Source organism: Salmo trutta, chromosome 34 (genome assembly GCF_901001165.1).
Source record: "Salmo trutta chromosome 34, fSalTru1.1, whole genome shotgun sequence".
NCBI classification, from domain to species: domain Eukaryota; kingdom Metazoa; phylum Chordata; class Actinopteri; order Salmoniformes; family Salmonidae; genus Salmo; species Salmo trutta.
The window spans coordinates 28,623,817-28,751,501 of record NC_042990.1 but is presented as its reverse complement, the minus strand read 5'-3'; the positions used below and the strand labels follow the sequence as shown (position 1 = coordinate 28,751,501).

General features: G+C 44.8%; 2 protein-coding genes and 2 long non-coding RNA genes across 7 annotated transcripts; 2 read left to right on the top strand and 2 right to left on the bottom strand.

Annotated features, from left to right (window-relative positions):
• Positions 1-23,295: 23,295 nt before the first annotated feature.
• Positions 23,296-50,636, top strand: LOC115173953 (juxtaposed with another zinc finger protein 1). The gene is made up of 5 exons (XM_029732479.1): positions 23,296-23,564; positions 45,342-45,414; positions 48,262-48,458; positions 49,730-49,899; positions 50,362-50,636. Exons 1-5 carry the CDS (start codon positions 23,450-23,452, stop codon positions 50,536-50,538), a joined length of 732 nt encoding a protein of 243 aa, XP_029588339.1. The 5' UTR covers positions 23,296-23,449; the 3' UTR covers positions 50,539-50,636.
• On the bottom strand, positions 34,792-35,087 carry LOC115173955 (uncharacterized). The gene is made up of 3 exons (XR_003871705.1): positions 35,057-35,087; positions 34,880-34,930; positions 34,792-34,816 (listed from the first exon to the last, which is right to left on the bottom strand). It is a non-coding gene; the product is annotated as an uncharacterized LOC115173955 (long non-coding RNA).
• Positions 50,637-57,369: 6,733 nt separating the features above from the next.
• On the bottom strand, positions 57,370-101,248 carry LOC115173951 (tax1-binding protein 1 homolog A). Of its 4 annotated transcripts, none has more exons than XM_029732475.1 (17): positions 101,103-101,248; positions 100,135-100,354; positions 91,737-91,839; positions 89,743-89,933; positions 89,473-89,631; positions 81,425-81,573; positions 79,951-80,041; positions 78,019-78,204; positions 72,075-72,326; positions 71,735-71,911; positions 71,113-71,185; positions 69,109-69,572; positions 67,837-67,923; positions 64,749-64,935; positions 64,127-64,320; positions 59,074-59,159; positions 57,370-58,769 (listed from the first exon to the last, which is right to left on the bottom strand). In XM_029732475.1, exons 2-17 carry the CDS (start codon positions 100,324-100,326, stop codon positions 58,559-58,561), a joined length of 2,802 nt encoding a protein of 933 aa, XP_029588335.1. In that variant the 5' UTR covers positions 100,327-100,354; positions 101,103-101,248; the 3' UTR covers positions 57,370-58,558. The 4 variants fall into 4 exon arrangements, with proteins under 4 accessions (XP_029588335.1, XP_029588336.1, XP_029588337.1 ...); XM_029732476.1 differs by having other exon boundaries at positions 57,370-58,766; XM_029732477.1 differs by having other exon boundaries at positions 89,473-89,628.
• Positions 101,249-110,646: 9,398 nt separating this feature from the next.
• LOC115173954 (uncharacterized) lies at positions 110,647-118,465 on the top strand. The gene is made up of 5 exons (XR_003871704.1): positions 110,647-110,781; positions 114,738-114,834; positions 115,426-116,390; positions 116,482-116,599; positions 116,694-118,465. It is a non-coding gene; the product is annotated as an uncharacterized LOC115173954 (long non-coding RNA).
• The last annotated feature ends 9,220 nt before the right edge of the window (positions 118,466-127,685 follow it).

Sequence of the window (127,685 nt, the reverse complement as noted above, 5' to 3'; positions counted from 1 at the left end):
TGTGTTGATTTGCTGTAGGCTATGTGAATGAGTAAGATATTGTATTTCGAGTTACTTTCGTGGTTCCATAATGGCTTTTTATGTCAATAAACACATCAAACAGACAGGAAGTCAAGTCCACATTGATTCCGGAGCCCAGTGGTAAAGTAGAGGACCCCATGTCTCTAAAACAAAATAAAGAAAATAGAGAGAGTTTCAGACCAGGTTTCGAGCCACTCAGGGCACACTGGGACAGTCACACCAGGGGTCCATTAGGTGCAATGACAGCGACCTCAGATTGCCTATATACAGTGAGCTCCAAAAGTATTGGGACAATGACAAAAGTTTTGTTGTTTTGGCTCTGTACACCAGCAGACTGTCAGCTTTCATTTGTGGGTTTTGTACATAATCCCCCCATTATAGGGGACCAAAAGTATTGGGACAAATTCACTTACATTACCAGTCAAATGTTTGGACACATTTACAGTACTCATTCCAGGGTTTTCTTCATTTTCACTATTTTCTACATTGTAGAATAATAGTGAAGACATCAAAACTATGAAATAACACATATGGAATCAATGAGTAGGTGTGTCCAACCTTTTGACTGGTACAGTATATGTGTATTAAAGTAGTAAAAAATGAAGTATTTGGTCCCATATTCATAGCACACAATGACTACATCAAGCTCGTGACTCTACAAATTTGGAAACCATGTGTTTGATGTGTTTGATACCATTCCATATATTCAGTTCCAGCCATTATTATGAGCCTGTCCTCCCCAATTAAGGTGCCACCAGCAGCCCGTGTTTTGCACCAACTGCAACATGCCCTTACCGACAATAAAAACACTTCATGATTTCACCAATCAAAGACTCTTGTCTGGAAATTAGCAGTGGTGGAAAAAGTACGCAATTGTCATACTTGAGTAAAAGTAAAGATATGTTAATAGAAAATGAAAGTCACCCAGTAAAATACTACTTTAGTAAAAGTCTAAAAGTATTTGGTTTTAAATATACTTAAGTATCAATAGTAAATGTAATTGCCAAAATATACTCAAGTATCAAAAGTAAATCATTTCAAATTTCTTATATTAAGCAAACCAGACGGCACGATTTTCTTGTTTTTTAAATTTACGGATAGCCAGGGGTACACTCCAACACTCAGACATAATTTACAAACGAAGCATTTGTGTTTAGGGAGTCCGCCAGATCAGAGGTAGTAGGGATGTTCTCTTGATAAGTGAGTGAATTGGACCATTTTCTTGTCCTGCTAAGCATTCGAAATGTAACGAGTACTTTTGGGTTTCAGGGAAAATGTATGTAGTAAAAAGTACATTATTTTCTTTAGGAATGTAGTGGAGTAAAAGTAAAAGTAGTCAAACATGTAAATAGTAAAGGAAAATACAAATACCCCCAGAAAATGACTTAAGTAGTACTTTAATGTATTTTTACTTAAGTACTTTACACCACTGGAAATTAGCAATTTATTTATTTTTGTTGAACCTTAACTTTGAATTGGATTAATTTGCCATATTTGGTCAGGCCGTCCTGCATGTCCTGCAGCAGCTGTAGAGACAGAGAGTGACTTGGGCCTGTATTCATGTGTCTCGTATGAGTGCTGATCTAGGATCAGTTCACCCCAGTCCATGCAATATTATTCACTGTGATTGAAAAGGCATAACCTATCCCAGAACAGCACTCCTACTCTAGGAGTCTTTATTACTATGGGCCCAGGTTGTGTTGTTGATGTGGCTGAAGTGTGAAACCAAACTAAACCCTCTGACTCTGTGACTCACCTCAAAGCAAAATCAAATATGCTAATAGTCCTAGTGGTGACTGTGGCAACCATGAAAACAGGAAGTAGTGATGACGATACAGGGCTGCATACTGGAGCTGCTATTCCTCATATGGAACTTTGTGGGCCGGTCAAGAAGACACTCTGTGTGTGTGTGTGTGTGTGTGTGTGTGTTTGTGTGTGGGGGGGATGACTCAGAGTGAGATAGACCAAGACAAAGAATGAGAGCTGGAGAAAGAAAGAAAGGGAAAGACAGAAACAGAGTCAAGAGACACCAAGAGGAAATAAAAAGTTATCTTGCTGTAATAACTGTATTCAGGCAGACAGTGAGACTCCTGTGGATCAGACACTGGTTACATCACAAATGGCACCCTATTCCCTTTATAGTGCACTACTTTTGACCGGGGTCCATAAGGCTCTGGTCAAAAGTAGTGCAATGTATCGCGAAAAGGGTACCATTTGGCACACTACCACTTCCATTAGAACCACTGCCATAACTCAGACATTACTATCAGCCGTTACTATCTGCCATCTTCAGCCAGCCTGGGCTTTTAACAGACACAAGGGCGTCTTTTTATTGCCCCTAGACGCCTGCTGTGGGTCCTGCATCACCCTGCCTGTAGATGTGTGAGAGAGACGGGACAAACAGAGACAGGTCGCTGAACCCAATTCACCTGGGTCAGAGCTCAGGCCTCACGTACAGAACAGATGAACTGAGTGTGTGTTTGTCTTAGTGTGTGTGTCTTCCCACATGAAAAAATACTATAGTATACCATGGTATAAATAAAGCATTTATATTAGTGTTTTTGCGGACTATACTGTTGTCACGTCCTGACCATAGTAAGTTGTTATTTTCTATGGTAGAGTAGGTCAGGGCGTGACAGGGGGGTTTTCTAGTTTAGTTTTTCTATGTTGTTATGTTCTAGTTTTGTATTTCTATGTTGGGTTGTTCTAGTTTTGTATTTCTATCTTGCGCTTTGTTTGAGATGATCTCCAATTAGAGGCAGCTGGTCATTGTTGTCTCTAATTGGAGGTCATATTTAAGTTGGTGTTTGTCCCACCTGGGTTTGTGGGAGATTCATTTTGAGTAGTGTATGTTTCACCTCTGCGTCACGGTTTGTTTTGTCTTTCAGTTTATTTATGTATTGCATAGTTTCACAGTATAAATAAAATGTGGAATGACACACACGCTGCTCTTTGGTCCGCTCATTCCTACGACAACCGTGACGACTGTAGTATTTATTTATTTAACCTTTATTTAACTAGGCAGTGAAGAACAAATTCTTATTTACAATGACGGCCTACCAAAAGACAAAAGGCTTCCTGCGGGGACGGGGGCCTGGGATTTAAAATAAAAAATAAATACAATATCAAAATAGGACAAAACACACTACATAAAGAGATACCTAAGACAACAACATAGCAATGCAGCAATGCATGACAGCACAGCATGTTAGCAACACAACATAACAACAACATGGTAGCAACACAACATGGTAGCAGCACAAAATATGGTACAAACATTATTGGTCACAGACAACAGCACAAAGGGTAAGAAGGTAGAGACAACAATACATCACACAAAGCAGCCACAACTGTCAGTAAGCGTGTCCATGACTGAGATAAAACTGTCCAGTTTGAGTGTTTGTTGCAGCTCGTTCCAGTGACTAGCTGCAGCGAACTGAAAAGAGGAGCGACCCAGGGATGTGTGTGCTTTGGGGACCTTTAACAGAATGTGACTGGCAGAACGGGTGTTGTATGTGGAGGATGAGGGCTGCAGTAGATATCTCAGATAGGGGGGAGTGAGGCCTAAGAGGGTTTTATAAATAAGCATCAACCAGTGGGTCTTGCGACGGTTATACAGAGATGACCAGTTTACAGAGGAGTATAGAGTGCAGTGATGTGTCCTATAAGGAGCATTGGTGGCAAATCTGATGGCCGAATGGTAAAGAACATCTAGCCGCTCGAGAGCACCCTTACCTGACGATCTATAAATGATGTCTCCGTAATCTAGTTTGGCAGCTTGGGTGAAAGAGGAGCGATTACGATAGAGGAAACCAAGTCTAGATTTAACTTTAGCCTGCAGCTTTGATATGTGCTGAGAGAAGGACAGTGCACCGTCTAGCCATACTCTCAAGTACTTGTATGAGGTGACTACCTCAGGCTCTAAACCATCAGAGGTAGTAATCACACCTGTGGGGAGAGGAGCATTCTTCTTACCACACCACATGACCTTTGTTTTGGAGGTGTTCAGAACAAGGTTAAGGGTAGAGAAAGCTTGTTAGACACTAAGAAAGCTTTGTTGTAGAGCATTTAACACAAAATCCGGGGAGGGGCCAGCTGAGTATAAGACTGTCATCTGCATATAATGGATGAGAGCGCTTCCTTCTGCCTGAGCTATGTTGTTGATGTAAATTGAGAAGTGCGTGGGGCATAGATTCTGTATACTTCTGGCCCCTCTTTGGACACTGTGTTAACTAACCTCCAGACGAGCTTCAATGCCATACAACTCTCCTTCGTGGCCTCCAACTGCTCTTAAATACAAGTAAAACTAAATGCATGCTCTTCAATCGATCACTGCCCACACCTGCTCGCCCGTCCAGCATCACTACTCTGGACGGCTCTGACTTAGAATATGTGGACAACTACAAATACCTGGGTGTCTGGTTAGACTGTAAACTCTCTTCCAGACTCACATTAAGCATCTCCAATCCAAAATTAAATCTAGAATCGGCTTCCTATATCGCAACAAAGCATCCTTCACTCATGCTGCCACACACCATCGTAAAACTGACTATCCTACCGATCCTCGACTTCGGTGATGTCATTTACAAAATAGCCTCCAACACTCTACTCAACAAACTGGATGCAGTCTATCACAGTGCCATCCGTTTTGTCACCAAAGCCCCTTACACTACCCACCATTGCGACCTGTACGCTCTCGTTGGTTGGCCCTCGCTACATACTCGTCGCCAAACCCACTGGCTACAGGTTATCTACAAGTCTCTGCTAGGTAAAGCCCCACCTTATCTCAGCTCACTGGTCACCATAGCAGCACCCACCCGTAGCACGCGCTCCAGCAGGTGTATTTCACTGGTCACCCCTGAAGCCAATTCCTCCTTTGGTCGTCTTTCCTTCCAGTTCTCTGCTGCCAATGACTGGAACGAACTGCAAACATCTCTGAAGCTGGAGACTCATATCTCCCTCACTAGCTTTAAGCACCAGCTGTCAGAGCAGCTCACAAATCACTGCACCTGTACATATTTATTTATCTTTCTCCTTTGCACCCCAGTATCTCTACTTGCACATTCATCTTCTGCACATCTACCATTCCAGTGTTTAATTGCTATATTGTAATTACTTCGCCACCATGGCCTATTTATTGCCTTAACTTACCTCATTTGCACTCACTGTATATAGACTTTTTGTTTTCTTTTGTTCTACTGTATTATTGACTGTATGTTTTGTTTATTCCATGTGTAACTCTGTGTTGTTGTATGTGTCGAATTGCTACGCTTTATCTTGGCCAGGTCGCAGTTGAAAATGAGAACTTGTTCTCAACTAGCATACCTGGTTAAATAAAGGTGAAATAAAAAATAAAAATATAGGATCGAGCCTTGGGGTACTCCCTTGGCTACAGGCTGTGGCTGAGACAGCAGATTTTCTGACTTTATACACTGCACTCTTTGAGATAGGTAGTTAGCAAACCAGGCCAATGACCCCTCAGAGACACTAATACTCCTTAGCCGGCCCACAAGAATGGAATGGTCGACCATATCAAAAGCTTTGGCCAAGTCAATAAAAATAGCAGCACAACATTGCTTAGAATCAAGGGCAATGGTGATGTCATTGAGGACCTTTAAGGTTGAAGTGACACATCCATAACCTGAGCGGAAACCAGACTGCATATCAGAGAGAATACTATAGACATCAAGAAAGCCAGTCAGTTGATTATTGACAAGTTCTTCCAACACTTGATAAACAGTGAAAAATACAAGTAGGCCTTTAACAGTTAGGATCAGCTTGATCTCCCCCTTTAAATAAAGGATGAACCGTGGCTGCCTTCCAAGCAATGGGAACCTCCCCAGAAAGGAGAGACGGGTTAACAAGGTTGGAGATAGGCTTGGCGATGATAGGGGCAGCAACCTTAAAGAAGAAAGGGTCTAAACCATCTGACCCAGATGTTTTTTTGGGGTCAAGTTTCAGGAGCTCCTTCAGCACCTCGGACTCAGTGACTGCCTGCAGGGAGAAACTTTGTAGCGGGGCAGGGGAAAATGAGGGATAAGCATCGGGGATTATCGCATTAGAAGGGGTGGGAGATGAGAAAATGTTGGACGGGCAAGGAGGCATGGCTGGGTGACATAGGAATCCTGACTTAATGAAGTGGTGATTAAAGAGCTCAGCTTATTGTCAGTAACAACCACATCATCAATATTAAGGGACATGGGCAGCTGTGAGGAGGAGGGTTTATTCTTTAGGTCTTTAACCGTTTTCCAGAACTTCTTGGGATTAGACCCACAGAGAGAGAACTGCTCCTTAAAGTAACTAACTTTGGCCTTCCGGATAGCCGGAGTGCACTTATTTCTCATTTGCCTGAACGAGAGCTAGTCAGCCTGAGTATGTGTGTGCCGAGCCTAAACCAAATGCAATTCTTGAGGTGGAGTAACTCTCCAAGATCACGGTTGAACCAGGGGCTGAACCTGTTTAATTCTCATTTTCATTATGGGGGCATCTTTGTTAACAATACCACTGAAAATATAAAAAAAGAAGGTCCAACAGAGGGGATCAAGCTGATTCTATACCATTTTACAGAGGCCAGTTCACGAAGGAAGGTTTGCTCATTAAAGTTTTTTAGCAAGCATCTATGACAAATCAGGACAGGTCGTTTCACTGTGCAGCCATTACGAACACAGGCTGTAAAACAGTGATCACTAAGGTCATTACAGAAAACACCAACTGATACCTATCAGGATTATTTGTGAGGATAACATCGAGAAGAGTAGCCTTTTCTGGGTGTGTGGAGTCATACCTTGTGGGATTGGTAATAATCTGAGAAAGATTTAGGGAGTCCCATTGCTTTAGGACTTGGTCAGGTGGTTTAAGCATTTCCAAATTTAGGACAAATTCAGACTTAGTGTAAGGGGCCAGGAGAGAGCTTAGGGCAGATAGTAACAGTAGATGGGCCAGGGTGTACGTGCACATTTCCAGATATCATCAACAGTAATACAATCAAGGCACGACGTAGTACAGGGAGAGCTCTGCAGTGCTGATTTATGACATCTGAATGTGCATCAGAGGGCAACAAGATCATATTGTACAGCAATTTCATCAGATAACATGAATACGAAGCCGGTGAGAGGTGGTTGGATTAGGATGGGAGGCCAAAAGTCTGTGTCACCAATAAAGAGTCAGAGTCCCGAGTGTGGGAACAAACATAGTCAACAAAGTATGCAGGAGTCATGAGGCAAATAGCAAAATAGCAAAATGCACAAGAAAAACATAAAATATATAACGACTTGGGGCTAGCCATTGTAAGTTCAGAGTCACTCACCCCAACAGTTCGTGTGTGTTGGAGGCGAGTGAAAGCTCAGGAGAGAGGGGTGAGTGTGGCGGGGGTACCTATACCAGACAGGGGGAGACAGGCCAGGGCAGGCGGTGAACAGAGAGGGGTGAGTGTGGTGGAGCTACCTGTACCAGACAGGGGGAGACAGGCCAGGGCAGACGGTGAACAGAGAGGGGTGAGTGTGGTGGAGGTACCTATACCAGACAGGGGGAGACAGGCCAGGGCAGACAGTGAACAGAGAGGGGTGAGTGTGGCGGGGGTACCTATACCAGACAGGGGGAGACAGGCCAGGGCAGACAGTGAACAGAGAGGGGTGAGTGTGGTGGAGGTACCTATACCAGACAGGGGGAGACAGGTCAGGGCAGACGGTGAACAGAGAGGGGTGAGTGTGGTGGAGGTACCTGTACCAGACAGGGGGAGACAGGCCAGGGCAGACAGTGAACAGAGAGGGGTGAGTGTGGTGGAGCTACCTGTACCAGACAGGGGGAGACAGGCCAGGGCAGACAGTGAACAGAGAGGGGTGAGTGGTGCAGGTACCTGTACCAGACAGGGGGAGACAGGCCAGGGCAGACAGTGAACAGAGAGGGGTGAGTGTGGCGGGGGTACCTATACCAGACAGGGGGAGACAGGCCAGGGCAGACAGTGAACAGAGAGGGGTGAGTGTGGTGGAGGTACCTGTACCAGACAGGGGGAGACAGGCGAGGGCAGACAGTGAACAGAGAGGGGTGAGTGTGGTGGAGGTACCTGTACCAGACAGGGGGAGACAGGCCAGGGCAGACAGTGAACAGAGAGGGGTGAGTGTGGTGGAGGTACCTTTACCAGACAGGGGGAGACAGGCCAGGGCAGACAGTGAACAGAGAGGGGTGAGTGTGGTGGAGGTACCTGTACCAGACAGGGGGAGACAGGCCAGGGCAGACAGTGAACAGAGAGGGGTGAGTGTGGTGGAGGTACCTGTACCAGACAGGGGGAGACAGGCCAGGGCAGACAGTGAACAGAGAGGGGGGAGTGTGGTGGAGGTACCTGTACCAGACAGGGGGAGACAGGCCAGGGCAGACAGTGAACAGAGAGGGGGGAGTGTGGTGGAGGTACCTGTACCAGACAGGGGGAGACAGGTCAGGGCAGACAGTGAACAGAGAGGGGGGAGTGTGGTGGAGGTACCTGTACCAGACAGGGGGAGACAGGCCAGGGCAGACAGTGAACAGAGAGGGGGGAGTGTGGTGGAGGTACCTATACCAGACAGGGGGAGACAGGCCAGGGCAGACAGTGAACAGAGAGGGGTGAGTGTGGTGGAGGTACCTTTACCAGACAGGGGGAGACAGGCCAGGGCAGACAGTGACAGAGAGGGGGGAGTGTGGTGGAGGTACCTGTACCAGACAGGGGGAGACAGGCCAGGGCAGACAGTGACAGAGAGGGGGGAGTGTGGTGGAGGTACCTGTACCAGACAGGGGGAGACAGGCCAGGGCAGACAGTGAACAGAGAGGGGTGAGTGGTGCAGGTACCTGTACCAGACAGGGGGAGACAGGTCAGGGCAGACAGTGAACAGATCACCAGGTGGAATCCAAGCAGCAGTGCAGCAGGCAACAGGAGTAGGTGTCACACCCACTTGTGAGAAGCTTTTATTTCTGGAAGCAGATTTCTTGTAGAAAATGCCAGTAAATGGTCTTTTAACAGCAGGAGGGGGCTTCAGAGGAGCTTCAAAGACTCCTGCTACTCGTTGGGCCCAAAGGCCTCAACACCTTTTACTTCACACCTTAGTGCTAATTGAAGTTGTATCTGGTCTGTCCTAGCAAGCCTAGCAGCCTTTAACTCAGCATTCAGTCCCCATAAAGTAAAATATATCATTGTAATGTACTTCATTTTTATTTTTAATTTTTTTCTTCTTGGCTTTCAAAATAGCATCAGACCAAACACTACTCACTCAGTTCCAGGTTGGATGGTGTCCTCAGGTCTCCGCTGCTTGTTTGCTACAGCACTCTACGTATAGCTTGGAAAAAAGAAACCTTGGAAGCAGTTATCTCTCCGGTAAATCTTGGTTCAAAATTAGGTTTTAAGTTTGGAGTTTTGATCTGGAGCGAAGGCAATGCTGTGGAAGGTAGCATCCTGCATATGTACCTACCAAAAAATCCAAGTTTACCTAACTCCAAATCTATCCTTTTGTAAAAAAACGTGTTGAAAAATGTGAGAGCTCACATGCAGCTGTGTCTCTCTCTCTCTGAGGGGGACGTGAACTATTTCCTGTAGTGTTGCGGACATGACTGTAGTATACTGTAGTATTTACAGTTTACTATAGTATAAATCAGTGGAGGCCGCTATGTGGAGGACGGCTCATAATAATGACTGGAACGGAGCAAATGGAATGGTATCAAACACATGGAAACCATATGTTTGATGTTGTGTATACCTTTCCACTTATTCCACTTCAGCCATTACCATGAGTCCGTCCTCCCCAATTAAGGCGCCACCAACCTCCTGTGGTATAAATACTGTATTCAAAAAACGAGTATATACTATAGTAATTACAATAGTGTTTTTGCGGACTGTAGTGTTTTTGCGGACAATACTGTAGAATTTTCTGAAGTGTTTTTGCGGTCTGTAGTATACTGCACAATTCTATAGTAAGTATTATACATTATCGAGGGATACTACAGTGTGTAGTCTACACTGAGTTTACAAAACATTAGGAACTAATATTGAGTTTCACACCCCCTTTGCCCTATTGGAGTATTGGAGTCAACATGGGCCAGCCTCAATTCGTCAGGACATGGACAAGGTGTCGAAAGAGTTCCACAGGGATGCTGGCCCATGTTGACTCCAGTACTCAGTTGACAGCCTCATTTATCTGTTTCTATAGTAGGCCTACTGTTAGTCTACTTGCATTTATTCTACATTGATTGAAGTGTAATTAACAAGTGACATCAATAAGGGATCACAGCTTTCACCTGGTCAGTCTGTCATGGAAAGAGCAGGTGTTCCAAATATTTTGTAAAGTCAGTGCAGTATTCTACAGTGTACTACAGTTTACTACAGAATTATATAGTAAGTACTGTAGTATTCTATATTAAACTGTAGTATATTATCATGTGGGTTTGCTCCTCTAATGCCTTATCTGACTCTCTCTGTCTGGTCTTTGGCCTCATTAAACAGGCCTTGAAATCTATCTGAGATAATCCAGATAATCCAACCTACCCGGTAATAATCTATCTAACTGTACCATAATCTGGGCCACTAGCCTAGTAGCTCACACACACTGCTGATGTCATCGGCCATAAACTGAAACTGCCGTGTCTCGCTCTCTCTTTCCCTCTCTCTCTCACTGAGTTGTTCTCTCTCTTTCTATCTCTTTTCTCTCTTTCTTGGTCTCTTGCTCTCTCTCTTCTGTTCTCTTTCTCCCTCTCTCTCTCTTGGTCTCTCTCACTCGGACCCTCTCTCTCTCTCTTTGTGTCTCTCCCTCTTTCTATCTTCCAGAACAACAAATGCTAGCATTTCACTTTTACCCAACAGTGTTAAGGTTGGTGAGTCACTGACACAACTCTGATGTGCGCCAAGTGTTGACTGGGTGTAATGTATCTGTGTCTGTGTCCCCTGAAGCCTACAGGGAGGAGGTGGGGTCCCTGGCGGACGTGCCAGGAATATAACCTCCCCCTCAACGTCAACAAAACAAAGCAGCTAATCGTATAATTCAGGAGATTGCAGAGGGAGCATGCCCCCATCCACATCGATGGGACCACAGTGGAGAAGGTGAAAAGCTTCAAGTTTCTCGGCGTACACATCACTGCCAATCTGAAATGGTCCACCCACACAGACAGTAAAGTGAAGAAGGCACAACAGCGCCTCTTCAACCTCAGGAGGCTGAAGAAATTTGGCTTGTCACCTAAAACCCTCACAAACTTTTACAGATGCACAATTGAGAGCATTCTGTTGGGCTGTATCACCGCCTGGTACGGCAACTGCACTGTCCGTAACCGCAGGGTTCTCCAGAGGGTGGTGCAGACGCATTACCAGGGGCACACTGCCTACCCTCCAGGACATCTACAGCACCAGGTGTCACAGGAAGGCCAACAAGACAACCTCAGCCACCCGAGCCACAGCCTGTTCACCCCGCTATCATCTGGAAGGCGAGGTCAGTACAGGTGCATCAAAGCTGAGGACCGAGAGACTGAAAAACAGCTTCTATCTTAAGGCCATCAGAATGTTAAAAAGCCATCACCATCACCTCCACCTAGTACCCTGCCCTGAACTTAGCCACCGTCACTAGCCGGTTACCACCCGGTTACTAAACCCTGTACCTTAGAGGCTGCTGCCCTATGTACATAGGCATGGAACACCCGGCCACTTTAATAATGTTTACATACAGTTTTACCCATTTCATATGTATATACTGTGTTCTAGTCAAGTCCATCTTACTCAACTATTGCTGTGCATTTACTATTCTATCCATGTATTCTTCAGCTATACTAATTACTCTATCCACATACTGTCCATAACATATATAGATATATATACAGTTGAAGTCGGAAGTTTACATACACCTTAGCCAAATACATTTCAACTCAGTTTTTCACAATTCCTGACATTTAATCCTCGTAAACATTCCCTGTCTTAGGTCAGTTAGGATCACCACCTTATTATAAGAATGTGAAATGTCAGAATAATAGTAGAGAGAATGATTTATTTCAGCTTTTATTTCTTTCATCACATTCCCAGTGGGTCAGAAGTTTACATACACTCAATTAGTATTTGGTAGCATTGCCTTTAAATTGTTTAACTTGGGTCAAATGTTTCGGGTAGCCTTCCAAACCTGGGTGAATTTTGGCCCATTCCTCCTGACAGAGCTGATGTAACTGAGTCAGGTTTGTGGGCCTCCTTGCTCGCACACACTTTTTCAGTTCTGCCCACAAATTTTCTATAGCATTGAGGTCAGGGCTTTGTGATGGCCACTCCAATACCTTGACTTTGTTGTCCTTAATCCAGTTTGACACAACTTTGGAAGTATGCTTGGGATCATTGTCCATTTGGAAGACCCATTTGCGACCAAGCTTTAACTTCCTGACTGATGTCTTGAGATGTTGCTTCAATATATCCACATAATTTCCTACCTCATGATGCCATCTATTTTGTGAAGTGCACTAGTCCCTCCTGCAGCAAAGCACCCCCACAACATGATGCTGCCACACCCATGCTTCACGGTTGGGATGGTGTTCTTTGGCTTGCAAGCCTCCCCCTTTTTCCTCCAAACATAACAATGGTCATTATGGCCAAACAGTTAAAAAAAAATCATCAGACCAGAGGATATTTCACCAAAAATGTCGATCTTTGTCCCCATGTGCAGTTGCAAACCGTATTCTGGCCTTTTTATGGTGGTTTTGGAACAGTGGCTTCTTCCTTGCTGAGCGGCCTTTCAGGTTATGTTGATATAGGACTCGTTTTAATGTGGATATAGATACTTTTGTACCTGTTTCCTCCAGCATCTTCACAAGGTCCTTTGCTGTTGTTCTGGGATTGATTTGCACTTTTCGCACCAAAGTATGTTCATGTCTAGGAGACAGAACGCATCTCCTTCTTGAGCGGTATGACGGCTGTGTGGTCCCATGGTGTTTATACTTGCGTAATATTGTTTGTACAGATGAACGTGGTACCTTCAGGCATTTGGAAATTGCTCCCCTCGGATGAACTAGACTTGGGGAGGTCTACATTTTTTTCTGAGGTCTTGGCTGATTTATTTGGATTTTCCCATGATGTCAAGCAAAGAGGCACTGAGTTTGAAGGTAGGCCTTGCAGTACATCCACAGGTACACCTACAATTGACTCAAATTATGTCAATTAGCCTATCAGAAGCTTCTAAAGCCATGACATCATTTTCTGGAATTTTCCAAGCTGTTTAAAGGCACAGTCAACTTAGTGTATGTAAACGTCTGATCCACTGGAATTGTGATACAGTGAATTATAAGTGAAATAATCTGTCTGTTAACAATTGTTGGAAAAATCACTTGTGTCATGCACAAAGTAGATGTCCTAACCGACTTGTCAAACCTATAGTTTGTTAACAAGAAATTTGTGGAGTGGTTGAAAAACGAGTTTTAATGACCCCAACCTAAGTGTATGTAAACTTCCGACTTCAACTGTATATATATATATATATATAGAGATAGATAGATAGATAGATAGATAGATAGATAGATAGATAGATAGACAGATAGATAGATAGATACATACATACATACATACATACCCTCGTAAAACTGACCATCCTACCAATCCTCGACTTCGACGATGTCATTTACAAAATAGCCTCCAATACCCTACTCAACAAGCTGGATGCAGTCTATCACAGTGCCATCCGTTTTGTCACCAAAGCCCCATATACTACCCACCACTGCGACCTGTACGCTCTCGTTGGCTGGCCTTCGCTTCATAATCGTCGCCAAACACATTGGCTCCAGGTCATCTACAAGACCCTTCTAGGTAAAGTCCCCCCTTATCTCCGCTCACTGGTCACCATAGCAGCACCCACCTGTAGCACGCGCTCCAGCAGGAATATCTCTCTGGTCACCCCTAAAGCCAACTCCTCCTTTGGTCGTCTCTCCTTCCAGTTCTCTGCTGCCAATGACTGGAACGAACTACAAACATCCCTGAAACTGGAAACACTTATCTCCCTCACTAGCTTTAAGCACCAGCTATCAGAGCAGCTCCCAGATCACTGCACCTGTACATAGCCCATCTATAATTTAGCCCAAACTACTACCTCTTCCCCTACTGTATTTATTTATTTTATTTATTATTTTGCTCCTTTGCACCATATTATTTATATTTGAACTTTGAACTTTCTTCAAATTATAATTCTACTATTCCAGTGTTTTACTTGCTATACTTTATTTACTTTGCCACCATGGCCTTTTTGCCTTTACCTCCCTTTACCTCCCTTATCCCTTATCTCACATCATTTGCTCACATTGTATATAGTCTTATTTTTGTCTACTGTATCATTGATTGTATGTTGTTTTACTCCATGTGTAACTCTGTTTTTGTATGTTGTCGAACTGCTTTGCTTTATCTTGGCCAGGTCGCAATTGTAAATGAGAACCTGTTCTCAACTTGCCTACCTGGTTAAATAAAGGTGAAATAAAATATATAAATAAATAAATAAATAAATAAATAAATACATACATACATACATACATACATACATACATACATACATACATACATACATACATACATACATACATACATACACACACACATACAGCACCAGTCAAATGTTTGGACACACCTACCTACTCATTCCAGGGTTTTTCTTTATTTTTACTATTTTCTACATTGTAGAATAATAGTGAAGACATCAAAACTATGAAATAACACATATGGACTCATGCAGTAACCAAAAAAGTGTTAAACAAATCAAAATATATTTTAGATTTTAGATTCTTCAAAGTAGCCACCCTTTGCCTTGATGACAGCTTTGCACACTCTTGGCATTCTCTCAACCAGTTTCACCTGGAATATTTTTCCAACAGCCTTGAAGGAGTTCCCACATATGCTGAGCACTGGTTGGCTGCTTTTCCTTCACTCTGCGGTCCAACTCATCCCAAACCATCTCAATAGGGTTGAGGTCGGATGATTATGGAGGCCAGGTCAGCTGATGCAGCACTCCATCACTCTCTTTCTTGGTCAAATAGCCCTTACACAACCTGGAGATGTGCTGGGTCATTGTCCTGTTGAAAAACAAATGATAGTCCCACTAAGCGCAAACCAGATGGAATTGCGTATTGCTGCAGAATGCTGTTGTAGCCATGCTGGTAAAGTGTGCCTGGAATTCTAAATAGATCACAGACAGTGACACCAGCAAAGCACCCCCACACCATCACACCCCCTCCTCCATGCTTCATGGTGGGAACCACACATGCGGAGATCATCCATTCACCTACTCTTCATCTCACAAAGACAGTTGGAACCAAAAATCTCACATTTGGACTCATCAGAACAAAGGACAGATTTCCACCGGTCTAATGTCTATTGCTCATGTTTCTTGGCCCAGTCAAGTCTCTTCTTATTATTGGTGTCCTTTAGTAATGGTTTCTGTGCAGCAATTCGACCATGAATGCCTGATTCACGCTGTCTCCTTTATAATTTACAATCTGTAGACATTATGAGAATAGAAAGGTTCAGAACTTTTGTGAAACATCACAGCACAGTTGAAAATGTATATAGTATGTATAAGCTGGAAGTCGAAGCCTATGTGTTGTTGTTCACTAGTTTACTCCAATTAGGGGAGGGGTGGTAGGGTTAGAAAGTAATAAAGGAACATTTATTTTAAAAAGATATGTAAATGTATGTATGTATGTATGTATTTGTATGTATGTATGTATGTATGTATGTATGTATGTATGTATGTATGTATGTATGTATGTATGTATGTATGTATGTATGTATGTATGTATGTATGTATGTATGTGTATATGTATATATATATATATATATATATATATATATGCAAAAATGTATTTATATATTTATACTTCGGACTATATTTCTTAATTCCATTCTTTTACTTTTAGATTTGTATGTATTTGTCACACCAGCCTTCGCTTTGGCTCCCCCTCCTGTCCAGCTCAGGCGTTCGGTGTCCCTGGCCTTCTAGCTGTTGCCAAACCTGCTGCTGGCAAACGCCCTTCACTCATCAACCCCGGACTTGTCTCATCATCATTACACACACCTGGTTCCAATCCCCAATCTATCACTGTATATATACTCCCTCTGTCATTTGTCTTTGTCGGTCATTAAAATGTTGTTTGTTTTCCTGAGAGGAATATCTCCTTCTCTTTCCTGAGTACTTTATTATTTTGCACTTTGGGTTTCGTCCCACTTTTATATATGGTGCTTTAATAAATTCAGTAGTTCTAAACCTGCGACTGACTCCTCCTCTCTACACTTGTGACAGTATTGTTAGATATTACTGCACTGTTGGAGCTAGAAACACAAGCATTTCTCTACACCCGCAATAACATACAGTGATGTCATAGTTTGTGAGTGCCTGGGTGTTTTGTTATGTTTGTGCGTGTTGTAGTGTGCTTGTGTGTGTGTTTTTTGTGTGCTTGTGTGTTTTTTTGAGTGTGTGTGTGTCCAACTGGGTCATCAGGTGGGATCAGCCAATCGTGATGAAGAAAATTAACTACTTCAAAATGGAGATAGCCTCAATGGCGCTACCCATGCTATCACAGACGCCATAATGGTACGAATACAATGATGAGACCTCTTTCAATCTCTATGGAGCCATGAGAAAGAGAAGAATCCAGGAGCCAATTGAAAGAGGAGGCAGGTTTTGGGGCGGGATTTCCCTGGGCGGTTCTTGCCTGGTCAGGTAAGAACCGCCCAGGACGCAGGTCGTAGTCAGACCATATTGCAATGGAGAGTGCCATCCTATGGCCAAGCCATGCTTCAGGAGGTATATAGGGGACTATATATTTCTTTCTATAGCCCTGGGTCAATGGTATTGCCCATGCTTTGCAGAGTACTTTTACAGTGCCTTCGTTAAGTATTCAGACCCCTTGAGTTTTTCCACATTTTGTTACGTTACAGCCTTATTCTAAAATGTATTAACTTGTTTTTTTCCCCTCATCAATCTACAGTGGCAAGAAAAAGTATGTGAACCCTTTGGAATTACCTGGACTTCTACATAAATTGGTCATAAAATTTGATCTGATCTTCATCCAAGTCACAACAATAGACATACATAGTGTGCTTAAACTAATAACACACAAATGATTGTATTTTTCTTGTCTATATTGAATATATAATTTAAACATTCACTGTGTAGGTTGGAAAAAGTATGTGAACCCCTAGGCTAATGACTTCTCCAAAAGCTAATTGGAGTCAGCTAACCTGGAGTCCAATTAATGAGATTGGAGATGTTGGTTAGAGCTGCCTTGCCCTATTAAAAACACTCACAAAATGTGAGTTTGCTATTCACAAGAAGCATTGCCTGATGTGAACCATGCCTCGAACAAAAGAGATCTCAGAAGACAAGAATTGTTGACTTGCATAAAGCTGGAAAGGGTTACAAAAGTATCTCTAAAAGTCTTGATGCTCATCAGTCCACGGTAAGACAAATTGTCTATAAATGGAGAAAGTTCAGCACTGTTGCTACTCTCCCTAGGAGGGGCCGTCCTGCAAAGATGACTGCAAGATCACAGCACCGAATGCTCAATGAGGTTAAGAAGAATCCTAGAGGGCCAGCTAAACACTTACAAAAATCTCTGGAACATGCTAACATCTCTGTTGACGAGTCTACGATACGTAAAACACTAAACGAGAATGGTGTTCATGCGAGGACATCACGGAAGAAGCCACTGTTCTCCAAAAACATATTGCCGCACGTCTAAAGTTTGCAAAAGTGCACCTGGATGTTCCACAGCACTACTGGCAAAATATTCTGTGGACAGATTAAACTAAAGTTGAGTTGTTTGGAAGGAACACTGTGTGGAGAAAAAATAGCACAGCACAGCACACCAACATCAAAACCTCATCCCAACTGTGAGGTATGGTGGAGGGAGCATCATGGTTTGGGGCTGCTTTGCTGCCTCAGGGCCTGGACAGAATGCTATCGTCGACAGAAAAATGAATTCCCAAGTTTATCAAAACATTTTGCAGGAGAATGTTAGGCTATCTGTCCACCAATTGAAGCTCAACAGAAGTTGGGTGATGCAACAGGACAACAACCCAAAACACAGAAGTAAATCAACAACAGAATGGCTTCAACAGAAGAAAATACGACTTCTGGAGTGACCTGAACCGGATTTGAGATGCTGTGGCATGAACTCAAGAGAGCAGTTCACACCAGACATCCCAAGAATATTGCTGAACTGAAACAGTTTTGTAAAGAGGATTGGTCCAAAATTCCTCCTGACCGTTGTGCAGGTCTGATCCGCAACTACAGAAAACATTTGGTTGAGGCTATTGCTTCCAAAGGAGGGTCAACCTGTTATTAAATCCAAGGGTTCACATACTTTTCCCACCCTGCACTGTGAATGTTTACACGGTGTGTTCAATAAAGACATGAAAACGTATAATTGTTTGTTTGTTATTAGCTTAAGCAGACTGTGTTTGTCTATTGTTCTGACCTAGATGAAGTTCAGATCAAATATTATAACCAATTTATGCAGAAATCCAGGTATTTCCAAAGGGTTCACATACTTTTTCTTCACACTGTACATATCCCATAATGACAAAGCAAAAACATGTTGAAATTGTTTTGCTAACTTATAAAAAATAACACATTTACATAAGTATTCAGACCCTTTACTCAGTATTTGTTGAAGCACCTTTGGAAGCAATTACAGGATCGAGTCTTCTTGGGTATGACGCTACAAGCTTGGCACACCTGTATTTGGGGAGTTTCTCCCATTCTTCTCTGCAGATCCTCTCAAGTTCTATCAGGTTGGATTGGCAGCGTTGCTGCACAGCTATTTTCAGGTCTCTCCAGAGATGTTCGATCGGTTTCAAGTCTGGGCTCTGGCTGGGCCACTCAAGGACATTCAGACTCTTGTCCCGAAGCCACTCCTGCGTTGTCTTGGTTGTGTGCTTAGGGTCGTTGTCCTGTTGGAAGGTGAACCTTCGCCCCAGTCTGAGGTCCTGAGCACTCCGGAGCAGGTTTTCATCAAGGATCTCTCTGTACTTTGCTCTGTTCATCTTTTCCTCAATCCTGGCTAGTCTCCCACTTCCTGCCACTGAAAAACATCCCCACAGCATGATACTGCCACCACCCTGCTTCACCGTGGGGATGGTGCCAGGTCTCCTCCAGACTTGAAGCTTGGCATTCAAGCCAAAGAGTTCAATCTTGGTTTCATCAGTCCAGAGAATCTTGTTCTCGTGGTCTGAGAGTCTTTCGGTGCCTTTTGGCAAACTCCAAGCAGGCTGCCATGTGCCTTTTACTGAGCAGTGGCTTCCGTCTGGCCACACTACCATAAAGGCCTGATTGGTGGAGTGCTGCAGAGATAGTTGTCTTTCTGGAAGGTTCTCCCATCTCCCCAGGGGAACTCTGCAGCTCTGTCAGAGTGACCATCAGGTTCTTGGTCACTTCCCTGACTAAGGCCCATCTCCCCCGATTGCTCAGTTTGGCCGGGTGTCCAGCTCTAGGAAGAGTCTTAGTTGTTCCAAACTTCCATTTAAGAGTGATGGAAGCCACTGTGTTCTTGGGAACCTTAAGGCTGCAGAAATGTTTTGGTACCCTTCCCCAGATCTGTGCCTCGACAAAATCCTGTCTTGGAGCTCTAGGGACAATTCCTTCGACCTCATGGCTTAGTTTTTGCTCTGACTGTGGGACCTTATATAGTACAGGTGTGTGCCTTTCCAAATCATGTCCAATCAATTGAATTTACCACAGGGGTACTCCAATCAAGCTGTAGAAAAACATCAAGGATGATCAGTGGAAACAGGATGAACCTGAGCTCAATTTAGTCTCATAACAAAGGGTCTGAATACTTATGTAAATAAGGTATTTCTAAAAACCTGTTTTTGCTTTGTCATCATGGGGTATTATGTGTAGATTGCTATGGTTTTTTAAAATCCATTTTAGAATAAGGCTGTAACATAACAAATATGGAAAAAGTCAAGGGGTCTGAGTACTTTCCAAAGGCACTGTATGTGTCATGGGTTCGAACGCTGGGTCTGCCTTGGCAAACAAGGACTGGGTTAGTAGACTCAGTCACAGTAGGTCTACCCATGCACAGTTTCAGAGTAGGCTGGCTATTATGGATATTCTTTGATTTATTAAAGGGAAAATACAAAAGAAAATATATATTTGCAATTTTTTCCATTAGTCCACTGTTGATACAGTCCCAAAATGTTTTGCATTTCAGCAGTCAAGTTTTCAAGATATTGTGGCCTGCATTTTGCATCATCATGATGATGTGGCTAGTGTTGCTTTGCTTCAAGAAAGTCCAATATCTTGACAGCTGACATGCAACACATTTTGTGACAGTATCATTAGTAGAAAAAAAATACAAAAATATATGATTTTAGTGGATTTTCCCTTTAATATCTTATAGGCCTATGTGTGTGTCATTACAGTTATACATTTAGGAATCAAGTAGGCCTAGTCTAGCCTGGCTGACAGGATCATAGAGATTCCTAATTCTATGGACAGGACTTTGAGTTAGGTGTCTACCGGACTAGTTCTAGTCTCCTAGGCCTACGACATATTAATAACTTTCATTGTAGCCTAATAATCCTGGATCCAACAACTAGGTTATGCATTCCTACCATGCAGTATTGCATGACATTGACCAGGGATCATCAACTTGATTCAGCCGCGGGCTGATTATTTCTTGAGCGGATGGTTTGGGGGCCGGAACATAATTACAGATAATTAGTAGACTGCAAATTGAAGCCCAAACAGATATAATATTTGACTAAAACATAATAATTTCAAACCTTTTTTACATTTGTATATGATCACGTCTCTCTATTATGCATGGAAATATTTGGGAACAGATTTCCCAAGTTAAAATCAATTGGAGCTGATTCCTGGTGTTTTTAGTTTTTTATGGCCAACAATGAAAATTCCCCAAAAAGTTTAATTAAAATGAAGAAAAAAAATCAAAATCAAATATTTATATATATGATTTTTAAATTGCTCAGAAAACGTATATATAACTACTGGCAGTTGGAGAACCCTGACATAGGCTACTGCACGTAATTCGTTAGTGGGTCAGCTCAACCTTGTGAATGCATTTTTAGAGAGAAATGCAAACGTCTTGCCTGGGGGCATATACATTCAAACAAGTAACAGGTAAACATTAGGCCGTCATCCCCTCCCTCTTCTACCCCCATCTCCACAGTTCCCCCTGCTCCCCCAGCTGAGGTTGTCACTAGTTACCACAGCCACAAAGTCAAAAAAGACTATGTCATAAAACTCCCTGAAAACAAAAATGAGCTTTTTGGTCTTAATTTAAGGTTATGTTTAGACATAAGGCTAGCATTGTGCTTAAGGTTAGGTTTCAAATTTAACCCATCTTGTCTTAGCTTTGGGAGGGGATTCTATTAAGCTATATGTAACTGTTTTAAGAAGTTCATACCAAGGATCATTTAGCTATTTGATAAAAAAAATGTAAGACCTGTTGAAGTATTAAAATAAAATCGATGAAAAATGTATTTTGCCCATACAAGCGCATTGAATAAAATATTCACGACATGGAACAACAGATAGTCCCCCCAAAATATCAAAAGGAAGTTTGGGTCTCCCCTATATCTGAGAGATATAAGAAAGATATAAGAAAGATCAGAAAGTATTATTTTTTGTACATGTATTTAACCCCATATTGTTGGCATTGAACAGTACCCACATATACTTCCATTCATTTTTTCAACTGGTACTGGGTCCCTTCAGATGAGTGTTGTGAGGCCTGTGGGCATCCTAAAGCAAAACCGCTGACATGTATATGAACGCGAGAGTCTCACCTTTGCACAGAGGGATGTAGCCCAAACAGTTTGGATGCTACAGACAGAAGTTGGGAGATCGGCTGTACTGACTTCTACTGACACTTGTGGAGGTAGGAGAACACCATCGTGTTTGTGAGTCTCATTTTTCCATAGAGGGGTCATAATAGTTTTGTAGGCCAAACTGTTCGGACGTTACAGACGGTTTTGTGGAAAGACAGCTTTTCGGTATATCTCATGGTCTGACCAACATTGCTCTAGCTCTGTCACCTTTCACCGCGGAAGTGCGACATAGGCGGATGCGGTGGATTGAGACGCATCCAATGCAAAAAATAAGATATTTCTAGCTTAAATTTACATATTTTTTTATAAAAATAAATAACTTTTACCCCTTTTTCTCCCCAATTAGTAGTTACAGTCTTGTATGTTTATGGGAGAGACAAAGGTTGAGAGCCAGCAGCATGCCACCCTGCAACCAACTGCTGGCTTGCTTCTGAAGCTAATGTAACCGATGTGAAATGGCTAGTTAGTTAGTGGTGGTGCGCGCTGATAGCGTTTCAATCAGTGACGTCACTCGCTCTGAGACCTGAAGTGTTTGTTCCCCTTGCGTTGCAAGGGCCGTGGCTTTTGTGGCACGATGGGTAACGATGCTTCGTGGGTGTCAGTTGTTGATGTGGGCAAGGGTCCCTGGTTGGGGCGAAGAGAGGGATGGAACCTACACTGTTACACTAAGCAGGGTTGGTCATGGTCAGTTCCTGGATGGGAGACCAGATTCTGCTGGAAGTGGTTTGAGAGGGCCAGTAGGAGGCACCCTTTCCTCTGGTCTAAAAAAGTACATAACAATTGTCCTGTGTAGGGTGCTGTCTTTCAGATGGGATGTTAAATATGTGTCCTGACTCTCTGTGGTCACTAAAAGATCCCATGGCACTTATTGTAGGGGTGTTAAGCATGGTGTCCTGGCAAAATTGCCAATCTGGCTCTCATACCATCATGGTCACCTACTCATCCCCAGTTTACAATTGGCTCAATCATCCCTTGCCCCTGTGACTATTCCCCAGGTTGTTGCTGTAAATGAGAATATGTTCTCAGTCATCTTACCTGGTAAAATAAGGGTTCAATAAAAATGTGTCCTCTGAAACATGACCTTGCCAAGCTGCACTGCTCACTTAACCTGGAAGCTAGCTACAACAATGTGTCAGGGGAAACAGTCCAGCTGGTGACTGAAGTCACAAGGAGTTGCTAGAGTGCAATGGGACAAGGAAATCCCTGCCAGCCAAACTCTCCTCTAACCTGGATAATGCTAGGCCAATTGTGTGCTGTCTCCTGGGTCACAGCTGGCTATGACAGCCTGGGTCTGTAGTGATGCAGTGCCTTAGATTGCTGCACCACTCTGGAGGCCCTAAATTGACAGTTTTTAATGGGGATTTTATTATGCTAATTAGGTTTCCGCGGGGGCGCGGACATCGACCTTTTGAAGAAAACACATTGTAGGCGGGCTTTATGACTTTGTGGCTGTGGTAACGACTGACAACCCCCAGCTGCGTCCGCCGCTGCTGTGACTGTCCTGCCTGGCCGCCCGGTGTCTGCTACGCTGCTCCCCGCTCTGCCCTGCTCCTTCCCTGGATCCAAAGCCCGCCTCGGCTACCGAACTCCCAGTGAATGCACTAGTCAGCAACCATGACAGGCATCGCCGCCGCGTCTTTCTTCTCCAACTCCTGCAGGTTCGGGGGTTGTGGGCTCCAGTTCGAGTCTCTGGCCGAGCTCATCGTCCATATCGAGGACAATCACATCGGTGAGTTGGGGAGGGAGAGAGGTAGCATAGTTAGCTAGCTAGCCCAATGCTAGGCTAGAAGAACACGGTTGCATTGCATTCCGCTATGCCTGTCTGCTTGCTACCCTTTCGCTGCAAATGCAGAATAAAAAATTTAGAAAACAAACTTCCCCTCGGATTTAGTGGATGGGTTTAGTTTTGCATTATTATTATGCAACAAGGGCGTAAGTTTAGCAATGTTTTATTAAACTAATAACGTTGTCATAGGTGGCTAGGCTAGCATAGTCTAGCCAGGCAGAGGTTTTGCGTTGGTCGCTGTGTTTACGTTTAGGCCCGTGTTACAATGCAGCGGAGCACCTATCGCTGATTGGGATTTATCTCTCGCCATTGTCACCACAAGTACTCAGCTGTTCTCACCCTGAAAATGCATTAAGATAATACTTCATTGTAAATTATAATTGATTTGACTCAGTTACAACTAGAATAATAAATGCCGCTAGTTTAGTAGTAGACTTGTACCTATGAGGTAGCCTAGGTTTTGTTTGTGTCAGAGTTTATCATATTATATGGTTGTTGTCAGCTGAAATGTGTTGAATTTTGTGCCAGCAAAGTTGTTTCCCCTTTTTCTAGATTGTTTCCAGTCTGCAGTCTCTCAGGTGCTTGATTTGCAAAAATGTAACAATACAATGTTTCAACTTGTTGCAGATTACCACAAAATAGGCGCTCATATCATTTGCTTGGCTTTAGGCGATATGCTACAGTTCACATTTGCAGCAATCATCAATCACATTTAGACTGCACTCATTTTATATAAAAATATAAATGGTTATAAAACATATGCCTATGTATCAGTATCGTACAACGCAATATTTTCACCATAAGCTATTGCGCATAGTTATCATAACTACGAGGCCTTAGAGGTTTAATATGCTACCAAAAACCATTTGTCTGAGTCACTCATCACAAAACAGCTGCGGCAATGAGCCAAATATTAGGTTATCTCGTAAGAATAGGCCTAATCAGATGATCAATGCTGTCTATGCATGAAAGATCGGCATTTGCCCAGCCAGGTCAGACAATAACATGACGATTTACTCCAAAACACAACAGGGTTCTCAGAAGAGGAAGTCAACAAATGTGTCCTTTGGTCTGGTTGTCTCAAAAGCACTGAGGCCCCTAAATCAGACATATTATCTAATCTTGCTCATTAGATTAAAAACAATGAGTCCTTTCATCATGTGAGGTAATAACATTTAGGGCTATGTATATTGCAACATTAATGCCAATGGTATGCTCATACCAGCATGGACACATGGAGGGGGCGGGCAAGGGATGCTCCACTGAGCCGGTCTCCATGGAGACAGGCTGTCACAGAGGGGGATGGGGGCATGCTATTGGCCGAGGGGCAGCACACCTGCTGCCTCTCATACAAAGAAGGCTCCGCCCCAGCCAGCTGTGACCGTGGTGTTGTTTAATTACAGGACAGGGGTGCAGTGGGGGTTTTGGTGGAGGTGTGGCAGAAGACCTATCATCATCATATACCCACTCACATCAGCTGATGAGAGAAAGGGTCAGCTATCTATCTCAGAGAATAGGTTAGTGAAGAGCCTAGCAATATTTTTACCTCTGGTAGGCTTAGAGCAGTGAGCACGCACCCACATACTGTATACAGACACACACACACACACACACACACACACACACACACACACACACACACACACACACACACTTGACTATTCTTGTGGGTACCTAAAATAGATTTCCATGCAAAATCCTATATTCACTAACCCTTAACTGAACCCCATACTCGTAACCTCTAAACCTTATTGTAACCCTAAACCTAACCCCTAATCCTTTAGGCTTGTTTTACTCTCCTTGTGGGGACATTTGGGGACTTCCGGTACCCACGATGATAGTAGATCAAAACACACACACGTTTGGTATTACTATACGTGTGGGAACCTAAAATGTATTTCTATTAAAAATCTAATTTTACCTAAACCTAATTCTAACTTTAAACCTAACCCTAATTCTAACCATAAACCTAACCCCTGAGCATAAAATAGCCTTTGTCCTTGTGGGGACCTGGAAAATGTCCCCACAAGGGAGAATTTTCCTTGTTTTACTCTCCTTATGGGGATTCCTAGTACCCACAAGGATAGAAAACAACCCCCTCCCCACACACACTCACCATCTGGCTCCTGAGGCAGCTGAGCAGAACAGGGGTCACCAGTCTGATCAGTGGGGTCAATGAGTCGACCCTACAGCTGCATCGCTACAATGACTGACACCATTAATAACACATAATCAGATCAATACTCTCATTAGATCTGTCCACCCAGCAAGGAGTGTGTTTTGTTTTGTTTGTCTTTGGTACCTCTTGTGCTCTACCAGTGCAGTATATTCACCATTCAATTGTTACCAAATCAATAATTACAATACAGAAGATGCGTGTTCACCTGCACAGAGAATACACTCATTTCATTACTGATATGCTGGGTTGTCCACCAGGACTCAGACATGTTCAGCTGCAGAAAGTGTGAAGTCCATATTTAGAGATACAGCACTGCCCTCTAGTGTCAGAGAATCTAATAGTATGCTGTTCATCATCGGCTGGAACTCCAGTACCATTGATAGGGTTTATTCGGTGGCATCATGCTAGGATTTGTTGCAGAATTTTGAAAGGAAACTCTGTCATCAATATTAACAGGACCTCCTCTAAAGAAGCCTTGATATCAAAGAGCCTTCCCACCACAGACAAGAAATATACTGAACAAAAATATAAATGCAGCATGCAACAATTTCAATGATTTTACAGAGTTACAGTTTATATAAGGAAATCAGTCAATTTAAATTAATTCATTAGGCCAAAATCTATGGATTTCACATGACTGGGCAGGGGCGTAGCCATAGGCCCACCCACTGGGGAGCCAGGCCCAGCCAATCGGAATGAGTTTTCCCCCTGCAAAAGGGCTTTATTACAGACAGAAATACTCTTCAGTTTCATTAGCTGTCTGGGTGGCTGGTCTCAGACGATCTCGCAGGTGAAGAAGCCGGATGTGAAGGTCCTGGGCTGGCGTAGTTACACGTGGTCTACGGTTGTGAGGCCAGTTGGACGTACTGCCAAATTCACTTAAACGACATTGGAGGCGGCTTATGGTAGAGAAATTAACATTTAATTATCTGGCAACAGCTCTGTTGGACATTCCTGCAGTCTTTGTGTTTGTGTTTCTGAGGTACAGGGTTGTCCTGTATGTAGGTTACATGTATGATCATGTCTTTAAGTTAGATGTGTGTGTGGTCAGAGAAGAGCAATGTAGTGATGTCAGCCTTGGCTAGCTGTGTGCCAGACTGCCAGTGTTCTGTTGTCTTTACCTGAACAAGTACATACCTGCCTCTCACCTGAAACCACCCCTTCCCTGTGCTACCTAGAGATAGAGAGAGGGGAGGAAAGAGGAGTAGAAGAGCGTGAAGGAGAGGGAAACAGAGAGAGAGGGGCAGAGATGCCACACACAGTGCTTCCTAATTTGGTGAATGTTGCTAGTACAACTTGTCTCTGTTACTCATGTATCCTGTTAGCTGTCAAATGTAACCTAGATCTAAGGTTGTTGTGTATGTGAGTCTGCTAATATAATGTAATCATAGAACAGGCACTGTATATCTGTCTGTGACCAGAAGGGGTCAGTGTAGCACTGCTTCTTTTCACTGTTCTGTTAAGCTCTTACTATTGCTTACTGACTACTGTACTGTTACACTCCAAAGTTGGAAGAGCATCGCTATAGTTGAAAATGGCATCCTTTCCTGTGTTATTAGTTTGTCTTAACTCCGTTTTTGGAGTAGGCATATGTGTTTTTTTCTTGTGATTATGTTATGTGTGTAGGATGTGAAAGCAATGATTCCACTACAACATATCTTACTAACCCAGTCATGTCAACCCAGTCATGTCAGATCAGTGATTTAATCCAGGACCTGAAGGGAGGGAGGTGGGAAGGAAGGGTGGAAGGTAGGGTACACTGTATAAGTATTTGAACAGGGTCCATGTTTGTGTTGGTTGTTGATGCCTGTTGTGTTGGTGGCTGTTTCCTCTCTAACCCTCTGAACTCAATGCTGAGGTGTGACATGGAAGGTGTGTGTGTGTGTGTGTGCTCCAAATGACCTGTCTGGGCGTAACGAGGCAATTAGTGTGTCCCAGAATGGAAAATACACCACCGCAACACACGCACACCCTCAGAAGTCGCAGGGCCTGAAAGCCCCAACATGCACTGGGAAGTGTAATTACAGAGGGGTGTACCCTCCCTCTCTTTCCCCACTCTCCTCCTTTTTCTCTCTTCCCTCTCTCTCCATCCGGTGCCTGCTGCTTCAGAAACACATTAAAACACACTCTGGCTTAATTAGCAGTCTGGAAAACAAGACCCGCATTCTTGGCCTGCTGTGACTGACACACACACACACACACACACACACACACACACACACACACACACACACACACACACACACACACTTTTGTATTGCTATCCTTGTGGGGACTAAATAATTGATTCCCATACAAAATACTATTTCCCCTAAATGTAACCTTAACCCTTAACCTAACCCTAAGCCTAACCTTAACCCCAAACTCCTAACCCTAAAACTTTACCTAAACCTAACCGTAACCCCTAACATTAATTCTAACCCGAGGCTAAACCTAAAATAGCATTTTTCCTCGTGGGGACCGGCAAAATGTCCCCACTTGTCCGAATTTTCCTTTTTTTACTATCCTTGTGAGGACTTCTGGTATCCACAAGTATAGATAAACAAAAAAACGCACACACAGGTGGGGCCTTATCTTTGACCGGTAGGAGGCAGTAGTAGACTGTTGGTCAGAAAGGCGATGTTGTGTTGAAGTTAGTAGAGTGCTGTTTGATGGGTAGCTGATTTAATGACAGGAACACTAATTTGGACTATATTTATGACTCTCTTATGCCCCCAATTTACACTCTTATACGCAGGTATACTCCCATGCCACACACTGTCTTATGGAGAGAACTGGACCAGTGTGACACAAGCTCCGTTTTGATTTAGTTTTTTTGTCATTTAGCAGACGCTCTTATCCAGAGCGACTTAAAGTAGTGAATGCATAAATTTTTCATACTTGTCCCCCTTGGGAATCAAACCCACAACCCTGGCGACGCAAGCACCATGCTCTACCAACTGAGCCACACGGGACCACTTCTGTGTGCGCGCGCAAACACAGTGGCGGTATCAGGAGTGTACTTGCTTCCTGTCCTGCTAGGTGAACGGAAGCCATAAAGTTGGGGAACATTTATTGCTCTCCCCCTCTCTGCACCTGGTTTACTTAATTCCCCCCTCCCCCATCCCCAACATGCTAGAGTATGTGGTTAGCTTTGGGGAGCTTGACATTAGGGCTGGGCGATATGGCCTAAAAATCATGTCTCAATTTCTTTATTTTTAATTTTTAACTTATGGGCGATTCACGCTATATATCTAAATGTTTGAAATGTTTTCTCTAAGTGTTGTACAATTTTAAGGTCAAATACACCGAATTTCAAACGGGTAGCAATAATCTAAAGAATTCAGGGCTTGTGACGTTATACCTAGGCTAAATACAAGCCGTCCACAACCATAAGACCCACTAATATGATTTTATCAAAATATTTTAACCTGTTTTTGTTGTAGTCACTGATCTGGCTTTCAAGTCTGTCTATAAAGCAGTAGTGGTGCGTGGGTAAAATCACTTAGGAAGACGAGACACTAAAACAGCCATATTACAACCTATGTTGTGATAATTATGTTTGCTCTATAACCCGTTAGTTCATACGTGACCACGATATACAATAAGGCGGTGACAACAAAAAGACAAGTCACACAGCGGCGGAATAAATTAAACTACACATATATTTGTTTAATCACAAAACCGGAGAGCAAACTCTGTCTGGCGAAAACACACAAAGCAAATATCGCATACAAACAGTTATCACCTGCAGCATGGTCAAGCAAGTTCATGTTTCTTTTTTGACAGTTTACTAAACTAGTGATTTAGAACCACGGAGTTACCGGAAGTCCGCACAAAGACAACAGACACACTGCCTCTGCTATTTCAGCACCATTTCAACTTAAACATTTAAACATCATCAAATCAACAAGGCTTTATATGGCTAGTTTAATACACTGAAAACAAACTTAAAGATACCAAAAACAATTTAGTCCAATCAATGTTGCTAAATGGACGACGCCGGAGAAGCTAGCTGACGTTTTACGTGTTCCTAACCGATTGTGTTTTTATGTTCGTTTTTTGCGTTTTAACTTATTTTTTTTACTTATTTTGTACATATTGTTGCAGCTAACGTCTCTCATGAGCAAAAATAACTGCTGGTCATCAGAACAGCGATTAATCACCACGAACTGGCATAAGTCCGATGAGCCCGACGTGAAGGACATACTGCTTTCCCGGGAACAGGCCCAAATCGCCGTCATTGGCGTGAAGAGACAGAGAAAAAAAGGACGGAGGTCGGGCTGCCTTCTGAGAATTCGCAGGCAATCGAATAAACCCCCCCTGCCTTCCGTTCTTCTAGCTAACGTGCAATAATTGGAAAATAAAATTGACGACCTACAAGGAATATTAAACTACCAACGGGACATTAAAACTGTAATATCTTATGCTTCACGGAGTCGTGGCTGAACGACGACATTGTCAACATACAGCTGGCTGGTTATACGCTGTATCGGCAGGATAGAACAGCGGCGTCTGGTAAGACAAGGGGTGGCAGACTATGCATATATGTAAACAGCTGGTGCACGATATCTAAGGAAGTCTTGAGGTTTTGCTTGCCTGAGGTAGAGTATCTCATGATAAGCTGTAGCCCACACTATCTACCTAGAGTTTTCATCTGTATTTTTCGTAGCTGTCTACATACCACCACAGATCGATTCTGGCACTAAGACCGCACTCAATGAGCTTTATTCCGCCATAAGCAAACAGGAAAATGCTCATCCAGAGGCGGTGCTCCTAGTGGCCGGAGACTTTAATGCAGGGAAACTTAAATCTGTTTTACCAAATTTCTATCAGCATGTTAAATGTGCAACCAGAGTGGGAAAAAAACTCAAGACTACCTTTACTCCACACACAGAGATGCATACAAAGCTCTCCTTCGTCCTCCATTTGGCAAATCTGACCTTAATTTTATCCTCCTGATTCCTGCTTACAAGCAAAAATTTAAGCAGGAAGCACCAGTGACTCGATGAATAGAAAAGTGGCCAGATGAAGCAGATGCTAAGCTACAGGACTGTTTTGCTAGCACAGACTGGAATATGTTCTGGGATTCTTCCAATGGTATTGAGGAGTACACCACATCAGTCATTGGCTTCATCAATAAGTGCATCGATGACGTCGTCCCCACAGTGACCGTACGTACATACCCCAACCAGAAGCCATGGATTACAGGCAACATCCACACTGAGCTAAAGGCTAGGGCTGCCACTTTCAAGGAGCGGGACTCTAACCCGGAAGCTTATAAGAAATCCCGCTATGCCCTCCGATGAACCATCAAACAGGCAAAGTGTCAATACAGGACTAAGATCGAATCGTGCTATACCGGCTCCGACGCTCGTCGGATATGGCAGGGCTTGCAAACCATTAGACTACCAAGGGAAGCACAGCCGAGAGCTGCCCAGTGACACGAGCCTACCAGATGAGCTAAACTACTTCTATGCTCGCTTCGAGGTAAATAACACTGAAACATGCATGAGAGCACCAGCTGTTCCGGATGACTGTGAGATCACGCTCTTCGCAGCTCATGTGAGTAAGACCTTTTAACAGGTCAACATTCACAAGGCTGCAGGGCCAGATGGATTACCAGGATGTGTACTGCGAGCATGTGCTGACCAACCGGCAAGTGTCTTCACTGACATTTTCAACCTCTCCCTGTCTGAGTCTGTAATACCAACATGTTTTAAGCAGACCACCATAGTCCTGCCATCCAGGACCTCTATACCAGGCGGTGTCAGAGGAAGGCCCTAAAAATTGTCATTGACTCCAGCTGCCCTTGTCATAGACTGTTCTCTCTACTACCGCACGGCAAGCGGTACCGGGGTGCCAAGTCTAGGTCCAAGAGGCTTCTAAACAGCTTCTACCCCCAAGCCATAAGACTCCTGAACTTCTAGTGAAATGGCTACTCAGACTATTTGCGTTACGCTGCTGCTACTCTGTAAATATCTATGCATAGTCACTTTAATAAGTCTACCTACATGTTCATATTACCTCAACTTATATTTCCCTCACTAAATTTAAACATCAGCGATCCGAGCAGCTAACCGATGGCTGCAGCTGTACATAGTCCGGCTTAAATTCACACAGGACACTGGATAAGACAGGAGAAATACTCCAGATATAACAGACTGACCCTAGCCCCACGACACAAACTATTGCAGCATAAATACTGGAGGCTGAGACGGGAGGGGTCGGAGACACTGTGGCCTCGTCCAACGATACCCCTGGACAGGGCCAAATAGGCAGGATATAACCCCACCCCTTTGCCAAAGCACAGCCCCCACACCACTAGAGGGATGTCTTCAACCACCAACTTACTATCCTGAGAAAGGGCTGAGTATAGCCCACGAAGATCTCCCCCATGGCACGAACCCGAGGGGGGGCCGCCAATCCGGACAGGAAGACCACGTCAGTGACTCAACCCACTCAAGTGACGCACCCCTCCTAGGGACGGCATGGAAGAGCACCAGTAAGCCAGTGACTCAGCCCCTGTAGTAGGGTTAGAGGCAGAGAGTCCCAGTGGAGTGAGGGAAACCGGCCAGGTAGAGACAGCAAGGGTGGTTTGTTGCTCCAGTGCCTTTCCTTTCACTTTCACACTCCTGGGCCAGACTACACTGAATCATAGGACCTACTGAAGAGATGAGTCTTCAATAAAGACTTAAAAGTAGAGACCGACTCTGCGTCTCTCACATGGATAGGCAGACCATTCCATAAAAATGGAGCTCTATAGGAGAAAGCCCTGCCTCCAGCTGTTTGCTTAGAAATTCTAAGGACAGTAAGGAGGCCTGTGTCTTGTGAATGTAGTGTACGTGTAGGTATGTACGGCAGGACCAAATCGGAAAGATAGGTAGGCGCAAGCCCATGTAATGCTTTGTAGGTTAACAGTAAAACCTTGAAATCAGCCCTAGCCTTAACAGGAAGCCAGTGTAGAGAGGCTTGCACTGGAGTAATATGATCAAATGTTTTTGTTGTAGTCAAGATTCTAGCAGCCGTGTTTAGCACTAACTAAAGTTTATTCAGTCCTTTATCTGGGTAGATGGAAAGTAGAGCATTGCAGTAGTCTAACCTAGAAGTGACAAAAGCATGGATTACATTTTCTACATCATTTTTGGACAGAAAGTTTCTGATTTTTGCAATGTTAAGTAGATGGAAAAAAGCTGTCCTTGAAACAGTCTTGATATGTTCATCAAAAAAGCGATCAGGGTCCAAAATAACGCAAGGGTCCTTCACAGTTTTATATGAGACGACTGTACAAACATCAAGATTAATTGTCAGATTCAACAGTAGATCTTTGTTTCTTGTGACTTAGAACTATCATCTCTGTTTTGTCCGAGTTTAAAAGTAGAACATTTGCCGCCATCCACTTCCTTATGTCTGAAACACAGGCTTCCAGGGAGGGCAATTTTAGGGGTTCACCATGTTTCATTGAAATGTACAGCTGTGTGTCGTCCGCATAGCAGTGAAAGTTAACATTATGTTTCCGAATGAATTCACCAAGAGGTAAAATATATAGTGAAAACAATAGTGGTCCTAAAACGGAGCCTTGAGGGACGCCGAAATTTACAGTTGATTTGTCAGAGGACAAACCATCTACAGAGACAAACTATTATCTCCGACAGATAACATCTAAACCAGGCCAGAACTTGTCCGTGTAGTCCAATTTGGGTTTCCAATCTCTCCAAAAGAATGTGGTGATCGATGGTATCAAAAGCAGCACGAAGGAGAGTAAAGGTGCTTGCTGGGGCAGAGGCGTCGGTTGGATACTGCTTGGGTGTAGGTGCTACATATGCTGATCGTGATGGTTTGTTGCGCTTTCTTACCTTTTTATTGAGTTCCATGTTATGCAGGCCACCATAGGAACTACAAACAAGAGGAGGGCGGGGCTTACATTTACTTCCTGGAATGTCAAGGGTTTAAACAAACCAATTAAGAGAGGCAAGTTCCTAGCCCACTTGAAAGCACTCTCGTCTGATATTATAGTTTTGCAAGAAACCCATCTGAAAAACAATTCTCATTAGCAGACGTAAATGTAGGTGGGTGGGGCATTTGTATCACTCTAACTTCTCTGCCAAAACGAGAGACACAGCGATTCTGGTATGGATAGGAATTCCCTTTCTACATAAAACAACTATTGCGGATAAAGAGGGCCGTTATGTGATCGTAATAGGAGAGATCTTCTGTAACTCTGCTAAATATCTATGGGCCAAACATTGATAACCCCTCTTTTTTCAAAAGAGTCCTTTCCCTGATTCCAGATATCTCCCATACTAACCTGGTCATTGGAGGGGACCTTAACTGTGTGCTAGACCAATATTTGGATAGATCCTCTACCCGGCGTACCCCTACCTCCTATTCAAGGGAATTCTTGAATACCTACATACAAAATTCGAACTTATTTGATATATGGAGGATCTCTAACCCTACGGGTAGGGAATACTCAAATCAAAGTTTATTTGTCACGTGCTCCGAGTACAACAGGTGTAGACCTTACAGTGAAATGCTTACTTACAGGCTCTATCCAATAGTGCAAAAAAGGTATTAGGTGAACAATAGGTCAGTAAAGAAAGAAAACATCAGTAAAAAGACAGGCTATATACAGTAGCGAGGCTATAAAAGTAACAAGGCTATATACAGACACCGGTTAGTCAGGCTGATTGAGGTAGTATGTACATGTAGATATGGTTAAAGTGACTGCATATATGATGAACAGAGAGTAGCAGTAGCGTAAAAGAGGGGTTGGCGGGTGGTGGGTGGGACAAAGTGCAGATAGCCCGGTTAGCCAATGTGCGGGAGCACTGGTTGGTCAGCCCAATTGAGGTAGTATGTACATGAATGTATTGTTAAAGTGACTATGCGTATATGATAAACGGAGAGTAGCAGCAGCGTTAAAAGAGCTGTTGGGGGAGGGCACACAATGCAAATACTCCTTTTACTCTGATGTTCACAATGTTTATACCCGAATTGACTACTTTTTGGTTGATGCTAAACTACTCCCCTATACCTGTAATGTGAGGTATCATGATATTATAATCTCTGACCACAGTCCACTCACCTTCTCCTATACCTGTAATGTTAGGTATCATGATATTATGATCTCTGACCACAGTCCACTCACCTTCTCCTATACCTGTAATGTGAGGTATCATGATATTATGATCTCTGACCACAGTCCACTCACCTTCTCCTATACCTGTAATGTGAGGTATCATGATATTATAATCTCTGACCACAGTCCACTCACCTTCTCCCTGAGATTGGGTGACATCGTACCAAACGAGAGGGTCTGGAGGTTGAATCCTCAGCTCCTCACAGAACCAACATTCTGTGAACATCTTAAAGACCAAATTACATTTTTCTTTGATACCAACGACAACACAGAGACTTGCCTAGCATTACTGTGGGAAACACTGAAGGCTTATTTGAGAGGCTGTATCATCTCCTTTCAGGCTGCCAGGAGTAGGTAAAACAGAGGAAAATTGGTAGAATTGGAGGGACAAATTCACTTACTGGATAGGGAGAATGCTAGTCATCTATCTATGGAGAAACATAAAAAAACTACCTCTTTAAAATTTGAATATAATCAAATTCTCTCAGCTAAAAATTGCTAAATCTTTTCTTTACGCCAAGCAAAAATATTTTGAGTTTGGTGACAAACAACACAAATTACTCGCCAGACAACTTTGAAAAAATGTGAGTGACCAAATGATTCACAAAGTGAAATCTGCATTTCAGGAATTACTCTCTTCTCCCAAAGACATCAATGACAGATTCCATCAGTTTTACGAGACTCTATATACATCTAAAGCGGATCCTAATCCCTTAATTATGCAAAACTTTTTGGAGGACTGTAATCTCCCTGCCCTGAACCAGGAAGATTCCAACTTCCTGAATAAGGAAATATCTCTTGGAGAAATTCGAGAAACAATTAAATCTCTGAAGAGTGGCAAGACCCCGGGCCCAGATGGATACCCTGGTGAATTCTATAAAACATTCAACAACATGCTCTCTCCCTACCTGCACAAAATGTTGGTTCAGGCCAATGAGGATGGAGCTCTCCCACCTACTTTGGATGAGGCGTTCCCTACAGTTATACATAAGAAGGGTAAAAATCCGGAAGAGGTAGGGTCATATATCTCTCCCTAATACAGACCAAAAGATTTGATCAGGCTTAGCACTTTAATTGGAAAATTGGTCCATTCGGACCAGACCGGCTTTATCCCTAACAGAAACTCATTCTTCAATCTCAGGCGCCTCTTCAACATTATGTATGCTCAGAGGTTACCTAATGTGGACCTTGCTGTTATATCTCTTGATGTTGAAAAAGCCTTTGACCAAGTTGAGTGGTCCTATCTATTCAAGGTCCTACAGAAATGTAATATTGAAGATGGGTTCATAAATTGGATCCAGCGTTTATATAGGAACCCCTGTGCGAGAATACTCACTAACCAATCATTGTCGCCCCGATTTAACCTTTATACAGGGACAAGGCAGGGTTGTGCGCTGTCGCGTATGCTGTTTGCTCTAATTATTGAACCTCTCGCTCATGCAGCAATACACGGCTATAATACTAAAGATACTCTAAATAAGATTTCCCTATACGCAGATGACATTATCCTCTATGTAACAGAACCCCAAGCTAGTATTCCAGCTATTCTTGATGTGATTAACTTGTTTGGTACCTTCTCGGGATACAGAATCAATTGGAACAAGGGCGAATTAATGCCCATATGGTTGCAAAACACCTCTTGGTTAGAACATCTTCCAGTTATCTTCCAAAAAATGTACCTACCTAGGAATTGTAGTTACCAAACAATACTCTTCACTATTTAAAGAGAATTTCCCCTCTCTGATGCAAAAACTCAAGGCAAACATACAATTTTGGAGAACTCTCCCAATTTCTCTGCTCAGATGGATTATTAATGCCATTAAAATGGTCTTCCTCCCACAACTACTCTACCTATGCCAGAACATCCCAGTAATCATACCTAAATCCTTTCATAAACAACTGGACTCTATTATCAATCCTTTCATCTGGGATTATAAAACACACAGGATAGGTAAAAAACACCTCTGTAAATCCAAGATGGAAGGAGGATTGTCTCCCACATGTTATATTTTACTACTGGGCCTCTAACCTCCGCGCTGTTATGTTTCTGCTGGATGACGCACTCCCGCCATCCAGCTGGCTTAGTATGGAGCGTGAGGATTCTCTATTGGCGTGGGATTTTGTCGCCTGTCAATCTGGAGATGTCACTTTATAGTAACAACCTAATACATAGCACAGTCCGAATCTGGAAGCAAATTAAAGTCCACTTTGATCTTAGACCAATATCATTCATGCTCTCTGTTTCGAGGAATCCCTCCTTTGCCCCCTCTAACCTTGATAACACCTTTGAGTGATGGGGAGAGCTAGGGATAAATACCATAGGGGATCTATAAATAGAAGGGACCTTTGCCTATTTGAGTTGCTGAGGGAAACTTATAATCTTCCCAGAAGTAACTTTTTCAGATACCTACAAATTAGAGACTATGTTAGAAAATACCTTCCGACATTTGGGAATGCTAAACCTCCCATGTTTGACGGATGCATAAAAATATGCCCCACCTCAGACAAACTGATATCTCGTCTATATGACGCTTTTCAATCTGTTAGCATACCTTCTACTGATGCCATTAAGGCAAAATGGGAGGAAGAACTAGGCACTGACATTTCGGTGGCAGACTGGGAAGATAGCTTGGAGTATATCCACACCTGCTCCATTAACTCCAGACATCGTCTCATACAATTCAAGGTATTACACAGATTACACTATTCCAAAACCAAACTGCATAGGATATTTCCTGGTACATCCCCTATGTGTGATAAATGTCAGGCTGAGCAGGGTACACTACTCCACTGCTTTGCCCTATGCTCTAACCTGTATTGTTATTGGTGTGGAATTTTTAGGATCCTCTCTGAAGTTATGGAGACTTCAATTGACCCAGACCCGCTTCTGATAACGAGTTGCCAATTCCGTATATAATTCTGTTTTATGCTTATTACACATTTATAAAATGGTCTTTGGCTATAATGCTTCTACCGGTACTTGGTACCCCAATGCCGCGACAAACTGAGCATTCATTTTACAGAATCAATGTTCATTGATACTCTCGATTTAGTTGTCTGCTCTGCGCGCAATGTGAGTAGTTGAGACATAACTTTTCTAACGATACCCTTTTTATCTTCTCTATTACAGTAAAATAATGTTTTCATGTGTTTTGGTGTCCATATGACCGATTCTGTTGGACCAAACCTCAAATGCAAATGGTGAGTTTAAACCACTTGTCAGAGAGGAAGATGTGATCTCTCAATTTTGTTGGCATGAGATGCAGGGGGAGGGACTTGGTGTATGTGTAAACCTTAGCGGAAGAGGCGAAGCAACCTCTTTCTAAAATATATTTTGGACCTAGTCTTGTCGCCTGCCTTCCCGCCTTTGGGACAACAACTCCCATTGTTAGGGCGGAGACTTGCATCTCATCATTATATACAGATCTCTGGTGTAAATGGGAATGTGCACAGAGGAGCAAAGAAGACGAGACCAAAAATACACCATGAGAACCAGCAGACATAAACACTCATAAAAACTGAAAAATAACTAAACCTTGATTCTAGCGATACAGGCATTTGGAATATCATGCAAAAACATACATTTGAATTAATCAAATGAATTAGATGTATCGCCCTGCCCTACTTGACATTCTGTTGTATGCTAGCTAGGTCGAAACACTGCATTCTGTTAATTAATAAAGCCCTTTAAAACTCCCGCATTACCTAACATTGTTGTTACTAACATTTAGAAGTACGAGATACCATACCCGGTCACAAGGATGGTGAATTTTTGAAATTCCGTCTGCCACTAAAAGATTTAGGAAAAAACTGCTTTTTGTTCCATAAGTGAGGTGCGAAGAACTATCTTTAGAATACCTTACAGGCAATTCAGAATGTAGATTGAGGACCTCTACTGAGGAATGTAGTTGTTTTGCATGATTGTGTTGTGTAGGGTTAGCACAGTATTTGTATTTTGTTGGTGTATTTCCTATGCTCCTACGCTGCCGTGATTGTGTAATTGTGAAATCCAGGGCTCCCTTGTAAAAGAGACCTTGGTCTCAATTAGGGATGCACGATATATCGGTGAACATATCGGAATCGGCTGGTAGTAGCTAAAAATACCGACATCGGTATCGGCCCGATGTCTAGTTTATGCCGTGCATATATAACGTAGGTACATGACGTAATGACCTAGAAGAAAAAGAAACGCACACCTATTTAGGCGAGGTGCTGGCTAGCAGAGTAGAACACTTGAAAATAAAGGAGAGCTGCACACTCTAGGAGCTCAGATGCAAAAATGTAATATCCAACGTTTGGACAGCCAAGCTGTCTTCATCAGGGTATAATGAAAACACTGCGAGATGACTCGTTTATATAGTGTCAAAAGACACACAGGTGTCTGTAATCATGGTCAAGTGTGGCCTAATATTGGTTAATTCTCAAATATTAAAATGGCATACAAAGTACAGCATACAAATGAATAGCATATGATCATAGATTCATTTTAGACTACACAAGCTTACAAACAATTACAATGGCAAAAGTCACAATCACAAGAATGGCTTCAGATCAAAGTCTACATTGAGACCGAAGGGAGCAAGGGTCTTTAAATGAAAGATCCAGACGGCCTCTCGTTTTAACAATAAATTATCAAGGTCACCCCCTCTCCTAGGGAGGGTGACATGTTTAATGCCAATATAACGCAGAGACGAAATCCAGTGGTTTGCTTCCAAAAAGTGGGCCGCAACTGGGTAAGTCGACTTTTTGCACCTAATGGTGCTACGATGATCTGAGATACGTACTTTTCATTTGCGCTTTTTACCACAAGGACAAGTTATAAGATAAATAACTGCCTTAGTGGAGCACGTAATAACACCTTTGATTGGGATCGAAATAGACGTTCAGGAATATCTTGGGATGGTAAATCAGAGTGTATCAGTTGGTCTCGGAGATTTCTGCCCCGCGAGAATACAACCAAGGGAAGGTCCGAAAACACATTACCGAGACTATCATCGGATTTTAGAATGTGCCAATGTTTGTGATCGATTCCCTTAATTTTGTCAGAACACTTTGAATAGCGGGTAGTTAGTCTTTTTAATGACTCCATGTGAAATTTTGCGGTTCACTTGCAACACAGCATCCCTATCCTAGCCCACAATGTCTGCTGTGTAGATCGAGCAGGCAACAAGTCGAACAGTCAGTTGAAAGAGTAAGACAATTTCAGCGAGACAACTCAATGGTGAAATCCATTAAAGCCAAGACAATGGAATTCATTGCCCTTGACAATCAACCGTTCTCAGTCGTGGGTGATGTTGGCACCGGTAGTGCGCTATTTTTCAGATGTTGCTCTACCGGAGTAACACAGTAATAGCGTCACTGCTATTAGCTTCATGACATACATACTATGGAGTGCCGTTTGGGTCTTTGCGTGTCAAAAAAGATACAGTAGCACTGTCAAAGCTGTACAAAAAAGTCTGCAAACACCAGCCACGAACGATGTGTTTGCAATACAGCGTTGGTAATAAAGCATAATTTGTTCGACCACAACTTCTGGGGTACCTAGCTAGCACCAATACAACCAGCCTGAAAACAATGACCAGTAGAAACTGCAGTCATTTTCATAATTCTTAGCAATGATTTAGGAATCTTTGTGAGTAAGTATTAGCTAGGTTGCCACTTGTTCGCCTATTGAAATTGAACTTCAGTTCATGAAAATCAATAGCTAGCCAGCTACTTAACCCTGTTGCCCAAAGCTAACGTTATAAGCAGCCATCTGGCTAGTGAGGCTCGACCGGACTGGGTTATGTGTTGTGAAGCTAACCACAATAAGGATTAGGCACAATAGTGGAATTTGCGGTTTGCCTTCAAAATAAAAGTATGTAATTGACAGTGATGCAAATGAATACAAATAGTAGAATTATGCCATACCTTTATTTTGAAGGCTAACCGCAAATTCCACTATTGTGGCTAATCCTTATTGGGGCTAGCTTCACATAGATGGGTCCGACCACCATTAATCAAATAAGAACTGTCTTATAAGTTAGGGTTATTTTAGATGATGACATCTAGATATATAGTTAGCTGGCTAACTATAGCTACTGAAACAGATTTGTTGTTTTTGCTATGTTTTTGGTGAAGAACATTGTTTGCATCCATGAGATAGCTAGCTTTTTTTAAATGACCAGCACTGTAGGTGTGCGAGACAACTTTACCAGCATCATAGCATACGTATCGTTGTGACATGAAATACGATTGATAGTGTAATCAATGTGTAATAACTACTTTTTTTTTAATGAATGCGTTAAATTATGTGACGTGCAGTCATATTCAGATCCTGATTGGTCAACAAGCTTATTTGACACGTCAAATAGTGTTATTTGACGTGTATCTTTTTTGACACGCAAAGACCCAAACGGCGTTCCATAGAAATCCTGGTTGAGAATGAAATGACTGAAGACATTATCGACGAAACAGCACAGCAAGTAAGTGAAAGAAAAAGGTTTTGATGATGTTTTACTGGTAATGGAGAAATACGTAAATGCCAACAAAATATATATATTTGTGTGTGTGTGTGTCCTTTATTTAACTAGGCAAGTCAGTTTGCCTAGTTAAATAACATCGGGCTGATGCCGATGTTGGCATTTTTAGCTAATATCAGCCGATTACGATATTTTCACTGATATATCGTGCATCCTTAGAGGCTGCTTTGAAGAATCTCAGTACATTTTGATTTGTTAATATTTTAATTTGTTAAACATTTTCTTGCTTACTACATGATTCCATATGTGTTATTTCATAGTTTTGATGTCTTCACTATTATTCTGCAATATAGAAAATAGTCAAAATGAAGAAAAACCCTGTAGGTGTGTCCAAACTTTTGACTGGTACTGTACGTCTTTTGTTCTAGCAATATAAGGAATGGCCTCCTACTGTGATAAGTACATATCGTCAGTCTCGGTGTGTTTTTATGCTTTACTCTCGCTCTCTTCACCCACCTATGCCCTCTCTCTCTCTCCTCTCTCTCTGTTTCTCTCTCTCGCTCTCATAGAATGTATGTATGCTAAGTTAAGTGTTCTGGTTTCTGGATCTCAGCAGCAGGTAGAATGATTAAAGCACAGCAGTAAAAACCTGCTTAAGACCACCTCAGTGGACCACCTCAGACGTGTGTGTGAGAGATTCAGAAAGAGAGAGGGAGCGAGAGAGACTGCTGCTTTTTGTGTGTGTGTTTGTCAGGTTGTATGGGTGTTTGCTGGTCTCCTTGGTGTGCTCCTGCACTGTGGGAAGTCTTCATTCTTTCTTAATTATGAGGTGTGAATGTCTGAAGCCAAAGTACTTCCAAGACCAAACACACACACACACACACACACACACACACACACACACACACACACACACACACACACACACACACACACACACACACAGAGGGAGACTGTTAAAAATGGCACAGAGATAATCTAGCTCTGGTCATCTGTGAACCATTATACACACACGTTGTCTCCACTCTCACACATGTATTGAGGCTCATACCAATGCTGAACTGATACTCAGAAACACAATATATTCTAAAAGCTAAACATATTTAATAGTGTGTACACTTAAGCACAGTGTGGTTGACTCATGAATAGTGCACATCAGATGAAATGCGTGTAAACTCAATTATAAACTCGACGCAAGTACGCAGGATCACCATTTTGCTTAGCTAATTGTGTTCTTGTGTTGCATAGGTACGTAAGGTAGGTTTTATGAATTAGGCTGTACACATTCACAACAATCCATTGCATATGTATTCGGCTATTGACTGTATTTACCTTCAGTGTAGTGGGCTTTCACCCTGTTGACCACATGGTGGTAGTGTGGACTTGTGGCTTAGCACACATTCATCACATTGCACACACTCTCTCACACACATGCACACACTCACACACACTCATGCTCACAGGCTCAGTTTTTTAAGTTTGGGCTGGTGGCCCGAGGCAGTGGAAGCTCCCTGCTGCAGTGTTACTGAGGTGTGTGTGTGTGTGTGTGTGTGTGTGTGTGTGTGTGTGTGTGTGTGTGTGTGTGTGTGTGTGTGTGTGATATTTCTAGTATATCCATCATAATCTCCAACTCCTTCCATCCCCTGTACATAACCCTCTCTGTACCATGGTGCCATGTACAGTGTTCTTGGTTACATAACCCTCTCTGTACCATGGTACCATGTACAGTGTTCTTGGTTACATAACCCTCTCTGTACCATGTACAGTGTTCTTGGTTACATAACCCTCTCTGTACCATGGTACCATGTACAGTGTTCTTGGTTACATAACCCTCTCTGTACCATGGTGCCATGTACAGTGTTCTTGGTTACATAACCCTCTCTGTACCATGGTGCCATGTACAGTGTTCTTGGTTACATAACCCTCTCTGTACCATGGTACTATGTACAGTGTTCTTGGTTACATAACCCTCTCTGTACCATGGTACCATGTACAGTGTTCTTGGTTACATAACCCTCTCTGTACCATGGTACCATGTACAGTGTTCTTGGTTACATAACCCTCTCTGTACCATGTACAGTATTCTTGGTTACATAACCCTCTCTGTACCATGTACAGTGTTCTTGGTTACATAACCCTCTCTGTACCATGGTACTATGTACAGTGTTCTTGGTTACATAACCCTCTCTGTACCATGTACAGTGTTCTTGGTTACATAACCCTCTCTGTACCACGTACAGTGTTCTTGGTTACATAACCCTCTCTGTACCATGTACAGTGTTCTTGGTTACATAACCCTCTCTGTACCATGTACAGTGTTCTTGGTTACATAACCCTCTCTGTACCATGGTACTATGTACAGTGTTCTTGGTTACATAACCCTCTCTGTACCATGTACAGTGTTCTTGGTTACATAACCCTCTCTGTACCATGTACAGTGTTCTTGGTTACATAACCCTCTCTGTACCATGGTACTATGTACAGTGTTCTTGGTTACATAACCCTCTCTGTACCATGGTGCCATGTACAGTGTTCTTGGTTACATGTACAGTGTTCTTGGTTACATAACCCTCTCTGTACCATGGTGCCATGTACAGTGTTCTTGGTTACATGTACAGTGTTCTTGGTTACATAACCCTCTCTGTACCATGGTACTATGTACAGCGTTCTTGGTTACATAACCCTCTCTGTACCATGTACAGTGTTCTTGGTTACATAACCCTCTCTGTACCATGTACAGTGTTCTTGGTTACATAACCCTCTCTGTACCATGTACAGTGTTCTTGGTTACATAACCCTCTCTGTACCATGTACAGTGTTCTTGGTTACATAACCCTCTCTGTACCGTGTACAGTGTTCTTGGTTACATAACCCTCTCTGTACCATGGTACTATGTACAGTGTTCTTGGGTACATAACCCTCTCTGTACCATGGTGCCATGTAATCAACCATCTGCTACAATTGACAGGACAAGGACTATGAGCCTTTCTTTACTAATAATATCCGTATATATCCAACCGCCCTCCACACACACAAACATACACAGAGAGAGGACAGACATACACCCATTTCACCTTACTGCACACTGATTTCCTCCATAAATCATGCTTACCCCGAAACCTCCATATACAAGCACTTTTCGTAAAACTGGTGTACTGTACTGGATGTTTGCTATCAGTTTGTCTCCCCTTGTGCTTCTCATGTACTCTGCTGATAAATTCTGAGTCTTGAAATCTTTCAGTATGTATGTCCTAATTTAAGTTGAATCAATCTATTTTACACTAACTACCCCTTTTCTATCTCTCGCTCCTTTCTCTATCTCTCTCTCTCTCTCCCTCTCTCTCTCTCGCCTCTCTCGCCTCTCTCTCTCTCTCAAACTCAGCTCTCTCTCTCAATCCTCGGCGCTCTCTCTCTCATCACTCGCCCTCGCTTCCTCTCTCTCTCCTCGGCTCTCTCTCGCTCGCCTCTCTCTCTCTCGCTCTCTCTCTCCGCCTTCTCTCGCCTCGCTCTCTCTCTCATATCCTCGCGCTCTCTCTCTCGCCTCTCTCTCTCTCGCCTCTCTCTCTCTCGCCTCTCTCCCTCTCTCTCGCCCCTCTCCCTCCCTCGCCTTCTCTCTCTCTCTCTCGCCCCTCTTTCCCTCCTCTCTCTCTCTCTCTCTCTCTCTCTCTCGCCTCTCTCGCCTCTCTCTCTCTCTCTCTCGCCTCTCTCTCTCTCACTCGCCCCTCTTTCCCTCCCCCTCTCTCTCTCTCTCTCGCCTCTCTCTCTCTCTTCTCTCTCTCGCCTCTCTCTCTCTCCTCTCGCCTCTCTCTCTCTCCTCTCTCTCTCTCTCTCTCTCTCCTCCTCTCTCTCTCTCTCTCGCCTCTCTCCCTCTCTCCCTCTCTCTCGCCCCTCTCCCTCCCTCGCCCTTCTCTCTCTCTCTCTCACCCCTCTTTCTCTCCCGCTCATCCTCTCTCTTTCAGACACAGATCCTCGTGTCCTGGAGAAACAGGAGCAACAACAGCCCACCTACCTGGCCCTGAGCTACATCAACAGGTAACATACATACCACAGGAGGTTGGTGGCACCTTATTGGGGAGGACAGGCTCGTGGTAATGGCTGGAGCATGGTTTCCATGTGTTTGATGCCATTCCATCTGCGCTGTTACAGCCATTATTATGAGCCGTCCTCCCCTCAGCAGCCTCCACTGATACACACATAAATGCCACGCACACACATTCACTCTATAGAGGGCAGTGTTCCTCTACTGATGGAGCATTGAGACAAAGATTAGCATACAGGACAGTTCCTACCTTCACTTCTACCACATCCTTGGTTTTCTTCAGGCTTTTAAACACCAATATGGTTTGGAGAAACATGCTTCTGTCAAGCAGAACATCGGATACGACTTCTTCTAAGACAGTTACATCTCTATTAGTTCCTGCCAAGGCAGCAGCTACTCTTCATGGGGTTTATTATGGATCTCCATTAGTTCCTGCCAAGGCAGCAGCTACTCTTCCTGGGGTTGATTAAGGATCTCCATTAGTTCCTGCCAAGGCAGCAGCTACTCTTCCTGGGGTTGGTTAAGGATCTCTATTAGTTCCTGCCAAGGCAGCAGCTACACTTCCTGGGGTTGATTAAGGATCTCCATTAGTTCCTGCCAAGGCAGCAGCTACTCTTCCTGGGGTTTATTATGGATCTCCATTAGTTCCTGCCAAGGCAGCAGCTACTCTTCATGGGGTCCAGCAACATTAAGACAGTTACATCCAATTTAAAATATTACAGTTGAAGTCGGAAGTTTACATGCACCTTAGCCAAATACATTTAAACTCAGTTTTTCACAATTCCTGACATTTAATCCTAGTAAAAATTCCCTGTCTTAGGTCAGTCAGGATCACCACTTTAGTTTAATAATGTGAAATGTCAGAATAATAGTAGAGAGAATTATTTATTTCCGCTTTTATTTCTTTCATCACATTCCCAGTGGGTCAGAAGTTTACATACACTCAATTAGTATTTGGTAGTGTTGCCTTTAAATTGTTCAACTTGGGTCAAACGTTTCGGGTAGCCTTCCACAAGCTTCCCACAATAAGTTGGGTGCATTTTGGCCCATTCCTCCTGACAGAGCTGGTGTAACTGAGTGAGGTTTGTAGGCCTCCTTGCTCGCACACATTTTTTCAGTTCTGCCCACAAATTTTCTATAGGATTGAGGTCAAGGCTTTGTGATGGCCACTCCAATACCTTGACTTTGTTGTCCTTAAGCCATTTTGCCACAACTTTGGAAATATGCTTGGGGTCATTGTCCATTTGGAAGACCCATTTGCGACCAAGCTTTAACTTCCTGACTGATGTCTTGAGATGTTGCTTCAATATATCCACATAATTTTCCTACTTCATGATGCCATCTATTTTGTGAAGTGCACCAGTCCCTCCGGCAGCAAAGCACCCCCACAACATGATGCTGCCACCGTGCGTCACGGTTGGGATGGTGTTCTTCGACTTGCAAGCCTCCCCCTTTTTCCTCCAAACATAACATTGGTCATTATGGCCAAACAGTTATTTTTTTGTTTCATCAGACCAGAGGACATTTCTCCAAAAAGTATGATCTTTGTCCCCATGTGCAGTTGCAAACCGTAGTCTGGCTTTTTTATGGTGGTTTTGGAGCAGTGGCTTCTTCCTTACTGAGCGGCCTTCCAGGTTATGTCGATATAGGACTCGTTTTACTGTGGATATAGATACTTTTGTATCTGTTTCCTCCAGCATCTTCACAAGGTCCTTGGCTGTTGTTCTGGGATTGATTTGCACTTTTCGCACCAAAGTACGTTCATCTCTACGAGACAGAACGCGTCTCCTTCCTGAGCGGTATAACGGCTGCATGGTCCCATGGTGTTTATACTTGCGTACTATTGTTTGTACAGATGAACGTGGTACCTTCAGGCATTTGGAAGTTGCTCCCAAGGATGAACCAGGCTTGTGGAGGTCTACAATTATTTTTCTGAGGTCTTGGCTGATTTCTTTTGTTTTTGCCATGATGTCAAGCAAAGAGGCACTGAGTTTGAAGGCAGGCCTTGAAATATATCCACAGGTACACCTCCAATTGACTCAAATGATGTCAATTAGCCTATCAGAAGCTTCTAAAGCCATGACATAATTTTCTGGAATTTTCCAAGCTGTTATAAAGCACAGTCAACTTAGTGTATGTAAACTTCTGACCCACTGGAATTGTGATACAGTGAAATAATCTGTCTGTAAACAATTGTTGGAAAAATTACTTGTCATGCACAAAGTAGATGTCCTAACTGACTTGCCAAAACTATAGTTTGTTAACAAGAAATTTGTGGAGTGGTTGAAAAACGAGTTTAAATGACTAACCTATGTGTATGTAAACTTCCGACTAGTGAAGACAAAAATAGTGAAGACATCACAACTATGAAATAACACATGTGGAATCAGTTAAGAACAAATTCTTAATTGAACTCCGGTCTCCCGCGTGCCTGCAATATGAAAGACTATCAAATGCTTCTCAAAGATGCCCTCTGGTGGTCAAACTAGCAATAGAAAAAATGGCTGACAAATAGATAACGTGCCACAGAATGCTGCAGCAGCCCGCAAGGGATGTCGCAGTATGACGCAACTTTTATAGGAGGAATTACTGTACATATGTTAACTTAGGCAATTTTTAGCACTTTTCTGGGATGCTTGATTGTTTTCATTGCTTTACTGGGAAGCTTAGCAGAAGTAGACATGCTCATGCTATTTATGTTAGTGCAGGGTGAGCTGCACATAGTAGACTTCCTACTAGGGCGAGGGAGGGAGCGAGAGGAGGGAGAAGAGGGGGAGATACTACTTTATTATCATTAAGTAATCTTTATTTATAGGTGTAACGTGTTAATGTGTGTCCAGGTTCATGACGGATGCGGCGCGTCGGGAGCAGGAGACCTTGAAGAAGCGGGCCACGCCCAAACTTTCCCTGTCAATCACAGGGGGTGTGTCTCGAAACAGCGTGGCCACGCCTCCACGCCACAGCAACGGCAACCTGACTCCTCCCGTGACTCCACCCATCACACCCTCCTCCTCCTTCCGTAGCAGCACACCCACAGGTAAGAGAAAGTGGACACTTATGATTAGGGCCTGGACAATACCAGTATCGCGATAATCGCTAGTATCGTGGCAAGGAAACAAAACACGAATTGGATGTAATTATTTTTAATTTTTTTTAAACAGCCCTAATGTTGGAAACAAACATCATGATGTTGTCATCCAGAGTCACATGTATTTATTTTCCAAACAATAGCACACAATATTTTACATACAGACAGTTTTTAAAGGACCAAAGAATTGGGTCTGCTTCGGGGTATTGTGACACTGGTATTGTCTCGGCCCTACTGAAGATGTGTGGTTCTGTGTGACACACTGTGTAAAACATGGTGATCGCAACTCCAGGGTTGTGAGTTTGCTTATCGCTGGGTTCACCCATCAGGAAATGTATGCACCCACTACTGTAAGTCTCTTTGGATAAAAGTGTCTTCTAAATGGCTTTACCTCTAGTGTTCTAGACTGAGGGTCAATGGAACATTCCTATTGGGAGTGTTCTAGACTGAGGGTCAATGGAACATTCCTATTGGGAGTGTTCTAGACTGAGGGTCAATGGAACATTCCTATTGGGAGTGTTCTAGACTACAGGCCAGTGCAACATGTGTTCAGTAGAGGGAGAGAGTGTTCCTGCAGTGTGCAGTGAACCCAGTCAACACTGGTAATTACACGCCAGCTATCGCACTGTGTGTGTGTGTGTGTGTGTGTGTGTGTGTGTGTGTGTGTGTGTGTGTGTGTGTGTGTGTGTGTGTGTGTGTGTGTGTGTGTGTGTGTGTGTGTGTTTCAGAGCCCAAAAGCAGATGTGCAATTCCTGCCCAAATGTTTCCAATCGCAGCATTAGGTCTGCGCTTACACAACTGCGCACACACACGCACCCACCCACACACACCCTTGTTGAAATCCTTTTAACATGTGCCAGGGTGCCATCCACTTCCTCCTGCTGAGGTGAAGTGTTTCCTGTGTAATGGTGGGGGTACAGTGTGGGATGGGTTGTAATAGTCAGTGTGAGAGTGGAAAAAGTTGTGCACTTTTTCCAGGCAAAGCAACGAGGATACCTCCCACTTGATGATCTCTTTCAGGGAGCCAATCCCCTCCCCCTGGGTTCCCCTGAGTCACACACACATCCACCAAACCCTCTGTCCTAGTTCCATCAAATTCCCCTCTCTCTCTCTGCTCCATGCCCCTCTCCTTGAGACAATAGACAGATGTAACTGTCTGTGTTTCCCCTATAGTTATGTTCTCTCCGTCTCCTTACTCTCTCTGTGTGTTCCCCCTCCAGGCAGTGAGTATGATGATGAGGAGGTGGACTATGAGGAGTCAGACAGTGATGAGTCCTGGACCACAGAGAGTGCCATCAGCTCAGAGTCTATCCTCAGCTCCATGTGTATGAATGGAGGAGAGGAGAAACCCTTCGCCTGCCCTGTGCCTGGCTGCAAGAAGAGATACAAGGTGCAGTACACACTCAGCCCCAGCTCACTTCACTGTATTTGGTCCCTAGCTCTATTCTTCTGCTATACTCTAGTCCTCTATATATCAGTTCAGTATAGCCTATGATCTGAGTACTGGAGGTTTTCACTTCAATACAGGATCTTCCTCTAGCAATGTCAACGTTTGTAATGTTGTTCCTGGATGTTGCTTTTCAGGATCCTCACTGAGAAAATGTAAAGGGAAATTATTATTTTTATTCCTTTTGTATTTTTTTTTTATTAGATGAGATAGTAAGACTGACAGGAGAGGTGGGAGGAGAGGTGGGAGGAGAGGTGGGAGGAGAGGGTGTGTTAGAACAGCAGTCATTTGGATTTAAACCCACACTTGCACAGGTATTCTGGAGGCAGCGTCTTAGACCGCTTGACCAGCCCAGGCCAGGGTCCTCCTGTTGTCCTCCTGATAATGTCTCTCCCCGTCATTCAGAATGTGAACGGTATTAAATACCATGCCAAGAACGGCCACCGGACCCAGATCCGTGTGCGGAAGCCCTTCAAGTGCCGCTGTGGGAAGAGCTACAAGACGTCCCAGGGCCTGAGACACCACACCATCAACTTCCACCCGCCCGTCTCCGCCGACATCATCCGCAAGATGCAGGGCTAGAGACGATCGTCGTGACAACCCCTGGTCACCCCCCACCATGTATACACCCCCAAACGTTACCCTATTCCTCACCAGCACTACCCACCCAACCCAAACCCATATCCCTTCTGGCCTGATCTTAGGGGTGACAACCCAAACCCCTATCCCTTCTGGCCTGATCTTAGGGGCGACAACCCAAACCCCTATCCCTTCTGACCTGATCTTAGGGGCGACAACCCAAACCCATATCCCTTCTGACCTGATCTTAGGGGCGACAACCCAAACCCCTATCCCTTCTGGCCTGATCTTAGGGGCGACAGCCCAAACCCCTATCCCTTCTGGCCCAACATTGGGGCGACAACCCAAACCCCTATCCCTTCTGACCTGATCTTAGGGGCGACAACCCAAACCCCTATCCCTTCTGGCCTGATCTTAGGGATGACAACCCAAACCCCTATCCCTTCTGGCCTGATCTTAGGGGTGACAACCCAAACCCCTATCCCTTCTGGCCTGATCTTAGGGGTGACAACCCAAACCCCTATTCCTTCTGGCCTGATCTTAGGGGTGTCAACCCCTATCCCTTCTGACCTGATCTTAGGGGTGACAACCCAAACCCCTATCCCTTCTGGCCCAACATAGGGGCGACAACCCAAACCCCTATCCCTTCTGGCCCAACATAGGGGCGACAACCCAAACCCCTATCCCTTCTGGCCCAACATAGGGGCGACAACCCAAACCCCTATCCCTTCTGGCCTGATCTTAGGGGCGACAACCCAAACCCCTATCCCTTCTGGCCTGATCTTAGGGGCGACAACCCAAACCCCTATCCCTTCTGGCCTGATCTTAGGGGCGACAACCCAAACCCCTATCCCTTCTGGCCTGATCTTAGGGGCGACAACCCAAACCCCTATCCCTTCTGGCCTGATCTTAGGGGTGACAACCCAAACCCCTATCCCTTCTGGCCTGATCTTAGGGGCGACAACCCAAACCCCTATCCCTTCTGGCCTGATCTTAGGGGCGACAACCCAAACCCCTATCCCTTCTGGCCTGATCTTAGGGGCGACAACCCAAACCCCTATCCCTTCTGGCCTGATCTTAGGGGCGACAACCCAAACCCCTATCCCTTCTGGCCTGATCTTAGGGGCGACAACCCAAACCCCTATCCCTTCTGGCCTGATCTTAGGGGCGACAACCCAAACCCCTATCCCTTCTGGCCTGATCTTAGGGGCGACAACCCAAACCCCTATCCCTTCTGGCCTGATCTTAGGGGCGACAACCCAAACCCCTATCCCTTCTGGCCTGATCTTAGGGGCGACAACCCAAACCCCTATCCCTTCTGGCCTGATCTTAGGGGCGACAACCCAAACCCCTATCCCTTCTGGCCTGATCTTAGGGGCGACAACCCAAACCCCTATCCCTTCTGGCCTGATCTTAGGGGCGACAACCCAAACCCCTATCCCTTCTGGCCTGATCTTAGGGGCGACAACCCCTATCCCTTCTGGCCTGATCTTAGGGGCGACAACCCCTATCCCTTCTGGCCTGATCTTAGGGGCGACAACCCCTATCCCTTCTGGCCTGATCTTAGGGGCGACAACCCCTATCCCTTCTGGCCTGATCTTAGGGGCGACAACCCCTATCCCTTCTGGCCTGATCTTAGGGGTGACAACCCCTATCCCTTCTGGCCTGATCTTAGGGGCGACAACCCCTATCCCTTCTGGCCTGATCTTAGGGGCGACAACCCCTATCCCTTCTGGCCTGATCTTAGGGGCGACAACCCCTATCCCTTCTGGCCTGATCTTAGGGGCGACAACCCCTATCCCTTCTGGCCTGATCTTAGGGGCGACAACCCCTATCCCTTCTGGCCTGATCTTAGGGGCGACAACCCCTATCCCTTCTGGCCTGATCTTAGGGGCGACAACCCCTATCCCTTCTGGCCTGATCTTAGGGGCGACAACCCCTATCCCTTCTGGCCTGATCTTAGGGGCGACAACCCCTATCCCTTCTGGCCTGATCTTAGGGGCGACAACCCCTATCCCTTCTGGCCTGATCTTAGGGGCGACAACCCCTATCCCTTCTGGCCTGATCTTAGGGGCGACAACCCCTATCCCTTCTGGCCTGATCTTAGGGGCGACAACCCCTATCCCTTCTGGCCTGATCTTAGGGGCGACAACCCCTATCCCTTCTGGCCTGATCTTAGGGGCGACAACCCCTATCCCTTCTGGCCTGATCTTAGGGGCGACAACCCCTATCCCTTCTGGCCTGATCTTAGGGGCGACAACCCCTATCCCTTCTGGCCTGATCTTAGGGGCTACAACCCCTATCCCTTCTGGCCTGATCTTAGGGGCGACAACCCCTATCCCTTCTGGCCTGATCTTAGGGGCGACAACCCCTATCCCTTCTGGCCTGATCTTAGGGGCGACAACCCCTATCCCTTCTGGCCTGATCTTAGGGGCGACAACCCCTATCCCTTCTGGCCTGATCTTAGGGGCGACAACCCCTATCCCTTCTGGCCTGATCTTAGGGGCGACAACCCCTATCCCTTCTGGCCTGATCTTAGGGGCGACAACCCCTATCCCTTCTGGCCTGATCTTAGGGGCGACAACCCAAACCCCTATCCCTTCTGGCCCGACATAGGGGCGACAACCCAAACCCCTATCCCTTCTGACCTGATCTTAGGGACGACAACCCAAACCCCTATCCCTTCTGACCTGATCTTAGGGGCGACAACCCAAACCCCTATCCCTTCTGACCTGATCTTAGGGGTGACAACCCCTATCCCTTCTGGCCTGATCTTAGGGGTGACAACCCCTATCCCTTCTGGCCTGATCTTAGGGGTGACAACCCCTATCCCTTCTGGCCTGATCTTAGGGGTGACAACCCCTATCCCTTCTGGCCTGATCTTAGGGGTGACAACCCCTATCCCCTCTGGCCTGATCTTAGGGGTGACAACCCCTATCCCTTCTGGCCTGATCTTAGGGGTGACAACCCCTATCCCTTCTGGCCTGATCTTAGGGGCGACAACCCAAACCCCTATCCCTTCTGGCCTGATCTTTGGGGCGACAACCCAAACCCCTATCCCTTCTGGCCCGACATAGGGGCGACAACCCAAACCCCTATCCCTTCTGGCCTGATCTTAGGGGCGACAACCCAAACCCCTATCCCTTCTGACCTGATCTTAGGGGCGACAACCCCTATCCCTTCTGGCCTGATCTTAGGGGCGACAACCCCTATCCCTTCTGGCCTGATCTTAGGGGCGACAACCCCTATCCCTTCTGGCCTGATCTTAGGGGTTACAACCCCTATCCCTTCTGGCCTGATCTTAGGGGTGACTACCCCTATCCCTTCTGGCCTGATCTTAGGGGTGACAACCCCTATCCCTTCTGGCCTGATCTTAGGGGTGACAACTCCTATCCCTTCTGGCCCGATCTTAGGGGTGACAACCCCTATCCCTTCTGGCCCAATCTTAGGGGCGACAACCCAAACCCCTATCCCTTCTTGCCCGATCTTAGGGGTGACAACCCCTATCCCTTCTGGCCTGATCTTAGGGGCAACAACCCAAACCCCTATCACTTCTGGCCTGATCTTAGGGGTGACAACCCCTATCCCGTCTGGCCCGATCTTAGGGGTGACAACCCAAACCCCTATCCCTTCTGGCCCGATCTTAGGGGCGACAACCCCTATCCCTTCTGGCCTGAACTTAGGGGTGACAACCCCTATCCCTTCTGGCCTGATCTTAGGGGTGACAACCCCTATCCCTTCTGGCCCGATCTTAGGGTTGACAACCCCTATCCCTTCTGGCCCGATCTTAGGGGCGACAACCCAAACCCCTATCCCTTCTGGCCTGATCTTAGGGGCGACAACCCAAACCCCTATCCCTTCTGGCCTGATCTTAGGGGTGACAACCCCTATCCCTTCTGGCCTGATCTTAGGGGTGACAACCCCTATCCCTTCTGGCCCGATCTTAGGGGTGACAACCCAAACCCCTATCCCTTCTGGCCTGATCTTAGGGGCGACAACCCAAACCCCTATCCCTTCTGGCCTGATCTTAGGGGTGACAACCCAAACCCCTATCCCTTCTGGCCTGATCTTAGGGGTGACAACCCAAACCCCTATCCCTTCTGGCCTGATCTTAGGGGCGACAACCCAAACCCCTATCCCTTCTGGCCTGTTCTTAGGGGCGACAACCCCTATCCCTTCTGGCCTGATCTTAGGGGTGACAACCCCTATCCCTTCTGGCCTGATCTTAGGGGTGACAACCCCTATCCCTTCTGGCCCGATCTTAGGGGTGACAACCCTTATCCCTTCTGGCCTGATCTTAGGGATGACAACCCAAACCCCTATCCCTTCTGGCCTGATCTTAGGGGTGACAACCCAAACCCCTATCCTTTCTGGCCTGATCTTAGGGGTGACAACCCAAACCCCTATCCCTTCTGGCCTGATCTTAGTGGTGACAACCCAAACCCCTATCCCTTCTGGCCCGATCTTAGGGGTGACAACCCAAACCCCTATCCTTTCTGGCCTGATCTTAGGGGTGACAACCCAAACCCCTATCCCTTCTGGCCTGATCTTAGGGGTGACATCCCAAACCCCTATCCCTTCTGGCCTGATTTTAGGGGTGACAACCCAAACCCCTATCCCTTCTGACCTGATCTTAGGGGTGACAACCCCCACCCTTCCTGCCACACACTAAAGGATCTAGTGCATGCTTTAAGTTGTTTAGACTTTGTCTTGTATTATGTTGTTTTGTTTTGACATGCTATCTCTTATTTTATGAATGATATGTATCTTTATAGGCTTAGTTGTGTTGTTGTACATTTGCACATTCTTATGCTATCACAACAATTGTCCTTACTTTTTGTATTGACATATGGTGCTAACTGTAAAAAAAAGAGGGGAATAATGTGAGAGAGGGATGAGGGCAAGAGGAGGAAGGAGTGGATGGATGGAGTTGTGTTTAACAGTCTATATATAGATATATAAACAATAGATGTGTGTGTATATACAAATATATAAGTATTCATAACCATATACAAAATAGTTGCTTTATTTTATACTTTATTTTTCAATATATTTTCTTTTGATATTTTATCGATAAGTGTGCGTTTCATTCCTCAACCCCCTGAGACAACCTGTTCTGTGGTGTCATAGTTCAAAGTTGAAACAGCTAGGTGACCTCAGGTCTAGATATTCCCAGCAGCAAAAAACAAACTGACTATGACTTGAATCCTAACTTGAGATCTGTGTCCAAAATCTATTTCAGTTTCTCCTATTGCTATTTAATGCACGATTTGTTACATGCAGATTTCATGTTATCATTCGGCCCATATAGAGAAACAGGGAAAGTATTGAATCCCTTCATTCCCACTGTTCTAGAACAGTTATAGGACTGATCCCCAATGATTCCGGAATGGATTGTCCATCCTGTATTCTAGAAGGTTATTCCAGACTGTAGTGTGAGCAGACCAGTTGAGGCATCATACTGTATTCTATTCCATTTGCCAAGTATTGTTTCTAATTTCTTTTCCATGATCATTGCCAACAGCTCTCTACTGCCAAACATTGACATTACTATGTGCCTGAGGGGGGAGAGAGACTGTCATAAGGTTTCATCTTAGAGGCGCGCAAATGTGTCAAGGGAATACTGTCTCATTGCACCTCGTGTGTGTGTGTGTGTGTGTGTGTGTGTGTGTGGAGAGAGATTACACCTACAACCTTTGATTGCCTTGCGTTGTAGACCACAGCATTCCAGTAGTCAGTGTGAGTTGCTTCTTAGGAGTCTTTCTGCAGTATCTGAGCTTTTCAGCTTCTAGTGTTATTCTTCTTTCTCTGTTAGTCCTCTATAGTGTTACAATTTATGCCTGAGGCTTAAATGTCACAGAACCATGTGTTACAGTGCCAGGTCACTGTGTGAGTCCCAAATTGCACCCTATTCCTATGGGCCCTGGTCAAAAGTAGTGCACTATATAGGCAATAGAGTGCCATTTGGGTCGTAGATAGTGTCATACCAAGGCCTTGCCCATTGCTCCTGTAGAGCAGGAGAGTGGTGGACATGTTGTGATATCATGCTTTCAGAGTACAGCGGAGTGGTGGAATGTCAGTGGTGCCATTTTGTCAAAACATTTCTAACCTGTCATTCAGTTCTGTGATGGTCCCCCACCACACACACAACCCCACTTTACATGGGTGTGGCAAAGTTCCGTTAAGGTCAGGGCCCGTATTCACAAAGCATTTCAGAGTAGGAGTGCTGATCAGATTTTCCTTTTAAAATCGTAGGAGGGGGGACCTGATCCTAGAACAATACTCCTACTCTGAGACGCATTGAATACAGGCCCAGGATACAAGACAGAAAATGGCAGTGGAAGAGGAAGGTAGCATTGTTGGGGTAGTGTTTTTGTGTGGCGTACAGAACTCGTTCCGGACTCTGTGCCGGGTTTTCCGTACTTGGACGCCTTGGCTCCGCAGCAGCTTTCTGGCAAGGGATCAGAGACCCCTCCCCACGGAGACGCAGGTCGCCATGGTTACGGTTTAACAGGGCTACTAACAGTATTACAGAGTGGGGATGGGAGGATTACATTAGTCTTGTGTGTGTGAGGGGGACTATTTCGATATACTGTGTACAGTGAATGTATTGTAATGTGTGTCTTAAGTGCTTTTAAATGATATTTTCATATGTTTCCTATTTGTGCAGAGGTTATGAGTAGGGAGACCTGTGTACCATGTCAAACTGTCTTTATATACAAGAAGCTGCTTCATAAATGTAAAACGCCATTACATAAAAAGATAAACATTAAACTCTGGAGCCCAGAACGGTTTGGTGTGTGTTGTGACCCCAAAGACAAAATGACAATTGTATCCATTTGACAGGCGTACTTTATTCAAAGATGTTTTTAATGCACACATACACACACACACTCTCAAAGCTGCAACTTTGAAGCCAAAAGTACAGCACTGTGGTCACGTTGAAAGAACAGTCAAATCTCAGACAGATGTGAAGAATTAAAGGAGACTCAATGTGGAGATGCACGCACAGCCAACAGAAACTGACTTACTCATCTTTTCCTCCTTTGTCGGGGTCCAAGGTCATAGACTTAACACAGTGAAAGAGACCATAGCCAGGTGTACAGTAGTTTTCTATAGCAGTCATATTTCCAGTTACCTCCAACTGGAGAATGTTAGCCTATCCAGTGAACAGAGACCAGGAAGTAAAACAATTGGTCCATCATTCTGTCATTACTAAAACATGAGGGAATACATTGAGGTCACGAGCAATTCAGCCACATTTCTCCATAATAGTCCTACTTCTCATATATATACATACATTCAGAATAATAAAGCCTTTTTAGTGCAGTCAAATTGAAACAATAGTGCTATTTCCTGTAATTAAAAAAAAATGTCTGACTGTCACGCTGTACATTAGTTTCCCCTAACCACAGATCTAGGATCAGATTACCCAACCTTAACCATCAGGTAAAACCCAAAACTGACCTTAGATCAATGTTTAGAGGCAACGTCAACCTACTCCCCCTCCCATCCCTGGATGTCACCTGTTTCTAGGTGTGGCTACGGAGTGATGAATCCTACGGATACTAAACACATGCAGTGATGACACTACAACCCCGAAGCAGAAAGATGACATCATCAACATGGGACAAAACCAAAGTGATCCGAACTTCTCAAGCCAAGTATTTTTTTGTATTATTTCCCTAAACCGGAACTGACAAACTCCCTCTTACACACGCCTTGATGTTTTTGAAAGGTAGCATTTATTATTTAACCTTTACTTAACTGAAAGGTAGCATGTGAGGCCAGGACTGAAGTTAATTCCATTTAAATTCAGAACATTTAAAAGAGCAATTTTCCACAGATTATTTTTCAATTGTTGATGTGATGATTTGTAATCTTCCCTCCTAGTCAGAGTTGAAATGAAATCATCCCCAACCCCAATTTGAGCACACGTTCCTAGAATTATTCAAATTTAATCCAATCCAACCTTCCCTTTTACACACACACACACACACACACACACCCCCCAACCTCCCCGCTACTCCATGTTGTCGAAGTTTAGCACATGGCCGTCAAAGTGTGTGAGCACGTGCTTCTGGAAGAGCTGCTGATGGCAGTCCAGGGGGAACTGCTCAGAGCACACGGGACACACCTTCCAGTGGCTCTCCACGTGCTGCTCAAAGCTACGCTGCTCAAAATGTGGCGGGAAGATCACCTCGCACAACGGACAGCGCTTGTGGACCTCACTACTGAGTGGAGGGGGGGGCATCGAAAATAATAGTCAGATGAGGAGAGAGGGGGACAGAAAGATGGAGTAGAGGGTCAGGAGAGAAGAGAGGGAACAGCGAGGTGGCAAGAGAGAGAGGGAGCAGAGAGAGGGAGGAGAAAGGGAGGAGAGGGATAGAGAGGGGTGGAGCAGAGAGAGGGAGCAGAGGGGGAGAGAGAGGGAGCAGAGAGGTGGAGCAGAGAGAGTAGGGTTAGGTTTTGTGTGTATTGGTAAAGCTGGGATAGCATTTTGTGTACTGTGTGTGTGTGTGTGTGTGTGTTAGTTACCTGGGGTCAAAACAGAAGCTGCTCCTGTTGTCGTTGCGTCTGCTGCTGGACTGATGATTGCAGGCAGGCTGCTCCCCATCACCGACCTATAATATATACACACACACCATTACTGCATGCAACACACACTGTCTCTCTCTCAAACCATGGCTGTCTGAACACTGATGACTCTCTCCAAAGGTTAATAGAGCTAGAGAGGAGAGGGTCATGATACCAGTGTATCAGTGAAGAGCAGTGTGTGTGTGTGTGTCTGCGATGCCCTCCTAATACACCATTGGGAGGAAGTAAGATGAAGTTACCCATAGTAACTGATCTAAGGTCAATTTAGCATTTCCCTCAATCTTATGCTTGAGGACAAGATTTGGGGAGGATAAACTGATCCTAAATCTGCGCCCAAGGGCAACTTCTACCAATTAGCCTCATCCAGTCCCGCGGACGTCAATCTAACACTAACGAGCTCAGAGTGGGAGACGTTAATTAGACTTTTATTTAAAAGAACTCTCCTCTATCTCTGGCCACCCTGGGGTCCTCCTGTTTTATACCCTTTACTGACAGAGTGTACGGAATGTTGCCAGTAAAATAAAGATCTGGCAATTTTTTGGGATCCCAATTCATCCAGTCCCATTTATAGCCCATTCCTGCCGGGACAAGCCTTTTATATCTCCTGTACACATGCCAGCAAGTTTAGGAGCAGACATGGGCCAATGTCACTTTAATTCATTCCATTGAATTGACACCATCACAAAGAATGCTTGAGATGTTTCTACAACTTGATTGGAGGCCACCTGTGGTAAATTCAATTGATTGGACATAATTTGTAAAGGCACACACCTGTCTATATAAGGTCCCACAGTTGACAGTGCATGTCAGATCAAAAAACAAGCCTTGAGGTCGAAGGAATGGTCCGTAGAGCTCCGAGACAGGATTGTGTCGAGGCACAGATCTGGGGAAGGGTACCAAAACATTTCTGCAGCATTGAATGTACCCAAGAACACTGTGGTCTCCATCATTCTTAAATGGAAGAAGTTTAGAACCACCAAGACTCTTCCTAGAGCTGCCTGGCCAAACTGAGCAATCGGGGGAAAAGAACCTTGGTCAGGGAGCTAACCAAAAACCTGATGGTCACTCTGACAGAGATCCAAGGTTCCTCTGTGGAGATGGGAGAACCTTCCAGAAGGACAAGCATCTCTGCAGCACTCCACTAATCAGGCCTTTATGGTAGAGTGTCCAGACAGAAGCCCATCCTCAGTACATGACAGCCCGCTCGGAGTTTGCCAAAAGGCACCTAAAGGACTCTCAGACCATGAGAAACAAGATTCTCTGGTCTCATGAAACCAAGATTTAACTTTTTGGCCTGAACGCCAAGCGTCACATCTGGAGGAAACCTGGCACCATCCCCACGGTGAAGCAGGGTGGTGGCAGCATCATGCTGTGGGGATGTTTTTCAGCAGCAGGGACTGGGAGACGAGTCAGGATCGAGGCAAAGATTAAAGGAGCAAAGTACATCCTTCATCCTTGATGAAAACCTGCTCCAGAGTGCTCAGGACCTCAGACTGGGTCGAAGGTTCACCTTCCAACAGGACAACGACCCTAAGCACACAGCCAAGACAACGCAGGAGTGGCTTCGGGACAAGTCTCTTAATGTCCTTGAGTGGCCCAGCCAGAGCCCGGACTTGAACCTGATCGAATATCTCTGGAGAGACCTGAAAATAGCTGTGCAGCAACGCTCCCCATCCAACCTGACAGAGCTTGAGAGTTTCTACAGAGAAGAAGGGGAGAAACTCCCCAAATACAGGTGTGCCAAGCTTGTAGTGTCATACCCAAGAAGACTCGAGGCTGTAATTGTTGCCAAAGGTGCTTAAAAGTCAAAGTACTGATTAAAGGGTCTGAATACTTATGTAAACGTGATATTTAATTATTTATTTTTTTGTAATATATTTGCAAAAATTTCAACAAAATGTTTCTCATTATGGGGTATTGTGTGTAAAACAATTTAATCAATTTTAGAATAAGCCTGTAATGTAACAAAATATAGAAAAAGTCAAGGGGTCTGAATACTTTCCAAATGCTCTGTAGCCCCACTCTTCCCCTATGCACTCATGGCGATTTGCGGAGCAGTAACAAACTTAACAATTCTGGGTTTAAACACACAGTATTTAGGAGTTGAGAAATAAAGTAGGAATGGAAAGCTGGGGTCGCCCTCTTTTTAACAAAGGCCATTAAAACGGCTGTTTTACGCATGATTGCAAGAATTGTTGTGCATTTGCTTGTCAGAGTGCAAGTTTCCCTCACTTTGGCACTCAACTTGAATGCGCCTGGAGAGGAATATTTCTGGCATAGAACACACAACAAGCCGACTAGGTAAATAGATAAACTATTCTACTATGAGGTTGTCAAATGTTTCTATTCATTACTTGTGTTTGCAGAGGAAAAGTAAATGTGGACTGTTCTAGCATCTTCAAAGTTCGCCTCGACAAAAATATTTTTTGTGTTTCATATTCTTTGGTGTGGCGGAAATGATTTTACCGTGGCACAGCGCCACAGTTAAATGACTGCAGCGGAAACACTACTATACGCGATCGAGCAAAATTATTGGCCTACACTTGATTTGGGCTACATTATTGCATGCTAAATGTTTCTGATCAGTGATAGATGAGAAACCAATAGATGAGCTACATCACCTCCACTTATTTGCCCAGCCAGAAACCAATTCAAAGGGAAGTTCACCCATTTTTACATGTGGCCTTATTTTCACTCTTTCTGCGCTTGTAGTTGATCCCCCCCCAAACCGTTTTTTTAAATATTTTGTTTCGTTTTTTGTGCAGAGACATTATCCAGAATGAGATTGTGATGTAATATGAGTTTGTTAGGAGTGTTTTGGAGCTTTTCATGCTTCACACACATGTTCATAGTGCATTTTAGTCAATGGCAAGTGATGTCTCTGCAACACAACCAAATATATATATAAAAAAACTGTTTGGGGGATCAACTACAAGCACAGAAAGAGTGAAAATAAGGCCACGTAAAAATGAGTGAGCTTTCCCTTTTAATTGGTTTATATACAGACAGATATTCAGTGAAACAAAGTCACATTGATTAAGTCAAGTCACAGGTCGGGAGTAAGCCTAGTCTACTAATGCCACGTTCAAAACAACTGGGAAAAATGCGAGGTCAAATCATGACGCCAGTGATCTTCAGGTCGGAGCTCTAGAAAGAGGCACTAGTTCCCGAGTTGGATGACCGTTCAAATGGATCTTTCCCCAGTCGGAGCTCTAGAAAGAGGCACTAGGTCCCGAGTTGGATGACCGTTCAAATGGATCTTTCCCCAGTCGGAGCTCTAGAAAGAGGCACTAGGTCCTGAGTTGGATGACCGTTCAAATGGATCTTTCCCCAGTCGGAGCTCTAGAAAGAGGCACTAGTTCCTGAGTTGGATGACCGTTCAAATGGATCTTTCCCCAGTCGGAGCTCGTTTTTTTTTAGAGTTCTCAGTTGTTTTGAACGCACTGAAGTCAGAGATTTCAGAGTTCCCAGTTGTTTTGAACGCAGCATAAGCGACATGCGAGTGAAGAGAAAAATAATCCACTTGTTAAACTAAATAACATGCTGGCAAAACGTTCTGATCAGTGTTTAATAATGAGCCAACTAGGCAAGATGATCACAAGCAGCACTCACCTCAACTTAGCATTACCAGAGCATAATTGTAGCCTAACCAATATCCAAACGGAGATTCAGTGAATAGAAAACTCATTTTTTGTGGTTGAGACAGTGTTTCCCAAACGCGGTCCTGGGGACCCCAAGGAGTGCACGTTTAGTTTTTTGACCTAGCACTACACAGCTGATTTAAATAATGAATTCATCATCAAGATTTGATCATGTGAATCAGCTGTGTAATGCTAGGGGCAAAAAACTAAACGTACACCTAGGGAGGCCCCAGGACCGAGTTTGGGAAACCTTGGCTTAAGAAAACAGTACATGTGGTGGGTGAAGTTTAGAACTGCCAGGAGGATAGTCGCTGCCTATCAACCATCAAGAACTTCAGAGCGTAGTGCGCGCCAATGCCTCAGCATTACGGCTACATTTCATACAAAGCCGTAGGCAGAACTTTACCGCAGTCATCACTAGGTCGGTTCGCGGAGATAAAAGTTTAGGCTTTGAGACCAGCAACACTTTTCAGATATAAAGAAAAGGCGGAAAAAAGTTGGCATGATGTTAAAGTTGTCAAAAAAAAGGTATTGGTGTGAAAGGTGTATATATGGGAACGAAGGACAAACAGCAGGGAGAGAGAGGAAGAGATGGAGGGTGTAAGAGAAAAAGAGAGATAAGAAGAAGATAAAGAATATAATGAAATGGTTAGAGGGTAAAAACAGGGGACAAGGAAAGAAATACGGTAAAGACAGGACAGAGGAGAGGGATAGAGAGAAGAGGCAGAAATAGAAAGTGGGATACAAGAGAACAAGCTAAAGTAAATGCACTGACTTTACAAAACATTAAGAACACCTGTTCTTTCCATGACAGACTGACCAGGTGAATCCTGGTGAAAGCTATGAACTCAGCTGTTAAATTCACTTCAAATCAGTGTAGATGAAGGGGAGGAGACAGGTTAAAGAAGGATTGTTAAGGATTGTGTGCCATTCAGAGGGTGAATGGGCCAAATATTTAAGTGCCTTTGAACGAGGTATGGTAGTAGATGACAGGCACACCGGTTTGTGTCAAGAACGGCAACGCTGCTGGGTTTTTCACGCTCAACAGTTTCCCATGTGTATCAAGAATGATCCACCACCAAAAGGACATACAGCCAACTGTGGGAAGCATTGGAGTCAACATGGCATGGGCTTTCCACACCTTGTCGAGTCCATGCCCTGATGAATTGAGGCTGTTCTGACGGCAAAAGGAGGGGGTGCAACTCAATATTAGGAAGGTGTTCCTAATGTTTAGTATACTGAGTGTACGTGGGAAAAGGATTGGCGGTGGAGGACAGAAATGGACATACAAAAACAGCAATAAAAGAGGACTAGGTTACAGAACTTAGCAGAGTGTGTGTGTGTGTACTCACGTTGCGTGGCTCCTCGGGGGGGTGCTCCAGTCCGTCGGGGGGGCTCATGCTTCGTGAGGAGGGCTGAATGCAAACCACCTCTCTCTCCCAGCCTGCACCAGGGGTTGGGGGGGTGGCCGGAGGGGCGCATGCACCAGGGGCCTCGGGAGGGGGGCGGGGCATCTGCTCAGGGGACAGGGCACCGTCTGCCCCGTCTGGAGAAAACACAACAACCACACAGGAAACAGGAAGTGTCACCACTGAAAAGGAGCAGGATCGATGTCTCTTTAGGTGGGAGAATGGAACGGGTTGACAGTGAGAGAAGATACAGACCTATGGGAGGGGAGAATGGAACGGGTTGACAGTGAGAGAAGATACAGACCTATGGGAGGGGAGAATGGAACGGGTTGACAGTGAGAGAAGATACAGACCTATGGGAGGGGAGAATGGAACGGGTTGACAGTGAGAGAAGATACAGCGAGAAGAGAAGAGGAGATCGAGAGAGACAGTAAGATAAAGAAAATGTAGAAACCCTTAGACAAACACAGATATTGTAGATAGTAGATAGCTAGAGTGATGTAGAGATGCCTGTTGAGATGACAGCCAAAGAGACAGACAGATAGATGGGGGCAGAGGGTTTCACCTCGAGTGTTGTCGGTGGAGTAGGGGTTCCCGTACTGCAGCTCTGCAGGTCTCTGGGGTACCAGGGGGGGTGGGGAGGGGTCCTGGGGGTAGGGCAGGGGGTAGCGCAGCAACACGGGCTGTTTGACCTCTGACCCCTGACCCTCAGCCTCCTGCTCCCTCTGTCGGTCCTGACACTGATGCAGCTCCTGGCACGGGGACAAGGAGATGGCCACTGAGAACAACTTAATAAATCATTTGAAACAAATATTAGCACCAAATAAAACCAGGAAATCTTTTTCATTCATATACCTGGATAAACAAAACCAATGCAATGGGGCGTGGTTTCATCTTGACATTACTCTACTTTTAAAGTCGAGGGCCTTATCACTTTTATACAATGGTTACCATCATATTAAAATAATGATTGACATATTTTCATTAAAAACTTTATTTCGATTCATTTATTCATACCATTTCATCCTTCCATGAGGATATAGTCCTGAGGTTGCTACCTAAGCCATCTGGTAGTAGGTTCGATTGGCATCGTTGCCATTCCAAACAAAAAATGGTTGCTATGCAGGCTTTTCCTCCTTGGTGGATAGCCAACTACACAGCTAACACAATCACTTCAAACTGAAGCTGGAAAGACAGCAAAACTTGTTTTACCTCTTTTTCTATTGACATTTCTTTGCATATATCCATAAAAATGTTGCGAATTCATGATTTCGACTGGCTGAGGAAAGCAGTCTGTCTCATCCTGACACGTTCATTCTCGATGGGACAGTGGATATTGCATTTCAATATTGTAATAATGTTGCAAATGTCGGAGAGACAGACAGCAAGGTTTCTACAAATCTCAGCTGCTGTAAACCAAGTGCTAGCCAAAAGCAAAGGGAGATAATGTCTAGCTGTTTTTACAGTGGAGATCAGGTTGATGAATTGCCTGGCCGGGACGTGCAGTGACTTTCCAGATGGAACAGTCAACAGGCATTTCACCATCATAGCCAGTGGTAGTCTGAAATGCACAATGGCTGGAACGTGGTTTTAACCAATCAGCATCCAGGAATAGACCCACCCATTGTATAAATATCCATGGCCCTGGACTAAGTACCACAGGACGTCACATCTATGCCCCGCCTGAAATACCCTTTCCTATACCTAGAAACCTCTCCTTGATCTGAAATACCCTTTCCTATACCTAGACACCTCTCCTAGATCTGAAATACCCTTTCCTTTACCTAGACACCTCTCCTAGATCTGAAATACCCTTTCCTAGACACCTCTCCGAGATCTGAAATACCCTTTCCTAGACACCTCTCCTAGATCTGAAATACCCTTTCCAATACCTAGACACCTCTCCTAGATCTGAAATACCCTTTCCTTTACCTAGACACCTCTCCTAGATCTGAAATACCCTTTCCTATACCTAGAAACCTCTCCTAGATCTGAAATACCCTTTCCTAGACACCTCTCCTAGATCTGAAATACCCTTTCCAATACCTAGACACCTCTCCTAGATCTGAAATACCCTTTCCAATACCTAGACACCTCTCCTAGATCTGAAATACCCTTTCCAATACCTAGACACCTCTCCTAGATCTGAAATACCCTTTCCTTTACCTAGACACCTCTCCTAGATCTGAAATACCCCTTCCTATACCTAGACACCTCTCCTAGATCTGAAATACCCTTTCCTATACCTAGAAACCTCTCCTTGATCTGAAATACACTTTCCTATACCTAGACACCTCTCCTAGATCTGAAATACCCTTTCCAATACCTAGACACCTCTCCTAGATCTGAAATACCCTTTCCTTTACCTAGACACCTCTCCTAGATCTGAAATACCCTTTCCTATACCTAGACACCTCTCCTAGATCTGAAATACCCCTTCCTATACCTAGACACCTCTCCTAGATCTGAAATACCCTTTCCTATACCTAGAAACCTCTCCTAGATCTGAAATACCCTTTCCTTTACCTAGACACCTCTCCTAGATCTGAAATACCCTTTCCTATACCTAGACACCTCTCCTAGATCTGAAATACCCTTTCCTATACCTAGAAACCTCTCCTAGATCTGAAATACCCTTTCCTATACCTAGACACCTCTCCTAGATCTGAAATACCCTTTCCTATACCTAGACACCTCTCCTAGATCTGAAATACCCTTTCCAATACCTAGACACCTCTCCTAGATCTGAAATACACTTTCCTATACCTAGACACCTCTCCTAGATCTTAAATACCCTTTCCTAGACACCTCTCCTAGATCTGAAATACCCCTTCCTATACCTAGACACCTCTCCTAGATCTGAAATACCCTTTCCTATACCTAGACACCTCTCCTAGATCTGAAATACCCTTTCCTTTACATAGACACCTCTCCTTGATCTGAAATACCCCGTCCTATACCTAGACACCTCTCCTAGATCTGAAATACCCTTTCCTTTACCTAGACACCTCTCCTAGATCTGAAATACCGTTTCCTAGACACCTCTCCTAGATCTGAAATGATCCATTGGAGCTTATGTACGATTAGGAGCAACTTCAGGGTTTTCGATCATAGAACACCAAACAGTTCTATCTGAAGTCAACTGCTAGAATAATGTAGTCTTACTGTGAGAGGTGTCAAGCTCCAGCCCACGTAGCTCTCGCATGCTTGCTGAAGGTGCTCACCCCCCCTTTCCTTTCTTTCTCCTTCCCACCTTTTTCTTCCTCCCTCTCTTGATGACTTCATTAGTGCAGGGCTATCCGGTTTAACATTTAAACGAGGGTGACCGCGGGGTGAAACAGACACGAAGGATGGCATTTCCACCATTTAATGGTTAGTGTATTACGGCAGTACAATACAGGGATGGGCGTATCATTAGTTGGAATCTAGAAATTGGGGCAGAGGGAGGAAGCTATGTTGGGGTATCTAGTGCTTTGATAGGCTTCTAACAGCTAAACACCTTCAGGCTTCAGCAGTAGCTCTATGAAAGCATTTTATACCATCTCAAACATATGACAGCTCATAGGTCCAGTGTCCTGATGTTTTAACAGCTGTGTAAACTGTGTATTTCCTGAGGTCTTATGCTATGACAGCTGTATGAATGTTCATAGTACCTCCTTGAGTTGGTCCTTCTCTCTGAGGGCCTGAGCCAGACTCTCCTTCAGCTCTGTCACCTCTATGGCCCTCTCTGCCATCTGGATCTACACAGAGGAAACGTTGGAAAAACATTAAACCATCAGACAAACATCAGACAAACATTGTACCCATTGGCCACAAGGGACAGAGAACTTACAGATTTATCCTGTAAGGACTCATTGTAAGTCATCATGTATATACCATCCCAGACATAACCTAGTCTAGTGCACTGGGGTAAATATAAATCAAGCAAAGTTTACATGGCTGTGTGTCTGGGCTCTTCTCAAACAACTAGAAAGGCAGCTACTCTGCCTGACTCTCTCCGACTCCCCCTCTCTCCCCCCCCTCTCTTCCCGACTTTCCCACTCTCTATCTCTCTCAGACTCTCCCCGTCCCTCCCCCCTCTTCAACTCCTCCCGACTCTCCCTCCCCCCCGACTCTCCTTCCCTCCGACTCTCCTTCACTCCCTCCCTCGCTCTCTCTCTCCCTCCCTCCGACTCTCCCCCTCCCTCCGACTCTCCCTCCCTCCCTCCGTCTCCTTTCCCCATGATCTCTTTCTACAGTATCTATCCCTTTCCCTCCTCCTTCATTTCTCTGCCTCTCTCTTTCTCTCCCTTGCTCTTGGTGAAGGGGGCTGCAATAGTGCAATTCTCTCCATTCCTCTCCTCTTTTCTCGCATATCCTCTTAACTCCTCGCATATCCTCCCCCCCATTCCCTCCCCTCCGCCCTCCTCCCCAGTGTGTGTGTGTGTGTGTGTGTGTGTGTGATGTAAACAGCTATAAAGCATGTGTATCTGTGTGTCTGGGGCTAGGGTTTATAACTGTGTGTATTTATCTCTATCTGGAGACATTATCGAAGGAGAGCCTACTATTTACTGCACAGATAAACACACTCGCTCCCAGAGATCAAACACACACTCGCTCCCAGAGATCAATCACACACACACAGAGCTAGAAAGGAAGGCATTTCACTGTACTTGTGCATTGAAACTGAAACACACACACACCCTCACCGAGTGAGAAGTAATCACTTAATCGTGAGAAACACACACATTGTGTGGAGGACCATGGTAATTAATGGTTGAAGAGTAAACCAAGCTAACCTCACAGGGCTGACCTAGACACAACCTCATCAACCTGGCAGAGAGACTGGGTGTATTTGTGTGCCAGAATGTGTGCGTCCATGTGTGTGTGTACAAATGTTGTTAAATGTGAGCATGATTGTGTGTGTGTGTGTGTGGATGACTCACCCTGAATCGCTCCTCCTCATTGGCCAGTCTCTGTTTGAGCGTTTCGTTGATAGCACACTGCTCCGCCCACTTCTCCTCCATCCTCGCCAGCTCCTCCTCCACCGAACGAGTTTGTTCTTTCTCTACCTCCTCCACACTCCTCCTCTCATCCTCCTCTTTGGCACTCCTCCTCTCATTCTCCACCTCCACCCAACTCTCCATCTTCATGCTCATGAACTCACCTCCTATACTCCTGTCCTCCTTCCTCTCAACTTCTGCACTCCCCTCTTCTTTCCCTTCCTCTCCTCCACTCACTTCCCTCTCCACCTCGTCCCCATTTCTCCCCTTCCACTCCTTCTCCCCTACTCTCATGGTTTCCATGCCTGAGAATGTATTGGTGCATGTGTGTTCCCTGTCTTTGTAACTGCGGTTGGGGACAGCAGGCCTCTCAGTGTCTCCTCTCAGCACAGCTGCAGCCAGATTGCCTGCAAACACACAGAGGTTAGAGGACTTAGTATTAAAGAGAAAAGTGTGTGTGTGTGTGTGAGTACCTGCTGTAGGTGACTCTGGACTGGGTGTCAGTGTGTGTGTGAATACCTGCTGTAGGTGACTCTGGACTGGGTGTCAGTGTGTGTGTGAATACCTGCTGTAGGTGACTCTGGACTGGGTGTCAGTGTGTGTGTGTGAATACCTGCTGTAGGTGACTCTGGACTGGGTGTCAGTGTGTGTGTGTGTGAGTACCTGCTGTAGGTGACTCTGGACTGGGTGTCAGTGTGTGTGTGAATACCTGCTGTAGGTGACTCTGGACTGGGTGTCAGTGTGTGTGTGTGAATACCTGCTGTAGGTGACTCTGGACTGGGTGTCAGTGTGTGTGTGAATACCTGCTGTAGGTGACTCTGGACTGGGTGTCAGTGTGTGTGTGTGAATACCTGCTGTAGGTGACTCTGGACTGGGTGTCAGTGTGTGTGTGTGAATACCTGCTGTAGGTGACTCTGGACTGGGTGTCAGTGTGTGTGTGTGAATACCTGCTGTAGGTGACTCTGGACTGGGTGTCAGTGTGTGTGTGTGAATACCTGCTGTAGGTGACTCTGGACTGGGTGTCAGTGTGTGTGTGTGAATACCTGCTGTAGGTGACTCTGGACTGGGTGTCAGTGTGTGTGTGTGTGAATACCTGCTGTAGGTGACTCTGGACTGGGTGTCAGTGTGTGTGTGTGAATACCTGCTGTAGGTGACTCTGGACTGGGTGTCAGTGTGTGTGTGTGAATACCTGCTGTAGGTGACTCTGGACTGGGTGTCAGTGTGTGTGTGTGAATACCTGCTGTAGGTGACTCTGGACTGGGTGTCAGTGTGTGTGTGAATACCTGCTGTAGGTGACTCTGGACTGGGTGTCAGTGTGTGTGTGAATACCTGCTGTAGGTGACTCTGGACTGGGTGTCAGTGTGTGTGTGAATACCTGCTGTAGGTGACTCTGGACTGGGTGTCAGTGTGTGTGTGAATACCTGCTGTAGGTGACTCTGGACTGGGTGTCAGTGTGTGTGTGTGTGAATACCTGCTGTAGGTGACTCTGGACTGGGTGTCAGTGTGTGTGTGTGAATACCTGCTGTAGGTGACTCTGGACTGGGTGTCAGTGTGTGTGTGAATACCTGCTGTAGGTGACTCTGGACTGGGTGTCAGTGTGTGTGTGTGAATACCTGCTGTAGGTGACTCTGGACTGGGTGTCAGTGTGTGTGTGAATACCTGCTGTAGGTGACTCTGGACTGGCTGTCAGTGTGTGTGTGTGAATACCTGCTGTAGGTGACTCTGGACTGGGTGTCAGTGTGTGTGTGTGAATACCTGCTGTAGGTGACTCTGGACTGGGTGTCAGTGTGTGTGTGAATACCTGCTGTAGGTGACTCTGGACTGGGTGTCAGTGTGTGTGTGTGTGAATACCTGCTGTAGGTGACTCTGGACTGGGTGTCAGTGTGTGTGTGTGAATACCTGCTGTAGGTGACTCTGGACTGGGTGTCTGTGTGTGTGTGTGAATACCTGCTGTAGGTGACTCTGGACTGGGTGTCAGTGGCTCCAGTGTCGTCTCAGTGGCAGCGTTTCTCTTTGACTCCTACAGACATAAAGGAGAAATAAGTTGAGGAAGCCATTTCAGACCATTGAGATGTACCCCAATGATAAACTCCCAGTCAATAGACAGAATGTTTCTGCTGCTGAATCAGGCTGGGACATAAGAGACCGCTGTGCTGCTTATGAAATGGCACCCTATTCCCTAACATTCACTACTTTTGACCAGAGCCCTAAGGGCCCTTATGAAATGTGGTACACTATATAGGGAAGAGAGCTGTATGGGCCCTGGTCAAAAGTAGTGCACTATATAGGGAACATATATGTATGGGTCCTGGTCAAAAGTAGTGCACTATATAGGGAACATATCTGTATGGGTTTTGGTCAAAAGTAGTGCACTATATAGGGAACATATCTGTATGGGTCCTGGTCAAAAGTAGTGCACTATATAGGGAACATATATGTATGGGCACTGGTCAAAAGTAGTGGACTATATAAGGAAGTTTTGGATGCAACCTGTCAGTGGCCTTGGGTGTGTGCCACTAGATGGCGCTATGGTGTGGTGTATTACAGTACTGCAGACAGACAGACTCACCCCCTGGGCCTCGCTGAGCTTGGCCACCTGCCTGCGGAGTCGCTGACACTCCCTGTACTTCTCCTTGTAGTGCTCAGCGGCCATGTGGAGACGCAGCTTCAGCTCCTCCACTTCTCTCTGTAGCTCAGCCTCCGCCTCAGACACCACACACCCCCCCTCACTGGAGGTCCCCACACCCTGAGAAAGAGGGAGGGGGGGTAGTTGAGCACAAATAAATCATTCAATACTGGAATTGTGTTACTAAACTTGTCTACAGCACACAGCAGTTGTACATTCCTCTTACATTTCTATTCTTAAAAACTAAGAAAGATCCATCTGTGGATATCTATGGTCTCCTTACCACTTCCTGTTGGGAGGTGGTCCTCATGCGGTCCAGCTGCGTCTCCATTCGCCGGCACTCGGCCTGGGCATCGGCCAGGCTGGCGCGGAGGGCGTCGACCTCCAGGCGGGCGCGGTACAGCTCGGTCATGGTGCGGTCGCGGGCACTCGCTGAGTCGCGGAGCTCCGACACCAACATGGCAGCCTGCTGGCGAGACGCCTGGAGCTGCTCCTCAGCCTGGCGAAGCTTCTCCCTCAGACGACCCATCTCAGCCTGGAGAGAGGGAGGGGAAACAGGTTAATACACACAGTAACTGCTACCTCAGAAGGGCTATCTTAGCTTAAATGGGAGTCTTCTGGAAATAAAGGGGCCAATATGTGACATAGGGTCAACATTTCTAAATGGTTTGATATACATTTAAATATGATTTTGTTGCAGCTTCACGTGTAGTTACAGGAATAAGAGTCTAGGTAGGAACAATTAGACTTTAAATCTAGCAACAACAAATCATCTACATGTCACTCAAAAATGTCACATGGACTCTGCATGTCTGTTAGTGCTTTAGTCGGCTTCTCTATCATTTATACCCATGCTAAACAGCAAAAGATAAACAGCATTTCTAGATTTTGTAATAGTTTATATGATCATTTAAGGTTTTTTCCAACTGCTTACACACATTTTCAAAACTGTCTCTCCTTTTTTCAAAGCTCTACACACAATTCCCTAAACTGCACACACAAAATGCCTCACATCTCCTTCAAAATGTAACACTGCATTCAAAATGCCATAAACACATGTCAGAATGAAGCATTTGCATCAAATGGCAAACACTGCTTTCATAATAGTACATTTTTGGATATACCATCCATATAAACACTGTTGTTCTAAATCTAAAGCTCTTTGGTCTTTCATAGGCTTATATCTACATTTCAATACAATGTTCTACAGTGAAAGTAATCTGCTGAGAGGGGTAACAAGTACACTGTAAACACCAATGCAATGTAGAAACAGAAAATATTTATTAGGCCAAACATTACTGTTGTATACAGTAGCATACAACAAAACCATAAACATATGTAAACCAAAAGTATATTCTTTAGAATACAGTAAAGAACACAATTGTGTGTGTGGGGTCCCAGGGGGGGGGCAGTCCAGGAATTGGTGGGGGGGGGCAGTCACCAGTGCTAAGCTACGCTTCATCTCTTCTCCAAGATACGTTTTCTCTTGCCAAACAGCGAGGGAAGTATCTCCTAGCATGGCGTATCCAACCTTGGACAGAGGCAACCTCTATGTCCCCACATGCGTCCTCCATTGCCTGGAGAAGCGGCATGCGGGCATAGGGTTGGCGATCACACACTTTCCAGCGCCAGGCTGAGAATAATTCCTCTATGGGATTTAGAGAAGGTGAATATGGGGGTAGGTACAAAACTACAAATTGTGGATGGGTGGCAAACCAGTTTTGGACCAGAACAGCCCGGTGAAAACTAACATTGTCCCATAAAACCACAAATCTAGCAGGCTCCTGATCTGGATCAGGGACAAGCATTGTGTAAATCGCATCCAGAAAAGTGAGCATATGGCCGGTGTTGTACGGACCCAGTGTGGCATTGTGATGGAGGACCCCGTTTTGAGTGATGGCAGCACACAGTTATATTACCCCCACGCTGTCCAGGGACATTGGTAATTGCCCTCTGTCCTATTGTGTGTGTGACCTGGTGAATAAGTGTAGCATTTTGATTGGTTGTGTTTGGAAAAGGAAAGCAAGTCACTTCCTGTTAGATTTTTGTGTTTTAGGTAGAGAATTGTGTGTAGTGTCTTGAAAAAAGTGTTTTATGCAATTGACAACTGAGTCAAAGGCTGAGAAATAGCTTATGGTTTTGGATATTTGGTGTGTAGTTTTGCACTTGAGTGAGAGGTTTCAAAAATCGTGTGACATGAAAAGATTTTGTGTGTAAGCAGTTGGAAAAAACTGTAATACAACAATATAATACAATGGGTTCTGCCAACAAAATCATTGACATTAATAATAATAATAACCAATAATGAAATGATTATAATCAGTAAAGTTTTCATGGTGTGTGTGTGTGTGAAAACTAGACATCACATTCTTGCTTCCTCTGTCCTTGTTCCTCCACTCCTTGAAAGTGCATTGGAGCCCGAGGGGAGGAACCTTCCCTCCTCTCCTCCAATGTACTTTGAGAGGGAGGTGAGGAATGCAGGAAACAAGGGGAGAATCTCAATTGCATTTCCTAAATTCCTGACAACCTTCTCAAAAACCCATTGATAAGAAGGTGAGATGGGAAACCCAATCTAGTACAGGAATAAGAATATATAAATATAAAAATATATGGATAAGCAGTGACAGAGCAGCTAAGATGCAATTTTTATTTCATTTTATTTTTATTTAACTAGGCAAGTCAGTTAAGAACAAATTCTTATTTACAATGACGGCCTAGGAACAGTTCAGGGGCAGAATGACAGATTTTTACAATGTCAGCTCAGGGATTCGATCTAGTAACCTTTCGTTTACTGGCCCAACGCTCTAACTACTAGGCTACCTGCCGCCCCAATAGATAGTGAAGGATACAGTATATACATATGAGATGAGTAATGTGAGATATGTAAACATTCTTAAAGTGGCATTATTAAAGTGACTAGTGTTTCATTTATTAAAGTGGCCAATGATATCAAGTCTATATGTAGGCAGCAGCCTCTCTGTGCTAGTGATGGCTGTTTAACAGTCTGATGGCCTTGAGATAGAAGCTGTTTTTCAGTCTCTCGGTCCCAGCTTCGATGCACCTGTACTGACCTCGCCTTCTGGATGATAGCAGGGGGAACAGACAGTGGCTCGGGTGATTATTGTCCTTGGTGATCTTTTTGGCCTTCCTGTGACATCGGGTGTTGTAGGTGTCCTGGAGGGCAGGTAGTTTACCCCCGATGATACGTTGTGCAGACTGCATCACCCTCTGGAGAGCCCTGCGGTTGAGGGCGGTGTAGTTACCGTACCAGGCGGTGATGCAGCCCGACAGGATGCTCTCAATTGTGCACCTGTAAAAGTTAGTGAGGGTTTTCGCTGACAAGCCACATTTTTTTCAGCCTCCTGAGGTTGAAAAGGCTGGACCATTTCAGTTTGTCGGTGATATGGTCACTGAGGAAGTTAAAACTTTCCACCTTCTCCACTGATGTCCCGTTGATGTGGATAGGGGCCTGGGTAGCTGGAGACCCACAGCACCCTATCAGGCTGATCAGACAGGCCTTGGTAGCTGGAGACCTGCTGGAAACACTGAAATGATATATTTACACCTGTGCTTCATTCCAGCTAGTTAGATGTGCAACCACTGACTAACTATAGCTAGGGCATATCTCTAGTCTAGCAATAGATACTGTTGTTTAGGCTGGATATCACCATTTAATAAGATTACCAATGATTAGCTAGGCCTTATCAGTCAGCTAACCATTTACAGTAACAGCAGTTCATTAATAAGTAAATACACACTAATTATTATGCAGAAATTGAGAAATGTTACCTTATCTTGGCACTGTGGCCCAGTATGGGCAGCTATTAATTCATGGAAGTGTGACCTCCTACTTTGAAAGGACAGGAAGTGTTGGCTGAGCACTTCACCAGGCATTCCACATTTAGCCCCACCCACATTTGAACTTCGCAATATCAAGTCATTTTTTAAAATTTCTATTCAAAAACGAATATACAGGCCGTTTTCACATTCCCGATAGTCTCCTCCTCCCCCGAGTTAAAACGGAGCGTAATCTTACCTCGGGAATCTTGATTTAATGATGTCCACGAAGTAGGCTAATTATCTTGACTGCTGTAAGAGAAAATCTCTTTATGACTTGACTGTCATTCACAAAGTCCTTTCCTCAATCAGCTGTTGCTTTGCAATAATTTCCCCACGTAACTAAACAGCTAGACATCAAGCGTATATCAAACTATTATGCATAATTATTGAAGAACCCTGTTAATGACCGTAGCGATTTTGTTTTATTAATCATATGAAAGTTCCTCTTTCTGTTTGAAGCATTGGATTTTGGAATCACATTATTTTGGATATATGTGCATATATACTGTGTACCGGGGTATTTGGAAATAGCCACTGGATAGTTTTGAAAAACTGTTAATACATTTTAATACGTGTAGCTACTTTAAGTAAATACCTGCAGTCAACTTGATAAAGCAGATTGCGTTCTTCCTTTCACCTGTCACATTATTTGACCTTATGAAGCTCACCATAGTTCCCCAGAACAGTTGAGTCAGACGTGTGTTTGTTTGTAAAGAGCACAACGAGAGAAAGCGGGAGCAGGTGAGTCCAGCTGTGTTTTGACAGGGCTCACACTTCACAATGAAAAGCCAACAGTGTTTTTTTGCTTCAATAGATTGATCAGCGACGCGCAACTATAGTTAACCTTCATAGAAAATACTTTAGTGCAACACAACACATTCAGCAGAAAATAGATTCATTTTCATCAGATGCAATGCTACTTGGCTGGCAGCCACACAAGTAAATTATCTCACAATTTTTTGCAAAAATGATGAATGGCCATCATGTTTCTAATGTTTATTATAGAAAGAATGCATCCATCTACATTTCCTAATGTTTAGCTTAAAGTTAATCTAGCATAGTACTGGAGAAAAGTAACTACACATAGAAGAGTACTGGAGAAAAGTAACTACACATAGAAGAGTACTGGAGAAAAGTAACTACACATAGAAGAGTACTGGAGAAAAGTAACTACACATAGAAAAGTACTGGAGAAAAGTAACTACACATAGAAAAGTACTGGAGAAAAGTAACTACACATAGAAGAGTACTGGAGAAAAGTAACTACACATAGAAAAGTACTGGAGAAAAGTAACTACACATAGAAGAGTACTGGAGAAAAGTAACTCCACATAGAAGAGTACTGGAGAAAAGTAACTACACATAGAAGAGTACTGGAGAAAAGTAACTCCACATAGAAAAGTACTGGAGAAAAGTAACTCCACATAGAAGAGTACTGGAGAAAAGTAACTACTCATAGAAGAGTACTGGAGAAAAGTAACTCCACATCAGTCATAAAGCTCGAACTGACAGAATGACCGTTGGTGAATTCTCACCCGAGTGGAGAAGTGCAACTGAAGCACAAAATTACTCTGATGCCAAGCAGAAACTACAATAAGAAGCATTTTACATCTGCGTTTACAGAACGCAGCAAGATATTTGTTATGCATTTTAAATGTTTTTCCTGTGAGAAAAATGCAGAATTCTGCATTAACACAACCCTTAAGTTTGATTTGCTAGTGGCTGAATTAATAAGGTGACGGGGCATCATATTGTGTTAGCTTGCTGCCGTGTTTGAGAAGTCAAAGCCCTTTGTACAGCTGCCATTATCTTGATTTTCTTGCTTTTTTCCCTACTTTCCGTTCTCAGCCCGTCTTCTCCACCAAGCAGAGCAGGCAGGTCTGTTGCCCTAGCAACTCCACTCCCCTCAGACACAGTGTGCAGCCAACACATGCTGCTCCAGAGCAAGTACTGTTCTTCCTTCAGACAATCATTCTGGTAATAGACGCCCAATGGGCTTTTTTGCGTTTCAAGGCACCCTCTTGTGTACTAAGCCGGTAATACTGTGTATTATCCTGGTATGAGAGAAGTACTGTATGACAATATGAACTCCTGGATACTGCCAGACCCTAATGTGCCCATGAAAACTGTTCTCACACCATAACATAGGAAGATAGAAAATGTTACAAGGTTACAGTACACTTCCGAGATCTCCCCCAACCCCCCAAAAAAGGTTTTGATACTACTCATGAATTATATTGAATGTATCTATGTTCCCCCTTTATATCTTAATGTATTAATGACTTTGTAACAGCTCCAAACAGATGTCCATTACAACAAATGCTCACTGATACCCTAACTTATAGAAAGACCCATATGAACACACCCCTCCCTCCCTCCCTCCTCACCTTGTCGACAGCGTGTGTGTGCAGCTCTTTCTCCAGACGGTCCTTCTGAGTGACGCAGGCTCGGAGCCTGTCCAGTTCTTCCTGGAACTGAGCGATGGTCACCTCTCTGTTGAGCTCCACAGCCTTCAGCATCTGCAGCTCTGCACTCAGCTTAGTGTTCTCCAGCTCCGTGCTGCGCAGGTGGACCTACACACACACACACACACACACACACAGAGACCATTATAGACACACTGACAAAGAAAGACGATTATGAACACACACACACACAGGCATACAGTTGAAGTCGGAAGTTTACATACACTTAGGTTGGAGTCATTAAAACTCGTTTTTCAAACACTCCACAAATTTCTTGTTAACAAACTAGAGTTTTGGACATCTACTTTGTGAATGACACAAGTCATTCTTCCAACAATTGTTTACAGACAGATTATTTCACTTATAATTCACTGTATCACAATTCCAGTGGGTCAGAAGTTTACATACACTAAGTTGACTGTGCCTTTAAACAGCTTGGAAGAATCCAGAAAATGTCGTCATGGCTTTAGAAGCATCTGATATGCTAATTGACATCATTTGAGTCAATTGTAGGTGTACCTGTGGATGTATTCCAAGGCCTGCCTTCAAACTCAGTGCCTCTTTGCTTGACATCATGGGAAAATCAAAATAAATCAGCCAAGACCTCAGAAAAAAAATTGTAGACCTCCACAAGTCTAGTTCATCCTTGGGAGCAACTTCCAAACGCCTGAAGGTACAACGTTCATCTGTAGAAACAATAGTATGCAAGTATAAACACCATGGGACCATGCAGCCGTCATACCGTTCAGGAAGGAGACACGTTCTGTCTCCTAGAGATGAACGTACTTTGGTGCGAAAAGTGCAAATCAATCACAGAACAAAAGCAAAGGACCTTGTGAAGATGCTGGAGGAAACAGGTACAAAGTATCTATATCCACAGTAAAACGAGTCCTATATCGACATAACCTGAAAGGCCGCTCAGCAAGGAAGAAGCCACTGCTCCAAAACCACCATAAAAAAGCCAGACTACGGTTTGCAACTGCACATGGGGACAAAGATCGAACTTTTGGAGAAATGTCCTCTGGTCTGATGAAACAAAAATAGAACTGTTAGGCCATAATGACCATCGTTAAGTTTGGAGGAAAAAGGGGGAGGCTTGCAAGTCGAAGAACACCATTCCAACCGTGAAGTACGGGGTGGCAGCATCATGTTGTGGGGGTGCTTTGCTGCCGGAGGGACTGGTGCACTTCACAAAATAGATGGCATCTTGAGGGAGGAAAATTATGTGGATATATTGAAGCAACATCTCAAGACATCAGTCAGGAAGTTAAAGCTTGGTCGCAAATGGGTCTTTCAAATGGACAATGACCCCAAGCATACTTCCAAAGTTGTGGCAAAATGGCTTAAGGACAACGAAGTCAAGGTATTGGAGTGGCCATCACAAAACCCTGACCTCAATCCCATCGAACATTTGTGGGCAGAACTGAAAAAGTGTGTACTAGCAAGGAGGCCTACAAACCTGACTCAGTTACACCAGCTCTGTCAGGAGGAATGGCCCAAAATTCACCCAACTTATTGTGGGAAGCGTGTGGAAGGCTACCCGAAACGTTTGACCCAAGTTAAACAATTTAAAGGCAATGCTACCAAATACTAATTGAGTGTATGTAAACTTCTGACCCACTGGGAATGTGATGAAAGAAATAAAAGCTGAAATAAATAATTCTCTCTACTATTATTCTGACATTTCACATTCTTAAAATAAAGTGGTGATCCTAACTGAACTAAGACAGGGAATTGTTACTAGGATTAAATGTCAGGAATTGTGAAAAACTGAGTTTAAACGTATTTGGCTAAGGTGCATGTAAACTTCCGACTTCAACTGTACATACATGTGCACACAGTGTATCATTTCACCTTGTAAAGGTCCCTCTCGTCCTTCTCATTCTTCAGTTGGGTCTCCAGAGTGTCTCTATCTGCTGTCAGCTTCTTTAACCTGTCTCGCAGACTGGACGACAACAACAACTACATTAATACCAATAATGTTCCCTCTAGTTTTCTGTACTGTATGTCATTTGAGTATAGTACTGTATCTATGGTGTTTCTCATCAACAGTCCAGTTAGTTTCCTTCTAGTCCTTTCTGTGTGACTCCAGTCAGTCAGTCGGTCACTGTGTCTCTCTCTCTCTGTGTGTTTGTTTGTGTCTGCGTGGGTGTGGGTGGGGCAGGGTTTCCACCAGGCGGTAATAACCGGCTCTTGGCCTATAAAAAATGAAAAAAGCTGATAATTAAAATTGGTGCCAGGCCGGGAGAAGAAAAAAAATAGATTGCGAAATAATGATTTTTAGCCTATTTAAATGGTGGAAATACTAGTCGATGTAAATACATTTGACTGGTCATGCTTATCTGTCTATTGGATAATTTGCATAATTGTGTGCAATTAAATTGCAGCGTGCGTAGGCTAGTGTATATTCGTTTTGCATCTTATTCATCACACCCCTACAGCACACAGATACAGAGCCTTGGAGCTGAAGAATCTGTAGCAGCAGCATCTTAAACTGCAACAGATGGCAGGCTTCATCAGTGCGTTACACACCACTTTGCGATGAGCTGGAGGCAGTACGCGTTTTGAAAACACATAGTTAATTGTTTGAAAGCTGAACGTTTTAACATGTATTATGAGGCATGTCTTACCTTGCTTCAGATCAGCCTATTAGATCTCCACCACTCCCATGTGCACTGCCCTTCTGACAACAGTGTTTTCCCACTGATTGCATTATGGAAAGAACATTTGCATGTAGCCTACTGCCTTGTGCGCATTGTTGAGCTTTATAATGTGAAGAAATAATAGTTCATCAACATTTGAAGATAAACGCTCTGATCTGTTGCCTTCGTTGCTTTTTAAGTATTTAAAAAAAGAATGATGCAGTTTAGGCTTACTGGTTGGATGAATTTGGGCTGTTTCTTCCCACAGCTGTCCCAGTCTGTTTGGAATAGGCTGTTTCTCAACAAGCTGACCAATAGAATAGGTACACTTTTCTACTATGAGGGATGGTAGATTGGCGTAGGCTAGTGATTTGGCTGTTTGTTACTCATCTTGTTGGCTGAGGAAAAGTAAATGTGGAGAGTTATCCTAGCATCTTCAAAATGCACATCAGAATTCAGTATGAACATGCTCAACATGTTCTGTTAATATGAATCACCATAATCCAAATGTGCTTTGTGTCATTCTGAGCAGTGTGGGTGGACACCCTAATCAGGTTACACACCCAATGGATATGGGTCCGGCAGATTTCTCAAATGTCCGGTAAATTTAAATGTTGCTGGCCAAATGTCCTGTCCACATTTTCCTAACGGAAACCCTGGTGTGTAGCATGTGTGTTCCTCCTCACCAGTCCAGGTCGGTCTCTTTCTGCAGTCCTCTCTGTGTGACTCCCAGTAGGTCCTCCTCCAGCTGTCTGACCCGGTCTGTGGCCTCCTGCAGCCTCCTCCTCACCTCCTCCCTCTCCTCTGACAGACCCTGGGAGGAGCGCAGCAGCTCCTGCAACCACACCACAGGCAACTTCAGCTGTCAATCACACTGTTAACCAATCACAGGCCCTGTCGGTCAGTCCGGTTAGACCAGAGGTGTCAAACTCAATTCCTGGAAGGCTGTGTGTTTTCTGTTTTTTCCTCTCCATTTGTGTTCAACTAAGACCCAGACAATGAGATGAGGGGAGTTCCTATCTAATCAATGACCTTTATTGATCAATCAAGTCAAATGGAGGGAAATGCTGCAGATGCTTGGCTTTGTATTGAGTTTGACCCTGTCAATCAAAATGCTGTGTGATAACGAATGACGAATGGCAATGTTCTGAAACAAGAGGCATCCATGAGAACCAGTCCCATCTATCCTGTATCTTGTACCTGGTCCTGCCAGTCATCTCCCCTGTTAGAACATGTTGAGATGTAGAGGACATTAAATCACCCACAACACACTGCACCTGACAGGCCAGCACGCCTACATAAACACCCCTCCATCGCTCAACACGCACACACACACACACTTGTGCGTCAGACAGACAGACACAGCACATCCATCAAACATACAGGTGCAGTATATACATTTGTAGTTGTTTTACGAAACACGTGCACAGTGTCACACCCAGATGTCATGTGTAGTTCAGGTACAGCCCGCTGGCTCCCTGGAGGACTGGATGATTTCAACTGCAGCCGTTTGGGAGGCACTTTACCAGCGCATAAAGACCTTATAAAACATGTTGTCGTAAAATTAGCAGCCGCAAAATATGTACTTACGTTTTCATGGTCCAGCTAAAGGGTATTTTCATCAGTGCTGCACTAAAGGGCCATGGTGAATATACTCAAATGTTCTTGTGTACTGCACAAATGAACACGAGTACACACACACACACTATTTAATAAGAGAAACTCTTGTTGAATGAAGAATCTGACATTAATAATCTGTGTACATTTTATTTACAGCGATTTAGTACTTCATAAAATGACCAAGTAGGAAATCTCTCAAAGTTGTCTACCACACACACACATTCCTTTTACTATCCTTGTGGGGACCAAACAATTGATTCCCATTCAAAATCCTATTTTCCCTAACCCTAATTCAAACCCTATACCTAACCCCTAAGCCTAAAATATACTTTTTCCTTGTGGGGGATCAGCAAAATGTCCCCACCTGTCCAAATGTTCCTTGTTTTACTACTCTTGTGAGGACCTCTGGTCCCCATAAGGATACTAAAACACACACACACACACACACACACACACACACACACACACACACACACACACACACACACACACACACACACACACACACACACACACACACACACACACACACACACACGGAAAAATCACCAGGGGGCAGTAAGAGACTGGTTCCATATCAACCTTCTCCCCTGTTTCCTCCACTCTCCTTCCCTCCTCTCTCCTTTCATCCTCCCTGCTTCCCTCCTCTCTCCTTTCATCCTCCCCCTCTTTCTTCTAGTTTCAGTGGGTTAAATCTTACTTTGCAGGTTAAGTCACATGGAAATGTTTATTCACTGAACACCACCAAATGGTACTTAAAATAAATTACAAAATTGAAGTTACTCTCAGCAGTTGTACTAAGATGAAAGATGAGAGAGTGAGAAAGAGAGAGAAACAGAGAGGAAAAGAGAGAGAGAGATGGCGAGAGAGAGAGAGAGCAGTGCCCCTAGTACATTGGCGTGACTGAGTCATGTTACTCCCTAAACTGGGCAGGGCCTGTCTTCACCCAGGCTGTTCTGCAGACAACCGTCTCTCATTCCACACGCATTCTAAAACAACTTACAAGTGGGTGGCATTGCGAGTGTGTGTGTCAGGGGGATTGAGTGTGTGTGTCAGGGGGATTGAGTGTGTGTGGGGGGAGGAGGAGTAGTCTGTGTGTGTGGGGGGGAGGAGGGGTAGTCTGTGTGTGTGGGGGGAGGAGGAGTAGTCTGTGTGTGTGTGGGGGGAGGAGGAGGAGTAGTCTGTGTGTGTGGGGGGAGGAGGAGTAGTGTGTGTGTGTGTGGGGGGAGGAGGAGGAGTAGTCTGTGTGTGTGGGGGGAGGAGGAGTAGTCTGTGTGTGTGTGGGGGGAGGAGGAGGAGTCTGTGTGTGTGTGGGGGGAGGAGGAGTAGTCTGTGTGTGTGTGGGGGAGGAGGAGTAGTCTGTGTGTGTGTGGGGGGAGGAGGAGTAGTCTGTGTGTGTGTGGGGGGAGGAGTAGTCTGTGTGTGTGTGGGGGGAGGAGGAGTAGTTTGTGTGTGTGTGTGGGGGGAGGAGGAGTAGTCTGTGTGTGTGTGGCGGGGGAAGAGTAGTCTGTGTGTGGGGGGAGGAGGAGGAGGAGTCTGTGTGTGTGTGGGGGGAGGAGGAGTAGTCTGTGTGTGTGTGGGGGGAGGAGGAGTAGTCTGTGTGTGGGGGGAGGAGGAGGAGGAGTCTGTGTGTGTGTGGGGGGAGGAGTAGTCTGTGTGTGTGTGGGGGGAGGAGTAGTCTGTGTGTGTGTGGGGGGAGGAGGAGGAGTAGTCTGTGTGTGGGGGGAGGAGGAGGAGTAGTCTGTGTGTGGGGGGAGGAGGAGGAGTAGTCTGTGTGTGTGTGGGGGGAGGAGAAGTCTGTGTGTGTGTGGGGGGAGGAGGAGTCTGTGTGTGTGTGGGAGGAGGAGGAGTCTGTGTGTGTGTGGGAGGAGGAGGAGTAGTCTGTGTGTGTGGGGGGGAGGAGTAGTCTGTGTGTGTGTGTGGGGGGAGGAGGAGTAGTCTGTGTGTGTGGGGGGAGGAGGAGTAGTCTGTGTGTGTGGGGGGAGGAGGAGTAGTCTGTGTGTGTGGGGGGAGGAGGAGTAGTCTGTGTGTGTGGGGGGAGGAGGAGTAGTCTGTGTGTGTGGGGGGAGGAGGAGTAGTCTGTGTGTGTGGGGGGAGGAGGAGTAGTCTGTGTGTGTGTGGGGGGAGGAGTAGTCTGTGTGTGTGTGGGGGGGAGGAGGAGTAGTCTGTGTGTGTGTGGGGGGAGGAGGAGTAGTCTGTGTGTGTGTGTGGGGGGAGGAGGAGTAGTCTGTGTGTGTGTGGCGGGGGAAGAGTAGTCTGTGTGTGGGGGGAGGAGGAGGAGGAGTCTGTGTGTGTGTGGGGGGAGGAGGAGTAGTCTGTGTGTGTGTGGGGGGAGGAGGAGTAGTCTGTGTGTGGGGGGAGGAGGAGGAGTAGTCTGTGTGTGTGTGGGGGGAGGAGTAGTCTGTGTGTGTGTGGGGGGAGGAGGAGGAGTAGTCTGTGTGTGTGTGGGGGGAGGAGGAGTAGTCTGTGTGTGTGTGGGGGGAGGAGTAGTCTGTGTGTGGGGGGAGGAGGAGGAGTAGTCTGTGTGTGGGGGGAGGAGGAGGAGTAGTCTGTGTGTGTGTGGGGGGAGGAGTAGTCTGTGTGTGTGTGGGGGGAGGAGGAGTCTGTGTGTGTGTGGGAGGAGGAGGAGTAGTCTGTGTGTGTGGGGGGAGGAGGAGTAGTCTGTGTGTGTGTGGGGGGAGGAGGAGTAGTCTGTGTGTGTGTGGGGGGAGGAGGAGTAGTCTGTGTTTGTGTGGGGGGAGGAGTAGTCTGTGTGTGTGTGGGGGGAGGAGGAGTCTGTGTGTGTGTGGGAGGAGGAGGAGTAGTCTGTGTGTGTGTGGGGGGAGGAGTAGTCTGTGTGTGTGGGGGGGGAGGAGGAGTCTGTGTGTGTGTGGGAGGAGGAGGAGTAGTCTGTGTGTGTGTGGGGGGAGGAGGAGTAGTCTGTGTGTGTGGGGGGAGGAGGAGGAGTAGTCTGTGTGTGTGTGTGGGGGGAGGAGTAGTCTGTGTGTGTGTGGGGGGAGGAGGAGTAGTCTGTGTGTGTGTGTGGGGGAGGAGTAGTCTGTGTGTGTGTGGGGGGAGGAGGAGTAGTCTGTGTGTGTGGGGGGAGGAGGAGGAGTAGTCTGTGTGTGTGTGGGGGGGAGGAGGAGTAGTCTGTGTGTGTGGGGGGAGGAGGAGTAGTCTGTGTGTGTGGGGGGAGGAGGAGGAGGAGTCTGTGTGTGTGGGGGGAGGAGGAGGAGGAGTCTGTGTGTGTGGGGGGGAGGAGGAGTAGTCTGTGTGTGTGTGGGGGAGGAGGAGTAGTCTGTGTGTGTGTGGGGGGAGGAGGAGTAGTCTGTGTGTGTGTGGGGGAGGAGGAGTAGTCTGTGTGTGTGTGGGGGGAGGAGGAGTAGTCTGTGTGTGGGGGGAGGAGGAGGAGTAGTCTGTGTGTGTGTGGGGGGAGGAGGAGTAGTCTGTGTGTGTGGGGGGAGGAGGAGTAGTCTGTGTGTGTGTGGGGGGAGGAGGAGTAGTCTGTGTGTGTGTGGGGGGAGGAGGAGTAGTCTGTGTGTGGGGGGAGGAGGAGGAGTAGTCTGTGTGTGTGTGGGGGGAGGAGGAGTAGTCTGTGTGTGTGTGGGGGGAGGAGGAGTCTGTGTGTGTGTGGGAGGAGGAGGAGTAGTCTGTGTGTGTGGGGGGGAGGAGGAGTAGTCTGTGTGTGTGGGGGGAGGAGGAGGAGTAGTCTGTGTGTGTGGGGGGAGGAGGAGGAGTAGTCTGTGTGTGTGGGGGGAGGAGGAGGAGGAGTCTGTGTGTGTGTGTGGGGGGAGGAGGAGTAGTCTGTGTGTGTGTGGGGGGAGGAGGAGGAGTCTGTGTGTGTGGGGGGAGGAGGAGGAGTAGTCTGTGTGTGTGGGGGGAGGAGGAGTAGTCTGTGTGTGTGGGGGGAGGAGGAGGAGTAGTCTGTGTGTGTGGGGGGGAGGAGGAGTAGTCTGTGTGTGTGTGTGGGGGAGGAGGAGTAGTCTGTGTGTGTGGGGGGAGGAGGAGTAGTCTGTGTGTGTGGGGGGAGGAGGAGTAGTCTGTGTGTGTGTGGGGGAGGAGGAGGAGTAGTCTGTGTGTGTGGGGGGAGGAGGAGTAGTCTGTGTGTGTGTGGGGAGGAGGAGGAGTAGTCTGTGTGTGTGTGTGGGGGGAGGAGGAGTAGTCTGTGTGTGTGTGGGGGGAGGAGGAGTAGTCTGTGTGTGTGTGGGGGAGGAGGAGTAGTCTGTGTGTGTGTGTGGGGGGAGGAGTAGGCTGTGTGTGTGTGTGTGTGTGTGTGTGTTGCCTTGACGTCATATTTGTTCACTCTGTGGTTGAGATGGCATTGCCCTGATGCCAGATGCCTGGGAGACCGTGTCCAGTTAGCGTCCTGGCCCAATGAGTCAGCTCGTTAAAGAGGGACAGAGACACAGGCACACACACACACACACACACACACACACACACACACACACACACACACACACACACACACACACACACACACACACACACACGAAACAAACAAAAAAATATGACACACTGTGCAAATAGAGTGCACACACACTGCTTGGTGTGTTCAGCCATGGACACAGATCATTCAGAAACCTGTGATCACTGAATAGGAACTGGCACTCAGGTTTCTCTGTTCTGCTCCCTCGCTCTGTACAGTCTCCTGTGCTACGTATTTCTCTCTCCCCTCTCCCCCTCCCTCACCTGGTTGTGTTGCAGGCTGCAGGTCTCTCTCCCCCTCCCTCACCTGGTTGTGTTGCAGGCTGCAGGTCTCTCTCCCTCCCTCACCTGGTTGTGTTGCAGGCTGCAGGTCTCTCTCTCCCTCCCTCACCTGGTTGTGTTGCAGGCTGCAGGTCTCTCTCCCCCCTCACCTGGTTGTGTTGCAGGCTGCAGGTCTCTCTCCCTCCCTCACCTGGTTGTGTTGCAGGCTGCAGGTCTCTCTCCCTCCCTCACCTGGTTGTGTTGCAGGCTGCAGGTCTCTCTCCCCCTCCCTCACCTGGTTGTGTGTGTTGCAGGCTGCAGGTCTCTCTCCCTCCCTCACCTGGTTGTGTGTGTGTGTTGCAGGCTGCAGGTCTCTCTCCCCCTCCCTCACCTGGTTGTGTGTGTGTGTTGCAGGCTGCAGGTCTCTCTCCCCCTCCCTCACCTGGTTGTGTGTGTGTGTTGCAGGCTGCAGGTCTCTCTCTCCCTCCCTCACCCTGGGTGTGTTGCAGGCTGCAGGTCCTCTCTCCCTCCCTCACCTGGTTGTGTTGCAGGCTGCAGGTCTCTCTCCCTCCCTCACCTGGTTGTGTGTGTGTTGCAGGCTGCAGGTCTCTCTCCCTCCCTCACCTGGTTGTGTTGCAGGCTGCAGGTCTCTCTCCCTCCCTCACCTGGTTGTGTGTGTGTTGCAGGCTGCAGGTCTCTCTCCCTCCCTCACCTGGTTGTGTGTGTGTTGCAGGCTGCAGGTCTCTCTCCCTCCCTCACCTGGTTGTGTGTGTGTTGCAGGCTGCAGGTCTCTCTCTCCCACCCTCACCGGTTGTGTTGCAGGCTGCAGGTCTCTCCCCCTCCCTCCCTCACCTGGTTGTGTTGCAGGCTGCAGGTCTCTCTCCCTCCCTCACCTGGTTGTGTGTGTGTTGCAGGCTGCAGGTCTCGCTCCCCCTCCCTCACCTGGTTGTGTTGCAGGCTGCAGGTCTCTCTCCCTCCCTCACCTGGTTGTGTTGCAGGCTGCAGGTCTCTCTCCCTCCCTCACCTGGTTGTGTGTGTGTTGCAGGCTGCAGGTCTCTCTCCCCCTCCCTCACCTGGTTGTGTGTGTGTTGCAGGCTGCAGGTCTCTCTCCCTCCCTCACCTGGTTGTGTGGTGGGTGCAGGCTTGCAGGTCCTCTCCCTCACTCACCTGTGGTGTGCAGGCTGCAAGTCTCTCCCTCCTGGTTGTGTGTGTGTTGCAGGCTGCAGGTCTCTCTCCCTCCTCACCTGGTTGTGTGTGTTGCAGGCTGCAGGTCTCTCTCCCTCCCTCACCTGGTTGTGTGTGTGTTGCAGGCTGCAGGTCTCTCTCCCTCCCTCACCTGGTTGTGTGTGTGTTGCAGGCTGCAGGTCTCTCTCCCCTCCCTCACCTGGTTGTGTGTGTGTTGCAGGCTGCAGGTCTCTCTCCCTCCCTCACCTGGTTGTGTGTGTGTTGCAGGCTGCAGGTCTTCTCTCCCCTCCCTCAACCTGGATTGTGTTGCAGGCTGCAGGTCCCTCTCTCCTCCCTCACCTGGTTTGTGTGGTGTGTTTGCAGGCTGCAGGTCTCTCTGCCCTCCCTCACCTGGTTGTGTTGCAGGGCTGCAGGTCTCTCTCCCTCCCTTTCACCTGGTGTTGTGTGTGTTGCAGGCTGCAGGTCTCTCTCCCTCCCTCACATGGTTGTGTTGCAGGACTGCAGGTCTCTCTCCTCCTCACCTGGTTGTTGTGTGGGTGCAGGCTGCAGTGTCTCTCTCCCCTCCCTCACCTGGTTGTGTGTGTGTGCAGGCCTGCCAGTGTCTCTCCCCCCTCCCTCACCTGGTGTGTGTGTGTGTTGCAGGCTGCAGGTCTCTCTCCCTCCCTCACCTGGTTGTGTGTGTGTTGCAGGCTGCAGGTCTCTCCCTCTCACCTGTTGTGGGTGTGCAGGCTGCAGGTCTCTCTCTCCCTCCCTGGTTGTGTGTGTGTTGCAGGCTGCAGGTCTCTCTCTCTTCCCGCCTCCCTCTCACCTGGTTGTGTGTGTGTTGCAGGCTGCAGGTCTCTCTCTCTCCCTCCCTCACCCTGGTTTGTGTTGCAGGGTGCAGGTTCTCTCTCCCCCCCCTCACCTGGTGTGTGTGTGTTGCAGGCTGCAGGTCTCTCTCCCCCTCCCTCACCTGGTTGTGTGTGTGTTGCAGGCTGCAGGTCTCTCTCCCCCTCCCTCACCTGGTTGTGTTGCAGGCTGCAGGTCTCTCTCCCTCCCTCACCTGGTTGTGTTGCAGGCTGCAGGTCTCTCTCCCTCCCTCACCTGGTTGTGTGTGTGTTGCAGGCTGCAGGTCTCTCTCCCTCCCTCACCTGGTTGTGTTGCAGGCTGCAGGTCTCTCCCCCTCCCTCCCTCACCTGGTTGTGTTGCAGGCTGCAGGTCTCTCTCCCCCTCCCTCACCTGGTTGTGTTGCAGGCTGCAGGTCTCTCTCCCCCTCCCTCACCTGGTTGTGTGTGCGTAGCAGGCTGCAGGTCTCCCTCTCCTGCTCTCTCTCTCTGTGCAGCCTCCTGTGCTCCTCCTGCAGCTGCTGCTTCTCCTCCTGCAGGTGGTGCATGGTCTTCAACAGCTCCCTGCGCTCCTGCTGCGCCTCCTCTACACGCTGCTTCTCACCAGAGGATAGAAGAGGAGACTGTGTACCGGTAACATTTACACGGCTATACTGCATCTGTGTGTGTGTGTGTGTGTGTGTGTGTGTGTGTGTGTGTGTGTGTACCTCCAGCACACTGCTCTTGGTGGTCACCACCAGAATGTCTGAGTTGCTGTCATCCTCGGTAACGGTGAGACAGTCCTCGGTGGGCGTGTCCGGGCGAAACAGGAAAGGTGTGCTGGCGCCTCTGATGTCACCCGTGTGTGTGACGTAACAGAACTGGTAAAACTCCCCGTCACTCTTGGGAACATAGTACCCTGCAAAGGGGGAGACCGTGGGGAAAAGTTAGGAAGGGTGTGGCATTTTGACACAGTATCGTCAGGTGAATTGGTTGTACTTGTTTCGTCTAGAGTATTCATAACGAGTATCACAGGACTAGGGATGGTGATTTAATTATTACAATAATATCATGACTTTTTTCTGGATATCCGGATAGTCAAAATACATGTTTTAAAGATTATTATTACTTTTTAAATTCTACTTCAATGGAGACTTGCTCACTGGACTCTGGAGGAAGCTGGTGAACTACACTCTACTTGGTTCAGCAGAAGGTGGGGGAGGGGCGGGAAAGGAGGAGCAGGGCCCGGTGTGTGTGACCAGGTGCGCAACTTTGGTTTTAGAAGTGGGTGGGACGTAAAGAAAATGTTTTAACCAGTCGAATAAACACTCTAAAGCCTATCCGACCGCTCGGAGGCGTCCGCGTGGTCCTAAAGCACACTGTTGCCTCATTTTGTATCACATTCCCAATAATAAAACTGGGGGGGAAAAAAATACAATTTCAGAATGTGGGGGGGAACATGTCCCCCTTGTCCCCACTGAAAGTTGCACCCCTGTGTGTGACAGTCTGTGTGTGTGGCATGGAGGGGAGAGAGAAAGTAGCCAAACCGACTCACGTTAGTTAGATAACCTATGGCAGCAACAAGTTTGTCTATCATACCATCTGGTAGGGCCTGTTGACTACATCAAATCGTTGTAAAGAAGCTAGCTAGCTACAGTAGACAGTTAAGTTAGCCAGCTAGCTAGCTAAAGTAGCAATGCTAACAGTCTATTTTGCTGCGCTCCTCATCCTTGGCTACAACAACTCCATTGATATGAAACAACAGCCTACCTGTTGGTTGATCATTGTATCCTGCTCCTTCTCATTTAGCCAACCGAATTCTGTCATTTTAATTCCATTTTGCACTGACTAAAATCTTTATTTTCCCATGAAGCCTCTGACTGTAATGCCTTAACCGACAACAACACCAAGCTACAGGTGTGAAACGGGTGTGTAGGGTAATGGAGCGTCCTTTTTTAATGGGGCACACTCGTAAAAACTCATTAAACTGTTGTTTTATTAAACTGTTAAATCTAATGGTCTATCCTTATAGGCTATATAGCAACGTCATATATCATTTTATTTCATTTCAGACAATGCCTTTTCATTGTTAAAATAGGCTACTCTCTCAAGTAATGGAATACTAACGTCCATTCGGATATTCGAATAACCGTGCCCATCCCTTAGAAGAAGTGCTGATCTAGGATCTGGTCCCCACCTGCCCATATCATCTTATGCATTATGATCTAAAAAGGCAAACATTAACCATAGATCAGCACTGAGAGGCACTGTGAATCCGGACTGTCTAAATCTAATGTATATACAATCTCTCATCTTCCATATCTTACATCTTCTACTCATAGTAAACACATCATTCAATAAGAGTAAAAGTCCAGTAATTCAACTGCACTGTATGAGGTAAAGATCACTGTCCGTGATATAAACACATACAAAAGTCACAGAGTTCCACTAACACACCACAGAGACCATGTTAGCTCCTGTAAAACCAGATCACCGGCCGTCCATGGTGTGTGTGTGTGTAATATCCCTAGAGAGAGAGAGAGAGAGAGAGGTGTTCAAGTCTCTGACCACGGTTGCGGTTGTATTCCATCAATAAAATAAGGTAGCTGGTTTAATATAGGGACTGTTAAATCATGAGGTTACCTTAGTATACCACAGTGCTTCCCATGCTCGGTGTGTGTGTGTGTGTGTGTGTGTGTGTGTAAATGTACAGTGTGAGTACCTTGGAACACCACAGCCCTGTGTACGGTGCTTCCAGGTTGGTAGTCTTGCGGCATGGGAGACCACAGGAACGTGTAGTAATCCCTCGCTGTGTTCCAACCCACCTACAGACCCAAGACAGGAGGAGAGGGTCTAGCTAAAACACACACTACCATAGTCTGTGTTCCAACCCACCTACAGACCCAACGCAGGAGGACACGCTGCAGCTAAAACATACACACTGCCATAGTCTGTGTTCCAACCCACCTACAGACCCAACGCAGGAGGACACGCTGCAGCTAAAACATACACACTGCCATAGTCTGTGCTCCAACCCACCTACAGACCCAACACAGGAGGACACGCTGCAGCTAAAACATACACACTGCCATAGTCTGTGCTCCAACCCACCTACAGACCCAACACAGGAGGACACGCTGCAGCTAAAACATACACACTGCCATATTGTTCTCACACCAACACAGGACACACAGCAAGACTAGGTTCTCACAAATACCTGCTACGTACCTTGTTAATCATAATACAAAAAAGTGGTATTGACCAAAGCAAGATCAACAAGTTGAACAGCCCAGCAGCTGGAAAGTGAAACGTACACTACCGGTCAAAAGTTTTACAACACCTACACATTCAAGGGTTTTTCTTTATTTTTACTATGTTCTACATTGTAGAATAATAGTGAAAGACATCAAAACTATGAAATAACACATATGGAATCATGTAGTAACCAAAAAAGTGTTAAACAAATCAAAATATATTTTATATTTGAGAGTCTTCAAATTGCCACGCTTTGCCTTCATGAAAGCACATTCTTGGCATTCTCTCAATCAGCTTCACCCGGAATGCTTTTACAAAGGTCTTGAAGAAGTTCCCACATATGCTGAGCACTTGTTGGCTGCTTTTCCTTCACTCTGCGGTCCGACTCATCACAAACCATATCAATTTGCTTGAGGTCGGGGGATTGTGGAGGCCATGTCATCTGATGCAGCACTCCATCACACTCCTTCTTGGTCAAATAGCCCTTACACAGTCTGGAGGTGTGTTGGGTCATTGTTCTGTTGAAAAACAAATGATAGTCCCTCTAAGCGCAAACCAGATGGGATGGCGTTTCGCTGCAGAATGCTGTGGTAGCCATGCTGGTTAAATGTGCCTTGAATTCAAAATAAATAAGACAGTGTGACCAGCAAAGCAACCCCACACCATCACACCTCCTCCTCCATGCTTCACAGTGGGAACCACACATGCGGAGATCATCTGCTCACCTACTCTGCATCTCACAAAGACACAGCGGTTGGAACAAAGGACAAATTTCCACCGGTCTAATGTCCATTGCTCGTGTTTCTTGGCCCAAGCAAGTCTTCTCTTCTTTCTGCGTCAAAATTGACGCAGAAAAATTAATCCATGCCTTTGTTACTTCTAGGTTGGACTACTGCAATGCTCTACTTTCCGGCTACCCAGATAAAGCACTAAATAAACTTCAGTTAGTGCTAAATACGGCTGCTAGAATCCTGACTAGAACCAAAAAAAATTATCATATTACTCCAGTGCTAGCCTCCCTACACTGGCTTCCTGTTAAGGCAAGGGCTGATTTCAAGGTTTTACTGCTAACCTACAAAGCATTACATGGGCTTGCTCCTACCTATCTTTCCGATTTGGTCCTGCCGTACATACCTACACGTACGCTACGGTCACAAGACGCGGGCCTCCTAATTGTCCCTAGAATTTCTAAGCAAACAGCTGGAGGCAGGGCTTCCTCCTATTGAGCTCAATTTTGATGGAATAGTCTGCCTACCCATGTGAGAGACGCAGACTCAGTCTCAACCTTTAAGTCTTTACTGAAGACACATCTCTTCAGTAGGTCCTATGATTAAGTGTAGTCTGGCCCAGGGGTGTGAAGGTGAACGGAAAGGCTGGAGTAACGAACCGCCCTTGCTGTCTCTGCCTGCCCGGTTCCCTTCTCTCCACTGGGATTCTCTGCCTCTACCCCTATTACAGGGGCTGAGTCACTGGCTTACTGGTGTTCTTCCATGCCGTCCCTGGGAGGGGTGCGTCACTTGAGTGGGTTGAGTCACTGACGTGGTCTTCCTGTCTGGGTTGGCGCCTCCCCTTGGGTTGTGCCGTGGCGGAGATCTTTGTGGGCTATACTCGGCCTTGTCTCAGGATGGTAATTTGGTGGTTGAAGATATCCCTCCAGTGGTGTGGGGGCTGTGCTTTGGCAAAGTGGGTGGGGTTATATCCTACCTGTTTGGCCCTGTCTGGAGGTTTCATTGGATGGGGCCACAGTTTCTCCTGACCCCTCCTGTCTCAGCCTCCAGTATTTATGCCTCAGTAGTTTATGTGTCAGGGGGCTAGGGTCAGTCTGTCACATCTGGAATATTTCTCGTCTTTTCCGGTGTCCTGTGTGAATTTAAATATGCTCTCTCTAATTCACTCTTTCTTTCTTTCTTTCAGAGGACCTGAGCCCTCAGACCATGCCTCAGGACTACCTGGCTTGATGACTCCTTGCTGTCCCCAGTCCATCTGGCCGTGCTGCTGCTCCAGTTCCAACTGTTCTGCCTGCGGCTATGGAACCCTGACCTGTTCACCGGACGTGCTACCTGTCCCAGACCTGCTGTCCCAGACCTGCTGTCCCAGACCTGCTGGAACCCTGACCTGCTCACCTGACGTGCTACCTGTCCCAGACCTGCTGTTTTCAACTCTCTAGAGACAGCAGGAGCGGTAGAGATACTCTCAAAGATCGGCTATGAAAAAGCCAACTGACACTCTTGTGTTACTGACTTGTTGCACCCTCGACAACTACTATGATTATTATTATTTGACCATGCTGGTCATTTATGAACATTTGAACATCTTGGCCATGTGCTGTTATAATCTCCACCCGGCACAGCCAGAAGAGGACTGGCCACCCCTCATAGCCTGGTTCCTCTCTAGGTTTCTTCCTAGGTTTTGGCCTTTCTAGGGAGTTTTTCCTAGCCACCGTGCTTCTACACCTGCATTGCTTGCTGTTTGGGGTTTTAGGCTGGGTTTCTGTACAGCACTTTGAGATATCAGCTGATGTAAGAAGGGCTTTATAAATAAATTTGATTATTGGTGTCCTTTAGTACTGGTTTCTTTGCAGCAATTTGACCATGAAGGCCTGATTCACACAGTCTCCTCTAAACAGTTGATGTTGAGATGTGTCTGTTACTTGAACACTATGAAGCATATATCTGGGCTGCCATTTCTGAGGCTGGTAACTAATGAACTTATCCTCTGCAGCAGAGGTCATTCTGGGTCTTCCATTCCTGTGGCGGTCCTCATGAGAGCCAGTTTCATCATAGCGCTTGATGGTTTTTGCGACTGCACTTGAAGAAACTTTAAAAGTTCTTGACATTTTCCATATTGACTGACCTTCATGTCTTAAAGTAATGATGGACTGTCGTTTTTCTTCACTTATTTCAGCTGTTCTTGCCATAATATGGACTTGGTATTTTACCAGATAGCCCTATCTTCTGTACACCCCTACCTTGTCACAACACAACTGATTGGCTCAAACGCATTAAGGAAAGATATTCCACAAATTAACTTTTAAGGCACACCTGTTAATTGAAATGCCTTCCAGGTGACTACCTCATGAAGCTGGTTGAGAGAATGCCAAGAATGTGCAAAGCTGTCATCAAGGCAAAGGGTGGCTATTTGTTTCACACTTTTTTGGTTACTACACAATTCCATATGTGTTATTTCATAGTTTTGATGTCTTCACTATTATTCTAATATGTAGAAAATAGACAAAATATAGAAAAACCCTTGAATGAATAGGTGTTAAAACTTTTCACCGGTATTGTATTTCACAGCTGAGTTGTGATAGAAAGCCAAAGTTGAAGATGGGTTTGTTTTACATCATGCACACCAGTCTTTTTCTCTTTCTCATGTAACAGCCAAAATAATGACCAAAATGGTACATTACCAAAATAATGTACCACATACGATTACAGGGATGGAAACATTTATTTGAAACCACAAACCCTCCCTCACTCCTTGCCAGTTCTCTCCTCTCTCCTTGGAGAGGCTGGGAGGAGGTGTGTGTGTGTGTGTGTGTGTGTGTGTGTGTGTGTGTGTGTGTGTGTAAGGGCTGACAGAGGGGAACAGCAGAGCCTAGTTTAAACGGAAGAAGACGCAGAAGAGAAAGAGGTTCTAATTTTACACATACTTCTAAATGGTGGGAGAGAGATGTAATCATATGAATGTCGTGTTGTTAAGTGACGGCTGATGAAGAGACGACAGATCATAACTAACCCTACACTGTAAAACTGTCATACACAGTCACTCTCCCTCCTTTTCTCCAGCTCTCTCTGCGTCCTCTCGCTCTCACACACAAAACCTAACAAGATTATGAAATAGTCATATTCTCCTAAATATTCTAAATTAGTGTTGTGTTCAAACTCAGGTGATTGGGTATTCCCATGACCAGATCTCCATGGGTACGGCCTTGGCTGAGAGTTAGTGAAACAGACCACAATTTACTCAACAACATGAGTCATCCTATGGAACTAAACCTCAGGCCAGTATTATCTTGATGTAGCGCTGGGCAGTAAACCGTATTTTACGAAATACCAGAATTGATGCACGGACTGGTTTGGGTTTTTACTTTACCTTCTATAACGGTATTTGAATGTTTGGTTTGTTAAAATGGGATACACTGTGTGTAACGTCCATTTTTATAGTTTACTTCGCTACTTGAGTCATCTCTCTCTCTTTCCATGCCTCTTTCCACAAAGACCTAGCCCCGCCCCGTCACTCACGGAGCACATTTTGTTGTTCCTCGACCACGAGACACTTGCGTTCAGTCTGCATGGTCAATGCAGCACATGCAACAATGTTGATGACAACGATGCCGTTTTCACTTTTCTTCTTAATATAAATCCACTAGCGTTCTATAATTACACTTTAGTTTGTCTTTCTAACATCAGCAAACAGCAGTTTGTTTTTTCTTAGCAAGTTGGGCCTAAATCTAAGGCTAATTGCTAGCTAGCTAATAAATGAACTGAGTCAGAGCAAACATAACAAGCTATACAGCCTGATAATACCAGGAAACACTTTGGTTCCTATCCTGTCACAATAACTCCTCCCTGGCATTTTAATTTGTTGTCATGTCAAACACAGTATTCAAAAGTGCCCACTATTATATTCTAACTACAGAATTAGAATAATAGTTATATTTCCATGATTCCAACAGTTCATCCAAGTGTTTTGCTCTAAATCACAAGTCAAACTGCAACTGCAACATTTGGTAAAAAAATAAGGCCTAGATTGTTTGCCCATATCGTGGACCCTACATGGGAGTGTGGAAGTTCTCTGAAATGAGTACAGGAAGTGCAGAAATGTATGAAAAAGCTGAATTGAACAGTATAAAACGATCAGAATGGAGAAAGCCCCATTGAAATACATTAGAATGTATGTGTTTTTCCCCGGGGTCACACTACTCATAAAGAACATCTCCAACTCTTATTATTCAAAAACACCAACAAATACCGTCAACAAAGACAATACTGTGATATAATATGGGCCATAGTCGCCCAGCCCTACCTTGATGACAACATCCACACTCCCATGTAGGGTCCACGATATGGGCAAACAATCTAGGCCTTATTTTTTTACCAAATGTTGCAGTTTGACTTGTGATTTAGAGCAAAACACTTGGATGAACTGTTGGAATCATGGAAATATAACTATTATTCTAATTCTGTAGTTAGAATTTAATAGTGGGCACTTTTGAATACTGTGTTTGACATGACAACAAATGACTTTGATGACAATGTTCTGTGCGAGGGTGATAATGTTTTTAGTATGTTGACAGTAATTGGTGTGATATTATAAAGTAGAGTAATGCATGTAGGACCTACTCAGAATGCAGGTGAAATTCCATGTGATAATAATAAATATCTAACTCTTTTCAGGTGAGAACATTATTTATACCCAAGTGTCTGTGTGTCTCTGTGTCTCTGTGTGTGTGTGTTAGTCAGGGTTTCCCAAACTCGGTCCTCGGCACCAGAAAATACCTCCAAGCAAAACCTATCTGTTCTCCCTGCCTCCTCCCACCTCCCTCTGCACATTGAATAACCACAACACAGCTACTGGAAACATTTCTGTAGAAGGAAATAGGCCAGGATTTCCCAAACTCGGTCTCGCAACCCCAAGGGGTGCACGTTCTGGTTTTCCCCCTAGCACTACACAGCTGATTCAAATAATCAACTAAACATCAAGCTTTGGTGTTAGGGAAAAAACAAAACATGCACTCTTTGGGGTCCAGAGGATCGAGTTTGCGAAACGCTGGTCTATGGGGAGGTTTAAACACATAAATTATTTGCTAATTGTATAGTGGAGGCTTGCAGGTGACTGGAGTTTGGTTTGGAGTGTTCAGACTCAGGAGTGATGTTATAAAATAATCACAGACGAAGCTGCCATCCATCACAAATTAGAGGGGGTATGCACACGGTCCGATGACATGTTAATTACACTCTTACGGAACGGGTTTCTCCCAGCTACATGCCACAACTCCACTACCTCCTGAATCAGGGGCTTTTCCAGAGGTGTGTGTTAAAAATCTTAAGAGTTGATACAAGTTAATTTAAGCATATAATTGCATTAGAAAAAAAGATGTCTTAAAACTGAAATCTCATTCCAATCTTACTTTGTTTGATATATGGATAAGTGTGATAAGTGTAGGAATATTATCATGGTATCATCAAGGCCTTGTGATGCCAATCCCAGGTTTTAGAAGACAGTATCAATGACAGTATACAGCCAGTAGGGGGAGCTTGTACCTAACCTACATATTTTGTGTCAGAGAGCCTCAGGGTGTCTGTGTGTGTGTCAAGGGTAATGTGAGTTAGTGCCGAAGCAGCTATGCTAGATGTATGTGTCTGGAGCTCTCTCAGTGGTGCAATCACACACACACACACACACACACACACACACACACACACACACACCGAGAGCCGGGGAGGAGGGGGGAGGGGTAGTGTCATGGCACAAGAGAAAAGCATTAGAAGATAAAAGTGTGAGAAGGGTGAAATGGGAGGAGTGTTGGGTTGAAAAACTGACATTTTTTAAAATAATTTCTCCTGTGGCTGAGTATCACGCTTTCATGGGAAAAGCCTACCACCTCTAGCTGCGGAAATACACAGCTCTTTATCACACTCCCAACGCTTCACCATGAAACAGTTTTCATTAGTGCAGATTAACCATCTACATTTTCCAAATAAACCCACCATCTTTATTCCTTTTTAATTGAGCTGGGTGGATTTGAAGTAACTTCTTAAAGGATGATAAATGTTTGCTTTGTGTCTTTACGAGACATTAAGCTTCCTCGTTCACATTTCCTGTTAATTCAGTGTGAAATTTGATGGCCCCGATGAAAGAGGAGAGAAATAGAGAGAGAGGGAGGGAGGGGGAAACAAGAGAAGGAGAGGTGGAAGAGAGAGAAAGTGAGAGATGGAAAGAGAAATAAATAAGGATGTGTGTGGGGGGGGCAATGAGAAAAAAAGATCTGGTTTAGACCAGAGAGACAGACCAGAAAATACCCCCCAGCAAGACCTATCTGTTCTCCCTGCCTCCTCCCACCTCCCTCTGCACAGTGAATAACCACAACACAGCTACTGGAAACATCTCTGTAGAAGGAAATAGGCCAGGATTTCCAAAACTTGGAACTCGCGACCTCACGTTTTGGTTTTTGCCCTAGCACTACAAAGCTGATTAAAATAACCAACTCATCATCAAGCTTTGATAATTTGAATCAGCTGTGTAGCGTAAGGGCAAAAACCAAAACACTGAAATAGAGAAGAGAATCAGGTTGATGAAAGAGAGTAAAACAAAAACGGCCAATCTTCTAGTTGGAGACACGACGAGGCCTAACGGCCTATCTTCTAGTTGGAGACACGACGAGGCCTAACGGCCTATCTTCTAGTTGGAGACACGACGAGGCCTAACGGCCTATCTTCTAGTTGGAGACACGACGAGGCCTAACGGCCTATCTTCTAGTTGGAGACACGACGAGGCCTAACGGCCTATCTTCTAGTTGGAGACACGACGAGGCCTAACGGCCTATCTTCTAGTTGGAGACACGACGAGGCCTAACGGCCTATCTTCTAGTTGGAGACACGACGAGGCGAAATTTAGGACCTGTGATCACTGCATATGATGACTGCATAGCCTCTGATGATTCAATGCACCATACAGTGTGAGAAGTACTGATGCAGGGCTAAGTGAGATCTAGTGTCGCTCACCCAGTCTTTGGGTGGGGTGTAGCTTAAAGATGCCCACCGGTCGTTGGGGGTGGGTTGTAAGTAGGGTAGGGTGTACCTTAAAGATGCCCACCAGTCTTTGGAGTGGGGAGTGATGTAGGATGTGTGTGTTTGTGTTACCTTAAATATTCCCACCCAGTCTTTGGGGTTGGGGGTGATGTAGGAGGTGAGGGTGTAGCAACACTCCAGTGCCTCCTGGGGCAGGAAGCTCTTCCCAACGTTCTGGAAGATGACATGGGCAAAGTTTGATGTTTCCATGACGCCGATGACACTGCTGGGCAAAGAGCCCACCACCTGGAACGATGACATCATATCCTGTTTGTCACTTCATTTGTCCGAACTGCAGGGAAAATTAGTAATAGAGAGAATTTGGGAAAAGAATATAGGGAAGGGATATGAAAACATTTCTGGTTCGGCATGCATGTTTTCTCCCCCCCCCCTCTCTCTCTCACACACACGCACACACACACATCAAATTGACATTTTACCCATTTCCAATCAAATGTAAATAAAGGCTAGTGAACTGAAATGTAACATGGAAGAATTCCAAGCCTGCCTAAAAATGTTAAAATAACGACATGATGGCAAACAGACTGCATGAGATCATGTCAACTAAAAACCACAATATAGGCTTCCAAAAGCTGAAGCGAGTGATCGCACAAACAAGTACGACCAAATGTAACAACACATCCAGCACAGTTTACCACAGGCGAACGGGGAGTGGCTAACTATAGCTAGTTAGCGAGCTAATATTCCCTTGACATTTTCCAAGAGCCTGCATCTGACACAAACACATTTAAGATGATTAGTTAGATAGCTATACTGTTCGCATATATAACGTTGCCCTAACGTAACTATCATGTTCATTAACAACTGGATTAAGATATCTCCGCATTAACCTTCAAGGGCCTTGTAGCTAACTAACGTCACGTTGGCTAACGGATCTGACAACAAACTAGCTTATCTTGTTAGCTAGCTAGCTAGCAATAATCTCAGTGTTAGCTATAGCTATACGTCTTGCTAGCAGGCCAAATCCCCTAGCAATATGACAATCACAGCTATTTTTTCCGCTTGAATCGATTCATTACCTGTCTTACGAATCCAAACTGCGACAAATTGTGTTTTGAAAGCCAAATGTGTCAGTCCAAACGCGGTTGTGGAAATAGCTTCAAACCCCGTTGTCAATGCATTGAAGATGCTGATGCTTTTCCTGAAATGTGAAAACTGATGGTGTCACTTCCGGGATGGGATGGTGGCGGTGCTGAGGAGAGAGATTCCGTTTCCACCACGAGCAAATTCCAATGATGTGATGCCTCAAAACAATCTATTTGCAAGTATAAACCAATAAAGGAATTAATGAATATACAGCAGCTATCTCTGGCAAATGTCAGGTTATTTGCTCAGTTGCTGCATCTTGCACTGGGAATAGAGTGAAACGTATGCAACACAGAGTGATGATGGAGTGAGTCGCTGGGGGTTCTAGGTGGCGGCGGGTAGCGCGAATCCCTGAGTTGACAAATCTGTCGTTCTGTCCCTGAACAAGGCAGTTAACCCACTACCTAGGCCGTCATTGTAAATAAGAATTTGTTCTTAACTGACTGACTTGGTTGGGAACCACTGTAACGTAAAGTACATTTGATAGCCTAAATAGAATTACTCTACTGCACATCAATTAGGGTAATTGAAAATATTACTGCCGCAACTATTACATTTGCACAGCATGTTTAGAACGTTTTGTTGCAAACTATGGTTGATTGAACGTAATCAAGGTTCATCTTATCTGAAAATATTATGTTTAAACATGTTAATGACCACAAACGATTAGCTTTTTAGTCGTTTAATTCACTAATCTTCTACCAAATGAGGAGGCTGCACTCGAAATATTGCTGTTAGCGTTTGAGACCAGTTCATTACTGTATCTTACAAACAATGTCCTGTTCAGGGGCATTAAGACACAGGATATCCCGCCTTTGCAAGATTTTCCATTGGCTGTTGCGCTCAGCTAAGACTCGTGAGTGGTCCGAATAGCGCTCAATCAAAACCAACTCCCCTATACTTCCTGGCTGTCAGCTGTCATCAATGTAAACCGGTTTTATCTAGAAGGGATACAACTTTTGTAAAAATGGACTTTTCGTAGCATGTTCGAGATTTTACGCAGAAGCTTAGGATAATTAACGTAGCAGGTTAGGATAATTAGGTTAAGGTTAGGAAAATGGTTAGGGTCCATCAGGGTTAGCTAAAATGCAAAAACTTTTGACGCAATTTCATAAAAGATGTAATCTTAATAGACGTGACCCTGTAAACGCCCAGGTCAAGGGGAAATAAGCATGGCTGCCTTGTTCAGAGAGTGTCGGAATCTATTGCAAAGGTGCAATACTCATGTCGACCTGAATCTCGGTAACGTGTTTACATGTTTTTCTATTTTCCACCATCTTTTTCCGGTGTGCATGTACATAATAGATCAGAATGGCTGTTTTTCTGCGAATCTTCTGAACAGTTGCTTACCCACTGTGTTTTTCATTTTATCTTTTTTTAACTAGGCAAGTCAGTTAAGAACAAATACTTGTTTACAATGACGGCCTACACCAGACGACGCTGGGCCAATTGTGCACCGCCCTTGGAACTCCTAATCACAGCCAATTGTGATACAGCCTGGGTTTGAACCAGGGTGTCTGTAGTGATGCCTCTAGCACTGAGACACAGTGCCTTAGACCGCTGCGCAACTCCGGAGCCCATACAATTTCCTCCCAAGTTGTCGTTAATGAAATATGAACATTTTAACTATGAACTGATTGCTTGTAACAATGGACATGGCTATACGCTCATCTCTCACATCCCTATCAGTCAATTCTTTAAAATCATGTTTCCTTTACTCTTCATGTGACCAACTGGATGGAACACAACGTTATTCGTGGCTGTAGTAACTACCAGCATGCCTGCACAAGCCTGATAATTTTAATTTATGACAAGGCTCCCCTAGGACAGGGAACTCAGTCGGAGTCTCAATTTACTGTTGACAGTTATAATAGTAGAATACACAAGGTGCAATTTTGAAATTTGGTTGTGTGCTGTGTAGTTTCTCTTGTTCAAATCAAATTTTATTGGTCACGCATGTGATTAGCAGATGTTATTGCGGGTGCAGCGAAATGCTTGTGCTTCTAGCTCCGAAAGTGCAGTAATATCTAACAAGTAATGTCTAACAAATTACACAACATGTACCCAATACACACAAATCTAAGTAGGAATGAATTAAGACTATATACATATGGACGAGCGATGTCAGAGCGGAACAGCTAAGATATAGTATAGAAAACAGTATATACATATGAGATGAGTAATGCCAGATATGTAAACATTAAGTGACTAAGATACCGTAGAATAGTATAGAATACAGTATATTCATATGAGATGAGTAGTGCAAGATATGTAACATTATTAAAGTGACTAGTGTTCCATTTCTTAGTGGCCAGTGATTTCTAGTCTATGTCTATAGGCAGCAGCCTCTAATGTGCTAGTGATGGCTGTTGAACAGTCTGATGGCCTTGAGATGGAAGCTATTTTTCACTCTCTTGATCCCAGCTTTGATGCACAGTTGGTGTTATGTCATAGCCCAAGAATGTACTTTAATTACGGAGTGTCCTATCGTTACTCCTTAAGGTCCAAGGACATTATGTTGTTTTCAGAGGTAGACTGGCATCTAAACGTTAATCGATTCTCAATTGCAAAACTGTTCTAGAAACATAAACCCTTTTACTTTCATAGCACATCAAAATAATTGAACTAATGCAAAATCTACCCTGACTGTACACTTTTAACCGGCTTCATCACAGTTGCAGCCGACAGTATTTTTTACAACATGTTTCTGGCGGCCTTTTCCCTTTACACACAGGTGTTCGGAGCATGCTAGATAGCTAATTAGCACAGGTGTTCGGAGCATGCTAGATAGCTAATTAGCACAGGTGTTCAGAGCATGCTAGATAGCTAATTAGCACAGGTGTTCGGAGCATGCTAGATAGCTAATTAGCACAGGTGTTCGGAGCATGCTAGATAGCTAATTAGCACAGGTGTTCGGAGCATGCTTGATAGCTAATTAGCACAGGTGTTCGGAGCATGCTAGATAGCTAATTAGCACAGGTGGTCGCCTGTCTTCCATAAACGCACTGTAACATGGATATATAACCATGTGGGAACACTCACCCTAACCCTATTTAGTGTCTATGAATGGGGTAGTTATGTCAATCACTGACAGTCACTCAATTAGCCCATGTCAGCTTTTTAGATAAATTAATCGAGCCAGCTATAAACTTGTAGTAATCGTTGTTGAATTACCGACCAGAGGGCCCCCATTGATTTTGTAAGTCAGGGCAAAATTTAGCTTAGGGCCCCCAAAAGGCTAGGGCCGGCTCTGACTCCATGTGTGGGTGTGGATGTGGGTATGCAGACCTGTGAGCCATTGCGGCCCCTTATGTTGAGTTCAGATTTGTTTTGGCAGCCGCACACAAGCCTAAGGTCACCATGCACAATGCCAAGCATCAGCTGGAGTGGTGTAAAGCTCGCCGCCATTGGACTCCGAAGCAGTGGAAACGCGTTATCTGGAGTTATGAATCACGCTTCACCATCTGGCAGTCCGACGGACGAGCCTGTGTTTGGCAGATGCCAGGAGAACACTACCTGCCCCAATGCATCGTGCCAACTGTAAAGTTTGGTGGAGGAGGAATAATGATCTGGGGCTGTTTTTCATGGTTAGGGCCCCTTAGTTCCAGCGAAGGGAAATCTTAATGCTACAGCATACAATGACAGCATACAACTTTGTGGCAACAGTTAGAGGGAAGACCCTTTCCTGTGTCAGCATGACAGTGCCCCAGTGCACAAAGCAATGCAGAAATGGTTTGTCAAGATCGGAGCCCTGACCTCAACCCCATCAAACGCCTTTGGGATGAACTGGAATGCACGCCAGGCCTAATCGCCCAGCATCAGTGCCTGACCTCACTAATGCTCTTGTGGCTGAATGGTAGCAAGTCCCTGCAACAATGTTCCAACATCTAGTGGAAAGTCTTCCCAGAAGAGTGGAGGCTGCAAAGGTGGGACCAACTCCATAATAATGCACATGATTTTGGAATGAGAAGTTCCAATGATCAGGTGTCCACATACTAATGGTTGTGTAGTGTATCATTAACATTATAACCAAAAAGTAGAATTTCTTAAACTAATAACCTACTACCTCATAAACACCAAGCTTTGTTGACAGAGCTGTGATGCTTTTCACAGCAACTTATGAGGCTTTGACATGTTGTGGCGTGTCTGCAAAGTTGTTTCCGCGGGGAACAAAAACCAAAATGAGCAGGACACAAGTTGAATTAAATGTAAAAGGCTTAAATATAAAAAGCTTGCGGTATGCTGGTGCTCTGTTGAAATTTCACAGAGATACACTTGTTTTTGTGAGACATCTTTGAATAATAGGAATTTTGCATTAATATGAAAGTGTATAATATGAAAACACTAGCCTCCATGCCATTTCTCAAAATCAACATCTATCTTACCTCTGTTGTTTTATGTCCTCTGGATTGGAGAAGAGCGATGAAGAGGTCAACGGTGAGCGTGCCAGTTAGCCTTATTTCTCTCACAGCATCAGCCTAGCTGACGCAATGCTATTTTCCTGATATTTTACCACTTTTTTTTCTCTCTGGCATTCATTGATTTAACCGTCCTAATTTTTGCCAACCTACAAGGGTAAAAACTCCAATAATTTTTGAACGAATTATGATAGACATGTTTTCTTAGAGGAGTATCTACACAATTACCATATTATTTTACCCATTGGATAAAATATGCATTTTTGATTGGACACCCTAATCCCCCTCTTCCTACACTATCATACCTATGTGTCAATTAATTTGACATAACTATCTACATCACTTCACATAGTCACTTTACATTAATTATGCTGAACTCCAAATGCCCCTCCACCTTAGAGGCCTTTCTTCCTTAGCTACTCAGTTTTTGAAGAAATCTACAGTGTCTATCAACATTAGGCCTGAAAATCCAGTAAGTCTACCCCACTGTCACTAGTTTTGTCTACTTCTGTTAATCATCAGATATTGTGACACAATTGCTAAGTTCTGAATGTGACATTTCTTCACCCTATGAAGAAAGCAGCATGTCAGGAAAAAATGCATAGAAACATCACGTAATGTGGTAACACAGCCTGTTATTCAACAGACCGGGTGAACATATCCAGCCTTGTCCATGCATTGGGTGTGTCCACTAAGGTTGTGTGGGTGCGCTAATATAGCTTCCTGTTAGTCAACAAGCTGTGTTACCATGTAGGCTAACTCTGAGGGAAGCTCTGTGTGGTAGAGGTCCACCGATTAATCGGAATGGCCGATTAATTAGGGTCGATTTTCAAGTTTTCATAACAATCAGTAATCTGCATTTTTGGACACCGATCACGGCCGATTACATTGCACTCTACGAGGAGACTGCGTGGCAGGCTGACTACCTGTTATGCGAGTGCAGCAAGGAGCCAAGGTAAGTTGCTAGCTAGCATTAAACGTATCTTATAAAAAACAATCAATCTTAACTAGTGATTATGTTAACTACACATGGTTGATGATATTACTAGTTTATCTAGCTTGTCCTGCTTTGCATATAATCGATGCGGCGCCTGGCTCGTTGCGAACTAATTTGCCAGAATTTTACGTAATTATGTCATAACATTGAAGGTTGTGCAATATAACAGAAATATTTAGACTTAGAGATGCCACCCGTTAGATAAAATATGGAACGGTTCCGTATTTCACTGAAAGAATAAACATTTGGTTTTCGAAATGATAGTTTCCAGATTTGACCATATTAATTACCTAAGGCTCGTATTTCTGTGTGTTATTATATTATAATTAAGTCTATGATTTGATAGAGCAGTCAGACTGAGCGGTGGTAGGCAGCAGCAGGCTCGTAAGCATTCATTCAAACAGCACTTGACTGCGTTTGCCAGCAGCTCTTCGCAATGCTTCAAGCATTGCGCTGTTTATGACTTCAAGCCTATCAACTCCCGAGATTAGGATGGCAATACTAAAGTACCTATTAGAACATCCAATAGTCAAAGGTATATGAAATACAAATGATATAGAGAGAAATAGTCCTATAATAACTACAACCTAAAACTTCTTACCTGGGAATATTTAAGACTCATGTTAAAAGGAACCACCAGCTTTCATATGTTCTCATGTTCTGAGCAAGGAACTTAAACGTAGCTTTTTTACATGGCACATATTGCACTTTTACTTTCTTCTCCAACACTTTGTTTTTGCATTATTTAAACCAAATTGAACATGTTTCATTATTTATTTGAGACTAAATTGATTTTGATGTATTATATTAAGTTAAAATAAAAGTGTTTGTTGTTCATTCAGTATTGTTGTAATTGTCATTATTACAAATATATATTTAATCGGTATCGGCTATTGTTGGTCATCCAATAATCGGTATCGATATCGGCGTTGAAAAATCATAATCGGTCGACCTCTACTGTGTGGTTTTACATAATAGCTGCATGTCCAAAGATCACCTGTATGTTCAGCAGACCGAGTACGGTGGTTCTTGCAACCGGCCCAGACTAATCTGAGCTCATACACACTGAGTGTAAAAAACATTAAGGACACCTGCTCTTTCCATGACATAGACTGACCAGGTAAAGCTATGATCCCTTATTGATTTCAGTTGTTAAATCCACTTCAATCTGTGTAGATGAGAGAGGACAGGTTAAAGAACCATTTTTAAACCTTGAGACAATTGAGACATGGATTGTGAATGTGTGCCATTCAGAAGGTGAGTGGGCAAGACAAAATATTTAAGTACCTTTGAACGGGGTAGGGTAGTAGTTTTTGTCAAGAACTGCAAATCTGCTGGGTTTTTCATGGTCCACAGTTTCCCGTGTGTATCAAGAATGGTCCATCACCCAAAGGACATCCAGCCAACTTGACACAACTGTGGGAAGCATTGGAGTCAACATGGGCCAGCATCAATGTTCCCTCTAAGCACAGCTCCCCTAGGACTGCTGCCCAGAAGAAATATCAGCCTGTGCAGAGAGGCACGATATTGAACTTCACTCAACTTTCCCCTTTAGTTAACATTATCAACGTTTCCCACTACTGTGGAAATTGCCAATATTAGCCACTTTTAATGCAACATACCAAAACAAAATGAACTGTGCAAGACTTCGTATGCAAAACTAACTATGCAAGATGTTTTCTTGTAGGCAGAACGCATCAGAGCTGCAGTATCACTATATGCAAATAGACAATTGTCATATATGGATCTGTGCCATTCACTTTAAACTGGACTGTCTTTACAGCATGAGTAGTCACAAGTAGATGCACTTGTTTTGAGATCAAAGCGAGAGCTGCATGTAGCCACATGTGCACATTTGTTCATGTTTTTTGTTAGTAAGTGAATTATTAGCCCAGTAATAGATCATTTCTAGTCAACAATGGGGGAGTGGTTGCATCCTACTAGAGCACAACATGTGTGCATTTCAAGCCATCTTTGAAAGCATGTTAGGCAAGAGCATGTTTTTTATAGCTTATTAAAGGGGCACTGTTGTATTTTTGAGACAGGCTTGAATAAGCTAAGTAGCCAATAGGCAGAGGGTAGAATCATTTGTCTGATTCTCTGTAATAATGGTATGGGAATAATAATTCACTTTGTTTTCTAAAGTGGTTTCTAGCATCAAACAACACATTTTCAGTCACCTTGTCTGAAGGACAAGTGGATAAACAGGTTAATGTCAAGCCCTGCATATTTTTCCATGAAGTCTCACTGAATGTAGGCCAACATTGAACACCACACATTGGCTGCTACTGTAGACTGAATGATATTTCCATGTTAAACTATTATGGGATGCATTTTCTCCATTGTTTTTAATGGTAGGCCCCTCTGATAGGCCTACATTATGATGAAATGGCCACGGTTATAACTTTAACTTAAAGCAGGTACAACCTCAGTGTGCACAGAATTTTCACTAAGTTCAAGTTTGCACTCAGCAGACCTTGCGCTTAGTGGCAAAAAAATTGAGGGAACATTAGCCAGCATCCCTGTGGAATGCGTTTGATACCTTTTAGTCCATACCCCGACATATTGAGGCTGTTCTGAGGGCAAGGGGGGGGGGGCACTCAATATTAGGAAGGTGTTTTTTATGTTTTGTACACTTAGTGTATGTTAACCAGCGCTGTTAATAGCTAGCCTAACCTTGTCGCCAGCGACGTCTTCCCTGAGTCCTGCAAGAAGCTGTAAGATGAGGGGGCACAGGTAACGCCTAGCTAGTACCTATTTACGTCACCTGACTTACCTACTGTGGTGCTCTACATTACCACTGAATCATAGCAGTAATCATAGCAGTAGACAAGACACACCATAATGAATGTTGACAATGCGCCGTAGATCACCTGCTAGATGTCTACATGTTGAAACACCCGGAAATGTTTAAAATAATTACGTCCGATATTCTGGTTTAAAATAATTACGTCCGATATTCTGGTCAGTGGCGATAGGAGGATGTCTACCGCGTCTTTTCACCATTCGTCGACCTGGTATGTTTTCTCTAGTACTTTACAGTATTGCTCTACATTACCCATGAATCACAGCACTAGGTCAACACACACACCTGTACGGCAGGGAGACAAGCATAGGCCACAATACTGTTATCTGTAGTCTACGTGTTGTGTAGTCTACAGATAACAGTATTTTGTGTGTGTGTGTGTTTGTTTTGCAGGGACCGAGTCACAAGGTCCGAGTCTCAAGTCGAGTCCCAAATAGAACGGGTCAAGTCCAAGTCATGCATTCTAAGAGCAAGTCAAGCCGAGTCACAAGTTTCAAGTCAAGTTTAAAAAAAATCTAGACATGCAACGACTTGTAAAACTACACATCTTTGTCTATTGAGGGTACAAGACAACCCTTTTCATTATTTTGTCTACAACGCATTTTGATTAGTCTGTCATTTTTAAATAGGGACATGTAGCAATCGTAAGGGCATGACATCAGCAGAAGGCAAGGCAGGTTGATGTGCTCAGAGTAGACTTATTTACAGGTCTTGGTGATCCAATAGTGATAGACCCATATCATACAAAATATACAAATACACAGCAAATTGGCCAGTGATAACAGGTGTTCATTTTCTTGGTGTTACATTTTTCGTGTTAAGAGGTGTTGACTTAAGAGTTGTTTTTACACCCTCTGTGCTAATATAACTCCCAGGTGAGTTTTTTTCTCCAACAATAATAACTATATTACACATCTATACAGGAACTATTCCTGTAAATACAATGAAAACAATTAAATAATAGAACACCAGGCAACCCCCCCCCCCAAAAAAAAATATATAATTCAGGACATCATTAATATGTGACAAGGCAATGAGACATTAACAGACATTCATAGACATGACTTATAATAATTTGTCCTACTTTTTAAGTTTCACAAGTTTGAGGGATTTATAAAATTGTAACAGTTCAATTAAAAAAACTACAAAGTATGGAATTTTTCCACACCATTTACATTTGTGAATATAATATTCTGCCAAGAGAATAATAATGTTAATGAAATAGTTATGATGGGAAGGACAAGCATAAAGCCTCCCAGGTGAGAGTTACTGTACAGAGGTTGGGTGGTGATGCTGAGTAGTGTTGATTTAGCTTCCGCTTTTCACTTGAAACTTCCTTTTCATCTAATTGCCAACTGTAGAAGGTAACAGGAATTGCGAAGCATTGAAAGGTAAGTAATGTGTAAAAAATATAACAAGTTGGCCACCAGCTAACGTATTACATCGGCAAAGTAAATGGTCGATATCTTTGTAGCTAACGTTACATCTGCGAAGTTTAGATTTAGAAAGTTGCTAGCTAACGTGGTTAGTTAGCGCTAGATTAAAACTAGCAAACTATTCGATTTGAGAAAATTAATCAAAATCCAGAAGGATCAGAGTTGGGCTGTATCGTTAGTTGATTTAAGTCATGTGCGTGTTGAGTTTACGAGGCCAACTAACTTAAACATTAGTGGTGCAGCAGGTGCGTGGTGTTAACTGGGGTGTGATCAATTTGAGCCTGACTTGGTGCAGCATGTAACTAGCCAGGAAGTGAAGGTAACAACATGGTGTTAGGGTTTGACCAACTATTTGTGTGCATATCCTATATAATATAACACAGATGCTATAATAATGAGTATATAAACTATAGATAATTGAATACTGCTATATGTTAGAGGAAGTGGCTCATGTGATGGTGGGTCATGTGGAAAGAATGCTGATGCTGTAGAAACAGGATTGTCTGTAGAATAACAGGATATGGGTGAAAGGTATATGCGGGGGGTGTAAGGGTTTTAGAGAACTGTGCATTGTGCAGTCACAAGATGAGACATCCGTCAGAGACAACAGCTACGCCAGGAAGCTGGAGTGCGTCTAGAGGTTGGGACCAACCTGCACGCCAACGATAGGCTGGAATAAGTCTAAACCATATTCTAGCCTCTACTATGACAGGCCCTCAGGGAGAGGGAACTAAGTCTGTCCAGTATTTAAGGAAGAACTTGTGATGTCATTCCAGTTCTCTGTCTGCCCTGCGTGGTGTTACAGAGATCCCGTATATACGAACCACATATTTACCATTCAAGTGTTTGCATTGATTAAAGTACAAAGAAATCAGAAGTTACTATGTGCTGACTATTTTGTTCTGATACCAGATTCGAATTGACACGACCTGACAATGGCTAATATCTACTACTTTGTTCTTCAAAACGCATATAACTAAGAATGTTTGTCTGGCTAAATATTGTTAGCCATATAGCTAGCTAGTTAGTTATCTAACTACAATACCTCAGCATATTGTAATTTAGCGCTAACGTTAGCGAGCTACTGTTCGTGGTCAGACGTGATAGGGTTGTCCTCTTGACATTTTGGATGAACATGTCTATGTTGTGTGCTTGTTGTTAATCACAGATCAGACATTGTGTTCAAGCCAATACGGCTTGACATGTATTGGCCAGTTTCTTTCCTATAGATTTGAGTGGTGGTGGTTACTGTTTGTAGCTAGCTGGTTTGATTTCACTGGAATATTGCCTTGCCAAGCCCCAGACACACAGGCAGGCAGACACCTGTTACATCATTAAAATGGCATTTGGAACAAATGGTTGATCCACTGCGGGGAAGACAAAGGGTTTAAGGGGGCATTTTGTGTAACAAATCAATGTTATTTGTCACATGCGCTGAATACAACAGGTGTAGACCATACAGTGAAATGCTTACTTACAAGCCCTTAACCAACAATGCAGTTTAAAAAATAAGAAATAAAAGTAACAAATAATTAAAGCAGCAGTATAATAACAATAGCAAGGCTATATGTAGAGTCAATGCGGGGGCACATAATATGTACATGGAGGTAGTTAAAGTGACTATGCATAGATGATAAGAGCAGCAGCAGTGTAAAAGTGTGTGTGCAAATAGTCTGGTAGCCATTTGATTTTCGGTTCAGGAGTCCTATGGCTTAGGGTTAGAAGTTGTTTAGAAGCCTCTCGGACCTAGACTTGGCGCTCTGGGTACCGCTTGCCGTGCGGTAGCAGAGAGAACAGTCTATGACTAGGGCGGCTGGAGTCTTTGCCAATTTTTAGGGCCTTTCTCTGACACCGCCTGGTATAGAGGTCCTGGATGCCAGGAAGCTTGGCCCCAGTGATGTACTGGGCCGTACGCACTACCCTCTGTAGCGCCTTAAGGTCTAATGCCGAGCACTTGCCATACAAGGCGGTGATGCAACCTGTCAGTATGCTCTCGGTGGTGCAGCTGTAGAACCTTTTGAGGATCTGAGAACCCATGACAAATCTTTAGTCTCCTGAGGGGGAATAGGTTTTGTCGTGCCCTCTTCACAACTGTCTTGGTGTGCTTGGACCATGTTAGTTTGTTGGTGATGTGGACACTAAGGAACTTGAAGCTCTCAACCTGCTCCACTGCAGCCCCGTCTGAGTATGGGGGCGTGCTCGTCCTCCTTTTCCTGTAATCCACAATCATCTCCTTTGTCTTGATCACATTGAGGGAGAGGTTGTTTCTTCTATAGAGTTGAAGTCGAAAGTTTACATACACCGTAGCCAAATAGATTTAAACTCAGTTTTGACATTTAATCCTTGTAAAAATTCCCTGTCTTAGGTCAGTTAGGATCACCACTTTATTTTAAGAATGTGAAATGTCAGAATAATAGTACTGATTTATTTCAGCTTTTATTTCTTTCATCACATTCCCAGTGGGTCAGAAGTTTACATGCACTCAATTAGTATTTGGTAGCATTGCCTTTAAATTGTTTAACTTGGGTCAAATGTTTTGGGAAGCCTTCCACAAGCTTCCCACAATAAGTTGGGTGAATTTTGGCCCATTCCTCCTGACAGAGCTGGTGTAACTGAGTCAGGTTTGTAGGCCTCGTTGCTCGCACAAGCTTTTTCAGTTCTGCCCACAAATTTTCTATAGGATTGAGGTCAGGGCTTTGTGATGGCCACTCCAATACCTTGACTTTGTTGTCCTTAAGCCATTTTGCCACAACTTTGGAAGTAAGCTTGGGGTCATTGTCCATTTGGAAGACCCATTTGCGACCAAGCTTTACCTTCCTGACTGATGTCTTGAGATGTTGCTTCAGTATATCTACACAATTTTCCCTCGTCATGATGCCATCTATTTTGTGAAGTGCACCAGTCCCTCCTGCAGCAAAGCACCCCCACAACATGATGCTGCCACCCCATGCTTCATGGTTGGGATGGTGTTCTTTGGCTTGCAAGCCTCCCCCTTTTTCCTCCAAACATAATGATGGTCATTATGTCCAAACAGTACGATCTTTGTCCCCATGTGCAGTTGCAAACCGTAGTCTGTTTTTTTTATGGCGGTTTTGGAGCTGAGCGGCCTTTCAGGTTATGATGATATAGGACTCGTTTTAATGTGGATATAGATACTTTTGTACCTGTTTCCTCCAGCATCTTCACAAGGTCCTTTACTGTTGTTCTGGGATTGATTTGCACTTTTCTCACCAAAGTACGTTCATCTCTAGGAGACAGAACGCGTCTCCTTCCTGAGCGGTATGACAGCTGCGTGGTCCCATGGTATTTATACTTGCGATATATTATTGGTATCAGATGAACGTGGTACTTTCAGGCTTTTGGAAGTTGCTCCCAAGGATGAACCAGACTTGTGGAGGTCTACATTTTTTTTTCTGAAGTCTTGGCTGATATCTTTTGAGTTCCCCATGATGTCAAGCAAAGAGGCACTGAGTTTGAAGGTAGGCCTTGAAATACATCCACAGATACACCTCCAATTGGCTCAAATGATGTTAATTAGCCTATCAGAAGCTTCTAAAGCCATGACATCATTTTCTGGAATTTTCCAAGCTGTTTAAAGGCACAGTCAACTTAGTGTATGTAAACTTCTGACCCACTGGAATTGTGATAGTGAATTATAGGTGAAATAATCTGTCTGTAAACAATTGTTGGAAAAATTACTTGTGTCATGCACAAAGTAGATGTCCTAACCGACTTGCCAAAACTATAGTTTGGTAACAAGAAATTTGTGGAGTGGTTGAGAAACTAGTTTTAATGACTTCAACATAAGTGTATGTGAACTTCCGATTTCAACTGTATGTACAGCTACACCATCAAATGTTTGCAACCAAATTTTACTTAAATATGATTTTGTGTGTAATTGCGTTTTGCAGGAATGCAGTGTAACGTTGGTGGAGGCCCAATACCAAAAATACAAGAAGTTCATGAAGTTGCAGCCAGTTTTCTCTTATGGAGATTTTATCAATCAAGGTGAATATATGAACTGTCTGATGTATATTCTTAATTGAACCCTTGGGCTTGATTTGGGTCAGACCCATTCTGTTGCCCCCTAGGTGGCTTATCTCTATGTATTCTGATTGGTCTATCTTTTTTGTAGTACAAAATAGGTATGGACTGCCCTCTGCAGCACAAATATACTTTTTTTTAATGATTCCTAAACTGAGGAGGATGTCCTGCTGGACCTGATTGTGAGACACAGGTCTGGATTGGCCTCAAAGATCTACAGTCTCTCATAATGATATGAAATAACATGAATGTATAGATTGATTGCTTTGATCGGTTTGTGCTCAGTCTTTTCTCCTGCTGGCTGTTATACACCTAGTTCCTCCACAGACACATTATCCTTCTAACGTTATTTAGACCTGAGATCTCTAGAAAGGCCGTGTAAAAAAACCAAGACAACCTTGGGAGACGAGGCCATCGACTCCACAGCAGCGAAAGAGGAATAATGACCACTGATATTGCATGTTGATAATCCCATTTCTGTGTTTGCTTTTCATGGAGATTCCGACAGCATAAACCAACCCAAAATTGTTCAACTTTTTTCTCTTGTCTTAATAGATGGTCCGAGACGCCCTGACTAGTAGACCTGGTGGGCAAGATGTATTAGAGCACCAGACAACCAAAACATTGGACCACAGAACCGGGAGAGAGTTGATTGCCATCTTAGTCAGCCACAATCCTGCAACGATAAGCTTCTCCTTAGCCAATCTGGCCACACACAGTGGATCAAAACAATCAAACTATACATGAATGTTATATGGCATCATTATGAGACTGTAGAAAAATCCAGTACAACTTTCGTTAAACATATTTGGCGTGTGTATGCTTTACTGTTTTTGAGCAGGAGACTTCCCACTCGCCAACAGAGAGAACGTTATGCTCTTGGAATTGTCACCCTCTTTCCTTCGTATTGCTTTAATATTTTGACACTTGACCTCGCGTCGAACCATCAAGAAGAGATTCCACCCCAGTCGGGAGGCCCAACCCATAGGAGGAAGACCTGGCCCACCAGCTTGTTGGTGATGCTTGCAAGGAGGCCATGTCATTCCCTATCATTCCCTGTCCACTCGGCTGATGAAAAACAAGTCTATCAGAAGATGGAGGTGTTCCAGCATCGTCAGGAGCTAGTTTGTAGTCCAGACAGAAGCACAGATGTCCTCAGTCTTTCCCAGGTTTCTGGACATCAAAGGATTGGATAGTGATGTAGTATGTGTTGGAATCAGAAGTAAAGACGAGTTATCTGATTAAGAACATGAGTTGTCTCATTGAGAACATGAGTTATCTGATTGAGAACATGAGTTGTCTCATTGAGAACATGAAGTTGAATTGCTCCACTTCGTTTTAGTTGAATCAGGACTTTTTTTGCTGATGTCCAATGATGAAACGTCCTCTAAACTCCTTGAAAAGTGGGACACTGTATTGAAGCCTAAAGTCATCAAACTGGCAAAATCCCTGACTACGACCATGATATGAGTTGCCTCTTGAAGTCTGCAGAAAACTGCCAGAGAATGACAGCGAAACCAGTAAGTGGATTCTCTCATGGGTAGTGAAATGTTTCAAACTCGGTGATATTGTTTTATGTGATTTGGGGTGTTTGCCTTTTCTTGCCCTCAGATTTGGACAATGATATGTCCTGCCTGCTGCTGCTTCATCTCCTCCCACCACCAGCAGGAGGGAAGAGGACCAAGATCAGTGCCAGTGATGCTGTGGCAGACTAGTGCACTTTCATAAGGTAAGGTATACAGTACTTGTTGTGTAATACATTTTTTGGGTTGTCTTTGTCTTGACATGTGGCGAGTGACTTAAAAAGACCCTTTGTGTTGCAGTCATGCTGCAGCATGGAAGAGCATCTTGTTGGGAGCCATGGTCGACAGACATACCTCCTTGCCGTCGGAAGAAGACAGAGCAAGATTGACAACTACTACAACGTGGTGGACGAGAGGCAACTAGTGGTCTGCCAGGCAACTAGTGGTCTGCCAGGCAACTAGTGGTCTGTGTGCTTTTGATGTACTGTTCAAAGCCCACTTTGTCTTTAACCTGATGTATGATGATGCTCTTGTCAACTTCTACACATTAGTTCAGACAACCATCTACAACATAGATGTAGGCAGAACAAGAGAGGCCCCTAGCGTGATAGAGTTAAGGACAACAGTTCTTAACTAGATAAATGTATGTTACGGGGAATTTGTTGTCAAGCGTTGCCCAGAAACAGCCAGTCATTGATATCTCATTTGAGAATTGAGCATAGCTTTTATCCCTCCACTATGTTTAGATTGGTCTGTGCTCAAGATGGTTGTAGATGGAATTTAACATACTCGGGTTTCAGAAAACATTTGAAAAGTATTCACAAGGATATTGGTCAAGTAGTTGATGCATTAAGCTTAGAAGGGCCCTCTCATGTTGCTGATTCTCCTGTCCAGTCAGAAGCTCCACAAATGGGTGGTGACATTGGTGTCCCACATGATAACACTCAAAGGGATTGTTTTGAGAAGAATTGACAGTCTTGCTAAAGATATGTGTGCATCCATCTAGTGGTGTTGCAAATAGTGTTAACGGTAGTTTGATTCAGAAGAGCTTACTACTGGGCTGCATTCCCAAATTAAACAAGATGTTCTGTCAGTTATGCCTATGGATAATCCCTCTACATCTACTTTAAAGGATAGTTTGGAGAATTATTTAAACCCATTTGCCAGTTTTAACACAGAAACTAAGACAAGGTACTTCAACCAAAAATGGGGGTGTTGTGGAGCCAGTAAATAAATAAATAAACAAACAGTCATGTATGATCAAGTCCCAGCGAAAGACACTTTTGTATATATTCCTATACTGGAAACATTGACGTTCATGTGTCGCAATTCTGAAATCTGTAAGTTATTGGGAAATGCACCTAGGGATAAATCTGTAGAAGACACGTATGAAGACTTTTGTGTTGGAAGTTACTTTAAGACTCATCCCTTGTTCTCAAAACATAGTACAATTGGATCTGTAAAGTATTTTGATGGTGACTTAAACTGCCAACCCGCTTGGATCCAAGCGTGGTGTTCTCAAGATAGGCACCATTTATTTTGTCCTCAGGAATCTGCTGCCCAAGTTTAACTCTGCTGTGATGAATATTAATTTAGTGTCATTATTTCATTATCAAGATCTAAAGAAATATGGCTATGATGCCATTTTGGAGCCCTTGGTTAATGATGTTAAACTGGAGAGTGATGGTGTATATTTGCCTTTTTCAACTGGCAGTGCCTTTTTCAACTGGCAGTGCCTTTTTCAACTGGCAGTGCCTTTTTCAACTGGCAGTGCCTTTTTTCAACTGGCAGTGCCTTTTTTCAACTGGCAGTGCCATAAACTCTATCTGCCAAATAACTGGAGACAATTTGGGGATGCATGCAGTCCTTGGGCTTCACAGTCCTTCTGTGGTCATTACTTTTGCCAGTTCTGTTTGATAGAAAAGTCTAATGCTCAGACGGTTTACAGAGAGGATGACCCTAAGATTGTCTTGGTGGTAAAAATCTATTTGAAATGCATTTGAATCAGTTGCATTCAGACCCACATCTTTGTATGGTGTAAAGAGAATTTCTAAACTAAACAGTTTGCAGCACTTCCATGTTTGAGGTAAATTTTCTGTGGACATAATGCATGACATTCAAGGGGTGGCTCAGTTTGAGTTAAAATTGTTTTGAATATGTCTCTGAAACATGCGCTTCTCTAGAATCTACCCGTTTGACTATGGGTACTTGGAGCGCAAAAACCGTCCAACTAAAGTCAACCTAGAGAACAGTGGAAACAGCATAGCACTTAATTATATTCAAACTCTGTCTTGTGAGAAACGTTCCACCAGGAAATGAGAACTGGAATTTGCTGCTCATCTTACTGCAAATAATCAACCCCCCCCCCCCTTTCTTAGCCAGGGCATGACTGTATCTGAAGCATTTGATAATTGAACGTCACACACTTTTCAAACAGTTGTACCCACGACTTGATACCCAAACATCACTTTGATACATTACCCAGCATGCATAAGACAAATCAGTCCTTTATTACATATGTGGAGCAGGAGGAACACCTTCAAGAACATTACTAAGTCCCTTGCCAAAAAACACCAATTTGCTATAGGCCATCACTGGGAGACCTCACGATTGCGACGTATGGACCGACAAAAGCATTTTCCCTGAGTGATTTTACTGGTCAGTGCAGAAAGTCATTTCCTCTACCAGCTGGGTAGATGGATGGCACGTAGTGCAGTGGGGGACTGTTAGTTTGCAGTAAAATAACTAAGATCATTGTGGTTGACATTATTGTATAATTATTGCTGGACAAGTTGCATACTGATCATTTCTGTGAACATAACCATGCATTCCCTGTGTTTGATGGTGTTGATGACAAAGTTTATCAGAAATGTTATAAGCCTTTTGTCCTTCAAAGTGCTTATGGTGCTGATGAGAGCCTTTGTTTGACATGATTGAGTAATAGTCAGATTATTGGAAACTTTGTCAAGAAAGTCTTAGGACTTGCACTTGTTTAAATAGCAACTCTGCAAATACTCTTGTTCTCATAGTACATGTTCTGATGCACATGTACATGTCCGTATAAGACATGTCTATGTCCTGGGAAATGTTCTTGTTACTTATGTCATTAGTGCACGTTAGCTCAACCGTCCAGGTGCAGGGTCACCGATCCTATCTGAACGGACACAGGTAGAGGGCAAGACTGTACAGGTTCCCCTTGAGAAACTAAATCGAATCTGTGTCTAACAGCAGCTCAAACAGGTAGGCCTACATAATATCAGCACTTGGCCCCCAGGACCATACAATTACCCAATTGGCAATTACAACCAATAAACTGGTTTTACAATGTAAAAGGCAATTTTACACATCCATTGGTACATCAGTCTTAATCAGACTTAATGATTATTAATGGTATTTCAATACCATACATAGATGGAACAATCATTTTCTCTTATTCAACGTTATGACTCCAAAGCGTGAATCGCAGGCCACATAGCCTATTTCTATGCGCACTGAGGCGCACTCTACCCTATTGCGCACAACCAGAATGACAGACATAGGACACAGACACACGGAACTCCGACATAACCCAGAAAATGTGAACAAAGGAAACCATACATTTAATTAAATAAACAGAACTTCTACCGCATGAGTCTTGTGAACGTTCATGTGCGCGAATAAACATTGCGCCCACTCAGCATGTGAGAAATGGTTGGCTAAATGAAACTGTATCGTAGGCCTATGAAACAGAAATGTCTGCGTGTTGCAATGAATGGTACGGGGATGGAATGTTGAAACGCCAGCTATTATTATAGTATTAGATGGAAAATAGATTTACCACATTTACCACTGTGCATTTAAACGTGTGAAAGCAAGAGCAAACATTTCATCAAGAAAATCAAATATTGTCCCCTGGCTGGAGTTTGGAGAGCGCAAGTGAAGAGCCATGCCTGTGGTGTGTCTTCGCCAAAGTAATAATTCATTTCAAACAAATTCCAAATGCAAGCTTCATAAGTAAATTATCAGTTTCAAGCAATTGTTACATACCAAAATACCAGTAGGCATATGCTAGTAATTGTTGCCCGATTTGCTGATGAGCTTGCAAAGTAAACCGTTCATATTCTTGATCACACATTTTTTGGACCTGTGTTGATTGACAGTTTGCTGGTCCAATCAGAGTGCCGAGTGTGCGTTTCCCTAGCCAATCTGTTGCAGGTTTTTTTGCAAAGGCTTTGCTGCGGCTACTTTCTCTGGCTGTGTTAAGAGTAATCCACGCAGACGCTGTGCCACAAAATGAGTGACAAAACATTACCAAACCTGTCCAGATAAGTTCAGGTCATCAGTCTCAAGTCAAAGTTGAGTCCCGAGTCTTGAAGCTCCAAGTCTCAAGTTATTTAATTTTCTATCATGTTGAGTCTCAAGTCATTAAATGTGTAACTCCAGTCAGACTCGGGTCCAAGTCATGTGACTCGTGTCCACAACTCTGGTGTTTTGTGTACCTGGAGTCTGGAGGGGATGGTAGAAGTAGATTGGCTTGTATGTATTTCTCAGGTTGCATCCTGATTCTCCACCCTTCTCTCAAAGTGAAAGGTGACAGAGCTAGAGCGGTGTTGGTCAGACCATGAGACATCCCAAAAATCTGTCTTTCCACAAAACCGTCTGTAACGTCCGAACAGTTTGGCCTACAAACTATTATGACCCCTCTATGAAAAGATGACTCTCATGAACATGGTTTTTTTTGTTGCTCTAGGACGCCCACAGGCCTCACAAGACTCATCTGAAGGTCCCCGGTACCGTCTGAAGGTCCCCGGTACCGTCTGAAGGTCCCCGAACCTTACCGTCTGAAGGTCCCCGGTACCGTCTGAAGGTCCCCGGACCTTACCGTCTGAAGGTCCCCGGTACCGTCCTGAAGGTCCCCGGTACCGTCCTGAAGGTCCCCGGTACCGTCTGAAGGTCCCCGGTACCGTCCTGAAGGTCCCCGGTACCGTCTGAAGGTCCCCGGTACTGTCTGAAGATCCCCGGTACCAGTTGAACATAAATGAATGGAAGTATATATGGAGACTGTTTAGTGCCAAAAAGAAGGGGTTAAATCAGGTGTGTCAGATCAGGATCCTATTCTCTTGGAAGGAAACCGAAGGAAACGAGCCGAAACTGGGGAAGAACTACATGAACTTGTCCAATAATAAGAAACGCTACGTGACCCTAATGAATATGACCCTGATCTGAGAAAGTCCAATAAAGGTAGCTAGTTCAAGTCAGTTGTTTCTGATGCGGTAGTTCCTCCGTCCATTCTAGCATGGCCAGACAGTGACTACTCTTTGTAGTCAGCGTGGAGCAGGATAGCCAGCCCATTAAGTCGGTTTTATTGTTGCTTTTGACCGGCTCTTAAAGGCAAGGTTAACGTTTTAAGTCGTCATTATGTTAGTCCTGTCTGATGACTCCTTGACAGTGCACAGGACAGCGTTCTCCTTAATGGCTTGAGCCGCAATGGAGAATCCCGTGTCAGTGTTTTTCATGTTGATGGAGCCGTAATGGCGGGTATCCCATGTCGGTGCCTTTCATTTAGATAAAGAGCCATAAAGAGGAGAGAAACTGGCCCCACAGGGAGTGAGAGGGGAAGAGGGGAGTTAAGACGGGAGGGAGACACGTAGCTGTAAAACTCTCCCTCTCACCTCGGCCAGACCAACTGGGGGGACACGCACGCACGCACGCACACACACAAATACGCAGACACTGATTCACGTTTTTGCAGATACACTTTTTGACGATCCCCAACAGCTCACAGCGTGGTCGTATGCTTGCCAGCACTCATTTTCTCACACACATTCCTTACATACAACACACACCCTCTGTCTGTTTACAGGCCGGCGTCTGTGCAGTGTAGACAGCCTGTATTTAGTGTGTGCTGTCCTGTGTGAAGAGCCCTATTTTAAGGACTCTTTACTGAGCCTGCACACACACAAACACAGGTACAGTGTTTCCACACTTCCTCTCTGGGCTCATAGCTAAGCCTGGTTTACTGCTCTGGAATGGCAAATGATTTATCTGCCCCCCCCCCCCCCCCCACACACACACACACACACACACACACACGTTCGGACACAAACATACACACACTTGACCGCCCACTATCTAAAGCTCATACATGCACACATACTAACATAACTGGCCTGGCCTCTAACCCCCTTGCTGAGGATGAAAGTGGCCCATCACTGATAAGCTGAACTTGGGGAGGAGAAGAGAGAGAGATAGGGGTCAGGAGGAGGTGGAGGAGAAGAGAGAGAGATAGGGGTGAGGAGGAGGAGGTGGAGGAGAAGAGAGAGAGATAGGGGTCAGGAGGAGGTGGAGGAGAAGAGAGAGAGATAGGGGTGAGGAGGAGGAGGTGGAGGAGAAGAGAGAGAGATAGGGGTCAGGAGGAGGTGGAGGAGAAGAGAGAGAGATAGGGGTGAGGAGGAGGAGGTGGAGGAGAAGAGAGAGAGATAGGGGTCAGGAGGAGGTGGAGGAGAAGAGAGAGAGATAGGGGTGAGGAGGAGGAGGTGGAGGAGAAGAGAGAGAGATAGGGGTGAGGAGGAGGTGGAGGAGGAGAGATAGGGGTGAGGAGGAGGAGGGGAAAGAGAAGAGAGAGAGATAGGGGTCAGGAGGAGGTGGAGGAGAAGAGAGAGAGATAGGGGTGAGGAGGAGGAGGTGGAGGAGGAGAGATAGGGGTGAGGAGGAGGAGGGGAAAGAGAAGAGAGAGAGATAGGGGTCAGGAGGAGGTGGAGGAGAAGAGAGAGAGATAGGGGTGAGGAGGAGGAGGTGGAGGAGAAGAGAGAGAGATAGGGGTCAGGAGGAGGTGGAGGAGAAGAGAGAGAGATAGGGGTGAGGAGGAGGAGGGGAAAGAGAAGAGAGAGAGATATGGGTCAGGAGGAGGAGGGGGAGAAGAGAGAGAGGGGTCAGGAGGGGGAGGAGAGAGAGAGATAGGGGGGAGGAGGGGGAGGAGAGAGATGTCAGGAGGAGGAGGTGGAGGAGAAGAGAGATGTCAGGAGGTGGAGGAGAAGAGAGATGTCAGGAGATGAAGGAAGACGAGGAGAGAGAGAGGTCAGGAGATGGAGGGAGAAGAGAAGAGAGAGATGGAGGGAGAAGAGAGAGAGGTCAGGAGATGGAGGGAGAAGAGGAGAGAGAGAGGTCAGGAGATGGAGGGAGACGAGGAGAGAGAGGTCAGGAGATGGAGGGAGACGAGGAGAGAGAGAGGTCAGGAGATGGAGGGAGAAGAGGAGAGAGATGGAGGGAGAAGAGAGAGAGGTCAGGAGATGGAGGGAGACGAGGAGAGAGAGAGGTCAGGAGATGGAGGGAGAAGAGGAGAGAGAGAGGTCAGGAGATGGAGGGAGAAGAGATGAGAGAGATGGAGGGAGAAGAGAAGAGAGAGGTCAGGAGATGGAGGGAGATGGAGGGTAAACTTCAGGTCACCTCCCAGACGTCCCAGTGTGTGTTGTGTTGTGAGGGCTTCTCTCTGGTAGAGTGGGGGAGGGGATTTCACATGCTGCGTTTGTCCAGGAGGTGGCACTGTACCCCAATAGGGAGCCATAGAGAACCGTGTGTATGGTTGTAGTGTGTTTGTGTGTCATAGAGAGAGACAGCCACTTGCTTCTTGTGATCTCTTGATATGAGATCCAGAGATAAACACAGTCACACATACACACACACACTTAAGGCATTTTTGACTGGTGGTTCCCACCATAATCTATATTGTGAAGTCGCCACTGCACACAGACACACACACACACAGACACACACAGACACACACAGACACACACACACAGGCACACACACAGACACACACACAGGCACACACACAGGCACACACAGGCACACACACAGACACACACAGGCACACACAGACACACACACACAGGCACACACACAGACACACACAGGCACACACACAGACACACACACAGACACACACAGGCACACACACAGACACACACACACACAGGCACACACACAGACACACACACAGGCACACACACAGACACACACAGGCACACACACAGACACACACACACACAGGCACACACACACACACACACTCACACACACACACACAGACACACACAGGCACACACACAGGCACACACACAGACACACACACGCACACACACACACACAGACACAGACACGGTGATATGCATTGACCCCTGACACACTCCTGTTTGTGTTAATGCTTATGATATCTGAGATAGTAGCTATGCTATATAAAGCACTGTCTCTCTCTCACTCACTCACTCACTCACTCACACACTCTCACACACACACACACACATTTGCAGTCACTTCATACACTCATGCATCCTCACAGACAGCATATATTTTTCTTTGTTTTTTCATTTAGATTTTATTTAGTTTCAAAATGAACCCTCTCTGGTCTGAGTGCTGAGTGAGGTAGTGTGTTTTTTAAAGTTCCCACCTCGAGTACGTCACTAGGGGTTTGGCAGTCGCCCCTAGGGTGTAAGACCAGGAATAATAACCTTGTTAAAAAACAACAATAATGCCTTCTCTTTCTCTCTCTCTGTCGGTCTTGGTCTTACTGACCAGTTGTCTGGCCTAGCCCTGCCCAGCTGTTTCCTGGCACACACACACACACAGACACTGAAATACACACACACTTCCACCACTATCTTGTGTTGTTAAAAGTGTCCACATGCAAACTAGACCCACAACAAAACAGGCTCTGACGTTACAGGCTCGGTCTATTGGCATGGCGATGGCAAAAATGGGAGCAGTGGCTAACGAGCGGCGGGGTCATTAGTGGTAATTACCCCGCATGCCTGCGTCTTGCCTGGCCGCGGTGGGCTGCCACATCGCTAACGGACGGCGACTTTAAAAGGCTTTAAAAACGTTTTGTTGTTTTCCCAACGCTGGGAACTGCAACTTATCAGTGGTCGGGAGAGAGAGAGAGAGTGTGTGTGTGTGTGTGTGTGTGTGTGTGTGTGTGTGTGTGTGTGTGTGTGTGTGTGTGTGTGTGTGTGTTGGTTACGCGACTGCACTGCACTAACTTTGGTGCCACCGTGGGAGCTTAATGTGTTTGTATACTGTGTGTCTCAGACAGTGCAGGTTTGCTGTGTGACCTGTGTGCGAAACTCTACCATGTAGCCCATTGCATTCTGCATCAGGCCACAGGCAAACCACCACAGCTAACCATGGTCCAATTAAGACAGTGGCAGAAAGAAAGCATATTAAGAACCTTACAAAGGTCTCGGGTAGGGAATGAGAGTGGGAGAGAGAGGCCTACTGGGCATCGTAGTCGTGGGTAATTGGCTGGGCCTGCTGTCAGTGATTACCAACTAACCAGCACTGGACTTACTATATTAGCATAAGAAGCCCTTCACTAGGGGGACCAGGGGGACAGGGAGAGGCTGATTAAGAGGGTAGAGAGGGGGGAGGGAAGGAGGTAATGGAGGAGAAGGAGGTAGGGCAGTCAGGGGTGAGGGAGGATAGGGGGTGAGAGGAGGGGCGTAAGGGGGTGGGGGTCTGGACTCCAGATGGAAGCAGACCCACAGCAGCTGGGGGACTGGCTCTTTCAACGTAGTGTGTGTGTGTGTGTGTGTGGTGTCTTTCTCTGTGGGTGTGTTAGCCTATTTGTCAGCTGGTGTATGTGCCAGTCTTACTATAAAGCTCTGTCCATCAAATTCCCCTAAACCTCACCCTGTATGTCACTCATCTTAAGAACATTTGCAGTGTGTGTGTGTGTGTGTGTGTGAGTGTAGCTGCTCTGTATCAGGGCTGTTAATTAGGGATCATTATCAGTCTACCTCAAACCTAATGGGTCTGCTTTGGACCAGAGGGATTGATTCAGGAATGATCTCGCTCTCTCCTCTTCCTCCACCTCTCCCTCTCTCCTCTGTCTCCTGCCATTGACCACTTTCCCCTCATGGAATAGAGCAGGCGCTGATGATGATGAGAATGATGAGGTCAGGTCAATGAAGAAGCACTGTGAAGAGAAAGAGTGCCGTTGCATGTCTTTCAGCATCATTCTCTCAGACTTTCTCCCTCTGCTTCAGTCTCTCATGGTGTGTGTTTGTGTTTTCTCATGACATCTGTGCTTCAGTCTCTCATGGTGTGCGTTTGTGTGTTTTCTCATGACATCTGTGCTTCAGTCTCTCATGGTGTGCGTTTGTGTTTTCTCATGACATCTGTGCTTCAGTCTCTCATGGTGTGTGTTTGTGTTTTCTCATGACATCTGTGCTTCAGTCTCTCATGGTGTGCGTTTGTGTGTTTTCTCATGACATCTGTGCTTCAGTCTCTCATGGTGTGCGTTTGTGTTTTCTCATGACATCTGTGCTTCAGTCTCTCATGGTGTGCGTTTGTGTGTTTTCTCATGACATCTGTGCTTCAGTCTCTCATGGTGTGCGTTTGTGTGTTTTCTCATGACATCTGTGCTTCAGTCTCTCATGGTGTGTGTTTGTGTGTTTTCTCATGACATCTGTGCGTGTCAGTGTGGATGGTTCTCAGGCTTGCGCTCGTTAACGCAGCAGATAAAGACTCTGTTTTTAACATGAAGGACTAGCATTAGCGACTTTGGCAGATAAACTGTTGAAAGTGCTGATTTTTTATGTGTGTGATTTGGGTTAGCACTCTCTCCCTCTTCTCTCTCCATTTTAGTTAGTTACTTGATATCCGCAGAGTATTTTTACGGAGGTTGTTTTTTTATATCTCCTATTGGGTATAGTTATATCACTGGGCCACATGAGGCTGCACTAAAGGCCTGTAAACAGTCTGTCTCTGCCATGGGGTTTGGGGGAGGGGGTAACGTTAAGAAGCCTCACTGAGAAACATTATCAAAGCATTTAGAACTCTGTGAGAAATGTTTCCACTAGAGCTTTATCTCCCATGATTACAACAAAGATCGCTTATCAATCCCATTAGATTTCCAGGAGAATATCACTGTTTTGTACAGCTAGTCAGTTTCTCTCAATAATTAAATAAAGAGTCATCCATTAGGCTAATGTCTCTAATGTACTCTATATGTAATGTACTCTATATATACCAAAGTATGTGGACACCCCTTCACATTAGTGGATTCGGCTATTTCAGCCCCACCCGTTGCTGACAGGTGTATAAAATCAAGCACACAGCCATGCAGTCTCCATAGACAAACATTAGCAGTAGAATGGCCTTACTGAAGAGCTCAGTGACTTTCAAATCAAATCAGATGAAATCAAACTTTATTTGCCACATGCGCCGAGTACAACAGGTTTAAACCTTACCGTGAAATGCTTACTTACAAGCCCTTAACCAACAATGCAGTTCAAAAAAGAGTTAAGAAAATACAGT

Bases quoted from the DNA above. Each gene is read 5' to 3' on its own strand.
- LOC115173953 (XM_029732479.1), top strand. From the start codon at position 23,450: ATGACAGGCATCGCCGCCGCGTCTTTCTTCTCCAACTCCTGCAGGTTC. The intron at 48,459-49,729 runs GTAAGAGAAAGT...TTCCCCCTCCAG, and splicing joins CCGTAGCAGCACACCCACAG to GCAGTGAGTATGATGATGAG. The intron at 49,900-50,361 runs GTGCAGTACACA...CCCGTCATTCAG, and splicing joins GCTGCAAGAAGAGATACAAG to AATGTGAACGGTATTAAATA.
- LOC115173951 (XM_029732475.1), bottom strand. From the start codon at position 100,326: ATGATGTCATCGTTCCAGGTGGTGGGCTCTTTGCCCAGCAGTGTCATC. The intron at 71,912-72,074 runs GTAAGGAGACCA...CCTCTTTCTCAG, and splicing joins CCACCTCCCAACAGGAAGTG to GGTGTGGGGACCTCCAGTGA. The intron at 59,160-64,126 runs GTGAGTACACAC...TATATATTATAG, and splicing joins CCCCCGAGGAGCCACGCAAC to GTCGGTGATGGGGAGCAGCC.